Source organism: Brassica napus, chromosome C2 (genome assembly GCF_020379485.1).
Source record: "Brassica napus cultivar Da-Ae chromosome C2, Da-Ae, whole genome shotgun sequence".
NCBI classification, from domain to species: domain Eukaryota; kingdom Viridiplantae; phylum Streptophyta; class Magnoliopsida; order Brassicales; family Brassicaceae; genus Brassica; species Brassica napus.
Genome location: NC_063445.1, coordinates 9,273,041 through 9,393,279, shown reverse-complemented (window position 1 = coordinate 9,393,279; position 120,239 = coordinate 9,273,041). Strand labels below are relative to the sequence as shown.

The following is a 120,239-nucleotide window of genomic DNA, read 5'->3' as shown; positions in this document are numbered from 1 at the left end:
AATACCTCCACAACATCCTCAATCAGATCAGAGAAAATTGACATCATACACCTTTGAAAGGTGGCTGGAGCATTACATAGACCAAATGGCATCCTTCGATATGCAAAGGTACCATAGGGACATGTGAATGTCGTTTTCTCTTGATCATTGGGGTGTATGGGGATTTGGAAAAATCCTGAGTACCCATCAAGAAAGCAGTAGAATGGGTGATTTGCAAGTCTCTCAAGCATCTGATCAATAAATGGTAATGGGAAATGATCTTTTCTAGATGCGGAGTTTAGTTTTCGGTAATCAATGCACATTCTATGACCTGTGATGGTTCTTGTTGGTATCAATTCATCCTTGTCATTTTTAATCACAGTGATACCACCTTTCTTTGGTACAACATGCACAGGTGATACCCATTTAGAATCTGAGATAGGGTAAATAACACCAGCATCTAAGAGTTTAAGAATCTCTTTCTTTACAACATCCTTCAGGTTAGGGTTTAACCTTCTTTGATGCTCGATAGAAGTCATTGATTCATCCTCAAGATGTATCCTATGCATGCACAAAGAGGGTGATATTCCCTTGATGTCATCCAGTGAGTAACCTATTGCCTTTCTAAATCTTTTAAGCGTTTTCAAAAGTTCAGATAGCTCAGTTTCAGTAAGTTCACTACTCACAATGACAGGATAAGTTTCATTAGGACCAAGGAATGCATACCTTACACCATGGGGTAGAGGTTTAAGCTCCACTTTAGGTGCCTTAAGCTCACTCCAGTCATTCTGCTGGGTGTCATCTTGCTGAGTGGCTGAGACTTCTTGGTGAACCATCTGTGGAAACTCCTCGTACTGATCCTTACTGACAAACCCCTGGTGTGAATCCAGCATCATCCCGTAGGCAGTACTCTCCAGGTTCTCAATCACCACAGCCTCTCTCTCTACAGTCAAAGCATGCTGTAGAGGGTCCTCTAGTGACAACTCTTCAAGGAGTTCATCAGCAAGGGCGTCCATCTCTTCAATGTAGAACACTTGCCCTTGAACTGTTGGCCTCCTCATTACCTCTTTGATGTCAAAATGGAGAATGTGCCCTTTACCCAGATGGAGATCAATCTTGCCTTCTTTCACATTAACAATAGCTCCTGCTGTTGCTAAGAAAGGCCTTCCAAGGATTAAAGGGTCTTGAGCTTCTTCACCCATTTCAAGCACCACAAAGTCTGTAGGGATCTCATAATTTCCAACCATCACTGGGAGGTCCTCTAAGATACCCACAGGGTACTTCACTGAACGATCAGCCAATACCAGAGAAAGTCTACACTTCTTGTACTGAGTGAAGCCGAGCTTCTTAGCAACAGATAGAGGCATCAAGCTGACACTAGCTCCCAAATCGCAGAGACATCTATCAAATACCATAGGTCCAAGAGCACAAGGTAATGTGAAGCATCCTGGATCTTCTAGCTTCTTTGGAATGACAAGCCTCTGAATGATAGCACTGCACTCATGAGTGAGAATCACCATGCCCTCCATCTCTTTCTTCTTTGCAGCTACAGCATCTTTCAGGAACTTGCTGTATTGAGGAATCAGCATGAAAGCATCAATAATGGGCATTGTGATCTGGACTTCACTCATTTGCTTTTCAAATAGAGCTTGGTACTTCTCTAGCAGCTGCCTCTTGAATCGACCTGGGAATGGGAGCTTGGGCTCATAGGCAGGAGGAACAAAAGAACTTTCACTGGCAGGAGTGACAACTTCACCATCCTTAACTGTTTTCTTCTCTTCTCCAACCTTTCCTTTTCCTTTGGCTTCCACTATCTTCTCTAAGATCTCGTCATTGATCTTCTCATCAACAATCACCACTTCATCATCTATGTTGATGGCAACCCCCTCACTTTGTTTCTCAGCATCCTTGGTGAGAGTTCTCTGAGGTAACTCCTTACCACTCCTGAGAGTGATAGCTTTCATGGTTTCCTTTGGGTTTTGCTCAGATTTTCCAGGTAGAGAACCTTGTTGGCGATTTTGTTGAGTGTTCATGGCAGCAAACTGGTTCTCCAAAGCTCTGAACTTGTTGTTGAGCTCATTGTAGCTCCCATCAATCTTTGAGTGAAGGTTCTTCAACTCATAGCCAACATGCTTCTCACTTCTTGTTTGAGACTCCAGGATTTGTTTCAGTAGAGCTTCAGTGGTGTTGACCTGAGGAGTTGAGGTAGAGGGATTAGATTGCTGTTGGGAAGAATGGTTGCCCTTGTTGTTGAAACCAGGAGGAGGGTTTTGCTGAGGTTGATAGCTGCCTTGCTGATTATTCCGAGGCTGATAACCACTCTGTTGGTTGTTGGAATAGGATTTCTGTTGGTAGTTGTTGTACTGAAAGTTGGGCTCTTTCTTGTACCAGCTACCATTGTTGTTGATGAAACACAGCTCTTCCTGACCTTCCAAACCCTCAACTTCATGGACAACAACTGGTGTCTCTTGGCTTGGGTTGCCAACAAAGTGCAGCTGCTCTTGGGTAGCTTTGTCAGCAATGAGGATGTCTATCTTATCTTGTAGAGCCTTCAACTCCTTCCTCGTCTGCTTATCATCTGTTCTACTACCTCTGTCGTGGTCTCCACTGTAGACTGCATCACTTTTAACCATGTTGTCAACCAGCTCCTCTGCATCCTCCTCAGTTCTCCCCAAGAAGAACCCATTGCTAGCTGTATCCAGTCTGGCCCTGTACTTAGGAAGAGCACCACGGTAGAATGTGCTCAGCAAACTCTCCTTAGAGAAACCATGGTGTGGGCATTGAGCTTGGTAGCCCTTGAATCTCTCCCAGGCTTCACTGAATCCTTCCAAGCCCTTCTGTTGAAAGCTGGAAATCTCATTTCTCAGCTTAGCAGTTCTTGAAGTAGAGAAGAACTTCTCCAAGAATGCTCTCTTGCAATCATCCCAAGTGGTGATAGAGTCGCTGGGTAGAGACTTCTCCCACTGACGTGCCTTATCCCCCAAAGAGAAAGGGAATAGCTTGAGCTTTAAGGCATCTTCGGACACACCATTGGTTTTTGACAACCCACAGTAGCTGTCGAACCTGTCCAAGTGATCAAATGGATCCTCTAGAGCCAAGCCATGATACTTGTTGTTCTCGATCACGTTGAGGAGTCCTGATTTGATCTCAAAGTTGTTGGCTGCCACAGCGGGTGCTCGGATTCCCAATCTATGACCATGAATGTTGGGGCGATCGTAAGTGCCAATGGGTCGAGCTGCTCGCTGTTGGTTAGCTGGAGCATTGTTATTAGCGCCATTGACGCCTGCATCATGCTGATGAACGTCTCCCATATCAGTGTTCAGTCTTTGCAGTTGAGCCTGTTGCTCTTCTTCTCTTTTCTTTCTAGCACACTCTCTCTCTAAAGCTCTGATGTCTGCAGCTCGTGGAACTAGGTTTGATGGACCGTTGCTCCGCAAGTTCATACACCTGTAGAATAAGAGGAGGTGAAAAAGAGTCAGTAACAAAAGAAAATAAAAATGACTTAGTCTCAAGCAATTGACTAAATCTCAATGTTTAAATCTACTCAGAATTTGGCAACGGCGCCAATTTGATGTTAGGAGTTTTCAAGGCTCCTAAGACAAATGTTGTAGTATAAATGATTGTCGAACCAGTTCTGAGAGATGTGAAAGCACCGAGAATGCAAGTAATCACTTAATCTAAGTGCAACCAATGGTTTTTAAAGGGTTTTTAAACTATAACTAACTAAAAGGATAACTAAATGATACTCTCTTAACTATGGGAAAAGAGAACTCATGGATATAGGGATTAGACCTCGGGTGATCAAGTTTCGAACTAAGGATGGCAAACGATCAATCAAACTATCAACCTTAAGCTTAGACACAATCCTAAACAAACTCTATGTCTAGATGAATGTTCATTTACTAACACAATCCAAGCATCAAATGTCTTTGGTTGAATAATATGAAAGTAATCATAACTAGCAAGTCCAATGGCTATCTTAGCACCTCTAACAACAAATGTCTTTGGCAAAGTATGCTAAAAGCTAGGAAGAGTTGTCTCGGGCATTTCCTCGAACACCTTTCGGGTGAGAAATGCCTAAGAATCAACAACTGAGTGGCCAACTCAGAAGATGCATTAGGTTCACTCTGCTAGCAAGGAAATATGAATGATCTACACTAAAACATCCTAGCTCTAACCTAATCACCCTTAATCTCCCTAACCCATGAATTCAAAGGGGATTACTCACTAATCTCCATGATTCCTCTTAAACCCATGTTGGATTTCAGATTAATCATGTAGAGAAACACAAAGAAAATAAATATAAGAACACAGAATTTCAATAACAAAACTGATCAATTGATTCAAGAGATGACTTTCCAAGAGTTTTTGGTGGTTTTTCTTAAGAACAAAGATGATCTGCCTCCTGGTGGCTTACAGAGTATTAAAACATAGGTTTAGAAAATAAAAACGTGCATCATGAAATGACCAAAAGGCCCTTGAGAAATCATAAGTTCGAGCAGAAATAAGACGCGGAGCGACCTCCGCTCGTCGCTCCGAGTAGTCGCTCCATGCTTCGGGAGCGACCTCGCTGTGTCGCTGCGAGAGGTCGCTCCGGACTCGTTCTCGCGTTCCCGAGTGATGAAAACGCGAGCGACCTCCGCTCGTCGCTCCGAGTAGTCGCTCCATGCTTCGGGAGCGACCTCGCTGTGTCGCTGCGAGAGGTCGCTCCGGACATGAAAACGCGAGCGACCTCCGCTCGTCGCTCCGAGTAGTCGCTCCATGCTTCGGGAGCGACCTCGCTGTGTCGCTGCGAGAGGTCGCTCCGGACTCGTTCTCGCATCTCCGGGTGACCAAAACGCGAGCGACTCTTCCTTGTCGCTCTGGTAAGGTCGCTCTGATAGGGAGATCAGAGCGACTTGACGGTGTCGCTCCGGACTGGTCGCTCCGGTAAGGTGCTCGCCCAATGATCACTTTAAACACTTCTTTTGGACTCCAATTGCACCCAAATGTCTCCAAGAACTCCATGTGGTACTCCAATACCTGATAAGGACTCATGTATGCAAAATGCAACCTAAACATGGCTAAATCCTAATCTATATGATCAAAATGCACATGAGTGAATGGATAAAACATTAGAAATATGCAAGATATCATTACTTAGTCGCTATATGCAGGAGCCAAAAGAATCTCATGGTGATGCGCTTAAGCAAGTTCTCAGGTACTTGCGTGGTACTCTTGCATATGGTTTTGTGTTTAGACACACAAACAGAAGTGGTATTATAGGATATAGCGACGCCAGCCATAATGTTGATGAAGATGATGGAAAGAGCACAACTGGCCACGTTTTCTATTTTGATCATTGCCCCATTACATGGTGTTCGTGCAAGCAGGAGACAGTGGCCCTTTCGTCTTGTAAAGCTGAGTTCATGGCCGCCACAGAAGCAGTAAAGCAAGCAATATGGTTACAAGACATGTTTTCCGAGATAACCAATGAGAAGAGTAAGAGAGTCACTATTCGGATTGACAATAAATCTGCAATAGCTCTTACTAAGAACCCAGTGTTTCATGGACGAAGCAAGCATATACATAGAAGGTATCATTTTATTCGAGAGTGTATTGAAAACGAGCAAGTAGAAGTTGAGCATGTTCCAGGGAATGAACAGAAGGCGGATATCTTGACTAAATCACTTGGGCGACTTAAGTACAAAGGAATGAGGAGTTCGATTGGTGTTCATAACATAAGAGATCGGGAGTTCAAGTTTAAGGAGGAGAATGTTGGACTAAGTTTGAAATAACTTGAAGAGCAAATTACCTATTTCCTACCGAGTTATGGATTAGGAAAAAGAAATATAGAAATATGTTAATTTCATAGAGATTAGGAAATTATGAGTTATCCAAGTTCTATATAAGGAGATGCAAGGGTGTTGCGTAACTTACGAGTTTGAAGAAATTGTATTGTGTTCTTGAGTTTTGAGTTATTTTCTCAAGTTGATATAACTTATTACAATCCTTTACCTTTAGACTTTATGGACAAAATAAGTAATTAGATGGAAACACATTAATTTAGTTTGATTGTTAATTTCAGTTATTGAATTTAGTTCGAGAATTTGAAGTTGAAGAAGCGCATGAATGCGCGATACGTTACTGTCAGCGAAAACCGGAGATGAGCCAATTTCGTGGTTGAAGGCCATTTGAATAACTAATCAATGGTTGTGGATCAATATACATGCCACGTAGATGGTAGAGATCTTCTTTTGCATGATACGATAAATATGATATTAGGTTTTCAAATTGTTCTTTTACTTGTCCACAAGTGAACTTTCTAGAACTCATAGGGAGAAAAGTTTGAAGGTGAGAGCTCATAGCCAAAAGAAACACACAAAGCACTCAAATCAACATCTAAATTCAGCATTAGTACACCCTCTCTTATTATACTCTAGCTTCTCTAGGTCTATTCAACTCTTTTCATCCCTACACTCATCATCATGCATTCACACATGCAAATCAGTCAACTCTCAAGTTCATTAAGCATAGCATCAAGTGAATTCTTGCAAATGGTCAATTGGTCCAAATCATTTGGTTGAGTAAGGGAAAGGTTTTATTCAAGTGGGTCAAGAGGTTCAAAATCCATGATCTTTTAAAGTGGTTTACTCTCAAAACAAGTAGCCTTGACATTGCACATAATATATCTAAGAAAGGGATCAACTCATGCATACAATGCTCAATCTCCATTGTTCTTCCCTTTTCCCAATCATACAATTACACAATCTTTCCCAAATGTCAAACCCAACTCACATCTCTCACCAAAAGATCCTAAGAACTTTAACTCCTTCTCTTTGAAATCTACAAGGGGTTTTCCACAACCTCAAAACATTACTTAGCTCCTAACAACTTTGTTAGCCCCCTTTTTCTTTCTTTTTCTTTTCTTTTTATATTTTATTTCTCTTTGTTTTTTTTTTTTTTTTTTTAGATGGGGGCCAAGACTTTTCATAACTTGAGCTAGAGGTTTTTCTTCTTATCCCAATAAGACAATTCACTTAAACACAAAGAGTCATTTCTTTTCCTTTTTCATTGCTCCCAAATCATAATCACAACTCTCACCCCCCACCTATAGCTAGACAATAGAGTGTCCAATCTAGCAAGAGTGAAGATCAAGCATTGTCGTTCCCGATACTCTCAACATTATGCACATGTAAGACTTTCCGAAGAAGGCCTCACTCATCAAACAATGAAAGCTTAAAAGAAGGGAAATGTTTTGGGAGTGGTCTACCACTAGAGTTTGTCAAAATAAGATTGGCATAAAGGATGTGACAACTCAAGTGTGTATAGCCATGACTCAGTACACAAGGGACCATGAGCAAGAAACATTAAGTTCGTTCAGTTCAAATAAGGTTGTAGTTGGCTTCAAAGACTGAGTTTCAGCAATCAACAAGTTTCAGGAAGAGTCTTCAAGGCTCGAAGCATACAAGTGTTTTTGAGAGGTGCATAAGCTATTCAGGTGCAAAGTAATGTTCTTTACAAGGCATTTCAAATCATTGCTCCCAATGCAAGTAAATGCAACCTATATGCTCTAGACTCTCCTAGAAAGGCCAATGATGCAAACTAAATGATATTTTTTTTTATGCAAATATATATGTATAATGCAATGCATGAGACTCAAAATCATCAAAGCAAACGTGATCAAATACTTGGTACCTCCCCCAAACTTAAATGACACAGTCTCTGTGTTGTCAAGGAGAGAGGGATACCCAAAAAGAGAAAACTAATATGCAAAAATGAAATGGTATATACAAGGGAAAGTAGTGGGTTACCTTCTATGGAGAATGAGTAGAGGGAGATGCTCCCTCCTCATCGTCCTCAGGTGGTAACTCTTCAAGGTGCTCATCAGTAAGAGTGTCCATCTCTTCAATGTAGAAGGCTTGCCCGAACACAGTTGGTTTCTTCATTTTCTCCTTGATGTCAAAGTGGAGAACATGCCCTTTACCCAAATGGAGATCAATCGTGCCCTCTTTCACCTTAACAATTGCTCCTGCTGTAGCTAAGAATGGCCTTCCAAGAATCAATGGGTCCTGAGCCTCCTCACCCATCTCAAGCACCACAAAATCTGTAGGTATCTCTTACCTTCCAATCTTCACAGGTAGGTCCTCTAAGATGCCCACAGGGTACTTCACTGAACGATCAGCTAACACCAGAGAGAGTCTACACTTCTTGTACTGAGTGAATCCAAGCTTCTTTGCAACAGACAAAGGCATCACGCTGACACTAGCCCCCAAATCGCAGAGACATTTCTCAAATACCATAGGTCCAAGAGCACAAGGTAGTGTGAAGCATCCTGGATCCTCTAACTTCTGTGGAACATCAAGCCTCTGGATGATGGCACTGCACTCATGGGTAAGAATCATCATGCTTTCCATTTCCTTCTTCTTTGCAGCTACAACATCTTTCAGGAACTTGTTGTATTGAGGAATCAACATGAAAGCATCGATGATGGGAATTGCAACCTGAGCTTCACTCATTTGCTTCTCAAATAATGCTTTGTACTTCTCTAGCAGCTGCCTCTTGAATCTACCAGGGAATGGTAGTTTGGGTTCATAGGGAGGAAGAACAAGAGAATTCTCACTTGCTGGAGCAAGAACTTCACCATCTTTCACAGTTTTCTTCGCTTCCCCAACCTTTCCTTTACCCTTGGCTTCCACAATCTTCTCCAAGATTTCATCATTGATTTTCTCATCAACAATCACCACTTCATCATCTAAGTTGATGGCCACCTCTTCACCTAGTTTCTCAGCATCCCTAGTGAGGATTGTAGGAGGTAACTGCTTACCACTCCTAAGGGTGATAGCTTTGGCCTCCTTGGGGTTTTGGTCAGATTTTCCAGGTAGAGATCCTTGCTGGCGAGTCTGGTGAGTGTTCATGGAAGCAAACTGATTCTCTAAATTCTTGACTGTAGAAGCAAGATGTGAGAACTTGTTGTTGAGCTCATTGTAGCTCCCATCAATCTTGGAATGAAGGTTCTTCAACTCATAACCAACATGTTTCTCACTTCTAGTCTGAGACTCCAAGATTTGTTTCAGCAGGGTGTCAGTGCTGCTCTCTTGAGGAGCAGAGGAACCAGATGAGGGGTTTTGCTGAGGTTGATAGCTGCCTTGCTGGTTGTTTCGAGGCGGATAACCACTCTGTTGGTTGTTGGGATAGGATTTCTGTTGGTAGTTGTTGTACTGAAAGTTGGGCTCTTTTTTGTACCAGCTACCATTGTTGTTGATGAAACACAGCTTTTCCTGACCTTCCAAACCCTCAACCTCATGGACAACAGGGGGTGTCTCTTGGCTTGGGTTACCAACAAAGTGCAGCTGCTCTTGTGTGGCTTTATCAGCAAGGAGGATGTCTATCTTATCATGTAGAGCTTTCAACTCTTTCCTCGTCTGCTTATCATCTGTTCGACTGCCTCTGTCGTGGTGTCCACTGTAGACTGCATCACTCTTTACCATGTTGTCAACCAGCTCCTCTGCATCTGCCTCAGTTCTCCCCAAGAAGAACCCATTGTTAGCTGTATCCAGTCTGGCCCTATACTTAGGAAGAGCACCACGGTAGAATGTGCTCAGCAAGCTCTCCTTAGAAAAACCATGGTGTGGGCATTGAGCTTGGTAGCCCTTGAATCTCTTCCAGGCTTCACTGAAGCCTTCCAAGTTCTTCTGTTGAAAGCTGGAAATCTCATTTCTCAGCTTAGCAGTTCTTGAAGTAGAGAAGAACTTCTCCAAGAATGCTCTCTTGCAATCATTCCAAGTGGTGATAGAGTCGCTGGGTAGAGACTTCTCCCACTGACGTGCCTTATCCCCCAAAGAGAAAGGGAATAGCTTGAGCTTTAAGGCATCTTCGGACACACCATTGGTTTTTGACAACCAACAGTAGCTGTCGAACTTGTCCAAGTGATCAAATGGGTCCTCTAGAGCCAAGCCATGATACTTGTTGTTCTCGATCACGTTGAGGAGTCCTGACTTGACCTCAAAGTTGTTGGCTGCCACAGCCGGTGCTCGGATTCCTAGTCTATGACCATGAATGTTGGGCCGGTCATAAGTACCAATGGGTCGAGCTGCCCGCGGTTGGTGTTCTGCCCCTTGCGGTGGATCTGCCATATCAATATCCAATCTCTGCAAGTGGGCTTGTTGTTCTTCTTCTCTTCTAGCTCTAGTACACTCCCTCTCGAAAGCTCTGATGTCTGCTACTAATGGAACTAGGTTTGATGGACCTTTGCTCCTCAAGTTCATACACCTGAAAGTGAAAGGTAGGTGAAGAAGAAGAATCAGTAACAAAACAAAATTAAAATGACTTAGTCTCAAGCAAGTGACTAAATCTCAATGTTTAAATCTACTCAGAATTTGGCAACGGCGCCAATTTGATGTTAGGAGTTTTCAAGGCTCCTAAGACAAATGTTGTAGTATAGTGATTGTCGAACCAGTTCTGAGGGATATCAAAGCACCGAGAATGCAAGTACTCACTTAATCTAAGTGCAACCAATGATTTAGATGAGTTTTAAGCTATGACTAAAACTAAAAAGCAATAACAGAATGATACTTTCTTGACTAAGGGAAAAGAGAACTCATGGGCATAGGGATTAGACCTTGGGTGATCAAGTTTCGAACTAAGGATGACAAATGATCAATCAAACTATCTACCTTAAGCCTAGACACAATTCTAAGCAAGCTCTATGTCTAGATGAATTCTCATTTGCTAACATATCTCAAACATCAAATGTCTTTGGTTGAATAATATGAAAGCAATCATTACAAATAAGTCTATTAGCTATTTTAGCACCTTTAACAATAAATGTCTTTGGCAAAGTATACTAAAAGCCTAGGAGAATTGTCTCAGGCATTTCATCAAACACCTTTCGGGTGGGAAATGCCTATTGATCAACTTTTGAGTGGCCAACTCAGAAGATGCATTAGGAATACTCTACTAGCAAGGAACAAGAATGATATACACTAAAACATCCTAGAACTAACCTAATCACCCTTAATCTCCCTAACTCATGAATTCAAAAAGTGATTACTCACTAATCTCCATGATTCCTCTCAAACCCATATTGGATTTCAGATTAACCATGTAGAGAAATAGATAAGAAATCAACAAGAACACAAGAACATAACAATCAAAATCCAAGAGATAAACTTCTCAAGAGAGTTTTTTGTGTATTTCTCAATAGATCCCAAGATAATCTCCTGGTGGCTACCAAAGATGTTTAAAACATAGGTTTTTGAAAAGTAAAAACGTGCATAATGAAATGACCAAAAGGCCCTTAAGAAATCATGAATTCGCCAAACAAATAGACGCGGAGCAACCTCGGCACGTCGCTGCGAGAGGTCGCTCCCGGGTCGTTTCCTCGCGAGCGACCTGACTGTGTCGCTCCGAAGACGTCGCTCCCGGCTTGCTCAGAAACCATAGACGCGAGCGACCTTAGGGTGTCGCTCTAGGAGGTCGCTCCCGGCTTGTTCGTCGCTCTCAAATCGACACAACCCGAGCGACCTCTGGGTGTCGCTGCGGTGAGGTCGCTCTAGGAGCTGGAGCGACTTCTCCTTGTCGCTCTAGGAGGTCGCTCCGAAGCGTAGATGGCGAGCGAGTTCATGGCGTCGCTCCGGTAGGTCGCTCCCATGCATTGCTCGTCCAATGATCACTCTAATCACCTCCCTTGAGCTCCAAATGTACCCAAATGTCTCCAGGAACTCCATGTGGTACTCCAATACCTAATGGAGACATATATATGCAAAATGCAACCTAGACATGGCTAAATCCTAATCTATATGATGAAAATGCACATGGACGAATGGATAAGATAATGGAAATATGCAAGATATCAGAAGGCCATTTGAATAACTAATCAATGGTTGTGGATTAATATACATGCAACGTAGATGGTAGAGATCTTCTTTTGCATGATACGATAAATATGATATTAGGTTTTCAAATTGTTTTCTCCTACTAAGATCTGTAATTATTGTGTATTTTCTAACTGCCTAAGTTGTTGTTCATGTATTAATATGAAACTAGAGCTTGATGGGTTTGGTTTTTACTTTTTTATAAATTATTTAGTGATATTCTTAAAACATATAGGTTATTAGATATTTTAAGTTCCTACAAATTATTTAGTGATATTCTTAAAACATATAGATTATTTAGATATTTTTAGGTTCCTACAAACTTACCCGGATCCGGAAGAATCCAACTTGAATCTTGTTCGAAAATTTATAATACCCGAACATAGTTTAACTTCAAATCCAAAAACTCGATATATATCCATAAAAACTGATATGTATCTGAACGAATACATGTATGCCCATGTCTAAATGATTTAGTAAACAAATAAAAATAATTTTGTCAACCGGTTTGACTTCTTGTCACTAATGGAGTAATTTCATTTAGACACGTGGAATTATTATGGTTAATACGTAAAATAAATGACATCGAATTATAATGGTAAATAAAATTAATGAAGTAATTTGGAAAAGTAAAAAAAGAAGGTAAAAAATGTGATAAGATCTTGTGTTTGTTCCGCAAGTGTATGCGTAAATATTTATCTAAGATTTTATGTTTGTTCTTTTATTATAGGCGTAAATCAAAGATTTTGTGCTTGTTTTAATATTCTGGATTCTAAATTGATGTAGTTCCTTTATTATAGTCGTGGAAATCACATTTAGGAAAACAATGTAGTTCGTTTGAGTTATTAATAATTTGTTTCCTTCTTTGTAGTTCGTTTGAGTTATTTTAGGAAAACAATTAATATGTGGAAAAGACAATTATTTCTAATGTAAGACTAATTTAATTTTCAATGACATTTGGCTGTAAAATTGTGTAACTTTTAGGGTTAATAAAGTAGATGTCAATCTATAAGTGATTGATGATCATTGTCTCAACGCATGTGTTAAATTTTTGAATTGATTTGTTAGCTTTTTCTGTTAGAACTAAACCAAATCGGTTATCCTGAGTAGAGTTGTTAGATTCGGGTTTAATATGGACTTCCAACTTAAAATCAATTGGCAATTAGTGGATTGGCCCTAACTTTTTATATATTACTTAATGTCTCTTAGAATTCCCGATGTAGGATATATCTCCCTAATACCCCTCCTCGAGATGATGGCTCTTATCGGCCAGAAATCTCAGAACTTTAAGACATTTATACTCGGTCGAGCGAGTTTAATACAACATTTATACTCGGTCGGAATGGTTAATCACGACCTTTATACCCGGTCGGAAGGGTTAATATTAATTAGGAGTTTGGATATTTAGGAACCTGGACTCTGATACCATGTTAGATTCGGGTTTATGATACCATGTTAGATTCATGTTTATTATACGCTTCCAACTTAAAACCAATTGACAATTAGTGGATTGGCCCTAACACTTTATATATTATTTAATGTCTCTTAGAATTCTCGACCGTGGAATATACATCCCTAATAAAAGTTTAACGGCAAAGCTCAGAGAACATAAATTACTTTTATTCGAACTTACACTGCAAAAATTCTGAGATAATAACAGAAAAGAAGGTGGCTTTTGATATATCTAATATTTATCAAAACCTATGCATGCCCTAGAGGACAACAAAAGCACACGATACCACAATCATCAAAACATAAACCGTCACGGAAGAAGAAGAATAGTGATGAGCCACCGCTGCTCCGGTTCCACCACCTCCTCCTTGCCCGCCACCGCTTTCTCCTCCGCCGAGAGTACCGTAAGGATAAGGAGGAGTATAAAAGTAAGGATACGGAGGAGAATAATACGTAGAAGGTGGTGGTTGGTTGCAACAGCCTGTCGGAGGAACAGGAGGGCAGCGAGAACGTGGCGGTGAAGGCGGTGGAGGAGGATTACCGTATGGAGAGTAGCCTGTAGAGGGAGGTGGCGGAGGAGGATTACCATATGGAGAGTAGCCTGTAGAAGAAGGCGGCTGAGGCGGTTGGTTACATGGATAAGGAGTGCAGAGACCAGAGTTTGAATCCGAAGCTGAGTTTAGATTGACAAAGCTGAGAAGTGATAAATAAAAGGAAATAAGAGAGATACAGAGAGAAGCTTGAAGAGACAACATGGTTACTTTAGCTAGAGAAGATTGAGTTTGGTCTTTGGTTGCAAGATGAGAATAGATTGTTGAGACTTAATAGTAAAAAGAGATAAACAAATTTCATGTGTTTCGTAGTATCTGCCGCATGGCATAACACATGTCGTAAGTTTTGGAGAATTTTTGAATAAAAACGTTTTTTTTTTTAGTGAATGTAGACAAATGTTGTCGTGTAGTGACAAATTAAAGCGGATTTAGAGCCAGTTACAAAAAAAATCATGGGTTTCAAGATGAGTGTGAAAAGTTTGGATCTCTTGTTATGTGAAAGATTAACCATGGACTTCAAGTAGTCAGTAAAGAAGATCCCTAACTTGATTTTGAAGAAATTAAGCTCTTATCGTTTTTTTTGGTCGACAAGTTTGGGCTTAACCATGCCCCTTTTCAAAAAAAAAAAAATTGGGTTTAACCATCTATTATATAGGTTAAGGCTCCGATTGGTAAACATCGCTTAATCGCATAAAAATTAATTAAGCTGTGATTTTTTAAAAAATTTGCGGAGTGGCAGAGTATATGTTAGATTGATTAAAATATTTTATATGGTATTTAATTTATTCACTACAAGAAAAACTCAATATAGCTACAAAATTAATCGTGGCTATTACTTAAAATTCGTGGCTATTTAACAGATAACTACAAATAGCCGCAAAACATTTTTGTTGACTATGAGCTTTGTGGCTATTGTTTAATTGTGGCTATTTGTAGTCGCTTTTCTACGACATAACAACAATATTTTTTCGTAGCTAATTTCCACAAATAGCAAGAGATAGTATTTGTAGCTATGATAGCTACAATAAGCCACAGCATTATTTGTGGCCATACAATTTTTTAGAATACAATTTTAATAAATATCTGTATATTAATTTGATATAATACATTTGAAACTTTTTTTTTATAATACAAATTTGTAATATATTATATATATGTTCAGCAATATATATCTAGCCAAAACAAATTATTTTATTACCAATAGTATTTTCGGTTTACAATTTTAAATTGGTTTACAAATGATATCTGGTTTACAAACTGGTTTAAAAATAACCTAAACCACAGTCGACAAAAAAATAAAAATAATAACCTAAACCTATGTCTTGGATAGTCTCTTGCGCCGCCATGAGGAACCTAAACCTATGTCTTGGATAGTCTCTTGGAGCTGAAGGGCCGTCGTGTTGCTCCGTTTCCACCAAGCGCGGCGTCGCGCTCGTACACACTATTTCACGCCGTCTTTTCTTCTTCCTCCACCTTCTGCTTCTCGTTCTTCGATTCTTCAACCTGAGAAAAAGTAAACAAAGACAAAGACCTTAGATACATTGGCTTAGTGACAAAGACGGTTAAACAAGCCGTCTTTGACCTTAGAAAAGACAAAGGAAAAAAGTAAATAAAGACAAAGAAGGTTAAGCAAGCCGCTTGGTCTTACCTTCAGGCAACGGCGCCAACTCCATCAGATGACTCGCCTGGATCTCAATTCCTCCGCCGCATATGGCACCACTTCTCCGCCAGAATCCAGTTCTTGAGACATATGTTTGACTGGATTCTCCGATCAATCTGTACTCGTCCATTTGTGTTTGAGAAAGGAAGAGAAAGAAACAACTAAACGAGAGATGTCTTCTGTTTGCAGAAGAAATGAATGTGGAGAAAGAAGAAAGAAGAAAGAAGAAAGAAAATCTCGGAAGAAAGAGGAGACAAAACCAAATAATTTTTGACCCTTAGATTAAAATGAAGTTAGTGGCTGAGATGGCAGTCTTGGGATTCATGGATTAGCCAATAAGGAAAAAGGACGGAGATTTCAACCATTAAATTAATTTAATCAATGGTGGAGATTGCATTATCATACTACTTTAAAGAAAATGAATAGTTTTTGTGTTATGCTTTATGCACGTTTAATTATATATATATCATTAAAATACTTTAAATTTTATTATATTATACAATACTCTTTACTTTACTACTTAACACTATATTTTAGTTTTATGATTTATTATTTAATTTCAATAGTTAAAAGCTTAATGTTTGGATATATGGTATAGTAGGGTTTAGAGTTTAAGGAATATGATTAAAGGGTTAAGGTTTAAAGTTTCAAATTTTGGATTTGGAAGTTATAACATTTGTATGTTTTTATTTAAAGTAGTTTAAAGTTTAAGCCATAAACTTGTGTAATTTAGAGTTTGAGATTTACGAAAGAGTTGAAGTTAAGCTCAAAATTTAGAGTTATGATTTAATTTTTTTCTATAAACTTATAAACTTTTTAATGAGAGTTAAATCTTAGTTTTAGCTATATTATAAACAGTAATTTGTTATATAATATATAATCTAAGAAACATTGATCTATTTTGAACAAAATATATAATTTATCAATATATGTTTGATCTTTTTTGTTTAATTTTAAGATGGGATTTAAGATTTAAAGTTTATTATCAAAAATTCAAGGTTTAGGGTTTATAATATAGTTATTGTTTGAGATATGTTTGGGGTTTAAAGTGTGATATAGAAATTTATTTTATTGAAAATTTGTTATAACTTATAACTCATAAGTGTTGAATATTATTCAGATATATTATGTATAGTTTATTTTAAAAAGTTTGGGATTTAAGATTTAAATTTATAATTGAACATTTTTTTAAATTATTGTTTAGGGTATATTTAGGGATTACATTTTCTTCAAAGAGCCACAAAATATGTTGTGGCTATATATTTCCGCAACTATGTTGTAGCTAGTAGTGGATTTGGATTTCCACAATTTATTTTGTAGCTAATTGTAACTCATTTTCTTTGAATATCCACAAATGATATTTTGTAGCTAATTAGCTACAAAAATCCACTGATTAGCTACAAATTATAATTTTTCAAAAACTGTGGCTACTTTGTAGCAATTTGTGGTGAAAAAACAGCAACAAATTTTTTTGTGTGGCTAATTTGTAGCTAAATCCAGTTTTTCTAGTAGTGATTATAAGAAAAACAAATTTAAATAATAAACTAATTACTTCAAAATGTGAAAATAATTAAAATTTATTTAAAATACTTTACTTCTTATTATAAATATTTAGCTAATTTTAATACATTTTTAATAATTGATTGACATCTTATAATATTATAAAACAAATTCTAATATAATTTTATCATTAAAATATTTATTATTATTTATTTAAAATTTTGAAATAGTATTATCACATAATTTAATAATATGAAAGTGTTGCTTTTGTGAATAATCCACTTAAACTCACTTTTCCACTTGATGAAAATTTTATTTGTATTTTGTCAGGAAAAACGCAAGTTTGATTTTTTGCATTTTTTTTTCACTCCGCAACTTTTCTTGATTGGTAAAATACTTGCGTAATCGCGTTTAACTAAGTACCCAATTAATGATATGTTAACTAATTCTTTTAGCATATAAATAAATTTTATAAATTTTTACTTTGAGAAAATGAAAAAAAAATTATATTTTGGTTTGGATTATTTCTTATTTAGAATTTTATTATTAGTGTTATAGTTATTAAAAATATATTTTCAATATTTATAATTTAATATTTTGGAAAAGTGTTGAATTATATTTATGCCAAAAAAAATCAACTTTAAAAGCTATTTTAGGCATATTGTTACTCACGTATAACTGTTGACTCACGATATGACAAATGATATAGTTAACTAAAATGTATGATTAAAATAGTTTGTTAACAAAAGTTAAATATTTTTTTGGTTTACCAAAAAGTTTGTGATTAATTTCGACCAAATTTGAAAGTTGATGATTTAAATGACATTTTCCCAAAAAAAAAAAGATTGTTGAACTTTAGCTAGAGAAGATGAGTTTGGTCTTTGAGTTGCAAGATGAGAATAGACTGTTAAGACTTATACTCATTTCATTTTGCAAAAGAAGCATTTTAACATTTTTACACAAATTAAAAATTATGAGAAAACATGAAGAACAACTTTGATTTGGTTTGAAAGCACAACAAAACTATTTACCATCAATTCTGTTAAAACTAATTAGATTATCTACAATTCATTAATACTTTTATCTTCATAATAACATTTAGCATCAATTCTATTCTAATTTTTTTTGTTACTTCTTCCTTTAAAATAGATATTGATATTGCTCTTCTATATTTCAAAGAAAATAACCGTTGTGAACAGTCACAAATTAAGCAAGAAGACAATAGAGAACAAAACGCATTGAGGCAAATACCTGTTTAGGGTTTTTTATTATTGTGTGAATAATTAATCTTACAAACCCTTAGACCCATATTTATAGCAGCCTCAAAACCCGATTTCCTTTACCCTTTAGGAATACATACTTATCTAGAAAAAGTAAATTTCCTAAACCTACAAAAGGCATACCGTAACGCGGGGGTCTGCGGCCCCCGTACCCCCCAGATGTCAACCAACCTTGATAGCGAGTTTATCTTCCTTGCGTCCGATCCACGAGTGTTGGGTTTTTACTGGTGCACAGATATTTAAGACATACAGATGCAACAAAAATAATATCTATTTTTTTAATTATAAAATTATTATATGAAAATACATTGGAACAAGCTTTATCTCTATTGTACAAAATTAATGTTTTAGTGGTAAAATATATTATGCAAAAAAAAAGTGGTAAAATATATTCAAAATCATCTTATTATGAACTCATGACCAAACTGAAACAGAAAAGGCATTTTGATACTAGTATAATCGAAATACTATCTTCGGTATTATAACTTTTTCAAAAAAAAGAAAAACGACTTAAATGTGGTATTATTCAAACGACATGCAAGAAAGCCAAGAGGAATGAGAACAGAAAATCTTACCCACCTCGTCACACACCATCTTGGTCTGGTTCAGGAACAAGAAGCAATGCCTTAATACACATTTCTTTACCTCAGTTTCCAATAGCTTCTGAAAAAATGTGAGTTCACTTCTAGATGACCCAAGCTTTGTCTGAAACCCCAGCTAGAAACAAAGTCCATTCCCCTGAATCTTCATTCAAGAATTTTGAAATTTAAATCAAAATGTTTATTAATAGAATTATTTATTAAAATGTTTTCAATTAATGAGAATAAAAAAAAAGAATAAATCATTTTAGGCGTCGGAATTTAAATGAATCGCCGAAATCATATATATAATGAGGCTCTTTTCTCTCTTTTGAGAGTGTCCACGTAGACAGTTCATGGGTCCCACCAAAATCATCTTTATTCAAAACCGAAGCGGAGACTCCGATCGTCGTCCACCACGATCAAAGCTATTATGTCATTCAAAGAGATTTGGATTCTTCATCTCCCCCTTGACTCCACCTATATAAACTCTCCCGAATCCAAATCTTCTCTGAAAGCTTCCATGGATAAGAAACAGTCAGATTTCCAGATCCAACGCTTTGGATAAAGCTCCGGCAATATCGAGCAGCGCATCCATGGCTAAGAATCCAGCGAAATCACAACAAAATCTCCAACTGAATCGAGCACCGGTTCCATGGATAAGAAAAAGGGGGTTGCTTGGCTCTATCTACATCCCTGATGAGAAGGTATTGTTCCAACTAGCATCTTATATTTGATCTTAATTTTGTTTTTTAAATCTTCTAACCTTGATCGCAGAATTCGGTGATCATGGATTTATTCCTGCTGCTCGCGCTTCCATAAAGGTTGTTTGAATCTCACAATGATTTCTTTGTAGTTCTAGCAGAGAACCTTCTTGAACTAAGAATTGAAATAATGTACATAGTCTTTAAAAAAGAATCAATCCTTTCTTGGTGAAGGACTTATTATATATGTATCCTTGCAGAGTGTTTGAGAATCGTTGCAGTATGCGAAGCATTTAGCCGGTACAAGAATCCAGATGCTGTTCGACAAGTTCGAGAGTATCCTTTTTCTCATTTAGTTGTTTCATAGTGTTTAATCCATGGTAGCGTTTTGACATGTTTGCATCTTTATTAGTTTCAGGTAAATCGAGTGGAGATTTGATTTGTGTTTAGTTTGGTTTACTGCACTAGCTCCTGTTGTATTAAATCTGCCTTTAACTAACTTAAACATTTATAGACTGCCGAGTTCCTATGTAATGGGGATGTTGCCAGTATTGAAACAACAAATGGATGGTGCTATGGCTCATGCCCCAAGTTCTCATCATGCACGTGTGCCGGCCTGCCATGATGAAAATGCGGTTGGAGTTGCAAGGTAAGAGGAATTGCACTATTTTACATTATCCTTTTGCAAATTGTTCCCATACAACTCTCATTAGCTTCACAACTAACAAATAGTCTCTGATTTTCACTACTAGGTACCGGGTTGAGATGTTAGTTATTGATGTATCTGACACCGCCGTGTTCGTTACTTTTGATGGTGAGATGAACAAGTCGACCAGTGGTCCTGCTGTAGCAGCGTCCATGATAACGTCTGAAGAATATTCGTTTTTTTTTGCTAATTCGTTTTTAAGGTACTGTCATGTGATGTTGAACATGGTGTCACTTCTGCAGAAGATCGAAGGTTCCCTTTTTTGTTTCTTTTTTTTTGTTCTTGTCTTGTAGTAGAGGTTCTTTTTAATTTGATTCTTCAAACTGATTTGCTCTTTTTTCTTCTTCTTTTGGACAGAAGCCATGCTCAAATAACCTTAATCCTAGAAAGACCGGAACTGGAACATATGTTTGAATGATGGAAAAGAGTCCCTTCGATCAGAAAAAGTTTCCCTTCCTGAGTTCAACCTTCATGGTCAACATGACATCTTAATGGAAAAGAGTCTTATTTCTCCTCATGTAATTGATACAGATTGGTGTGCTATTTGAGGTTAAAGACTATTAGTACTTTTCAATTCCTTAGTTTTGTAAGAATATGCCATATAGTCTACCTTAAATTCCACAGAATACTGAATAGACATCAACTCATTGAGTTTGAGGTAAGATGTTAAATCTTTTCTATCATCAGCTAAGTCGTTTTTTGACACAAGACTTTTATACCATTGCATTGAACAGCTCTGTATTCTTGGAAATCTCTGTCCTGAAACTGCTGAAGAAGCAGTGGCAATGGTTCCTTTTCTCAAGGTACAATAAAGAAAATTCTAACCTTTTCTATTTTGTGGAATAGCTTTTTTGTAGACAAAAGGAAGAGCTTACAGTGAGTAAGCAATTGAGAAAATGCTCAATGATCTCTCCCTTGTCTAGAGATTCAAATAGTGCAAAAAATCTCGAGATCTAAGATTTTAAACATATGTCAGGGTGTAATATTCTCTTTTTAGCTGATGCTGTGTGTTTGTAATTAAATTATTAAGAAAGGCAGTGACAGATTAGGGATGTGAGCAATCCATATACTAAATAATCATGTACACTGTGTTATACCATATTGATCAAATATATGATTCAATTTGCAATATAAAATTGTTTTAAAAAAGATTTAACATGCGTTCAAAGAGAGATAACAAAGTACAATTTCTTACAACATGACTATTTAATATTTTTTATGGAGACATCTCGCGACATATATGATCAGGGGGATAAAAGTCTACAAACTTTAAGATTTTCTCTTACATCTAAAACGTTTTACAAACAAAATTATAAACAGTACATTTTTTAACCCCGTGCTTGCGTGGGGCTCCGCTACTAGTTTGACATTGAATAACGCAAAAACATCATTGTTTATTGTTTTTTTTTAAATAACATCATTGTTTCGTGGGGAAAACGCGGGATATTAAAACTGGACTGGTGGCATGGTGCGGTTTGTGATGATGGAAAATAAAACGAATTCCGCTCCGCAGAAGTATATATAGTCAGCATTCACATTCCAAGATTCCGCAGCTTAATCTCGAGTTCAGGGTTTCACATGGAGAATTTTTTCGCTCAGATGTTTGAGAGGAATAGGCGAATCAAGGAGCAGGTCAAGCAACAAGAAGATCTCTTAAACCAGAATTTAGCCTCCACGTGCCTACTCGCCGGAGTTTCTTCTCCGTCTTGGCTATTGTCTCCGTCTCTACCTTCCCAAACTTCAGGTAGTGTACCTCTCTGTTTCTTGTTAGTAAGGTCTAGCTATTACCTTGTCAAGTTACTGTGCTAGGAATGGATTATAGAGTCTTAGGGTTCATCAGCTTAATTTGATGTTGAATGTTCCTATTCACACAGCTAGGTTTTATGCAGAATTTCATCAGAAATTGAAATTGTTTTCTCATTATTTTTTACATGGGAATGAGTAATAGCCTAAGCTTATTTAAGCTAAGCTTTCCTTTAACGGTTTTATATATGTTTTTGTTACAGCTGAAGTTTAAGATTCTGTTTTCTATATATTCTCATTTTTGATATATGTTTTTGTTTGTAATATGTAATCAGAGTTGAGTAAGGAGGAGATTATCTTAGGACGCCTAAGCCGTCTCGTTCCATATCAACAGCCCGTCAGTCTTCTAGCTGAAAATGGAGTAAGACAAGACCTGACATCTGTGGTAAGTAATCCTTTAGAAGAGCGGTTGCCCGAAGAAGAGGAACAACACCAAGACCTGTCACAAAAATTAGTCACAACTGTTGGGAATCATTCTCACGAGCAGGATGCTAATATTGCATTCCCTAGGGATGTCCCTGAGGAGGAGAGACTGCCAGAAAGTCCCTCAGCCAGTTGCAGAGGAAATCGAAGTTGCTTGTCTCCCGAACACTCTCAGAGTCAGAGAGTTATAACTAGTCTTGATGCTACATCTCATGGACGTAGTAGCCAAGGGAAAATGGTTTCCAAAAACGTTCCAACTGCTGGCTGCGAGCGAAAACCATCATCATCTCCCGGATATTGTCAAGATGAACAGAACCAAACACTAGTGTGTTACCGCTTGATAAGATTCAGAGATCCAAGTCACGTCAAAACGCATTTGAGCGTCGTAGTAGTGCCAAAGCTTCGAAGAGCCGTTCAAACTGTAGAAATGAGCTCAAACCTTGTCCCGGTGGAAACACAAGCCTTGAGATTGCTTCTTTAAGGTCCGAAAGTGTTTTTAGTGAAATAAATGTATTTAAGCAAGATGAGAAGGAAGTAGAGAACAGCGACTCTCAAGGTAAAGGAGGGGATCAGTGTATTAAGTTAAGCTCAACTAAAGAGTCTTCTACCTCACTTCAGAAAATGGTTTCGGTGCAAAAAGCTTCCAGTGGGGATGCTTCTACTTCTATCGTACCAGAATCTCTATTAGCGTCTGGTCATGTGAATGTAATGAATGCATTTCAGACCATTGAGACAACTGATGAAGTGTCTGTCAAACTAGGTGAGCAAGTGGATGATCCCCAAAGCGGAAGTTGCAATGAATCAGCTTATCTAGATGGAGGAACGAGCATCTTTCAGTCTAGAGGATCGGCAGCACGGGTGTTGGATGCGTCGTCTCTCACTGATTCTGAAGTATATCTCTCCGCAAACAGTGAAATGAATGACATTGAGGATCATAACGTCTTAAAGAAAGACGCATGTCACAACCTCAGTCACTATGATGTCAATGGATCTGCATCTTCAGATCTCTATGAAGTTGAGTTACAAAAGATGATTGAATCTGCGTCCTCAGCTGATTTACGATTTGTAGAGGTATTCATTTCATGTTTAAAATTTTTCACATATTAATAAAATACATTAAATTTTTATTATAAATACATTATTTTTTGTGATTAACTATTTTCCACATCATTTAGCCATTATAAGTTTAATAAACACATTTAATCTTTTCAAAAATTATAATTTATAATTATTATTTAGGGAAAAATATCATGAAAATAATTTAAAAAATATATTTATTTTTGAAACATTATTTTGAGAAATTATTTTAAATACATAAGTTGGGTACTACCTTTCAAAAATTCACTCGATCAAAAATATCTTAGCAATTAGGTATAAAGTTTAGTGATTATTTTTTATGGTTTAATATTTAGAGGTATGGTTGATTATTTTTAAACATTTATAAATGATTTAAAATGGTTAGTTTAGTTTTTTTTCATTACAAATTTAGGTATTTGTGAAAATGATTATCTTTAAAGATAAATTTAAAAAGTGGTATCAAAGTTGTGGTAAACTTGAAATTTATCCATCTTAAACAAAAATCACTAAACTCTAAACTTAAGTTATAGTATTTGTTGCTAAAAGAAAGATGTTATAGTATTTTTGATTGAGTGTATTTTTGAAAAGTGGTGTCCAACTTAACGTATTTTAAACATTTTTTTTCTAAAATATAGATCATTTTGAAAAAGAACAAGTATTATTTTTCACTTGGAAAAGTATAGCCGCTCAATTCAGAAATATGTCTTCGTTCCTTGCTCTAGACCAGAGGGTAATAAACAAAATTTACTTCACATTAAGTACGGTAGTATCAAGCATCTCTCAAACTGCACATGTGTATTTTAATTGTCTATGCTTTTATGACTTTATTAATCGTCTGCGAAGAGATTAAACTACAGTACAGCTCAAGCTGTAGTTTGCATAATATTTTCTTGTGTTCTATATGATGTGTTATTAAATGAAAACGGACATTATACAGGCTTATCTATTCAAGGAAGCTGGATTTATGAGTCTTACCTCGCTTTCCTTCAGACCCGATAAGCAGCCTAGTAGCAGGTTCAGCAAGGCTAACTTGTCTTGTAATTCGAGTTTGATAACTGTAGGGCCGCGATTACCAGAAAATGAACCTAGGCACAACAAAACTGTTTCCAACAGCACTTCATTTGTTCGTCCAGTAGAAAGCATTTTGATATATTTGGAATGTTGGGAATGTCCTAAAATCATTTGTACTTAGTGTTGTTAAAGTCGTAACGTCGAGATTCGACAGTCGTATAATATTAGGTGGTTATAATGTTTTGCTAGAAATCACTTATAATCTATGAATTGAGAATTCATTGCTAATATTATATGATCCTACAGGGTCACACACCTAAGCAGACTGGATACGGTTTTATATTTATTGCTGCGTAATGTATATAATACAAATATATGATATTGGTATAATATATGTTTGCATGTCAAACACGTTAATGAACGTGTGTTAAGCCCACTCCTCCCTTTAGTAAGACTTTGGGTTAAGCCCATTATTAACCTAATTAAGTTTATAATGCGAGGTAGATAAGAGGACGTGGGGCTAATGTTTTTGCGTGGAACAAAAACGTGGCCGACCAATACGAAACCCTAAGCGATAAAAGAGTTTGTCAAATTCATTGAGATTTGATCCTGACGACATTAGCATCACGTATCGATCCAGTTTGTGTGCGTGTGGATACCGGTAGAGTCACGACGTTTGGAGTGCTTGAAATCTCGACTTGGTTTATTCATCTTTCCGCTGCGAGTAACCAGGTATATTCAAAACCGTAAGATCTAGATTTATTTCAGTATTTACATGAGATTCTAGGCAACTGAATTCATAACTTGATTTATAAATTGTTATAAACCGGTTCGAAATCCAACAGTAGTATCAGAGCCTACTTGTTTAATACTAAACTGAATCTTATTTTATTTATATATTGATATAGAGAAAAAAATTTGGTTGATCTTGTTAAATTGTTTATTGATCGTGTTTATATAAATCGTAGGATTATAATCTGATTGTAATCGCTCGTTTTGAAATTGTTTCGAATCCCCTATATATTAATTGAGGAACATTTGAAAAGATGTAACCTCAATTTTGTATTAATTAAAATAGGCCCCAATGCATATGTGGCACTCAATTAGGTAGTCAATTACATTCAATTGAAAAATAAGTAGGTCCACATTCGATTTTTATATGTTGTTAGATACATAAGTTGGTCAAACTATATGATATAATGATATGATATGTTATTTTCTTTCCTTAAATCAAACCTACGGAATTACCATAAATGACTAATATATATATGACAATTAATGATTTTAATAATAAAGATTTGATAACAATTTATATCTCCTCCATCATTTTTTGTTTAATTTTATATTATTAAAATAAATTAAACAATCAAATTAGCTATAAAAGTAAAATTTAGATTTTTTCGTATATGTTATATTTTGAATTTTTAAAAACGACAATAAATGACTAAAACTATTAAAATTATTATGTTAAAAATTAATGATCAATGGTTTAACATTTTTATTATAAGAAGATACACATGATTTTAAAACCATATGAGTAAAAAATATCATTTAATAATAAAATAAATATATATATATATATATATATAGATTAAACACTATATACCATAGGATTACATAAATATTTTAATATTAAAAGTTTCAATGAATTTTCAAGAACATTTATAAATTATAAACTTATTAAAGATTTCAGATTGAAAATTTTGTTATCGATGATTTAAATATTTTGTTATAAAATGATATGAATGATCATAGAACCGTATGATTATAAATTCTTATTTAATAAATAACTATATAAAATATACTATTCTTAGAAAAATAGGTTGGTCCATCTTAACTTATATTACACTTTTTATTAAACTAACTATCGAATTGATAAATAACGTACCAAAAAATGTTTTGCACTTTCCTTAAATAAAAGCTACGAAATTACCTAATATGATTAACATATATGTGAAAATTAATTATTATGAATAATAAATATTTGATAACAATTTTTGTATCTTAGTTCTTTTTAAAAAATTTTATATTATTAAAAGATATTAAAAATCACATTAAATATATAATAAAAAACATTTATATTTTTTTATATGTTATATTTTGAATTTTTCAAAACGTCTATAAATTATTAGAAATTTGAAGATCACCACTCTTAAAATTTTGTGATCAATAGATTATTTTTTTGTCATAATAAGTTACAAATGATCATAAAATTGTATTAATATGAACTTTTATTTAATATTATAAGAAAATACACATGATTTTAAAACCATATGAGTAAAAAATATCATTTAATAATAAAACATATATATATATAGATTAAACTATATACCATAAGATTACATAAATATTTTAATATTAAAACTTTCAATGAATTTTCAAAAACATTTATAAATTATAAACTTATTAAAGACTTCACATTGAAAATTTTGTTATCGATGATTTAAATATTCAGTTATAAAACGATATGAATGATCATAGAAGTGTATGATTATAAATTCTCATTTAATAAATGACTATATAAAATATACTATTTTTAAAAAAATAGGTTGGTCCATCTTAACTTACATTATATTTTTTATTAAACTAACTATCGAATATTCGAATTGATAAATAATCTACCAAATATTGTTTTTGCACTTTCCTTAATTAGAAGATACGAAATTACCTAATATGATTAACGTATATATGAAAATTAATTATTATGAATAATAAATAATTGATAACAATTTTGGTATCTTAGTTCTTTTTTTAATTTTATATTATTAAAAGATATTAAAAAAACACATTAAATATATAATAAAAACATTTATATTTTTTCTTATATGTTATATTTTGAATTTTTCAAAACTTCTATATATTATTAGAAATTTGAAGATTCTCACTCTGAAAATTTTGTGATCAATAGATTATTTTTTTTGTTATAATAAGTTACAAATGATCATAAAATATAACGCATATGAATTTTTATTTAATAAATATTCAAACTAAATAATATATATATATATATATATATATATATATATACTAATGATTTAAAACAACAAGATTGGCTGATCAATTTAGTTGTCCTTTTGAAATCTTTCAAAAGTATGTGAAAGACTAAAGTCAAAGTAAATATGGATTTAGAATAGTAGTTATATTTTACTAACCAAAATATCGAAAAAAACCGAACCGAATCGAAACCAACCCGATATCTGGATTGAACACCCCTAATCCAAATGAAGCCAAACTATTGTTTCATTCTCCAAAATATAATAAAAATAATAACTTAATTCCGCGCAAGGCGCGGATCTTATCCTAGTTAATTGTATTTGAATTGACATTCGTAGATATTTTCAATCTGTACATGTGAAATTAATGATTCATGCAAGAATATTAATTTAGTCACCCAGAAATGTTCGTGCGGTTGATTAGTGCTTTGAATAAAGTAATATGCACTAGCTAGATATCAATGAATTGCATATGTTGTTTGTCGCACGTGTACGTATCGTAATGTGCTCATGCATGTTTAATTGTTAAAGGTTAACAAGTATTATTGTAATACATACATGTATGTGATTTCCAAAGCATGTGATTTTCAACTGTTATAATTCGCATATGCAAATTTTGAAACCCGATTGATTCAGTATTGGTTCAACCGGTCAGTCCAATTAATTTGGTCATTTGACTAGATTTTAATTAGATTAAATTCTAAAATCAAATATATAAATAATTAATTTATTTTAATTAGATTAAAATTATTTTAATTATTTGTAATCCAATTAAAGTACATATAAGATATGTATTAGTTATATTTATATTTTATATTAGATATAAATTTTAAATATAAAAGTAAATTGGATTAAAATTTATTCCTCAATAAATTTCAAGTATTTTTGATGTCTACCCAATCTTATCAACCATCAAGGCTCGTTTCGTTGTAAGATGGGCTTGCCAAATCAAGGTGTCTGCAATTACATGAGTGAGGTGGATGGTAACGGTTACCATATGAATTAAGATTGGTTTACTTGACTACGCTATCAAAACGGTTTTGGGCTTAGAGACATAGGTTGGATAAGACATAAGATGTCATCTGACAACCAAGAATTATATTGGATATAATTAGTAAAGTGTTGCTTACCTAAATAGCTATACATTCGGGCGTGAACCAAAGCTCACTCGGATTTTAGTGAAATATGGATCTTGGATATTATATTCAGTTTGAGAAAAATGTTTTGAATATAATATGAGTTTTCTTAATTGTTAAGATTTCTCTAATTCCTGAACATCATATTAATATTCGTTATTCCTCTATTCTAGCAATGTTAACTCCTCACAACTCATTTTCATTCCAATATGCCCTTAAGAAGGACAAATTGAATGGATCAAATTTGCTCTAATGGTATCAAAACCCGAGAATTGTTCTCAAACAAGAGTTTAAACCCTACTTGGAAGATCTGAAAAGGAAAAAGACTTTTGAAACATCGTCTAAGGGTATTTACGTTATAGAAGTAAATGTTACTACTTCTGGTTCTACTTCTTGGGTATTGGATACCGGCTGTGGTGCTCATATTTGTACGAATATGAATGGCCTAAGCAACAGTAGAATTTTGGAGAAATGTCAAGTGGACCTACGGGTGGGAAATGGAGCAAGAGTTGCTGCATTAGCCGTGAGAACATTTCATTTGTCTTTACCTTCAGGCTTGGTTTTAGAACTTAACACTACAGGAAATGTGGGTATTAATAGCATTAGATCATAGCGTTTATGACATTTTTGCTATTATATAACAATACTTGCTTTTTTAATAGCGTTTTTCAATTTTAAACGCTATATTTGTTATCGCGGGAAAATAATTTTTTAGCCACCTTAGCGAAATTTGGCTTTGACAAAATATTTCGATATGATAAAAATTGCTTTTTTTTTCTTATGTCATTTTCTTGGTTCTGGTTATGAACGAGCCTCGAACGACGGCGTACAGACTGGTGATGATAACGACGCACGCCTCCATCCTCTTTCACTGAGTTTGCGACCATCAACTCAGATCTCGCCGGAGACGTCCCCGCCGCCGCTTCGTCTAGCAGTGGCACCACCATCAGCCGCTGCTCTCTCTACCACCGTCTGAACCTCCAGAGCCACCAATCCCTCCAGACCCACCAATGTAAAAGTTTCTTCAATCCCCTGTTGATTCAACCTTCGGGATATTGATATTTGGGTTTGGATTATCTTATTGTTGTTTGTGGGTTTGATGCAGCGGAACCATAAGAGATATTGAGGAAGTTCTCGGAGAAGAACACTCGGCGCTCAGGGACTTACTTATGTGTTGACAAAGGAGTTACTTATGTTGCCATTAAGGTTTGTAAAATAACCTTAAAAGTTTCCAACTTTCTGGTGAGTTTCTCTTGGATGCTTGATGGCTGATGATATGATTTGTGGGTGTTTTGTATGTTTGATTTAGAAATGGAAGTGGATGATATAACTATGCACACAGGCTACAAAGGTGGACTTGAGACAAGTAGGTTTCTGAGAAGCAGAGTTGAAAATGGTTGTGGACTGACAAGAAGAAAGAAGGATCCAGAATTCATCAAAAACATCTCTTGTTTGTCTTTAAGTTTCATATGACACAGAATTCTCCGAGAACAGCTTGCTAGTTGCTAAGTCTTCCGGCAATGATCATGGTTTGTTCTCTCATCTTCCATATCTCAGTTCAATAATTTAATCATTTTCGAAGTCTTACAAACACCAGAATCTCTATTCATGGCTAAAGTTTATCTTTTTGCCCGGTTCTTGGATAAAGTTTGGCTTTTTCCTTGTTTTTGTTTCACCTATATTCTCTATGTTACGATTTTAAGTCTTTGCTTGGCAACATTTTATGTATTTACTCTGTTTCTTGTCTGTTTTGGTCATGAAGAACACCTGGCCAAAGTTTTTTCTTTGATTTATTCTTGTCGTGTTCTGGCTTGTAGTGGCGGCTTCAACTACGGATAAAGCTGTAGCTAAACTGCCAAATGCACCAGTTTTCTCATGTTAAGTCCGGTTTAGATAAAAGTATGGTGCTTTGATTGTTACGGCAGCAGAGAGGGAGCTTGGAACCATGAGCTTGATTCATTGACACAGGTTGATCTCAACAACTGCGAAGTTTCTTTGCTTTCATTTTAGTGGTTTGCCTTTTCCTTATGTGAGAAAGTGGGGTTATGGTTATACTTAAGCAAATCCATATTTTAGAGCTTGATGCTTTTAATTCATGTTTACATGTTTAAATTTTTTATGGAAAACTATATGATTGTTCAATAAGTGGAATCAGGCTATATTTAAAAATTTGATTGTAAATAACATTCTTTTATGATTTTTCAATGAATTTGAAATTTCATAATAAAATAAAAATTATGTTTAGGAATTAAATTAGCATTTGTGGTTTGAGGTTTAGATTTAATATTTGAAACTAATTTTATAAAATATTAAATTTTGAATTTAAACTTAAGATTTGAGATTAAAATAATAAAATATCTAAGTTTTAAGAGTTGTGTTTAAAGTTTAGGGTTTCAACCCTAACCCCTAAACCTAATTTTAAAACTTCAATGTTTTCATGATATAGCTTTAATCTTTAATTTGAATTCAAAATTTAATCATTTTAAAAATACAATCTAAACTTTAAATTATAAACCTCAAACACTAAATCGTAAATTTACACCATAAACATTGCATACAAATTTTTAAAACTCAAATCTTTAATTATTTGACTTTAAATTTTTAAATTTAATCATAAAGTCCACTATTAAATCATAAAATCTAAAGATAACACAAAAGTAATATGATAAAAAGAAAAGAGAAAAAGACAAAAATAGCACTAAATCAAGTTTTTGTTTTCAAACTAGCACTCAAGGTCAAAAGTCACAAAAATAGCACTTAATGTTTTATCAAAAGTCACAAACTTAGGGTTTAGAGTTAAAGGGTGGGGTTTAGGATTTAGGGTTTAGGGTTTAGGGTTTAGAGTTTAGGGTTTAGGGTTTAGATTTTAGGATTTAGGGTTTAGGGTTTAGAGTTTAGGGTTTAGGGTTTAGGATTTAGAGTTTAGGGTTTAGGGTTTAGAGTTTAGGGTTTAGAGTTGAGAAATGAGGTTTTGGGGATAAGATTTCAAATTTTGAAAAATAAAAAAATTAAAATTTTCAAAGGATAAACTTAGAAAGGTGCTATTTTGGTCATTTTAGTTTTTGAGTGCTATTTTGTGATATAAACTTAGAAATGTGCTATTTTGGAGATTTGCCCAAAAGAAAATCCAACACTAATAATAAATTATAAAAATAAAATAAAAAACCTGTTTACCTTAAGTTCTAAACCCTAAACATGCCCTAAACCCTAACTACATATCTCAATACCCTATATCTTAAATTCCATTTTATACATAAATATTCAACTTTAAACATTTTAATTCAAACATTTGGATTATATATCATACAGAAATATTCAAGTTTAAAGATTATAATACAAACCCTACATATACATACCCCTAGCCTTACTTATAACTCCAAACCCTATATCATATTCCAAACTCTATACAAAAAGTATTAAATCATAACACTTTAAAATTATAACACTTATTTTATACTAAATTATGAAATTATACAAAGTATAAAATCTAAATATAAAATCAGTATATTCATAATATAACTTCAATCCCTAAACTTCAAACCACATACTTCATAAGAAGATAATTTGTACTGTTTTTTATGAGCCATTGATTGATTTTTAAATCAAAGTTCCAAAATCAATCTCCTATCTATCTTTCCCCCATGTTTTCTATTGGTTTGGCGCGGATCACCCTCTGCACCGTTAGATCATAACGAGCCAACGCTTGAGATTTTTTTTTTCAATTATTTTCTGAGAACAGATCGCGTTGGAGAGAGATAGAGAGAGAGGGGTCAGAAAAAAAGAGAGAAAGGCGACTGGGTACTGTGCTCGACGCCCTAGCAAACCTCGGCCTCCTTTTCTTCTTCTTCTTCCTCGTCGGCCTCCTTCTCTTCTTCTCTTATTCTTTCTCTAAACTCTCTGATTTTTTATTTATCTCTTCATATTCATGCTAAGAACTGATAGATCTGTGTTGTGGTTGTCGAAATCTGATAGATTAAGGTTCTCTGATTTTGTTTTTGTGTTTAATCTGTTCTCACAAGTCTGATCGAAACTTCTCTTCTTCTCGAAATTTCTCTTTGATTTATACTTGTCTTTGGTTGAATTCGAAATTGATCTGAGAAGGGTGGGTTTGATTTTCGTTTTGATCTGTTTCTGTTAAAGTGTAAGATTGAGCGCTTCTTTTCTATTGTTTATGTTTCTGATTATCAACTTGTTTCTGATTATCAATCTGATTTATTGAGATTTGAATTTCGTTTTGAATCTGTCTCTATTGGTGTTTTCTGTTTTGTCTGAGATTATGTAAGAATCAACGTCCATCTCTGTTTCTTTTGTTTTGTCTGAGATTATGTAAGAATTAACTTCTCTCGCACGATCTGTCTCTCTCTCTCTCTCTCTCTCTCTCTCTCTATCCTAGTGTTCTGATTCTGGTTTTGCGTTTGTGTTCTTAGTTAAATAAAGTGGAGGAGGCTGAAGAAGCTTGGTGGTGGTGGTCTCACCACCGACTCCATATCAGAAGAAGCATGGCTCGAGACGAGAAGACAAAGGGCTGGTGATTCAAGAACAGAACATAACTCGTGCTCTGTTTTTTCTGTGGTGATGCGACGACAGCACTCTGGAGGCTGAAGGCGGATGCTCTGGAGGCTAGAGGCTGGAGGCTGGAGGCTGGAGGCTGGAGGCTGGAGGCTGGAGGCTGGAGGCTGGAGGCTGGAGGCTAGAGGCGGAGGAATTAGGGTTGTAGGCAGAGGCTTAGATTTTTTTTTTTTTCGACAGGTAGAGATCGAAATCTGGTTATCATGAGTTGGAAACAGAAGAGGATTTAGGTGGTGCTCCTTTACCTGTCCAAGAAGTTGATGATATGGGTGATGATATGGATGATGATAGTGTATATGTTAGGGATGATTGTGAAGGTTTATTAGTGGTAGATTGATGATATGTTGTATGCTTGTGTGATGGTTTGTATGAATGTGATAATGTTGTGTTATGGGATTTGAATAATTATATTGATTTTTGGAATTTTAATAATTTATATTGTTTTTATTTCATATTTTCGAATTAATTATTTAAAAATCAATTCAATAATTATTATTAATTAATTTTGGGATAATTATAAAACTAATTAATAACACGAAACATTTGCTATCTTTGCTACTAGGAAAAATCAAATTATTTGGTTCTAATAACATTTATTAAACGTTATTATAAATACTAACAATTGCGAACACAAAAGCGCTATTGTTATACACTTAGTAATAGCACAGAGGAAAATCGCTATTAAAAGGGTTGGACTTTTTATAACGGGTGATGTCAGAGCGTCCAAGGAAACGCTATTAAACCAAAATAATAGCGTTTTTCGTCCGCTATTACTAACCACATTTCCTGTAGTGTAAGAATTGCTACTATGTACCTGCTATAAGTAGGAATATTATTTTCATTCCTTGTTTGGATTTGGAAGGATTTCAGTTTTCGATCAAAAACAAGTGTTGTTCCTTTGATCGTAATGATATCTTTTATGGTAGCGGTCCATTAGAGAATGGACTTTATATTATAGACCAAAGTGTGCATGTCTATAATATCAGTACCAAAAGATTCAAGTCTAACGACACGAATCAGACTTTTCTTTGGCATTGTCGTTTGGGCCACATAAATGAGAAACGCATTCAAAAGCTTCATAGTGATGGACTTTTGAGCTCATTTGATTATGAATCATATGAAAAATGTGAATCTTGTTTATTGGGTAAAATGGCTAAGGCTCCTTTTTCTGGACACGGTGAAAGAGCCAAAGACTTGTTGGAACTTATACATACTGATGTATGTAGACCAATGAGTATACATGCTAGAGGAAACTATCAGTACTTCATTACATTTACTGACGACTTCAGTAGATATGGTTATGTTTATCTAATGAAACATAAGTCTGAATCTTTTGAAAAATTCAAAGAATTTTAGAATGAAGTACAAAATCAGCTTGACAAGAAAATAAAAGCTCTTCGATTTGATCGAGGTGGAGAATATTTGAGTCAAGCGTTTAATGATCATCTGAGAGAATGTGGAATTGTTTCACAACTCACTCCTCCAGGAACACCACAATGAAATGGTGTGTCCGAAAGGAGAAATCGAACTTTATTAGATATGGTTCGATCTATGATGAGTCATGCAGATCTTCCACCATCCTTTTGGGGATACGCTCTAGAAACGTCTGCGTTTACGCTGAATAGATGTCCATCAAAATCAGTTGAAAAGACTCCATATGAGATGTGGACTGGAAAAGTTCCAAATTTGTCTTTTCTGAAAATTTGGGGTTCTGATGCTTATGTCAAACGTATGTTTACAGATAAGCTTGGACCAAAATCTGATAAATGCTTATTCGTTGGTTATCCCAAAGAAACCAAAGGTTATTACTTTTACAACTCTACTGAGAACAAAGTGTTTGTTGCTCGTAGTGGCGTTTTTCTTGAGAGAGAGTTTCTTTCTAAGAAGAACAGTGGGAGTAAAGTACAACTCGAAGAAGTTCGAGAAGCACAAGAAAATATTTCATCCTCTCATGAAGATGATCAATTAGATTTATGAAGAGTCGTAGAATCTACACTTGTGGAACCTGAGGTACGTAGGTCCGAAAGGACACGTCACGAACCTGTTAGATATGGGGTTTGGGTGACAGATCATCATGATCTATTGGTAATAGAGAGTGATGAACCTACGTCCTTTGAGGAAGCTATGATGGGCCCAGACTCCGATAAATGGCGAGAAGCCGCAGAATCTGAAATGGACTCCATATCAGTAAACAAAGTGTGGACTTTGGTTAATTTACATGATGGTGTTAAAACCATTGAGTGTAAATGGATTTTCAAGAAGAAAACTGACATGGATGGTAATATACGGATATACAAAGCTAGATTGGTGGCTAAAGGTTACAAAAAAATTCATGGTATTGACTATGATGAAACCTATTCACCAGTTACAATGCTTAAGTCCATTCAGATTCTCCTAGTAATTGCTGCTCATTATGACTATGAGATTTGGCAAATGGATGTGAAAACAGCTTTCCTTAATGGAAATCTCGAAGAGGATGTGTACATGACACAACCTGATGGTTTCACAGTCCCTGGAAGTGGGAAAGTATGCAAGCTTCAACGTTCCATTTATGGTTTGAAGCAAGCATCTCGGAGCTGGAATCTTCGTTTCAATGAGGTTATCAAAGAGTTTGATTTCATTAGAAATGAATAAGAACCTTGCGTTTACAAGAAGACTAGTGGGAGCGCAGTTGTTTTCTTAATGTTGTATGTAGATGACATACTTCTCATTGGAAATGACGTTTCTATGCTTAATTCTGTAAAGACTTGGCTTGGAGGTTGTTTCTCAATGAAAGACATGGGAGAAGCTGCATATATTCTTGGAATAAGAATCTATAGAGATAGATTAAATAAGACTATTGGATTATGTCAAGATACTTATATCGATAAGGTTTTGCATAGATTCAAGATGCATGATTACAAGAAAGGCTTCTTGCCGATGTCCCATGGCATAACTCTCAGCAAGACTCAGTGTCCGTCAACACATGATGAGCGAGAGCGCATGAGTAGAATCCCATATGCTTCTGCTCTAGGATCTATCATGTATGCCATGCTCTGTACTCGTCCAGATGTCGCACGTGATTTGAGCATGACGAGTCGATACCATTCTGATCCAGGTGAAAGTCACTGGACAGCAGTCAAGACTATCCTCAAGTATTTGAGAAATACTAAGGATAAGTTCTTGGTCTATGGAGGAAGTGATGAACTTGTTGTGAGTGGTTACACTGATGCCAGCTTTCAGACGGACAAAGATGATTTCCGATCACAATCTGGTTTCATCTTTTGTCTTAATGGAAGGGCAGTGAGTTGGAAGAGTTCCAAGCAAAGCACCGTAGCAGACTCAACAACTGAAGCTGAATACATCGCTGCTTCTGAAGCAGCAAAGGAAGCTGTTTGGATTCCGAAGTTCATTGCTGAACTAGGTGTGGTTCCGAGTATTTCTAACCCAGTGGATCTTTATTGTGACAACAATGGAGCCATCGCACAGGCGAAGGAACCTAGATCCCACCAAAAATCCAAACACATTCAAAGGAGATATCATCTCATTCGTGATATCGTCGATAGAGGAGATGTGAAGATTAGCAGAGTCTCAACGGATGCAAATGTTGCTGATCCATTGACTAAACCTCTTCCACGACCTAAGCATGAGAGTCATACTACTGCTATAGGCATAAAGTTTCTTAAGATGTGATCTTGATTCAGGTTTACATACATTTGGTTATGTTTTAAAATTAATGAAATTGTTTCAGATTTATTTTATTATTGGATAATTAAATAAAAGTTCCAAAATAATTTATATCATTCTTATAGGTCATCAAGTACGTGACTTGATCATGAAACCCTATAGGTGAGAGATGTTATAAATTATTGAGGTCCCTAGTCAAGGTTGTTAACTTGGGACATTAATAACTGAGAATGACTAGTATGTGAGGTGATTGATGACTAAGTTTCATGGAGTCATTCAATATGTGGTATTGAAGTCAATCACATGGATATGTGTTAGAGAACACATGATCGGAATGACCGGCTATGAGAACTCTACAAGATTGTTATATGAGTGTCATAAGAGTTTCTCATTATGACTATAGAGTATAGTCCTTAGACCTGAGTTCGTCATGATTCTTTACTTGTGGATTAGTTCACTTTGACCTTGTCAAACGTCAGCCGTAACTGGTGATTATAAAGGCATTGATTAGGTGTTCTATGAAGTTTGTAAGGAACAGGGATGGAACAAGATGGGAACAAGATGGGATTTGTCCCTCCCATATAACGGGAGATAAATATCTCTGGGCCTATCGAAGATTTGATACTGAGAAATGCATGGCCATGCTCAAACGAGGTGAATGTCAGTCGTTTGTTTTATCAGTATAAATCAGAGTTCGATAAACATGATCTAGCTTAATAAGGATGACACTAGTTCTTGCCTTATGCTGAGATCGAGATATAGAGACAAAAGGATTATGAGAATAGATGATTCTAGTACAAGTGGGAGATTGTTGGGAATGTCCTAAAATCATTTGTACTTACTCTTGTTAAAGTCGTAACGTCAAGATTCGACAGTCGTATAATATTAGGTGGTTATAATGTTAGAGTTCGATAAACATGATCTAGCTTAATAAGGATGACACTAGTTCTTGCCTTATGCTGAGATCGAGATATAGAGACAAAAGGATTATGAGAATAGATGATTCTAGTACAAGTGGGAGATTGTTGGGAATGTCCTAAAATCATTTGTACTTACTCTTGTTAAAGTCGTAACGTCAAGATTCGACAGTCGTATAATATTAGGTGGTTATAATGTTTTGCTAGAAACCACTTATAATATATGAATTGAGAATTCATTGCTAATATTATATGATCCTACAGGGTCACACACCTAAGCAGACTGGATATGGTTTTATATTTATTGCTGCGTAATGTATATAATACAAATATATGATATTAGTATAATATATGTTTGCATGTCAAACATGTTAATGAAGGTGTGTTAAGCCTACTCCTCCCTTTAAGACTTTGGGTTAAGCCCATTATTAACCTAATTAGGTTTATAATGTGAGGTAGATAAGAGGACGTGGGGCTAATGTTTTTGCGTGGAACAAAAACGTGGCCGATCAATACGAAACCCTAAGCGATAAAAGAGTTTGTCAAATTCTTTGAGATTTGATCTCGACGACATTAGCATCCCGTATCGATCCAGTTTGTGTGCGTGTGGATACCGGTAGAGGCACGGCGTTTGGAGTGCTTGAAATCTCGACTTGGTTTATTCATCTTTCCGCTGCGAGTAACCAGGTATATTCAAAACCGTAAGATCTAGATTTATTTCAGTATTTACATGAGATTCTAGGCAACTGAATTCATAGCTTGATTTATAAATTGTTATAAACCGGTTCGAATTCCAACATGGAACTAATTGGAGGTACCATTTTTCCATCTAGAGTTACTTATTTGTCTGAATGAACTGTATCTACGCTTTCCTTAGGCAAGAGGGATGTCAAAGTAAAGGCCCTAGAGGCTTCAAAACGGATTGCTGAGCAGAAAGAAAATGACCGTAAGATGAAGAAAGAAGCTATGAAGCTTGAGCGGGCAAGGCTGAAACTCGAAAACCTGAGAAAACATGAGATGGAGAAGAAAAAGAAAGATGATGAGCGAAAGAAAAAAGAAGCGGAAATTGCTTTGAAGCAAGAGATGGAGAAGAAAAAGAAAGAAGAAGAACGGAAGAGAAAAAAAATTGAAATGGCGGATAGGAAGAGGCAGCGGGAAGAAAATAAAAAGTTGAAGAAAGCTAAAAGACAGCAAGTTGCAAAAGTGGAGAGACAAAAAAAACAGCCTAATGAGAAACTACAAGCTGAAAAAGAACTGAAAAGACAAGCTATGGTAAAGACCCCTCGTCTTGTTCTGTTCTTAGAAACTTTTGAGCAAATAAAAATTTGAAATGACTGGATGCAATGATAAAAGCACAGAAGGAACTTAAAGAAGAACATAGTAATGCCGAGAAAATTCGAGAAGAGGCAAATACTAGGATCCCTGACGACGACACCTATGCATCAAGAGATGATGATATCAAGGTACAAGTTTCTCATCTCTTAGAGATTTGGAGTTCTTAAGAGATGAGAGACCAATCTCAGTACATAACAAAACTGGTGCTTATAGGTAATAAGCAATCAAGTGAAAATGTCTGAAGAGTCTTACAACATGTCTTCATACAAATGCTCAGAGGACGAAAGTAAAGAGGAAGACAACATGAAGAACCATAAATTTGTTCCTACTTGGGCCAGGTAAATTTCTTCCTTCTCTCAATTCTTTGAGTCATTACCATTTGTTCACTAAAACTTCTTGTTTACATAGCAAGAACAATATTCTTCTTGCCGTCCATTCCCAACAAACACGTGACCTGAATATTACTTTCCCTGCGAAAAGCTCCCGCAATATAACCCCAAGGTAAAATTTCTCGGTTACATTTGAACATATATATAAAAATGTTTCCAAGTTTTCTCAATAATATTATTTGCAGTTCTTTTGCCGCGTAAATCCGGTCGCAATAACATTTAACTACGAGGAGGCAAACCTTAAGTAGCTTCAGCTTTAGTTTGCAGGAAATGAGGAACTAAAATCTAAAGTAGCTTCAGCTTTAGTTTGTGTATACACTCTCTTTGTATTTAACCTTCTATTATCAAAGTCGAGTGTCTCAAAAAAAAATTGGTTTCCAAGAATTTTGTAGTCATTATTTGAGAAGTGATTTTATGAGATATTTTAGTGAAAATTATGACATGTCTTACTCAAAATAATGACATGTCTTAATTCACAAGTCAAATTACATTTCTGCTAATTATTTGAGAAGTGATTTTATGAATTTTGCTTATTTCTCATTATCACGTTCATTTTCATTAGAAAAAGATCGCATCCCTTATATATTAATTGAGGAGCATTACAACTTTTGAGTGTAGGCACGTGTCATCACCACGATGAATTTCAAAATCTTTAAAAAAATAGGTTGGTTCATCTATATATATATTATAGTTTTTATTAAAATAACTATCAAACTGATTAGTAATACATATAAAAATATTCCCTATATTTTTCTTTAAAAAAGATACGAAATTTTCTAATATGATTAACATATATATAAAAATTAATGATTTTGAATAATAAATATTTGATAATAATTTTTGTGTCTTCCATCCTTTTTGTTTAATTTATATTATTAAAAAATTCAAACAATCACATTAACCATAAAATAAAAAATATATATTTTCCTATATGTTATATTTTGTATTTTTTAAAACGATCATAAATTATTAAAACTGTTAAAAGTCTTACAAAAAAAATTTGTGAACAATTGTTTTACTTTTTTTTATAAAAGATACAAATGATCATAAACTCATATGAATATGAAGCATCATTTAATAGATATTCAGATTAAATATTATATATATATGTGTCAATATCATTAAAATTTAATTATATACTATATAAAATAAATAAAATGATTTCTTTGATTTATTTACTTTGATATATGTGTTTACTCCAGTTTGATTATATACATAATACGTAAATGAATACAAAATAAATAAAATACGTAAAAATAATTTGTATACATAATGTTCATCCCGCGCAATGTGCGGATCTTAACCTTGTGTCTTTGTATGATGAAATGTTTTAATTTTTGTTATGATATGTTAAATTTCATTTATGAAGTCTTACCTTTTTTTAAGGTACTTTAAATATAACAATAACTTATATATATCACTATGAATGAAATTTTTAAACTAATAATATAATTATAAATATATAATTTTTCTTCATTAACTTAGAATTGAAAAATAAAAATATGTAAATATCTCAAACTAATTGTGAATATATTTGTTAATTAAGTGTTCTAATTATGCTTTAACTCATTAATTCATATGAAAAAAATTAATCAAATTACTAAATTAGTAAACTTATTCATATATGATCACCATAAAATGTGTTTGTTGAACGACTATTACTCGACTTATTGAGTTAATTAAATTAACAAAAATGTAAACATTTAAATATATATATACATAAACGTAGTCATAAATATAATAAAAATAAACAAAAAAATTTTATTTATATAGTTTAACTAAATCTAAAAATAAAATAAAAATTGATAAGCAAAAGAAATGTATTTATGAAAAATTGTTTACATTTATACTGAAAAAGCTAAAATGTTTTTTTTTTAATATTAAAATTAAATTTTTACTTTGAAAAATATATTTTAGAAAATTTAAACCTCCTAATTAGTGAATGGGTGTTATGTTAATTAGTTAATGAGTCAATCCCATTGGGGTTCACATTAATTCAAAACGGATAGTTGTATTTTTATACATATGTATTCTTATGTTTGTGGATTCTCTCCTTAGTTGGAAAAAGAGGCAGGTGCTGAAAGAAACAGGTCTTCTTCTGCTTAGCTCTCTTGGTGTTTTTGAATACTTAACTTTGAAGAAATGGAGAGGCGTGAAAGCATAGAAAGAGCATCAGACGGAGCTCACCAGAGGTCTAAGACAGTTTAGCTACAGAGCTTTACGCAGCTACAAAAGGGGTTTCACTCGAGTAGAGTCACTGGACGAGGAGCGTTTGCGCATGTGTATCAAGAATTAGAAAAAGGAACTGTCTCTTTACTGGTCACATAGGCTGAACATATCAATTAGTTTGGCTTCAACTTTATCTTATCTTCATCATAAATGTGAGCAGCAAGTAGAGCCGTGCACGGTGCACAATGAGTATTTTAAAATGCATTTGCCTCAGGCCTCTAGATTTTTTGTACAATTTAAGAGCCCCATAACTAGTAAAATGAACTATGTCATATTGGCTTCCATGTGTTTTCTATATGTTAACATGAGTTAGCTTCTCACTTCTCAGTTTTGATGTGCTTTCTTTATTACTTCTTTTCCTCAAATAAAAGCTTACAAGTTTATATATACTAGGCTATATTGATTATATATTCTAACTTACATATAGAGGCCTCCAATTTTTAAACTGCTTTATGTCTTTATGAACCTTTACACGGCACTGGCAGCAAGTGGTTCACAGGGACATAAAGACAAGCAACATAATGCTTGACGTAAACCTCAACGCTAGGCTCTGCGATTTTGGTCTTGCTAGGCTCACTGAGCACGATAAAAGCCCCATCTCGACCTTGACTGCTGTCACGATGGGGTATCTCCAATACGGCTCTGCGACGACTGAGAAAACAGATGCGTTTAGCTACGGACTGCTGATTCCAGAGGTCACTTGTGGAAAGAGGGCAATAGACAAAGAATCGGAGGGCCAGAAGACTGTGAATCTAGTGGACTGGGTTTGGAGATTACACAGTGAAGTAAGAGTTGTCGTCAAAGCTGTTGATGAGAGATTGAAAGGCCAGTTTGATGAGGAATTCTGAAGAAGCTGTTGCTCGTTGGGCTAATGTGTGCTCTTCTAGATAATAATGTGAGATCATCTATGAGACGGCGTTCTTTAGATACTAAACAACGAGGAGGTTGAGCCTACTCCGGTTCCGATGATGAAACAAAGATATTAAGACGGCGTTCTTCAGATACTAGACAGTATTGGTATCTTAATTTATCTTTGTGATTTGTATAACAATCAGGGTCGGCTTAGGTGGTAGGGTAAAGACTAAAGAGTCAATGCCCCAGAGCCCACAAATAAAAGGGGCCCTTAAATATATTTTTACTCAGGTAATTCTTTTTTAAACAGTTTATATCTTAATATTTTTGAATAAAATTGATTTAAGAACTAAAACACTTAGATGTATATCTTTAACCAAGTTTTATTTTACGTATTTTCAAAAAAAATTACATAATTCTCATACAAAATAGTTTCAAAATTTGTTTGTTGAAATTTTATTTAGGACAAAAAAAATTTCTGAAGTGTCATTTAAAAAAAGAAAAATCCCCGGGGCCTTGAAAAAATCTTAGCCGGCGCTGATTAACAATATGTGTGGTCGACTTTGGTTCAATGAGTTTATATTGAACTATTACGTTTTTCAATTCATTCTCTGAGTCCACAGACCAAAAGCTCATCTAGTTTTACATAGCAAACCAGTTTCAAGATCAGTAAAAAATGATTATCAGGTTTATCATTTCATAATCCATCTTAGAATCCATGCAAGTTCAAAAAGGAAAGTTTCAGATCTATTTTTGGAATGGTGATACTACAGAGCAATCAAAAGAAACCCTAGTTCAAAGTTGATGAAGAATAGGAAGTATATATATAGTCATATAGACATATATTGAAGGTCTTGATGTTCATCATGTATGTGGCCCGGAAGATAAAACTAAACCGGTAGGGTTTACATATCCGTGATGAAAATATAAACTGTGAATGAAGAAATCAAGAAGTTGCTTACCTTCTTTGACACTGAAGCAACCTTGCTGAAACATCCGTAGTTTCTAAAGTGTGTATATAACACTAACTTACGCTCACACGCGATGATGGTGGCAGAAGTAAAGAGAGCACACTCCCGACAAGGGCAAAACTCTCTTTTTGCTAATCCCGGCTTGTGCTCTCTTTCTTCTGTCAACATTTTCTCATCTTCTTCTCCTAGACGAAGAAGAAGAAGTGTGACGTGCGGTCTAAGTAAGCAGTGAGGATGTGTATGTGACTCAGATTTATAATGGAGGAGAGTGATGTACTGGTTACAAACGGTGACAGAAAATGGAAACTGGGTATAGTGGGTAAAAGAGAAAGCTGAAAATGGTCCTAAAATTACTTACAGCCATGAAGCTGGAAGTTTCTACACATTTAGAGATTCTCTCCATTTAACTCTTCTCCTACCTTTTCGCTTTCACATTTATGTACTTCTAATTTTCTTTTCTGATAATTTTCGTCTTACAGTTTCGTTTCAAAGTTTTTATACGATAATATTAATAAGGTAACATGTTTCTTCAGTTTTCCATTTCTAATAATAAAAGTATAAAAATTTACTGTTTTGAATTTTTTTTGTAAACAATTTTCCATTTCTAATAATGTAAGAATATGTTTTGAATTTTTTTGTCGACAATTTTCCAGTTCTGATTATAGAAGTTTATAAACTATAAATTTATTGCTCTGAAGTTTTACATGACATAATATGCAATTTTGTTGCTATTTCCGAGCCAAAATTTATCCTACTATATATTAATTGAGAAGTTAATTTATTGATTTTTGCTTACGTGTCGATCATAGGTGAACTCTTACAAAATTGTTATAATTTGATTGGTCGATGATTTTTAATTTTTACTTATTTTAATTAGATGTAAAAAGAAAAAGTAAGTTTGTAACCAATTAATACTACTTGCCAAATAATCTACATAATATTATTTATGGTAACTAATTGTTAAAATTATAGAAAGAGTAATAATGGTGATCAATTTTTTATATTTATAAAATACATAAAATAATAAACAGCAAACAGTTTATATAAATCAATATAATGATTTTATATTCTTATTTAAAGCATTATATCTATATATATATATATATATATATATATATATATATATATATATATATATGTTTGCTTCACTCCTGGGGTATCCACGTAGAACGCCACGTCATTAAGTCGGCTCCTGACAGCGCAACACGTGTCTCCTTCACCAAAACTCTGTGTTTCATTTATTTACGGTTTAAATTTGTTTGGGCTTTTAATTCAACACGGTTTCTGTGTTAAGCTCATCATGAGAAAGAGTAAGTCAACGGGTCGTTTTAAGTGGGCTAATTTTCTTAATAGATTTCGTCTTCGTCTTCTAGAATCGATATCTAGGGTACATGAGTTCTTCAACTTCTGATTTCTTACACCGGCCATGAAGTTCGGAGAGAGTTATGGGAGATGAATATTCACATCCAATCTCTGGTGCGAGCTGTCGTTCGCCTCGATTCATCTGGCTTTCTTCTCGCCGGCGAAAGGAAATCGGAACCGTTACAAGCTGCATTCCAATCGCGGCGGCCGCCTTGATGTTGGTAGTATTCCTCTGTGGTGGGGCGGCGGAAGAGCCACCACCACCACCGGTAGAAGATTCACTGCAACAAATCCAAATCTGAAACCAGAGCACCTCAAGAGAAGGGAGTTTCAAGAGAGCAGCGCTTGCTGTCCAAAGATCAGAGACAACAGTGTCGCACATCGAAAGACAAGTCAAGTTCGGCATGCAAGAAAAACAACTTTCACCAAAACCAGTCACACGGTTGGAATCGAGTATAAGGGTGTGCAGCTGTGCGAACTCTCCAACGATGTTAAGCTTACGGAAATGCAAAGACCTCACATTCAAAACTTCGCAGCTCAAGCCTTGAGAGAAGACATCCCTGAAAAAAAAACAATCAAAACTTAAGAAATAATGCAAAAATAAAAGGAGAAGACAAAAGTCTATTGCTTACCGCCATAAGGTTTTCCCAAAACAATCGTGTACATCAATAAGATGAAGTTTTTGAATGACAGAACGTATCAAGGACAATACGTACTGATCTTCCAGAGAACAAGAGGATCTCACAGAGAGAGATCCTTCTACCTCAGATGCGTTGATCTCATTGCATAACTCAAGCAGCGGGTGAAAGTCATCGTACATCACTCTGTCAACTAAAAGGTTCATGGTGCATCTTTGATTCCTTGACTTTTTATCCTCCGCCTGAAAAGTTCATTTGATTGGATTCAATTGTAAGGTTAACACAGAGTAACAGTGAAACAGAAGCAATACATATATCATATGTAAAAGGATAAGGTAAGCAAACCTCAGAGAAGGCAGATAAAATGGAAGTGTTGGGTATGGTTTCATGCTTCTTACACAATTCGATATACCTAAAACCAAAGATAAACACATTGTAGCTTATTAAGAATCCTACTTAACTTCAATCAAGAGATCTATGATCCAAGACTAAACCAAATTACCAGAATTCAAAAAATTAATCTGATCCAGAAAGCACCCTGAAACAGATATGTTCACCCCCAAGTAAAAGAAGAAGACTTAAAAAAAACGTTCTTTTTTTAGTTCCTTAAAGCAAAAAAATATATAACAGAATCAAAACAGATCCTTAATCAGCGAACAAGGCAGATATTCAGACAAAGAACACCAAATTAAAACACTGAATCAAAGCGCAGTCTAAATTCATTGCAAAAAGAGTATATAATTTCGTTCATCCAAATCAAAATCAGAGAAAAAAGAAGAGCTCATCGACTTCCATGTCAGGTTTCAGACAATATCACATCTCAACTTTTTTCTGTCTTAATTCAAAAGATTAGACACAAGCAAAAAAAGGTGAGAAACAAAAAAAAAAAAAATCAAAACATACTTCTCCTCAAGGGTGGCGATTTCAGTGACCATAGCCATTCAATCAAATCTTACGCTTGAACTCCGAAAACCTTTTTTTCTTAGATGTTATATATCACAAACACTTTTCTACACGGAACCAAGTACACCAACTGATTGAGATGCACGAGCGAAGAGAAAATAGAGACGGTGATTAGAGAGAGGGGGACCCAAGGGTGATGCTTCTGTTCTTCTCTTCTGTTCCCTTCTTCCCTAAAAAAAAATTCAATAGTGCTATTGAAACGTTGCGTTTAGGTTTCTGTAGCGAGCGGTGAAAAACACCCGACTTGAATCATCCGGGTCGAGCCAATCCGACTTAAATGGGCGGGGAGGCTGACATATTAAAAGACGCATGAAGTAGATAGAAGGAAATTTTATTTTTCATTAGCCTTACCCTTCAAAAAAGAAATCATTCTCGCTCTCTTTCAGCATCAAAACATGTTAACAAGCGAAGAATTTCAAGTAAATTTTTAACTAATGCATATATTATATTATGTTTTTTCTGTCCCATAATAAATTTATCGTAAATTTAAAATTAAAATAATACTCGGTATAGCAAATGAAAACAATATAAGAGGTAATAGAATAAGTAAAACAACCACTAATTATACACTGAAACTGAATGATAAAATTTTATTAAATATACAAGTACATTCAATATATACAAAATGTAAAATAATCGATGTCTTGAGTACTAAACCCAACCACAACAATAAAAACTCGAATATACTTACTCTATATAAAAATTTTGAGCAAACATTTAACAAATGTATACCATTTCAAACATGAAAATCATATCATTTATACAACCTTATAACCTCTAACAATAATAATAAATAATAAATAATTTTAGTTAGACATATGCAAAGATGATATAAAATGTGTTCTCATTATAAAACATAACAAAAAATAAAATAAAATAATAACTATTTCCTGCTTGCGCCACGTAGGACAGAAATAATTTTAGTATATCATTTCAATCATGAAAATGATATCATATTAATACAACCTTATAATCTCTAATAATAATAATAAAAAAAAAAAAATTAGGTAGACATATGCAAAGATGATATAAAATGTGTTCTCATTATAAAACATAACAAAACAAAATATAACTAAAAATAATATAATGTCAAAAAACATATTTGACAACAAATAGTAAAAAAAAACAAAAACAAGTGACAAAAATAAGCAAACATCAAACGTTAAGTAAATGGATATAATATCCTTCATCACTTAAAATTTTCTACTAGACAATAAATACTATTATACACATTTCTTGCAAATGTAAACCTAAAACACAACCCACCAAATCATACAAAAAAATAAAATTCGAGTTTACAAGTAAAGTAAATTCCGCCCGTAGGGCGGGCCGGTCCTAGTTTTATATAAACTATTATAATAACTATTAATGTCTTATAAAGTTGACATAATATGTTTTATAAAATTACAAAAATATTTATAAAAATATTTATCTTGGCTTATTATATATTTAAATTATTATAAAAATTTGTAAGTCATCTATAAAAGCTTATAAGTTAATTTATACAATCTATTTAAAAAAATTACCCTACTATGCTACTATATATTAATTGAGAAGTTACTTAAGAGATTTTTTCTTATGTGTCGATCATTGATGAAATCTTTAAAAATGTTATAAATTGAATGGTCGATAATTTTTAATTTTTATTTATTTTAATTAGATTTAAAAAAAAATAAGTCTATAAACAGTCAATATCACTTACCAAATAATCTACATAATATTACAAATAATTATTTATGGTAACTAATTGTTAACACTATAGAAAAAGTAATGATGTTTGATCGATTTTTATATTTATAAACTACATAATATAATAAAAAAATTATTAAAATCGATAGAATAATTTTATATTCTTATATAAAGCCTTATATTTGTATTTATAAACTATATAAAATATTTCAAAAATAATTTATGGAATTGATATAGTAGTTTTATTTGCCTATGTAATTGGATATGAATATGTAGAGAATCTGTAACAACTATATTGTTTTAACTTCTTAAGCTTATTAAAGACATAAAACTTTAGCTACAAATTATTTAAAATAAAAAATTTCAACATTATACACCTTCAAAACTTAAGTAGTTTTATTAAAACTGAATCTTGAATATTGTATATAACTAATTTTAGTAAAATTATCAAAACAAAACATTAAAAAATATTTAAAATAGTCATATTATCTTTTTCAAAAAAAAATTATTCTTAGAAAAATATTTAACAAAAAAACACATAATTGATAAAAACATATTTTAATTTGAAAGTTACAATAAATATATTGTTATAAAACATTTAACCCACGAAATCGCGGGCATCCACCTAGTAATAAGTAAATGAGTAAACAAATTGATAAAATAGAAAAAAATATTAAGCTGAAAAAGGGAGCCACGCTTGAGATTCGGAAGTTACTATCACCTAATTGAGCAAGGCAAAACTTTAAGTAGTCATCGACATTTCACCTACTCTACTCTCCTGCCGTTTAATCTCAGCCTGTCGTTACACACGGATCCTTCTAGTTCTGGGACCCCTTCAAATTACCCACATGTTGATATTACACGTTTCAGTATAGGCGTATTACCAGCAACTTTATATAAACTCATTGCTCAACTTGTGTATGTTACTTTCAACACTTCCTTTGATGGACCGACCGGTTCAATATTTTTACGGAACCTAGGGCAAAAAGATTTTTGGACCATCAAAAATTATATTTTGTTAAACAATTTTACAATTTATAATTTTTATAAGACTTTACAATTGAAAATTCATGTAAAACTGAGCCCTTGTAGTTTATTTATCTAATAAAATATTTATGTTTATATAAAATACGTATATACAATATATATAAATCTGACAGGATACGGGATTGGACCGGGTGGTCGCAGAGCCGGCAAAGGATGGACACATTAGTGAGGAAAACTTTAAAGAGGCTTTGAAGATGTTTTATATGATGGAAGCACACCGCCTTATTCTTGGTAAAGTTAGCTATGTGAATACGTTTAGATGGCTTGTGTAATCATGCAGAGTTTGATCTAGCGAGAAGCTCTTACATGAGAATGAAGATAAATGGGATCGCTGTTGGGCAAATAACATACACTGAAATGATTGATAGCTTATGCAAAAATGGCTAATTGAATTTTGCCCCAAAAAAAGGCTAATTGAAATAAGCGGTTGAGATGCTTAATAAAATGACCAAAGATGGTAGTGATCCTCATATTGTCACATATTCCGCATTATAAAATGGATTTTGCATGGTGGGTAGGTTTTAAAACTGCTGAGGAGACAGTGTGTAGAATTTACTGAGCTGCTCTTAGCCCAAATGGCATTGTAGAGTCAACGCTGATATACAATTATTGAAGGATGTGATGCTTAAAAGAAGCTTTAAGAATTTATGAAGCTATGGTCCTTGAGGGCCATACTCCAGAGAATTTCACGTTCAATGTACTTGTCCTCGCTATGTAAAGTGTGTGAGGCGGAAGAATTTATGCGTTGCATGATAATTGATAAATGATGGTTATCTTAAGAGATAACCTCATAAAAGCTTTTGAAACAAACCATATGGTCCCTCTTTCCCTAAGCAAATGAGCGTTATAAGCGCATATCTCAAATGCCTTTCTTTTCTGTTACACGGTTCATTCAAAATCCTTATGTTTGTTACTCTTTCGTTGCTTATTTATGGTTGTCATGTATTGTGTTATATGCTTTCCAGGTGAAGTTGCAGCTTATCACCGTGAAGAGCTGGATGTGCAAAATCAACGATCTGTAGAGGAACCAGCTAAAAAGTTCCTAGAGCTTTGTCTGATTCACAGTATGCATCTTATGTAATTTTTCGCCTCTCTGATTAGCAATTAAGTATGCAATCATAGTTATACTTTTGTTTTTTCTTGTTTCATTGAGAGTCTTGATGTGAGTGCCAACCAGTTCCAGAAGCTAGAGCTCTTGAACTTGTGCTGTTATGCAGAACATGACAAGCCAGACAGTGAAGCGTCTCTTTCACTGGCTGTTTTCGCTGACAGATACAATTCAAAAACCATACCAAAAAAAGGTCAAAACTCTTAACTGAGTTTTTATAACCTCTAGATGTGTTTATAACAGCTGTCTTTACTCCACTTGTGTTAAAGATCTTTAATTATTTGTTCTTTCTTACACTTTTTTTCTTTTTACAGAGACAGGAAGAGGAGCAAACTCTGAATAATAGCTGGGGCTGTGTTGGCAATTCACATGCTAACTTCACTTGTAAATGAGCCTGAACTCTTTGATATAATGAAATGCAGAGCAATGGAAGACGCAAAGGTGGTTCTTCTATGTGTGTGTTTGAGGAATCTTTTGATGTAAGTATTGTCGGAATGGAGACAGAGAGAAACTTGTTTTTGTTGTGTTGGGATGGTGTCTGATGGATCTTGAAGCAGACAGAATCTATCACTTCGTCAGATTGCATCACTGGGGTTTGTTCCATTTTGCAGTACCACTCGTGAGCCTGTAACACAAAATATTATTATTATATGCCTTCTCAATGTGTAAGATTGTCTGTTAGTCTTCTAACAATTGCTATTACATTTATGCTAATTTGCGTTTATGTCAAATATTGTACAAATACATGTATATTAGTGTCGCAACTACTACCCAACAAATAATTATAAATATCAAACCTGTATAGTTTATTGTAATGGTCTATGTAACTACAGATGTACAAGAAAACTAAATCAGCTAGTGGGTTAAGGAGTTTCATAAAACTGGCAGATAATGATAGCTGATGACATTTTAGATTATACTTTTGTCAATAACAATATTGTTTACTCATGTCCACTAAACATAATCATAATTCATTAAACAAATAAACAACTTGAGAATTTTTTATTACAATGAACAACTAGTGTCATTATTTTTAACAAAATCATTTCAGATATCTTTCAAAAACCATGATGTTATAACAAGTAATAAAAAAAACTAGCCAATTAGTTTTGTTCATGCATATGATTATAATCCATCCATATTATTCTGAAAAGTATATAATAATAATGAATTATTATAAAAATGAATGCTAAAAGACAAAAACAGTGCCAGCAAGTCACTTGCGATGCATCGGTCGGAACCAACATATAGGCGCTCAATTAACAGCCGTCAGCCAGCTCAACTTTCCGTTTTAAAACCTAAAGAGGTCACTAACTCCGTTTATATAAACCGTTACAGACACCGCTCTATGAAGAATTTAAAAAGAAAAAGCAAATAAAAAGAAAGAGAAAGAGAGAAAAAAAGAAAAAAAGAAAAGAAAAGTCTCTCTCTCTCTCTCTCTCTCTCTCTTTCTTTCTTTCTCTCCCAGATTCTCTCTCCTCCTGCGGATCATATTTTTATTTCTTTCACTTTCCTTTGGTTTTCTCGGCGGCTTCATTCGAATCGTTTTTTCCTTTTTTTTTTCTGGGGGATAAAGCTTCCTCCTTTCCGTTAACGCCATGTCGGTACGTCCAAAAAATCTCATCTTTTTTTAAGAATTTTGCATCAGTTTCGTGATATATTCTTGAGAATATACTTTCGATTTGATGAGTTTGGAGGATTTAGTTTCATTTGGTAAGCTATATGTGTTGAAATCTTCGATGTTCAATAGATAATAGATTTGATGTTGTGATTCTGAATAACCCTTTTCATGGATCTCTCTGTTTTCAACTTTTAAAGTTTTGATCTTTAGCTTTTATTTTTCAATTCTGAATTTGATTATTAAGCTTAGATTTGTTATAACAAACAACTTGGAAGAGTTCTTTTGATGAGGATTGATTTGTCTTTTAGCTTAGATATTTTGATCAAAGCTTAGCTTAGAGAAGTTGTCTCGTGGTATCATTTTCCCCAGATTGTTCTTCATTTATATGAGAGTGAAGAGACATATGAATATTGTGTTGCCTGTGTTTAGGGACAGGCAAAAGGTAACTTCATGCCCTTGTGAATTTGCTTGCTAATTAATTTAGAGACAAAAAATTTGATTTCACTAGTTTGAAACTTCGTTTTCTTGTGTCACGGTGTCACCTAATAAAGTGGAAAGGAACTTCTCTTACGGTTAGTTTTTGGTAATCTTTTTTGACTTATTGTGTGTATAATGTTTGCTGAGAAATGGAAAGATGGTTAGTTTTAGCTATTGTACAAACCTTTTTGTCCCTATGGTTGATGGTATTTAAACTCACTTTGGAAAGGTCACATGCCCCTTAACAACGTGTGAACACACAATATGTTTCTCTCATGTATTGGCACAAAAGGGTTTAAGCATTGAGTTTTGAGAATTTAACTTTGTTTCTCTGGTTTCAACAATTATGACAGGACAAAGGCCGCCCCTTGCCCAAGTTTGGAGAATGGGATGTGAATGATCCAGCATCAGCAGAAGGTTTCACAGTCATATTCAACAAAGCTAGGGATGAGAAGAAGACCGGTGGCAAGCCAGGATCGCCTGGTAAATCCACTGATGGTCATGCTAAGTCCGGAGGAGGAGGAGATCCTAGTAAAACCCAGCCTGTAAGTTAATCTTCTTCTTCATTTCCTCTTATCTTGTCTCTTTTGATCTATTGTCACAGAACAGGGTCTCTTTTGGTTGCAGAAAAAGTGGCTCTGCTGCATGCAATCTCCAGCAGTGGACTCTTGACGGACACAAAAATTGGATTTTACTTGCTGCCAAGTAAAAAAAAAAAGAAGAAGGTTACATTGCTTAGACATGTAAAGCAATGTTCTTTTCTTTTTATGTTTTATTGTCTTTCTTGAAAGTATCCAACACCACAACAACAAAAAAAGTTCTTAAGATGATTTGGAGGCCCCCTTTAGTATTCACGATAATGATTTTCCTTCTTCTTCTTTGAAGTTGTTTGTTATTCTAATCGTGTTGCAACTTTTATTGGAAAAAAAAAAGAAAAAAAAAACATAGTTATTGTGTGTGTATATGTAATGATTCTCATGGGTATTTTGGTGTTAATGTGTTATATGTAAAGGATACTCTGATCCTTTTTGTTTTGCCTTTAACATCAAACAAGTTGCTGTATTATTGCTCTCAGTAGCTTTAACAAAATAGCATATAGAACCCACACAAATAACAACACACGGAAGTTGGGTCTAATGATTGTATTACCGAACCCACACTGGATTCTAACCAAGCCATACTGTCGATACTCTGAACAAGATATTTTCTTCTCTTTTTCGTATTAAATGTGAGATATACACGGAACCATTCGAAGAACAAATCATTGTAAATAATATGATCATCCTTGGAGGCCTTGGTTTGACAGTCCATGTATGTAATTAGATATCTAATTAAATAATATGATCATCCTTGGAGGCCTTAGATGTCTAGTCTAGTTCAAATAAAAGAGTCGAGGAAATGAGAAGAATTGTGATAGGGTCGAGTACCTATTTCCCTACGAGAACTATCGTATAGTGTTATATGTCTCCGAAACTATTGGTTCTATCTATATTTATTTCTTCGAGAATAAAGTTTCATTCCTATTTAGATTGAAACCTATTTTCCCTCAACCATCAAATTAGACGGTTGAATATCGGTATACTGTTTTAAGTTGAACCGTAGACCACTTAAAGTGGGTTAACGAAGGAAGAGGAAACCGTGCATCTCACGCTTGAAGACACAGAGCTAAGTTTGAATGTCGCTCTAGATGAAGTCGGAGAAGCAAAAGCTACCGAGACAAAAGGCGCTTGAACAGAGGAAGTCATTTTCTGAACAAACCAACGCTGCACGAAATCCGGCATCACACAGTGGTCAGGAGGAGGCAGTGAGAGCTAGCGGAAAAGAGACACTGAAGAAGTTAGAGACGACACAAGAAGAGAATGATAAGCTAAAGACTGCTACACAAGAGGCACAGAAGAAAGCAGCTGTGTCTGATGCTGCTAAGAAAGTTGACACACTTGTTGGAGATGTCATCATCTATGGATTAAACATCAACCAGATAGTCACAGGACACTGGTAAGTAAAACAATCCCATATTTACATCATGAAAACCAAAGTAACTTGTGGTTTCTAATAACATTCAACTTAACAAGACTCTCAGATTGTTGAAGAATGATACAAATCTCATATAACTTGTTTAACACGTGAAAAAAAAACACTAAACATATTCTTCTGCAGAGTTTGCAAAAGAAACAGTAAGAGAATCATCAAATCGGTGAACCTTCAGAAGAAATCAAACTCAAGATAATTGCTCTGGTCAGATCTCACACTTGTAGAAGCAGCAGCAGCAGCAGCAGGAGGAGCATAATTAACCGGTTCAATCTCAACCGGTTTAGGAATCTCAGGCGGACTAGCACACCGAACCAAAGCCCAATTCACTCCTTCAAAGAAAGCATGCTGCTTAATCTCCGTCGCTCCACGCTTATAAGCTAACCTATGCTGCGGCTCCTTCACAAGCAAACTCCTTATCAAATCCCTAGCTGCAAAGCTAACAACCGGAGACTCAGGGAACCTCAAAGGCTGACCAACCACGTTGAATAGCGTCGCTCTATTCCCGGACCCTTTAAACGGTGTTTTACCAAACAACAACTCGTAAAGAAAGATCCCAAAGGTCCACCAATCAACCGCACTTCCGTGTCCTTCCCCTTTGATGATCTCCGGAGCTAAGTACTCGTGCGTCCCCACAAACGACATGGAACGTGCGCTTGTCGGCTCTGCGACGAGCTCCGGTAAGGGAGTCACTTGGTGGTTCCCGTTGTTATCTGTTTTCGGTTTCTTGTCTTTCTTGGACTTAGATGAGAAGAACCGAGGACCGAAGCAAGATGTCGGAGCCATTGAGATGCAAGACGGCTGCTGGATGCAAGCGGGTTGTTGCGAGCAGGAAACTGAGTTCTTTGACAAGCCTTCGGATCCGAGATTGGTTGATCTGACTATGGAGAGGCTAACGGTGCATCTCAGGGAGAGATCAAAGTCTGAAAGCATAACGTGTCCATCGTCTCTTACAAGAACGTTCTCTGGTTTAAGATCACGGTAAACGATCCCCAGCATGTGTAGATACTCCATTGCAAGAAGTACCTCTGCTACATAAAACCTGACAACAGTAAACAAAAGTCAATACACATACACAAAGAGCTGTTTCTTACATAGGCTTGGGCGTTTTTACCTCAAACCAAAGTCCCTGCCTAAACCCAAACCGAAAAAAAAAAACCAAAATCCGATCCATACCGTTATACAAAAATATAAATAAATTTATGAGTTTGGTACTTTGGACCGAAATCCCAATTTGGATCCGAAAATATCCAAAATTAGTTAAATATGTTAACATAACATAATTTAGATGTTTATAGTATTCTTAAGATTTTTATAGTTTGTTTTAGTTGTTATTTTGAATACTTTTAGTTAGTTTAGATCATTTAACTATTTTCAATTAAATTTATGAATAATTTATATACTTTGTTTTTTGTCAATTTTTTAGGTTAAAAATATATATTTTTAGTTACAATCTGACCGAACCGCTAATTAATAAAACCAAATAAGACTTATGAGCATAATACCGAACACCCATGCCTATTCTTAGATGTAAAGAAAGCTTGAAACTTTGTTCTTACTTTGCTGCTTGCTCGGTGAAGCGTTTCCCTGGTTGCCTCTGTCTCAGCGTATGCAAATCACCACCAGGACAAAACTCCATAACCAAACAAGAGAACTTCTCTGTCTCGAAATGACTATACAACGTCGGAAGAAACGGGTGATCAAGACACTGAAGTATCTCTCTCTCGGTCTGAGCTCTAAGAAGCTTTTTCCTGCTAGCCAAAGCTGTCTTGTCCATAACCTTCATCGCAAAATAACACCTCGTCCCGTTCAGCTCAGCGAGATGTACAGTTCCTATGTCCCCACATCCTAACCTCTTCAAGAGCCTAAAATGGTTCAAACCCAAACCACCGTGTTTGGTTCTAACGGCTTGGATCGCTTCCCATCTGACATCGTTGGCCTTGTGTGGTTTGTTGATGCTGCTGCTAAAGCTGCTGCAAGTGCTCTCGTCGCTTATGTCACTGCTTGTGCTCGGTCTACACGTGCTACTCTTCCCGCTCTCACTCTTGTTGTTATTATTGGTTTTGCTGTCGTTACTTGGATCAGCGAATGATAGACTTGAAGATACTTGATCTGCTAAAGTGTTGACTGACATACTTTGACTGGAGTTGGTAAGTGATCCTTCAGAAGTTTTGGAGGCCATAGAGCAATTGATTCTTGATTATTAGATTGCCATAGATTCCATGAAAGAGTGTGAGCTGATTTAATCATCAAACAAAAACAATAGCATCAGTTCCAAAGCGTGTTAGAAAAAATCATGAGGAGATTGAAAAAGTCAAGAGATCAATCACTAATTTACGGATCTTACTAACAAAAAAAATTTAGCATAAAAAACTATTTCAAGCTCTCTTGGTTCTAACAAAAAAATTAAAACTTTTTTCAATGCAAAGTGGGAGTTTTTATCTCTCAAAGTTTACACAGATCTTATTAAAGTAAGAAGAGCCAAAGTAAAGGCCTTTTGGATCTAGCATGAAACAGAGAATAACACCTGGAAAAGCAAAAGTACGAAAAAAAAAACAGAGCTTAAGAGAGAGAGAGAGAGAAACTCATTAAGCTGTTACCTGAAAGTTTAGATTTTTTTGAGCGGTAAAGATCACGAGATAGCCTTCCTCAGAAAAATTAAGCAAAGGGGAGAAAGAAAACAGAAAGGAGAGAAGCAGTCACTGTTCATGTAACGCTGTAGAGAGAGGCGGAAATAAATGAACACATCTCCTTGCTTCCATGGAGATGGGGATAGATAGAAGAGAGAGAGTACCATGAAAAGAGGGAGGAGAGAGAGTCGGGTCAAAGAAAAAGTTAATTAATACTACTTTTTTTCATTTCTTGAGGTTTCAATAATTTTTTCCATGTATTTTTTTTTGTTTTCTCCAAAATGGAAGACAAAAGGTTTACATCAGGGATGCTCTCGTGTACTGTAATCGTTGGAGATTTCTAGAGACGAAATTAAAAATTACAAGTAATCTTTCCTTAAATATGATTCTGTATAATCTTAACTTTGGGAACATTTGCTAGACTTTCCATTCATTTCTATATCTTGTAAATTTATAGTTTCCAAAAAATAATTATACATTTGTAAACATTCAATGGCTATAGAATCGTATTCCTAAGCTCAATACATCATTCACGTGGTAGAATTAAAATTTAGACCCAAAATCTAATCTTGATCCTTTTTTATAGTGAAACACTCTCCCTCGAGAAGATGAACCACCTAGCTCTAGAAACCTTTATGGCCAATCTTAACTAGAAAGAAGAGGGAAACTTCTCTTGACAGAAGAAGACACATGCGTCTTACATGAGGCAAAGGAGCTGTTTTCTTTTTACCAGCTGCTCATTTTAAACTAGATCGAATGGTGGTCAAAAAAAGTTGATTCTCTCCGAAGAGTACATTCGTCTGTTTGGGTCTGATCTATATGAAAGAAAATATAGCATTTGATTTTTGCTTTTGTCGCTAGCGAGTCCGTCGACCATTCGTACTCCGAAGAATATAAATTAAACTCATATCCTCGAAGTCTTCAGGTAGTCTCTAAAGCATCTTGATCTCCGTCGCGAATGTTAGCCAATCCATCTGATTTATAGTCATGTCCACTAACTCCGAACAGTCCATCTCGAAACAGATCAAAGTTATCTTCATGTCTCTCATACACAAAATAAGCATTCTAGACAAAAAAAAACCAGATATGAAGAACTGAACTGAACCCAATCCGAAAAAGTACTACCGAATCCGAACCAAAATTAATTAAATATCCGAACATGTTCAAAATTTTGGTATCTGAAGTACCGAAACCGAATCCGACTTGAACCGAAGTATTTCGGGTACCCGACTGTAACCGAAACAGATTTATATACCTAACTATATTACTTATTTTTAGATTTAATATATGTTAAGAACATCCAAAATATATAAGATACTTTTAAATTGTCTAAAATACTTGAAAATATACATAAACTAGGTGATTTTTCCGTGCTCATGCACGGGTATAAATATTTCTAAAGTAAATATATTATATAATTGATTGCTACTTACTTTTAATTTTAAATCAATTTATAAATTATATGCATCATTTATATTAATTATATTATATTACTTTAACTATACATATAATTTTATATATGTTATATCTAATCGGTTTTGTTATTTTTCAGTCGATTTAGTTAATTTTTTTCTTTTATCATGTCGCTTTAGTTATCTTATCATTTGGGTAAATTAGATTGCATATATGAATTCAACTGTAATATTTTTATTCTATATATTAAAATTTTGATTAATTTTTTATTTGCATTTAGGTGGTTGTTGTCTCATATATGTAAATATATTTTATGAAAATTATGTATAACTTAAGATATATTGTGCTTAGAATGAAATAAATAAAATAAACTAACGTGTCTGATTCCAAATTACATATATTTAATATAACGAAACGATAATATTCTGAAGTCTCATGCATATATATAAATTTTACAAAAGAACTAAATTATAACAGCTGGTTAATATTTTTATTTTCGTTTTTAATATGTTTTGAGTTGTCCTATAATTTATATTTATAAAATAAATTACTATTCTTATAGAATTATATATTCTTATCGTATTTAAATCTATGATTTTAGATATAAGTTGGAGGGGTTTTTGCCAAAACTAACCCACAACTTGATTTTAACCCCAAACCTATATCCAAACTTGAATCAAATGCAAAACTAACCTAAAAGTCTAGTGAAATTATAGCTCAGCCCCTTGTGACCAAACAAAAAAACAGAAGCCATTTTTACGAATATAGCCCTAGTAAATCATCTAAGTCGTCTGAGATATTGGAAGTCGTCTGGACGACTGAAGTGTAAGTCGTCTGGTACCGGTTTATTTTAAAAATAATTTATAAATCTTGTAAAAAAATATTTTGATGCGTGAAAAATAAAAATCAAATAATTATAAACAGTTTTAAGTGATATAAATTAAGATATGATAAAATTGATTTGTTTTGAAGATAGATGAGTGGAAGTAGTGAATCATGAAATACTTTGGTTTAGGAGTTTGGCAAACATATGTGGTAGTATTGTATGTATTGTTAGGGTTAGATTTTGGAAAACTAAAATGTTTTTTTCAAAAATTAGTTTTCACCTATATGTGTTTATTTATGTGTATAGTAAACACTTTTCAAGTTTGATTTGATTTTATGAAGTCTTTAATTAGATAATTAAGTTTAGGGGTTATGTTTAGAGTGTGGACGACTTATATTTCAGTCGTCTGTTGAATAATTTACTTGGACGACGTATATTTCAGTCGTCCACATCGTACCGAACCTTTAATTTTACCAATGTACATTTTAACCTAACCGGATCATTTTACTCGGACGACTTACATTTCAGTCATCTGGTGAAGAAATTAAAACAGACGACTTACATGTAAGTCGTCCAAATATTCCCACCTAAAATTTTTTTAAAAAATTATTTTCCCGCTTAAATAATTTAAACCAGACGACTTACTTGTAAGTCGTCTGGAAAGTCTTCTATTTTAGTTTCCCGCTAAAAATATTTAATTTACCGCTAAAAATATTAAACTCTTCTGGACGACTTACATGTAAGTCGTCTGTTTTAATTTCTTCACCAGACGACTGAAATGTAAGTCGTCCAGGAAGTCGTCTGAGTCAAAAATATTTAACCTAATTGGATTTTTTTGTCTCCCTATATAAAGAAAAATTTACACATTCTCTCTCCTCCTCTCAAATGGCTGCAACAAAAATGTAATGTTCATCATTCTAAAACTCTTCAACCTCTCTCTAATCTCTTTGACTTGAAAACACCAAACTTTATATGAATTTTTCAGTTTTATCTCATGTATTTCTTACTAATCTATCTCTTTTGCAGGTTTTTAATCAAATGGTACTCATCTTCCACTAATTTAAAGGTAAATCTATTAATTTTAGATATGTGTTTTTGTGTGTTCTATAAATATAGATTTATCTAATCTTCCACTCATTTTCTCTATTTTTAAGTCATTTGAACGTTTTTGGATATGCAGGTTTTTCAGATCTGGATTTGATATGCAGGTTTTTCAGATCTGGAAGACTTCTTGGACGACTTACCTGTTAGTCGTCTGGAAGTCGTTTGGAAGTCGTCTGGACTTCCAGGAAGTCGTCTGGACTTCCAGGAAGTCGTCTGGACTTCCAGGAAGTCTTCTGACGAAGTCTCCCTTTCATAATAGATCTGAGCGTTTTGGTAAGTTCTTATGTCTGATTTTTCTTCATTTGGTAACTTCTTGTTGTATAAAGTTCTTACTTTTTTCCCAAACTAAAACTCTCCAAACTCACTCTAATCTCTTTGACTTGAAAACACCAAACTTTATATGAATTTTCCAGTTTTGTCTCATGTCTTTCTTAGTAATCTATCTTTTTTGCAGGTTTTTAATTAGATGGTACTCATATTTCACTAATTTAAAGGTAGATCTATTATTTTTAGATATGTATTTTTGTGTGTTCTGTAAAGGTAGATTTATCTAATCTTTCACTCATTTTTTTTTGTTTTTAAGCCATTTGAACGTTTTTGGATATGCAGGTTTTTCAGATCTGGATTTAATATGCAGGTTTTTCAGATCTGGAAGACTTCTGGGACGACTTACCTGTTAGTCGTCTGGAAGTCGTCCGGAAGTCGTCTGGAAGTCGTCTGGAAGTCGTCTGGACTTCTTGGAAGTCTTCAGACAAAGTCGTTTGGACTTCCTGTAAAGTCATCTGGACTTCCTGTAAAGTCGTCTGGAAGTCGTCTGAACTTCCTAAAAGTCTTCTGAACTTCCTGGAAGTCGTCTGGACTTCTTAGAAGTCGTCTGGACTTCTTAAAAGTCGTGTGGTCTTGTCTACTCAAGTGGAATCCAAGTTTGTCTTTGTAGAGGAATGATCTATAATAGTTTTGTTTGTGGTCTGTTTTGTGAATTGCATGTCTACTCTTTTAGTTGTGAATTTTTTGTAAAATCAGTAATAATGTTTTCTAAGATGTATTAAATGTGCTAACAATGTGTTTACACATTTACAAATCAATGAAATAATAGACTTCAGTAGCCTTTTTCTTATCTTTGGATCTCTCATATGCAATAATAAACTCCAATGGCCTTTTTCTCATCTTAATAATCAAGAATGTTGGTAGCTTTATATTGATACAACATTTTAAGAAGCATTTTAACCCTTCTTCCAACTCATAACAATAGTCATCATTATTGTCTATGACAATAATACTTAAGAGATGGAAACAAACAATAGTAACTAGTCAAAGCATATCATATTTTATTATAAGTTTGCGTTGAAAAACTTAGTCAAATTTAGTAAAAGGGAGAGAACATATTTTGTAAATATGAGTTTTACATATCTTGAAGTTACTTATCACTCTTAAAAATACAAGTTATTCAAAAACTAACGTAGAAGACTTAAAAACTAGCGGAGAAGACGCGGACGACTTCAATCTAAGTTGTCCAGACGACTAAACTATACGTCATCTGGTCAACGCAGAGGTTATTTTTGCAATTGACTTTGAAATCTGTTATTTCGGACGACTGAAAAATAAGTCGTCTACTATTGTTTGGCTAAAAAAAACTCCAAAAAAGCTAACGACTTACATTTCAGTCGTCATAGGTTAGTTTTGCATTTGACTGGATTATTTCAGAAGTTTGACTTTTCTGGACGACTTACATTTCAGTCGTCTAGTGAAAATTAAAATAATAATATTTTTTAAAAAGTAGACGACTTACAGTTAAGTCGTCATAGGTTAGTTTTGCAATTGAAAAAAAAACTTCAAGATTTAATTATATACAGACGACTTATAATTCAGTCGTCCACGAGACGACTGAAATGTAAGTCGTCCAGGATTTACGAGGTTTGACCAGAATCTCGAAAAAATATCCTGGACGACTTACAAGTAAGTCGTCTCGTGGACGACTGAATTATAAGTCGTCTGTGTATAATTAAATTTTGAAGTTTTTTTTTCAATTGCAAAACTAACCTGTGACGACTTAACTGTAAGTCGTCTACTTTTTAAAAAAATATTATTATTTTAATTTTCGCCAGACGACTGAAATGTAAGTCGTCTGGGGAAGTCAAACTTCTGAAATTATTCAGCCAAATGCAAAACTAACCTATGACGACTGAAATGTAAGTCGTCTAGGTTCTTTGGAAATTTTTTTGAAACCAAACAAAAACAGACGACTTAACTTTCAGTCGTCTCAGGTTACATATTTCAAAGTCAATTGCAAAAATAACCTCTGCGTTGACCAGACGGCTTCCAGGTAAGTTGTCTACAGCCAGACGACTTCCCAAGTAAGTCGTCTGACGAACAGATCTGGAAAAAAACTCGATGTCATACCTTAAATTGGTGAGATAAGTTCCTTAGCATACATAAGGCTTCTCCAAGCACACAGAATCACAAACGAAAGTAACCCACCCAGAATCGTTAGCTTCTATGACTCTATGAACCATAAAAAATTTAGAATCAAAATCTTGGGTTTTTTTAGCTCATTGTGGAGAGAAAGTGAGAGATATGTTGTGTTTAGTTCACAAGAATGGAAAAAGAAGAAGGGTAAATCGATTTTGGGAGCATTAAGAGCTTCAAATTGGTTGTTCATGGTGGTTGTGGTATTGATGACAATGGCAATCTTGTAATTACTTGAAGATGATGAGGGTGAGAGAGTAAAAATGTCGTTTTCGAAAAAAAAAAAAAAATTGATGGCATTTTCGTAAATTATATGAACTTGTGGGGTGAATAGGGCAAAACCAATTTTCAAAAAAAAAAGGGGTTAGTTTTGTGTTTGACTTTAAGTTATAGGTCAATTCTGCAAAAAGCCCTAAGTTGGATTAGTCGAATTATTCATGTTGTGAGTATATTGAGTTATATATTCTTTCAAATTCAAAATGAAATATAATTATGTTTTATTATAATTAAGTCAAATGTGCACCTATTTTTATAATATTTATCAAATTATAGGTTGATGTTTTCTAAAAAAAGTATTTGAAAATAAAGCGGTGATCAATAGGATGTTGCATGCGTAAGTAGCTGATACATTTTTAAAAGCCCATGAACACATATCAATATTTACAATAATTAAAATATTTTAAAAATTCTAAATAACATAAAAACATATATTTATGGTTCTATTAAGTTCCACAAACATAAAAACATAAAATTTAAAAGGGAAATTACCACAAATATCACATTCATAGTACCACTTTTCATGTTTACACTAACCATTTTTACCCTTACTTTTAATGAAAGGTAAAATACAATTATACCCTTAGGGTTAACTAATCTAGACTTAGGGTTTAGAGTTGACGGGTGGGGTATGGTTTTTGGAATGTGAAATTTATGATTCTAATAAATATATAAATAAATACTTAAAAATATATAATTTTTTTTTAAAAAAAATAGTTTCCAACATAATTTTCGTTTTTCAAAAATAAATTTGAAAAAAAAAGTTTGAATTTGAAAAAGTATAATTCGAAAACATAAAAAAACAATTTTTTTTATTTTTTTATTATTATTATTTATTTATTTTATTATTTTATTATTTTTTTTTCTTTATTTTTTTTCTTTTTTCTTTTTATTTTTATTTTTTTATTTAAATAATGATTTATTATATATATATAAATAACAAGGGCATAAGAGTCTTTTGCCACTTAATGAATAAGATATTTTTGAAAATGTCTCATTTGTAGTGGTAAAAATGAAAAGTGTTACCATAAAAGTGGCAAACATGTAATTTCCCTTTTATAAAATATTTTTAGACAACTAAACATATATGAGTTTATGTTACTTAATTATTTTATGTAATCATCTAAGAAAATATATAGATATATAAAAATATTTTTTATTACTTTGAAGTTTTTTGTATTGTTTAAATTATGTTTAAAAAGAAATAATGTTTTTGTTTCTAATATCAAGATTATATGTGTAAATTGTTTTTAATGAAATCATATTATATAGAAATTTATAATTTTCATTTAAAAAAAATAGATTTAAAGAAAGTAATTTATTACTTCAAAATTATATTTTGTGTTATTTAAAAATATTATTTAAATGTAATATTACTTTTTGTGAACTTTCACTTTTTTATGAAATCATATTATATATACATATATTTTCGTTTTTTCAATTCCGTTTTTTTAACTCTATAAAAAATTTCCTTTTTTATTATATGTGTATATATTTTGGAATTTTTTAAAAGGAAAATAAATAAAATGATAAATAATTGTATTTTAAATGTAAATTAATTCATTAGGGGTATCAGTATAATCAACCATCGTAAAAGTTAACGTGAGAGCGACACATAGGTAACTGACATCTCTAATAATATTATAGAGATAGTCAAAAGAAAATGTCTAGAATAGCTAAAATATATTCAAAATATCAAAATACTTGAAATATCTATGGATTTTCTATCCAAACATTCAAATCAAATCAATTTATATGCTAATTTTAGGTATTTTGGCATATATTATACAAATTTATATGTAATATAATTTTTTGACTTTATAGATTTTGAAAAATTTTAAGCATATAATGAATACTAAATTTTAAAAATAATTTAAATGGGTTATCCAAACCCGAACCAAATCCGTACCGAAATTTAAAAATATCCGAATAGAGTTGAAATCTTTAAACCCGAAAACGTAAAACCCGAATAGATCTAAACTGGACCTGAACGTCCATCCCTAACTTTTAAGTATGCAAAGCTGAGAGATACCGTGATAACTATTTATAAACCAAAAATATGTAACACCTAGTTTACAAAATAATGCACATTAATTTTTGTATTTGGGAAATACAGTTTTGGGTTAGTATTACAAAAATAGAAAAATAACAAAAAAGAAACAAGTAAAAAGAAATAGTAAATTGTTAAGCCAAAAAAAATCACGTTAACCAAAAGAAAAATTACACAGAAATGTTAATTTTAGTATATTTGTTTTCAAATATGATGATGTGTGTGGATCCGAATGTTTAACATTTAGAGAGAGAGAGAAGGATCCAGAAACTGGAAATAAGAGAAGGATCGAGAGTTGTTAAAAAAAAAAAAAAAAAGAAGAGAAGGATCGAGAAACACACTCTTATTCTTACGAGTATATATACATAAGTTGCTCTTCTTCATTACTTAGCAAAGCAAAGCAAAACAAAACAATGGCAGACGCAGAGACATTCGCATTCCAGGCGGAGATCAACCAATTGCTCTCGCTCATCATCAACACGTTTTACAGCAACAAGGAGATCTTCCTCCGTGAACTCATCAGCAACTCCTCCGATGTACGTCTATCTCTAGATTAGTAACGCGTTACTCTTCTTTCTTTATCGATTAATGGATTAGTTCAATTGCTTGTATACGTGTCAATTGTTGATTGTGTTGATGAACAGGCGTTGGACAAGATTAGGTTCGAGTCGTTGACGGACAAGAGCAAGCTCGATGGTCAGCCTGAGCTCTTCATCCACATCATCCCCGACAAGACCAACAACACCTTGACCATCGTCGACAGTGGAATCGGTATGACCAAGGCTGATCTGGTCAACAACCTCGGGACCATTGCTAGGTCCGGCACCAAGGAGTTCATGGAGGCCTTGGCTGCTGGTGCTGACGTCAGCATGATTGGTCAGTTTGGTGTTGGTTTCTACTCTGCTTACTTGGTTGCCGACAAGGTTGTTGTCACCACCAAGCACAACGATGATGAGCAGTACGTGTGGGAGTCCCAGGCTGGTGGTTCTTTCACTGTCACCAGAGATACCTCCGGGGAGAGTCTTGGCAGGGGTACGAAGATGACGCTTCATCTCAAGGAGGATCAGTTGGAGTATCTCGAGGAGCGGAGGCTTAAGGATTTGGTCAAGAAGCACTCTGAGTTTATCAGCTACCCTATCTCCTTGTGGGTTGAGAAGACTGTTGAGAAGGAGATTTCTGATGATGAGGATGAGGATGAGAAGAAGGATGAGGAAGGCAATGTGGAGGAAGTAGATGAGGAGAAAGAGAAGAAGAAGAAGAAGAAGATTAAAGAGGTTTCTCACGAGTGGGAGTTGGTGAACAAGCAGAAGCCTATTTGGATGAGGAAGCCTGAGGAGATCACCAAGGAGGAGTACGCTGCTTTCTACAAGAGTCTCAGCAACGACTGGGAAGAGCATTTGGCTGTCAAGCACTTCTCTGTCGAAGGACAGCTCGAGTTCAAAGCTCTTCTCTTTGTTCCGAAGAGGGCTCCTTTTGATCTCTTTGACACTAAGAAGAAGCCTAACAACATCAAGCTCTACGTCCGTCGTGTCTTCATCATGGACAACTGTGAGGACATCATTCCCGAGTGGCTAGGCTTTGTTAAAGGTATTGTTGATTCCGAGGATCTTCCTCTCAACATCTCGAGAGAGACATTGCAGCAGAACAAGATCCTCAAGGTCATCCGCAAGAACCTCGTGAAGAAGTGCCTTGAGCTCTTCTTTGAGATTGCTGAGAACAACGAGGACTACAACAAGTTCTACGAAGCTTTCTCCAAGAATCTGAAGCTCGGTATCCATGAGGACTCTCAGAACAGGACCAAGATTGCTGAGTTGCTCCGTTACCACTCCACCAAGAGCGGCGATGAGCTGACGAGTCTCAAGGACTACGTGACTAGGATGAAGGAGGGTCAGAACGATATCTTCTACATCACAGGTGAGAGCAAGAAGGCTGTTGAGAACTCTCCATTCCTTGAGAAGCTCAAGAAGAAGGGGTATGAAGTTCTGTACATGGTTGACGCGATCGACGAGTATGCTATTGGACAGCTCAAGGAGTTTGAAGGGAAGAAACTTGTATCTGCAACCAAGGAAGGTTTGAAACTTGACGAGTCTGAGGACGAGAAGAAGAAAAAGGAAGAGCTAAAGGAGAAGTTTGAAGGACTGTGCAAAGTGATCAAGGACATTTTGGGAGACAAAGTGGAGAAGGTTATCGTCTCCGACCGTGTTGTTGACTCACCCTGCTGTCTTGTGACTGGCGAATACGGCTGGACAGCAAACATGGAGAGGATCATGAAAGCGCAGGCTTTGAGAGATAGCAGCATGGCGGGCTACATGTCGAGCAAGAAGACGATGGAGATTAATCCAGAGAATGCGATCATGGAGGAGCTGAGGAAGAGAGCCGAAGCTGATAAGAACGACAAGTCTGTCAAGGATCTCGTTCTGCTCCTCTTTGAAACTGCCCTTCTCACCTCTGGTTTCAGCTTGGACGAGCCCAACACTTTCGGGAACAGGATCCACAGGATGTTGAAGCTTGGACTGAGCATTGATGAAGATGATGCTGTTGAAGGTGATGCAGAGATGCCTCCGCTTGAAGATGACGCTGATGCCGAAGGTAGCAAGATGGAAGAAGTTGATTAAAAAGTTGAATAAGGGTTTGTGGTTAACAATGGTTTTTTCTTGAGTTTTCTGTTTGTTTTTATCGTTTGGAACTAGTAAGTGGTGTTATGTTATGCTGTTTTGCTTCAAGTTGAATAACGGTTGCAGACTTGCAGTTAATAAAGGGTTTTTTCTTGACTTTTCTGTTTGTTTTTATCGTTTGGAACTATTATATTAGCGGTTTCTAAGAACCAAGTGGTGTTATGTTATGCTGTTTTGCTTCAAGTAAGAAACTTTACTTCTGCCAACTCGACTGGTTATTGCAGGGGCCTACTAGTATCCTGATTTTGATTATGCTTTTGCTGGTTTGAAGTGATGATAGGTGCTAGTACGAACCGTTCTTATTAATTTAGCAGTTCCGGAGTGTTTGAACTGTTGTTACACTCCACTTTGCTTAGACAAGTAGCAGTCGTTTGATTCAGAACGAGAAAGTTGTATACCTTAATGTTTGGGTCAATGAAGAGTTATTTTTGATTGTTCAAACTTTCTTTCTATTATGTTCTTGGTACTTGGGATTGATTGTGTTCCATGTTGTTTCTGAAACCATTGTCAACAGAAATAAATCGAAATAAAGAAGCGATTTATGCAGAGGCGTTATTGGATGATTGTTTCGCGCTATGTAACTTTATTTTTGATGGTGGTTGGTTCTGTTTTGATTCTGTTTTAGTGTCAGTGTTTATCTCTATTGAGCTTAAACTCCAGGTCTCTAATTTCTCTGTTAATCCATGATCTTTTGAATCTGTTATTAATGTCTTGAGGTATGGTGTCATGTGGTCAAGTATTAGTTGTCAACTTGTCATCCTCTCCTCATCTTCCTTTCCGCAAACTACAGATCGAATATTACTACAGAAGGTTGGAGGATGTCAACATCACTTCTGAAAAGTCTCTATCATCGTTTCTAAGCAAACCCCTTAACCTGGTAGGGGGTCAATAAACTTGAAAACTCGACATATCATATATCAAGATGCACAAGTTGTATCAACAGCTATAAATTTGCTCTACAACCGTTTTAGCCAATCCTACATTGGCCCTCCTCACGAAACCGTTTAACGCTAGGCTTGGTTTTTATTTCCGGTTAATTAATAGTCAAGCTGAATGTCTCCACTAGCGATTTGGCTCAACTCAACTTCACTCTAAAAGACATTTTTGAAACAAAACTTTTGGGCAGATAAGACTGTCACTCTTTGGTTTTCATAATTTAATGTTACACAAAATAGTTCGTGAATGAATAAAAAAGAAACCAAGCATCGGCACCTCCTTTGACCTCCCCATGAGCATAGATGATAGTGTTTGATGCATTACTGCTGAATCATTGCTTCCCCTTCGAGTTCTCCCTCATGGCTCTTCGTTTCTCTTCCCTGCAAATGCGGTTTATTCAAAAAATGTCAAGCAAGAAATGGAAGACTGCCAAAAAGCGTTTTATTCTTTCAGTAGATGTATTTTCATAAGAGGTGAGAAATCCTTTTTTTACCTAGCTTGAGCAATTTCCTTCTTCCAATCAGATCTCTTCTTCTTTGGCTTCCTCTCAACATTTTTAGATTTTGACTTTCCATCTTTTTTGCCTTTCTTCTTTTCCTTTGATTTTGCAAGTCTCTCCTTGTTTTCCTTGGGTTGCTTACTGGGAACAGAAAGCTTCTCCATCTCTTCCATCGCCTCAGCTTCTTCATCATCATCACTAGACACATCAGCTTGTTCTACAGTTTCTACCGCCTCATCATCATCCTCTGACGATTGTTTCATGTTGCTCATTTTCTTCAGCTATATAAAAAAAAAAAAGACAAGCGCATAACATCAATATATGTTGGTTATCTATCTCTTTATATCAACTATTAGGGTAATGAAAAGGCTGAGATCATTTACAGAGTTAAAAGTGAGAGTACCTTTGCCACAAAGAATCCGTCCATGTTGTGTACATGAGGATAAAAACGTTTAGTCTGCTTTAAAGATGGATGAAACCGGTGCTCTCTAAATCTTCTATATCTGAATAAGACAAAAAGACAAATATTCCGAGACGTTAGACGTCGAATACTTATCTGTGCATTACATATCTCTACAGATAGAATCTGTGCATTACCCGTCTTGGCCAAAGTCGAGTCCAGTTTTAACAAGTTGAACATTCCTCTTTTTCAGGGCATAGTCAATTACGGCTTCGTTCTGCGCAATTATTTTTCATACAAAAGAAAGAAATAAAAAGATTAGGATACAACCAAAACAGATGAGGGAGGCGAAAAGTGTGAATTAACCAACCTCAGCAACCATAAGTGAACATGTTGAGTAAACAATATATCCACCAGTTTTGGATGTGGCATCCACCAAATCAATAGCAGCTAGTAAAAGTTGCTGCATGATTTAAAAAAGGGGGTTAAACTGGCATTTATCTGAGGATATAAAGTTCGCTTGTTCAGACAAATTTGACATTTTCTAAGAAGGTACGACCATACCTTTTGCAAGTGAGCAAATCTCTTTATATCCTCTAGAGATTTCGAAGTTTTAACTGATTCATCTTTCGAAATGACCTGTAGTGGTAGCAGAGAACATTTAGTTATAAAGATCTAAAGCTTAAATATGGATTAAGATGGTAGTTTCTTACCCCAGTCCCACTGCAAGGTGCATCCAACAATACTCTGTCAACCGATCTCTCACCTAACACCTTGGGTAGCTGAAACCAAAGTGAATAAACAAGTCTTATAATTCCAGACATGCCAGTAAATAGATGTTATGGATTTTGTGAAGAGGTATCACAAATTAAACAATCTCGACTTTCTATGAAGTTAAAGAAATAATGGAATGCTCAAGAAGCTAACCTCTCTTCCATCATAGTTACAAACTATGGTATTTGTGACCCCCATGCGATGCAGATTGGCAGTTAGCGACTTGAGCCTAGGTACTTTCATCTCGTTCGCAAATATCAAACCTGATTATAGCATCATAACAAACTTAATTAAACCAAAATAATCATTATAAACATTAAGACAATCAACTTGAATATGGGGATAAGAAGCACAATAACTCAATGAAGGCATACCAGTATTTTTCATTAGAGCAGCAACGTAAGTTGTTTTACCACCAGGAGCAGCACTGCATCGGGTAAAAATCTTGTTATAAAGTAATGCATAACGAACAGTCAGACACTCAATTTGATAGTTTATTTCAAAGCAACCAGCTGAAAGTTACATCATAAAGTATGACACGTTCACACAACACAGGCGAGAATAAAGCATAGCTGCGTCTACAATTTAACAGATGATGCCATGATGGTAACTTACGCTACGTCCACAATCCGCTCGTTCTCTTTAGGGGCAAGGGCCATCACTGGCAAAAACGAACTAGCACCTTGAAGCTGCAGATTTACCACATACAAGACTTAAGCAAACAAATTGCATCAACCATTAATGGTGAACAGACGGGTCAGAATATCACTAACCATGTAGTAACCAGCCAAATATTCAGGAGTGGCACCGATAGGCACTTGTGAATCATAAACAACAAGTCCCACCTACAATACTTATGACATGTTAACTACAGGAATATTATGACTAACAATATAAGAAAACAAAATACTTACTTTTGACCACTTGCTTAATGGGTCTAGATTGACTCCTCTGTTCAGAAGCACATCAGCAAGATCCCGTCTTCGAGTCTAAAACAAAAACAAACATCACGATTAAGTTGCAGAACTCAAAAGACACATGCTATAACCCAGAAAAAAAAACACAACAAAGTTCACCTTAAGTGTGTTTGTCCGGATAGATGTAGGCCTTTGCTTTTCAAAGGCTTGAATGATTTCCATAAGTTCAACAGGAGGAAACAGCTGCAAGAGAAATCCATAAGAAAAGAGCATTGGCAACTTCAAAATCAAACTTCAACTATTAGAAAAGAGAGTAAACCTCAAACAAAGCGCCAATAAGGAAACTGTTATAGCCATAATAAGAAGCAAGATCAGATTTGAGCTGTTCAACGCATTCTTTCCTGCTGGCTCCATTTGGCCTCAAGACGTTAAAATTCGACAGAGCTCTAACAACTGAAACATTACGAAATGAATATTATACAGACATTCAACAGTAATAAAGAATCAAACTTTGAGAACGTTACTGACTCTCTTTGATTCTACTCTGCAGCAGAGGAAGATCTGGTGGTCCACGAGCTTCTTCTTCAAGCTCCTGGAGAATAACAAACACATCAGTTAAGTCTTGCATCATAAAGCCAATAGGAACCAAGAATCAATCGTACCTCTTGAGTTGGTAGGCGAAATGTCTCATGTTCCTCAGGTCCATCTTCCTTGTTGAAATCGAGAAGCTCAGCATCAGCATCTTCCTCCTCCTTCGCTTTCGCTCTGTCAATAGCTTCAGATTCCTTCTGAATATCGTCTTCATCCGAGTCGGAATCAGAGCTCAAAGCCTCATCAGAATCCGAACGTTCCTCCTCTTCGTCGTCGTCGCTACCGTCGAGGAAGTTATCATTTAAGAGCTCTTCACCGTCGTCGTCAGAGAAAAAGCCGTTAGAGCCTTTCTCTCCATCATCGGATTCATCTATCTCTTCTGATTCTACATCGGAAACCTCTTCGTCGTCATCTTCCTCCTCCACAACAATAACATCCTTCTTCTGCTTCTTCAATGGAGGTTTCTTCTGAGACTTGGCTCCCTTCTTCGATGTCAGAGTCTGTGGTTTCTCCGCCTTCGATAGCGGAGGCGTCTGAGCTTTCGAGAGGTTCTTCACCGGCGGGGTTTGAGGTTTCGGCGCCTTCTTGCTGCTGCGAGTGAGAACCATTGCAACGGTTTGAATTAGGGTTTTTCTCGCGGCTACTACCCAAGGTTTAACACACTACTAGTAGAAAGGCATCTGCTTAGTGTTTGTGGAGTGTAGTGTATTATATTAATGGGCTTTGATCCATATATTATTAGGCCCATTTTAATAGACTTTTCTCTCTATGCAAATCAGACACAAACCACTTGACTACCATGCATGATAACGTCTATGTGATGTCATCACCCATTCATTAGCTTATCCACCACAATTTCTCAAGTGAAATTAAGTTTTTTTTTCGTTGAACCTAATTATAATCACTTGTGTTGTGACGTACTTGGGAAAGAACAGATGCAGAAACAAAGATGAATAAAAGCAATGTAACTACGACATAGATATTTAACGTGGTTCACCCCTAGGATTACGTCCACGGGCAGAAAGATCTTATTATTAGAGGCGATATTGAGCTTACAAAGTGCGAGTTTAAGATTACTTCGAATACAAAATATATATAGTAGCATCTCACATCTAAAACTCTAGACTATATGGATTCATGGCCTAAGCCCACGATCAGATGTAACATCCATAATAACTTGATGCAACGCTTTGCTGCAACCGAGTCGGTACGATGCACGTAATGTAACATCCATCGCCTAGACGTAACATCCAGATTTTTATCTTGCGATTGTTTAATTAATTAACTAAGTTCGTAAATTATATGACTGGTTCTTCACATTTTCATCCCTATAAAAAAAATTCAAACTAGTGTTGATATATCAAATACATTCATAAAATCCTCTTATATACAACAACAAATTCAGATAATGTTTAAAATAAACATAGAGAGTCAGAGAAAACAGAATCCTCTAAAATTTGTTGTATGTCTTTGATTGCGATGGCTCAGTGGAAAAGTGAGAAAAAAAACAAAAGAAGCATTAGATCAACTAGAACCACGAATTTAAAGTGAGTCGTTTGTATCTTGTTGGTACATGCGAGCTTTTGGACTTGCAAAACCAAAAACAAAACAAACAACAAAATATGTTTTATACCAAAAGGTTTGGTGATACCAAAAAAAAATTAGAAAAAAAGTTAAAGCTGCATCCTTACAAAATTTTGCAAAATAAGCATGGTTTTCTAATCAGTTTTCTCTTTTGCATGTCCCTTATAGATTCATTCATCTTTCTCATTGTGAGAAGACAACTCAGAATATGTAGTTCCAAGATAATGTGACATCAAAGAAGTTGAAATTCACTCATAGTGTTTTTTCATTAAGAAAGTTCATCGATTGGCTTAGCAATTGGATTTTCATGGCATGGACCAATACTCCAATTATTAAACTTGTTCATCGTCTTCTTCTGACAAGTTGCAATGTCTTTTGTTATTTTGTGAGTGAGAAAAGGAATACTATTCAGACTTGCCAATAATCTGTTATTTGATTTGTGATTTGTCAACTAAGCGCTCCCTCCCTCAGTCAATGCCGGTCATGAATGTGTGTACACATGAAATATTAGAGTGGGGCTTATAGGGCCCATAATTCTGAAGAACATATAAATATTTATAATTTGTATATTTTTACATAGTTAATTAAGAATAAAACATATCAAACTAAGAAAAGTTATACAATAAACTAATGTCAATGTAGATATTCAAACAAAAAAAAATATATGTGAATCAGTTATTTATTTTCAACTTAGAAATATAACTGTTATAGCAAAAAATTGCATAACTATATTTCTAATATTAAAATATATATTTTGAATTTTTAATTCTGGGGTATGCAAAATTTAGGTCGCCTCTGTCCTCAATTCAACGGAAGTTGTAAGCAAATTGTCGTGATCTCCAAAATACGAAAGCTCCCGTATATCTTCTAGCATTTAGGCAAATGGGAGAAAACATATTTTCATTAATGCGTACGCGCTTAATTAGTTGATATCGATGTCGACACGACGCAATCATACTAGTTATGATTCAGTATTTAGCAGAAACACCTCATGAATTCTTCTTGAGGCTTTATTCTAAAAGAAACAATTCATAGTTTATTACTACTTCAAAAAATAGATAAAGACCATAGCATTCTGTTTTGGTTTCTGATTTTTTTATTTTACACTGTAGAAAGTACATTTACTCTGTCTAGTCCACCATTTTTATAAGATCGGCGTGCAGTAAAATAAACTATCTACAAGACGTAGAATATTTGAATGATGACCGAAAAATCTCCATTACCCACTATTTTGACTTAATCCATGTAATACTAATACTAAACCAGTCTCTGCATTACTAAAATTTATAATACCTATGTGATAATTTTAAAGGACAAACGGTGTTGCTAATCTATACTGATGTTTTATCTAACTTTTTTTTTTTGAAAAAATGTTTTATCTAACTTTTCCATATATACTAACCTAACAAGATGTAGTGTTTTATCTATATATCGAGATTAGTGCTCATTCTAATTTTATAATCATCAGTACTATAGACGTACATGTATATCAGTAACATGTTTTAGTTTGCTGAGATTTGCTTGTCATGGGGAAGCCATGACATAAGATCGTAAATTTATAACTAATATATCTCATAAAACTAAACTTATCCATGATGGTCTATGAATTGAAAAAAAATGTCACAAAATTATATTCTTATCGCAATTTCAAAAAAACAACTATTTTGTTTTTTTCAAAAAAAAAAGGGAAATTTCGTGTTTACCGGTACCATTTTTCATCTTTACCACTACTAAAGGGACATTTTCAAAAATACCTTCTTCACTAAGTGGCAAAAGACTCTTATACCATTGTTCTGTATATATATAATAAATCATTATTTAAATAAATAAATAAATAATAATAAAAAAAGATAAAAAAAATTATGTTTTCGAATTATACTTTTTCAAATTCGAACTTTTTTATAATTTTTTTTTTGAATTTTTTTTTCAAATTTTCTTTTTGAAAATTGAAAATTATGTTTGAAACTTTTTTTAAAAAAATTATATTTTTAAGTATTTATTTATATATTTATTAGAATTCTAAATTTTATATTTCAAAAACCCTATTCCACCCCTCAGCTCTAAACCCTAAATCCAAATTAGTTCATCCTATGGGTATAAGTGTCATTTACCCTTCATTTAAAATGAGGGTAAAAGTGATTAGTGTAGACATGAAAAATGGTACTATGAATGTGGTATTTGTGGCAATTTTTTTTTAAAAAAGTACATGTGGCATCTTCGTCAACAAAATTAGCTGACGTAACATCCATATCAGCAAAATTAGATTACGTGGCAGCTGATGTGACGATTGAGATATGGGTTGGCTAAACAAATAAACATTGGATATGTTATTTAAATTTTTTGAAAGTTCAGGTACGTTTTAACCATATAAATCGGATATGAATCGAATATATCACCATATATGTTTGGGTACGAAATGACAGTTTTCCAGTTTTTCCCATTTTCCACGCACTCCCGGTGATTTTAGTCAACACTTTAATTTAGTGTTCTCCCGTTGTAGAGTCTTATAATCATAATAAAACATATGTCGACTAACTCGATAAGATATGTCCAAGTCCACGATAAGCTGACAGCTCCATATAGTGTATATATATACATACCGTATGTATGTAACATACGTAGGATTTTTTTTTTTTTGAACTTAAAAAGGGTTAAACCCGAATCTATTAAAGACACAGACATAATCTCCGGATGGGAGGTGCAACCCACGGATGAATCATCTCTCGGGTATTCAAATGGGCCGTAAGCATGGACCCATATCTGCGTGGCCACATATGGAGCTAATAATTTCGCACTAAAAGGAAGTCGATCTCTGGTCTCGACCAACAGAGCAACTCCTCTTATAGTGGAAACCACTAAATACGTAGGATCTTCTATAGTTAATTTTTGTAATTCACTATTCCTTAACTATGTGGCGTCCACTTTTGTTTAGCAATATATTTGATTTTTAAAAAATAATGATTAGAGAGTTCTAAAAGTCCGTACATTTTAAGACAGTTTAAACTCTATATTTTTTTATAAAGAATATTTTTCTATAATATAATTTAACTTATAACATCTAAAATTTCTATTAGATCTAAAAGTTTTAGTTGATAAACAAGCTACTGTATTTTTTTTTTTTGGCATCAAACAAATTTCATTCATAAAACTTATTCCAATCCGTTTAGACCAGCTGCTAAGACCAGTCTAGAGTGAACCAGAACGTCTACAACGGTAAAGCAGTGACCTCGTGATCGTCCTCCCTTAGCCAGGGAGTCCGCACAGATATTGTTGTCACGGAGTACATAAGAAAAATCAACATCATAGAAACAAGTTGATAAAAATTTAATATCATCTAAGTCCGGTGCTAAGACTGGCCATTCGTCCTCCCTTTGGATGAGGTTTATCAACTGGTCGCAATCAGAGCCAAAGTTAACCCCATCAAAATCTCTGTCGCGGATTTCTTGCATCGCCCAAATAAGGCCACTAGCTCCGGCGTTTATCGGTAACAAGCTACTGTATTTGAATTTCAAACTCCTAACATTAAGGAGTGACATATATTATGTTGACTAGTTTGATTTTATCAAAAGAGTAGTATTTGGTTAGGGAATTAAATCTGCCAGGTCGATCCAAACTTTCTTACCAAAGGTGAATTTTAGTCAAATTCAATAGATCTGGCAACAGCAACTTAACAATGAATCTAGACAATGCGCTATAACTAACCATGCATACAATTGTACAAAAATAGAATATCAAATCAAAACGTAACGAAATTGAAATCTATTTATAGAAATAAAGAGAATCTGCAATGACTGCGAAATATACCCTGTAAGATAAGATTTTCATCTCGTCCTATATAAATATGCATCGTCTCAGAGGACTCTATTCACAAATTTCTGTAAGAGCTTGTCTAGTAATCGCGGTTTAGGGCTTGTCCAATACCTTGACACGAGTAGAGTTGACCCAAGTAAGTTTCCCAAAGGTGTTGTCTATCTGCACCTGCTTTCTCACTAGATGTATACTTTGATTTAGATTCTAGTCTACATAGGATTAGAATCTACAGTTGACTGTACGCTGAAGATTCCAAGTTTCTGAATTAGATAACCTTTATTGCGTCAAGAATATTAATAACCGTTTCAAAATAAATTCAAAGGTAGAGAAAACCGATCCTTTATGTACGGTATCCTCAACTTTAATTATAGTAAAACGGTAAAAAGAGATCGTGTGGTGTTAAGTTGTCTTTAAGTTTAAATATGAAGGGAACAATGATACACAGATGCATTTGGACAGGACTAAGAAAACGTTATCGTGTTCTTTAATTTTCAGGCTTCTTTTTTAAAAATTCCGGTCGGTTATCGAGGACTAAAGTTCCGGTCACCGTCGCCGGAGACACCTCGGTTTCAACAAAAGAAAAAACCATCGTGAAGGACGGGAAAAAGAAGCTTGAAGATAAAACAATGACGAGCGTTTTCGACGAACCCAAACCCTCCGAGGACAACCCTCACGAGTCCAAAGTCGTTATACACGGTAATATATTTCGGTCTATTCTGGTTTCTTCCGGTTTATTCCGGTTTAGTTTCGATTCTTGTTCTTATCACCGTGGTTGAACCGGTTATGAGATTGGGATTGGATTTGACGTGCAGGAGAAGAAGAGGAGGAGAATGATAGTCCCATTGAAGAAGTCCGGTTAACCGTCCCGATAACCGACGATCCAACACTACCGGTTCTAACGTTCAGAACATGGTTTCTCGGTCTTCTATCTTGCATTTTACTTGCGTTCGTGAACCAGTTCTTTAGTTTCCGGTCGAACCAGCTTTGGGTGTCTTCGGTTGCGGCTCAGATCGTGACTCTTCCCCTAGGGAAACTCATGGCTGCGACGCTTCCGACAAAGAAATTTGGGTTTCCTGGGACGAACTGGTCGTGGTCGTTTAACCCTGGTCCGTTTAATGTGAAGGAGCATGTTCTTATCTCGATATTTGCTAATACGGGCGCTGGAGGAGCTTATGCAACCGGTATTATAACCATTGTTAAAGCATTTTACCACCGTCAACTCAGTGTCGCCGCCGCTATGTTGCTGACGCAAACCACTCAGGTATTAAATGACCATATCTGTTTTTCTTTTTCTGGTTGAATAAAACAATGAAAAGAAGAAAAAAACACAAATATTTTATGATTTTATTATTTTTCTTTTAATAATCATATTCTTTAAGGTTTTAATGGATGAAAAAACAATCTTTATGATTCTTGATTATTTAAAACTTCTCCTTATGGGTGACCAAAGAAAATTGTTTTTAAGAGAAATACCATACTATTGCACACTTGTTTTACCATTTTTTAAAAATAAAATTATTTTAACCTTTTTTAGAGAAATACCAGGACCCTTTGTTTTTATTTATTGATATTATATTTTCGCATGTTCTAATAATGAAATTACTTTCGTGGGTGAAAAAACAATCTTTATGCTTCTTGATTACTTTTCTCGCACGTATACATTTTTTAAAATAAAATATTTAGGGTAAATATTTTTTCACGGTTCTTGATCTTTGACAATCATTTTCATGCAGTTGTTGGGATATGGATGGGCTGGAATATTCAGGAAGTTCCTCGTTGAATCTCCTTACATGTGGTGGCCGTCGAACCTGGTTCAAGTCTCACTCTTTAGGTTTGTTTCAATCCCACCCATCCACTGGTATGACTGTTCTGTCTCGTAAGTCTCTCAACTCGAATTTACATTTTGACTTGTGTAACAGAGCTTTACATGAGAAAGAGGAATTACAAAAAGGACAACAAACGAGACTAAAGTTCTTCCTGGTTGTCTTCGGCATCAGCTTTGCATACTACATCATCCCTGGTTACCTCTTCCCTTCCATCTCCGCAATCTCATTCGTTTGCTGGATCTGGAAAAGCTCCGTGACCGCTCAGATACTCGGTTCAGGGCTCAAAGGTCTAGGCATTGGTTCCTTTGGTCTTGACTGGTCAACTGTTGCTGGTTTCCTAGGCAGTCCATTGGCTGTTCCGTTTTTCGCCATAGCCAACTTCTTTGCCGGATTCTTCATCTTCTTGTACATTGTTCTGCCTATCTTTTACTGGTCTAATGCTTACGATGCGCAGAAGTTTCCCTTCTATACCTCCAAGACCTTTGATCAGACTGGACACTCCTATAACATTACCCGTATCCTCAACGAGAAGGACTTTGATATCAATCTTGATGCTTACAATGACTACAGCAAGCTTTACTTGAGTGTGATGTTTGCTTTGCTCTATGGACTCAGCTTTGGTTCTCTTTTCGCCACCATCTCTCATGTCGCCCTCTATGACGGAAAGTAAGTGATCTTGATACATCTTTTGAATACCTGATATGATGATAACTCTCTCTCTAAGCTTCTTTTGTGTTTGTTTGTATTCTCAAGGTTTATATGGGGGATGTGGAAGAAGGCAACGACAGCAACAAAGGACAAGTTCGGAGATGTGCATTCAAGACTGATGAAGAAGAACTATCAAGCAGTACCTCAATGGTGGTTCATCGCAGTTCTCATTATCTCCTTTGCTTTGGCACTCTACGCTTGTGAGGGCTTTGACAAGCAGCTTCAGCTTCCATGGTGGGGACTTGTACTCGCATGTGCCATCGCCATGTTCTTCACATTGCCTATTGGAGTTATCCAAGCGACTACCAACCAGCAGATGGGTCTTAACGTCATAACCGAACTGATCATCGGTTACTTATACCCCGGAAGGCCACTAGCCAATGTGTCTTTCAAGACCTACGGATACATCAGTATGTCTCAAGCCTTGTACTTCGTTGGAGACTTCAAGCTTGGTCACTACATGAAGATTCCTCCAAGGTCTATGTTCATCGTCCAGCTTGTTGCAACCGTGGTTTCATCATCCGTCTGCTTCGGAACAACCTGGTGGCTCATTTCCTCCGTGGAGAACATATGTAACACTGATTTGCTCCCAGTGGGTAGTCCATGGACTTGTCCTGGAGATGAAGTGTTCTACAATGCATCCATCATATGGGGAGTGATCGGTCCAAGGAGAATGTTTACCAAAGAAGGTATCTACCCCGGGATGAACTGGTTCTTCCTCATCGGTATCTTGGCACCAGTTCCTTTCTGGTACCTATCCAAGAAGTTCCCAGAGAAGAAATGGCTCAAACTTATCCACATCCCCTTGATCTTCTCAGCGGTAAGCCCAATGCCACAAGCTAAGGCCGTGCATTACTGGTCATGGACCATCGTTGGGGTTGTGTTCAACTACTACATCTTCAGGAGGTTTAAGAGTTGGTGGGCGAGGCACAACTACATCCTCTCTGCAGCGCTTGATGCAGGTACTGCCATTATGGGAGTGTTGATATTCTTTGCGTTCCAGAATAATGATATAAGCATACCTGATTGGTGGGGGCTTGAGAACTCAGACCATTGCCCTCTAGCGCATTGTCCGACAGCTAAAGGTGTTGTTATTGAAGGCTGTCCTGTGTTTTAAGGTTGATGCAGATGGGTTAATGTTAATATTTTTTTAAAATGTTTTGCTGATCGCTATATGTTTAAGAACCTGTCCCAAAGAAGTTAAGCGATTCAGGCAATGTAAAGCATTATATTTGGTTTCATGTTCTTCAGGCTTTAACCATGTACTTTGCAAGTTTAAGAACAAATCAAGCATAGCTTTTCATTACAACTAAATGATCAAAGAGACAAAAGAAAAATCGATCACGAGAACAAGCCCCAAAATATATCATTAAAATGATAAAATTTTGGTTCAAGATGTGACCAATTAAAAGTAAACTGACCTCTGTTCTGTACGCTCTGGATAATACTTGAACAAGATTTAAAGGAAATTGTAGTCTGAGAATATTTTGTTTTTCGACTGAAGATGAAGAAAGCAAAACTCTAATTAACTATATCGCAAGCCCGTCTTCAGTTGAAAAGTCCAGGGTTTAGCCAGTCCCTGCAATTACAGTGAATAATATAACAAGTGAGATATTACCATCTTGCGCATAAAGGTTGTAGCTTTTATTTATATGGCTAGTGTAGTATGTAACTTACTTGGTGACATCATCAAGATGATCATCAAAATCTATGACGTCTTTCCATTTCTCAGACGAAATGTAATCTGACAAAACCACATTGGCGGATGGCTCTTTTAAGAGTAACTTGCTTCCTCCATCAGCTCCAACCACTCTCCAGTTCTTGGAAGCATCCCTCACACAAAGCTAGAATATAGACACACAACATAAAGAATTACTAAACGAATAAATTGAAAAATTGACTAACATCTAAATCTAAATCCCGTATCTAAGTTTTTTTTAATATACGTTCCTTACTTAATTGACTAACAGCTAAAGATCATATCTAAGGTATCCTCGTGAGTTAGAAATACAAACCTGCATCACAGGGCTTCGATCTTTACCCTTTGATAAGGCTTCAAGCTTCTTGTTATTCAACTACAAAACAGCAAACAATAAGAAACCTAGTGCTGTGATTGAAAAAGTAAAGGAATAAGAGATTCACACCAAGAGAATCGGTGCTTGAGGGAAATAGAGAGAGATGTGATCACCAATGTTCTTAGCCACACCACAGACCTCCACGTCATCGAACCTCTCGTTGGCATGAAAGTAGCCAACAACACTCAAACCTTGAGCCACGTAATGCTCCTCTATCATGATGAGGGAGATTTCGAGAGGAGGAAGGAGGGGGAGGTTGGAGTGAAAGAGAGGCACGGAATCGGAGATCTCCACGACTCCTTCGTCCTTAGGGCTGATTCGACCGACAAGGACTCCGTTGACCGCCGCCGTCTTGTGGCGAAGGGAGTGGAGGACGAGTTTGATGTAGGCGTTCTGTGAGATCTCGTACTTCAACTCGCCGTTAGTTCCCGTCCCCATCTGACTCGATCGGAGACTCGCTGAGTTAGTCCTCGCCGGAGTAAGGTGGGATTTGAACAGAGTAGATTGTTTGTTAACGACAGTGGATCTTGATTCACTGAACCGGGTTCGGGTCGACCACATCCGCATTCATCCGATCTGTTTTGTCTGATTAATCAATTATCTTATCCGATCTGTAGTTATCTAAATAATTATATATTTTTGACTGAATATCTGATTCGGTCCATATAAATAAAATTTAATAATAAAAAAATATTATTTTATTATAAAATTTTTTTTTTTTTTAGAACTCTAATAATTAAATTAGTTAATTTAATAAATAAAATTATTGTAAATCTCACATAAAATATAATAATGATATAATTCATATATATAATTTTAAATATATACATATAACAAATCATATTATATATCCATTTTTAGTTTTATGATTTGATTTGTTTTCTATGGATACTGCATATTATAATTTTTGCTTTGTAAAGTTACGAATATCTGAATTTTTGTGTTGGAATCAAAATGAAAAAAACAAACAAAATTTATAGATATTTTGCTAAAAGAACAAAAAGAAAAGATATTTTGCTCACTTGTTTGAAAGAAAATATTGTTCGATTCAGTCTCTGGTGGTTCCATTCAGCTCGACTATTACTTAAACCGGAATTAAAAACCAAACCAGACCAAAAGTTAAACGGTTCCACAATGAGTGCAAATTTAGCCTCGACTGAGAAGGAAGTCGTCTAAAGAATACAGCTCAGCATTGACACAACAGGATGCGCTCCACAAATGCGACGTGTGACATGTTGTTTATGGCTTCTTCTTCTTAAATTAAATTTATAAACAACTGTATCAACAGCATAATTAACTTCTTAAAACAAAGTTAATTAATGCTAAAAAAAGATTTGTCAGGTTTTTATTTGTTCTTTTTAACTTTCTCTTGCTTACAGAATCGTCTCCCTCCACCTCTACCAATCTCCACCTTCCAGTCGCCTTGAGATTGGGAATCGATCGAAGCATCTGAATCAGTAAATTTTCATCTCTTAATCTTTTCAAAATTTTCATTTCGTCTACTGTTATTAAGTTACATAACGTGATTCTATCTCTGAATCAGTTTTGGGATGTAAATGCTAATCAGAATAATTCTGGGATATAGATCGTTTTTTTTTTCTGGGATCGATATAGCTTTTAAGTTACGACATGATTCGATTTAATCCGCATGAATTGTATAATTCGATTTCTTTTATGAATCTCTTAATCCAAATGGTTTTGCTTAAGTGGGGGAGGGGATTAAACTTTTAAGAGTTGGCAGTATTATTTTCTTTATCGTTCTAAACGATTGCTTTTGTTTCTGTTTATGTGGACATAAAGTAATTATGACAAAGTGACTCGAGTTTCTAGTGTGCAAGCAATGTCTTGTTCCTTTCTTATTGGGCTCTGGGAATTATACAACATTCTTTGTCTCATCCACCTGTCTTAACTACATAAGTACATCTTATGCCAAAAGATTAGACTGATTTCTTCTCATTTGCTTTTTTTTTTAAAATATTCCAGATAATCTCAGACATATTAGAAAATGGTGTACAGGTGTTATTCTTTTATAACTCTTCATATGTTTATGCCTTTCACTTGGCAAAACTTTTTATTTTATTTTTATTTATTTTGCAGGCATGAAGAGTTTTGATTTGCATTAAATCATGGCGCAGTGCATAGACGGTTTCAAGCATTTATGCACCTCTGTTTTAGGGTGTTTTGATCTTGATTTGTATAAACAACCTGGTGGCCTTGGTGACCCTGAATTGCTTGCCAGAGACACTGTTTGTATGCCACATCATCTTCTCTATTCTTTTTTTTTTTTTCTTTTTTTAAATACGATTCTATGGAAATATCATTAGAGGAATGATAATAATCATTCTTGAATTTGTTTCTGGTGCAGTTAGTGTGAGTGAAATAGAAGCTCTTTATGAGCTGTTTAAGAAAATCAGCAGTGCTGTGATTGACGATGGACTAATCAACAAGGTATAGCTTACTTGTGTTGACCCTTTTCATCATTCTTTAGTTACTTGTAGCTTACTCATCTCTTGTTTGTTTCAGGAAGAGTTTCAGTTGGCTCTGTTTAAGACCAATAAAAAAGAGAGCTTGTTTGCAGATCGGGTAATGCTTCTTTCTTCGTCATCATGAAGTGTTTCATAAACCCATTTTTGGTTGAAAAGTAGTGCTATGTGATTTGGTTTTTGTAGGTTTTTGATTTGTTTGATACAAAGCACAATGGAATACTAGGGTTTGAGGAGTTTGCTCGTGCTCTCTCTGTCTTTCACCCTAATGCGCCTATAGATGACAAAATCCACTGTACATCCCTAATAGCTTCTTGAAAAAAACATATCCCCATCAATTTTTGATTTCAGATTCATGGTACTTACTTATACATTGTTTTTTGCAGTTTCATTTCAGCTATATGATCTTAAACAACAAGGGTTCATCGAACGGCAAGAGGTAAAGCTTGTAAGGGTGTTCATTTTAAACCCTCTAGACCGCAATTTATCGTCCTCACCAATGTTGTGTCACAGCTGAAACAAATGGTTGTGGCTACGCTTGCTGAATCTGGAATGAACTTGAAGGATACTGTCATTGAGGATATAATCGACAAGGTTATTTTGTTACATCTTTTTCCTCTTTGACCAATGTCATTTTCGCTGAAAATTAATTCTCCTGAATTTTTGATTGTGCAGACGTTTGAAGAAGCAGACACAAAACACGATGGGAAGATTGATAAAGAAGAGTGGAGAAGCCTCGTTCTTAGACATCCCAGCCTGCTCAAGAACATGACTCTTCAGTATCTCAAGTGAGTTTCTACTTTCTATCTATTTATGTAAACCAGGATTGGATCTATACATAACACAAGTGTCAAGTGCTTCTCCGGTTTCTTTTTCTTTCTGGATGATATATTGTAGTGAACAAAGGTGGTGATCTTGTTGTGTCTTTGCTTGCAGGGATATCACGACTACGTTTCCAAGCTTTGTGTTCCACTCTCAGGTTGAAGATACCTGATGATGAGGAACAAAAACAGCAAGCATTATATGTTTTTTTCTTGTTCATTTGTTTCATTGAGTTATCTGATGTGAAGCAAAATACAAATGAAATTTCTATGATTTTTGTTTGTGTGAATCCTATCTCTCTTTTCGATTCTGCCTCTTTGATCAGACCTGTTTGTAGGTACAACGTATGCATCTTGGTATATGATCTGTAAAGTTTTCAACTTCATTGATCCAAACAAGTATAGGGGTTTGCTTGTCTTTTGTTATATTTGATGAATTGGGATATGATCATATGAATAAAGCCAAGAAGCAACGATGGTTAAGATCTTTTAGAAATGTTCCTGACCTCTTACACTATTCACTCCAAATGAAGTATGGAAAGCAGAGCTTTAAGGGAAGGAGACGTGACTGTACTTAGAGAAAGGGAAAGATGACCACATGACACCAAACCTCTATACAATAATAACAGATTCAAACCATCAGAGAGACATGGAGATTGAGATCAATAAAGAGAATCATTAACGCTAACCCGTCATCAAAACATACACATCATAAAGCGAGAATCCTCCAATATCGTTTCAGTATAAACTGCTTCTCTATCTCTTTTTTTTCATTCTGTTAACTTGAAGAGACGCAACACAATGAACCACAAGTATCAAGAGCATTATCTAACTCATGAATGCCTTCTACTGGCCACTGTCATAACTTCTAACCAGCAAAACATAATAACCAGTCTAGAATTGCTAGAACAAAGTTTCCTCCTTGAAGCAAAACACATCAAAACATAACACCACTTACTTCCGAGAAACCATTAATAATACTCTCTAGAAGAAGAGAGAAAACTCTGAGATAATAGTTCCAAACGATAAAAAACAAACAGAAAAGTCAAGAAAAAACCATTATTAACTGCAACCCTTATTCAACTTTTTAATCAACTTCTTCCATCTTGCTGCCTTCGGCATCAGCGTCATCTTCGAGAGGAGGCATCTCTGCATCACCTTCAACAGCATCATCTTCATCGATGCTCAGTCCAAGCTTCAACATCCTGTGGATCCTGCTCCCGAAAGTGTTGGGCTCGTCCAAGCTGAAACCAGAGGTGAGAAGAGCAGTTTCGAACAGGAGAAGAACAAGATCCTTGACAGACTTGTCATTCTTATCAGCTTCTGCTCTCTTCCTCAACTCCTCCATGATTGCATTCTCGGGATTGATCTCCATCGTCTTCTTGCTCGACATGTAACCCGCCATGCTGCTATCTCTCAAAGCTTGTGCTTTCATGATCCTCTCCATGTTTGCTGTCCAGCCGTATTCGCCAGTCACAAGACAGCACGGCGAATCAACAACACGGTCAGAGACGATAACCTTCTCCACTTTGTCTCCCAACACGTCCTTGATCACTTTGCAAAGCCCTTCAAACTTCTCCTTTAGCTCTTTTTTTTTCTTCTTCTCGTCCTCTGACTCGTCGAGTTTCAATCCTTCCTTGGTTGCAGACACAAGCTTCTTCCCTTCAAACTCCTTGAGCTGGCCAATAGCATATTCGTCGATTGCATCAACCATGTAAAGAACTTCATACCCTTTCTTCTTGAGATTCTCCAGGAATGGAGAGTTCTCCACAGCCTTCTTGCTCTCACCGGTGATGTAGAAGATATCGTTCTGTTCTGAGAGTGGAGTGGTAACGGAGTAGCTCAGCAATCTTGGTCCTGTTCTGAGAGTCCTCATGGATACCGATTCCACTGTCGACGATGGTCAAGGTGTTGTTGGCCTTGTCGGGGATGATGTGGATGAAGAGCTCAGGCTGACCATCGAGCTTGTTCTTGTCCGTCAACGACTCGAACCTAATCTTGTCCAACGCCTGTACATCAACACAGTGACATCCAATCAACAATTGACACGTATACAAGCAATTGAACTAATCAATTAATCGATAAAGAAAGAAGAGTAACGCGTTACTAATCTAGAGAAAGTCGTACATCGGAGGAGTTGCTGATGAGTTCACGGAGTAAGATCTCCTTGTTGCTGTAAAACGTGTTGATGATGAGCGAGAGCAATTGGTTGATCTCCGCCTGGAATGCGAATGTCTCTGCGTCTGCCATTGTTTTGCTGCTGTGATTATCGTCCGAAGATATCTAGGGTTTTATCAACGAGGGAGAGAGCAGAGAAAGTGTTCGATGCGAAATAGCGAAGGAGACAAAGTTATATATAGTTCACATAATATACTTCGAGTTTCTAGATCCTTCGTTAATTTCGAGTTTCTAGATCCTTCTCTCTGTGAGATCTATTATTGCTAATGTTAATCCACGTCATCATATTTTAATACAAATTTAACATTTAGATGTATTTTGTTCTATTATTTGGGTCAACGTGGATTTTTTCCGGTTTATCAATTTACTATTTCTTTATATTAATTTTAGATATTTTCTATTTTTTAGTTTTTTTGTCAACATTTGTTTTTAGTTAAACTAACAGAAAAGCAACACAGTGTACAAAATTAAATGTGTATAGCTTTGAAAACTAAAATATTACATATATTTTGCAAAAAAAAAAGTATTACATATTTCCGTTTTATAAAATTATCAGAAATAGAAAGAGGAACAGAGAAAAAAAGAGCACACTTATTATTTAAAAAGATAAAGTTATTTGTATCTTGATCTTGTATAATTCAAAACTATGTAACAGAACTGAACAAAATCAGATAACTAAATTTAAGCCCACAAAACTGTTAACATTTTAGCAACAAGCTCTTTTTTCCTCGATTAAACATGTACCGATTTTTGAAGCTCCGATGTAAAATCACCGAGCTGGCACAATACTAGTGTTCGATTGTTTGAAATACCCTCCAAGTTTTGGAATTATAAGTTTTGGCACAAGGTTGGTTTTTGTCTTTTATGTTGAATGAATTTGCTTGTTGCAGACCTGTATGTCTGTTATGGAGTATGATCATAAAACTGTATAAGAATGTTATATGTTAATGTGCTATAATAAATTCATATGCGAAATGATGTTGCTATATTGATACTAACATTTGAATGAGAAGAAGTTTCTTTGTTTTGGAAGAGTCTTAAGCATCCCGTGTCTTTGTTTAGAATAAATATAATTTTTTTTGTTTTGGAAGAGTCCAGTGGCGGATCCAAAATCATCTTTAAGGGGGTTTAGAGAATGTAGGCCAAAGTCTAATATAACAATAATTTAGAAAAACAAAGAAAAAGTGTATTTTATGACTGTCGAATTTGAGCTATGGGGGGTCAATAGATGGGGTAAGTAACCAAATGTTTTACAGAATATTCAGTATTACATGGTAAAAACTCTTTATATAATTTTAACCTGTGTCATCTGAGACCCCATTTGTCCACATAGGTCCGCCTCTGGAAGAGTCTCAAGTTTCTTTTTTGTGTTAACCAGTAGTGGTAGTCCAGTGACGCTTGAGAGAATATACCCAATACGGCGAACTCTGGTTCGAAAAGAAAAAAACAAGATTGACACACACAAATTATAGAGTTTCACGTAAACCATGGGTGCTTCTCTCTTCGGGATTCGCTTCCTGGAATTCACTATGATGGATCGTATTTTGCTTTACATTCAGTTCAATCTACTCTAAACAACCGAGATATATTATCCTTAGAAGATTATAACAGAAAGAAGAAGGATCTTTTAAACCGTGTCCCCTTCATCCGGGATAATACAGTAGAACCTCTATAAATTAATAATGTTGAACTTTGAAATTTTATTAATTTATAAAGATATTAATTTACAAAAAAATTCTTATTTAGTTTTCTTATTTTAAGATATATTTATTCTAAGATAAGAAAAATATTTGATTTTAGTGTATAGACATTAATTGTTATTTTTTTGAAATTTGACATTTATATTAATTTTATTATTATATTATTTGGTGTATATAATATATATTACATAAAATTTAAATGTGGTTTTAGATATAATATTACTAAATCCCATCAGAAATATATGAAGTGTTGAAAAAATATAAAGATAATTTCATTGTAAATATAAAAGAAATAATATAATAATAGGTTCTTACTTATATAAAATATGTATACATAAATTATTAATTTATAATTTTAACGGGACTATATATTTACATAGATTTTTTTTAAAAAATATTATCTTATTATTTTATCGATTTGTGTCAAATTTTAAATCGGTCCAAGTTTGAATCGGCGAAATTTATTAATTTATAGAAATTATTAATTTATCGAGTATTAATAATTTATAGAGGTTCTATACTTCTTCAGTGGGCTATTGGGCCTTTCTGCAATTAACACAGCCCAACAGCAATCGATCATTTAATAACAGCCCAGTCAACTCCTTTGAAACCTGAAGCACGGAGCCATGATCTTCACACCTCGCGTAAGTATAATCTTTTCTAAAACAGATTACTAATCCTTATTGTTGTTCGTATCTTAACCATTAACGCTGTATCGAAAGGGAATCGATGATATTCAGGGAGCTTGCAGTCTGCAACAAGCAGTATGCCTTCAGGAAAAGCCTTGATGTATTTTGTTTTTTTTTTTTTTTTTTTTTAACTGAACTTCAACTTTTCATTAACCAACCAAAGGGAATACACGATCTTCACCACTCTCGTGATTCAACCACACTTACAACTGAGTAATCTAGTATCACCTAGAATCACTTCATTGGATCCTATGCTATCCGATATAAATCTCAGTTGTATTTTCACCCCAGTGAGAACATACTTCCCTTACGACTCAAGGAAAGCAGTCTCTTAAACCCCTACATTAGACCAGATGAGACGACAACACTGAGAGCACGAAGATGACGGGACTGTACGACCAGTTCCTTGAACAGCCCGTTGCATTAAGCTCCGAATGATTGGAGTGACAAACGCGGCCCAATGCCTCTTCGCCTTGTGACGCTACACTGATGCACAGCCAACGCCTCCGAAGTCAAGTGTCCGCTCCTTAGCCAAAAGACGGGATAGACCCGTACTGAAAACTCGGACCTTGACGACCGCAACGCAACCGAAACAGCAACCACAGTTTCCAATGGTGTGAAACTCCACCGTCGACACTGACACTTACACTGTCGCCGACGCTGGGATATGGAGAGCCACCGCGTACCTGCTGTAGGTTTCACCCCTCCGGTAGACTCCTCCGATGAGGCTAAACCAACGACGCGCCGTCCACGAGAACCGAGGACCAGACCATTTTCCACCGACCGACACACCACTCCTCCGTTTGTCACACCGCCGCTCCAGACTATATATCCAAGGTGGAGGAGGTCTCCTACTGAGCCACGCGCCGCCGCCGTGAGGAGAGCACCGGAGATCTAAAAAGGGAAAATTGATCCGGTGACTCACCTCAGCCCTAAAAGCCGACATCCTTCGCTTCAGCCTCTCTAAGACTTACACCGCTTCTCCAAGATCGCCGCAAGATGACCCCTTTTGACCGTCAAAGTCTCCGGAATATCCCCGACGAACCAAAGCAGCAAGTATTTCGCCTTATGGTAAAGACTAAAGGAAGAAGGCAAAGAAAAAAAAAAGAGAAAAAGGGAAGTCCTCCGGTACCGGAAAGGAGCCGGACCGGAGACGGGAGTTCTGAAGCTTTGGCCTTTTATAGAGATGGAAGAGAGCAAAAGGAGAGAGAAAACCACTTGAATTACTATCGATGTATTTTGGTTTAATCCTACCAATTGGTGTATTCTTCGTCTTTATTGCCTTCACCATGTTTCTTCCCGTCACGGTGCTCATGCCTCAGAAACTAGCAATTTGTTTTACACTTAAATGTGGATTTATTGTTGAATCATTCTTGTCTCTCTCTCTCGTTAGTTCATCTCTAATGGTGCTTCATTTTTCACGTTATCCTTCTACTTCATTTTGAAATAAATTTTGCTCCAATAGTATTTCATTTATTTCTTCAAAACGAAGCAATGAACAGTATGACTTCAAATTTGAAGTAATATTGTTCATTGCTTCATTTTTAAGCTGAACTTTCTAAATTATAAATTAGTCCTTAACTTTTGTTTGTTTTTATCTTTTACCGAAATAAATTATATATGTCAATATTATCCAATTAATTTCAAAATTTCGATAATTCTATTCATCTAATTAGATATTTATATTTAAAAACATGAGAATATTCATTTTAAAAACTTAATTCGTTTAAAAATAATGGAAGATAAATAAACTCACATTTTACTTCTAAAACATTTATTAATCATTTAAAGAAAAAATATATATATATAAGATGTCTTTTTTACAAAATATGGGGTTCTGTGTTTGTTTATTTATGTTATGTAATAATATTTTAATATGATATTGTTTGATTTATATTAAATAATAATTATGTTAGATTATTGTTAAAACAAACTACTTGGGTAAAATTACTAAAGATGAAAAAGTATAAGATGTTATTAATAATTAATGATGAAGTGGATATGGAATATACTTGGAATATTTTTTTTTACAAAAAAGAAATGAAACAAACCATTGGAAGAAATGTGCTTTATTTTAAATAAAGTGCATTTTTTTTCGTTATGCTAACAAATATTTTATAGGAAAAACATACACGGTGCATGAGACTTTGAAATCCATTTTTCACGTTGAAAAAATGAATTTTGTGCTTCTCATTTTTTCGAATTTGTCAATTATTCTAGGAATTTTAAGTTAAACAAATTATAGAATTTATCCTACATTTTGACCAAGAGAATAAAGAAATAATTTCTTATTGTTTCACAAATTAACTAAATAATAAAATTTGAAATGAAATTATTTTTTATATTTTATCATATATAAATGATCAACATATATTAGGTTTATAAGAATTAAGTTAATGGACATGAAGTCCAACTAACAATTCCAAACTCAAATCTAAGTTCAAATATGCCTTTGCTTACATTAAATATGCAAATATGCAATGTGTGTATTTCCTATCCTGTACACAGCCAAATTTTGAAAATATACAAGTTTCTCAAATTGTCCACATTGAACCTTCATTTCTCATTCAAATAAATTCTATATTAGACATATGAATACACTATTTGATAACATTCAAAACATAGTCCAACAACTTGCAATAGATACTACTACGATTTGTTACTCTGTTGTTGTCACCTGTTATGGATTGGACTGTCACAAAATGTTACGTTTATAATTCAGCAAAATGTTTACATTCTGTGAGTTAAGAATCTCATCAGAACTCGGTGCACAGAAAAAAAAAGAATCTCATCAGAACTCTTGTATATTGCGCTGGTTTACTATTATTGTATATATCCTACTTCCCTGATAGATCATCGGGAATGAAGTTCCTCAGTTTTGCTCTTACCTTCTCCGTGTTCAGAATGTTTGGGTAATGATCTTTGGCATCGATCTATTAGAATGATTCTCTGAATATATAGAAAGATCTCAGTCTCTTTTTCATATTTGTCTTTAACAATGATTTAATGATAAAACTGGGGAACTTTTGGAGTGAAAAGGGCTCAACGTTTTGTTATAACTTCTCTTCTGAATTTGCTTACATTAAACATGTATATCCCGTAATGCAAAATGCCTTTGACAAAATAAAAGTAATGCAAAATGCAAATAAAAGATAGCTAAATCATACTCTCTTTGTTTCCGAAAGTAAGATTTTCTAGAGTATGCATGCTTATTAAGATAATAAATGTTTATAATTTAATTTATTTTTTACTTTATTATACACTTTCCAATAACTTTACACCAATGAAATTTATTCAATTCAAATATTTTCAATTAATGTTCTTCAAAAGTATAAAAAAGTACCTTAACAATATAGAAAATCTATCTTTGTGGAACAAGAAAAAATCTAAAAAATCTTACTTTCGGGAACGGAGGGAGTATCTACCTAGCGGGGGTCTGCTATATAACGACTTGGGCTTTTGAAAGGACCCCGTTAGAGCACCAGAATTAATGAACCCCCGGTTGGGGTTCATAATTTGAATTTTTTATTATTTTTTTTTGATTTTTTTTTAAAAAATAAAAAATTAAAAAATAAATTGATCAACAGCGGGCCGCCACGTGGCGTGGGGCCCGCTGAACAGTGACGACTCGGGTTCATACGGAAGGAGCGTGACGAGACAGAATCATTACTGTAGTATATTATAATATATTTTTTTATGGGGAACCGTGTGAACTCCACCCACGAACTTCCAATGCTGGTGCTCTTAGTCAAAAACACTCGTTAATATTAGAGTTGTTCAAAAAGATCACCAATAATGCAAGATTAGATCTTTAATTTATGATGATTGCAAGTTAGTTAAAGAAAATTCCACTGAGAAGCCTTCAGATTTGACCGCTAGTGGACAAATATAATACCACTGACTTGGCATTAGTGCAACTGAGACTCAGTCTTGAGTCTTTTTAGTAAACAAAGCAAGTGGCTACTTATTACTAGGTTCAAGACAAAGGAGATTGAATATCTTATCTGCTGGTGACAACATACCATTTCTTTCCATTGTCGTATCTGCTAACAAAATATTATTATTCGCTTTTGTGGTTATAAAAGTACTTACCGTGGTTAAACTAAGGGTATCTCAAATAGTCATTTTTAAGTTTTTGTCATAAAAATAACTTAAAAAAAAAAATCAAATTTTTTTTTTTTAATTTTTTTTTTAATATTTTTTTTTAATTTTTTTTAATTTGAAACCATATCCCCAAAACCACACCCCTTAACTTTAAACCCTAAATGTAGATTAGTTAACCCTAGGATAAAAATATATTGAAGTCTGGATTAGTTTACCCTTTAATAAAACTTATTTTGTTCATTTTCTTTATTAAATAATATTTTGTGACAAAAACTTAAAATGAAGTATCCTAGAAAATTTCTCTTAAATTTAATTGATAATTTTATGATTGTGCGTATATATCGAGTAGGGTGACAAAAGAAATTTAGGAATAGACCAAAACATCATATATTCCGATGCATGTTTTCATCTTCTGAACATTTTTGTACTGTCAATATTAGTATCATTTCATAATTAAATATATTTTTGGCAAATGATATAAAGAATTGCACTTAGTAATGCAGTGAATTAAACTACTATATACTATATTTTATTTTCTGGATGGGGCATGTTTAGAGGTTAATCAATGTGAGCAACAAACCCTTTTGAAACACCGTTTTTTTTTTGAAACACGAGCGACAAACCCTTTTTTTTTTTTTGAACACCAAAACTTAATATTAAACTCCCAAGCAAACTAGTTGGGGAAGGATGAGTGCATTACAGACTTAGCTAGTGAATCAGCAAAAGAGTTCAGAGATCTCAAAATGAAACAAAATGAAATGCGAGTGAAACGTAGGGATAGTGTCTCGATGTCCCGAGTGATTCCGTAGAGATCCGCCGATGACGCTTCGAGGATAGGGCAACAATGAGTGCCTGACAATCTGACTTGATGCAGATTTCTAAAATTCCAGCTTCTAGAGCATGGAGGAGAGCCGACCGGATGGCGATTGCTTCGGCCATAAGTGGCGATGAGATGAACTGGAACGCTCTGGCGTCCTGCAGGAAAACAACATTCTCATGATTCATAAAGCACCAACCACAACCTGCTCTGTTCGTGGCTTGGCTCCAAGCCGCATCGGTGTAGCAGGTAGTCTCTGTGGTTGCTTGAGGAGGCCGGAGTGCAGATGCCGTTTGTGCCGAGTGTGATGGTTGGGCTCTAGGTTGAGCGACAATCCATTCTCTAGCACAGAAGATGGCTTTGGAGAGTATCTCAGCCGGACTGAAAATCCTGTTCTCGAATATACAATAGTTCCGAGCTGTCCATATCCCCCAGCACACCCATTGGAACAAGGTTTCGGTTACACCTAGGGGCGATAGGGTGGTGAGTCTTGAGGATGCCAGGAGTGCTGTCGTGAAAGATGAGCAATCTGAAGGATTAAAGTCTTGTTTCCACATGTTCGCTGCCCAAACTTGGCGTGTGAAGTTGCAATGGAGAAAAAGATGGTCGGCAGTTTCAAGTTCATCACAATGTCGGCAAGAAATATTGTTGAGCATTCCTCTTTTAGCTAGATTCTCGCCTAGGGGAGTAACACCATGGATTATTTTCCAGATGAAGAGTTGCATCTTAGGCGAGACTTTGCTGGCCCATATCTCTTTGTTAACCGTTTGCTCAATTATTCTCTGTACTTCTGTAAGATTTCTACCATCAACCTGGTTCATGGCTGCAGCCACAAAGTAGCCTGATTTTGCTGAATATTGTCAGGCACGGATTGTGTAGTATAGTATGAGCCATTTAACACCACACTAGAGCCTGCTGTGCGTGTGTTTGTTTTTACTTTTTATAAATAAATATTTCTTTGTATAAGTAATAATATATATTTTAAAATTTATCCATTTAAATAATTTTTGATATAACATTTTTAAACATAATAATTTTATAGTTTATATTGAATAATTTTATTTTATCTTATAAACCATCAATTATATCATCGATATTTTTAAATATGACCAGTATATCCGCACAAATATTTTTTTTTTTTATGGAAATGTATAATAAAATTGTTGTATATATTATTTAAAATATATGGTGCTATATATTTTTTGCTTTTCAATATTTATTATACTGAATTTACATCGGACTATTATTTATATGAAAATATAGGTAGCATAATATATTTAGATATTAATCTATATATTATATAAATGATTATTTTTATGTGAATTTTATTTTAGTTATGACTTGCAAATAATAAAAATACAATTATATAGATTTTAAAACTATATTGTTCATTAACTATTTAAAGCTAGGAAAGAATTAATAAGAAAAAAATCTTAAAAGCTATGTTAATTAATATGGAATTAATTATTATGTATATATGAAATTAGTATAATGTATGTATTTAATTAAGAAATATATATATGAAATTAATTATTTCCAAACACACATATATATAATAAAATAGGAAAATACAAAGAATACTAAAAGCTATGTTTATTAATTATTGTTGCCATGATTTTTTAGTTAGAATTTGATTTTAGAAATGCATTAATTAAAGAGAGAAGAAAAAAAAAATCCTAAAAGGTAGATTAATTAATAAGTTCAAGGGCAAGTCATTATAAATAAGTTTAGAAACTAAATGGTATTTTATTTTTGTACTTCTGTTTTAATAATATATATGAAATTAGTATAATGTATGTATTTAATTAAGAAATATATATATGAAATTAATTATTTCCAAACACACATATATATAATAAAATAGGAAAAGACAAAGAATACTAAAAGCTATGTTTATTAATTATTGTTGCCATGATTTTTTAGTTAGAATTTGATTTTGGAAATGCATTAATTAAAAAAAGAAGAAAACAAATAATCCTAAAAGGTAGCTTAATTAATAAGTTCAAGGGCATGTCATTGTAAATAAGTTTAGAAACTAAAGGGTATTTTATTTTTGTACTTCTGTTTTAATAATATATAGATACCCATTACTCACTAAGCATTAGACTACTAAAATTAATTATTGACATTGACAGTTACATTTAATATTGATATATATTTTTGGTAAACTTTTTAGAATATAACAATAACTCATACATTACATTATTTTGGTAAACTTTTTAAAATATAGTAATAACTCATACATCATCATTAAAATAAATATATTTAAATATAATATTAAAAATTTTGAGACATTATTTAATTATATTTTTATAGTCATACAATTTTTATTACAAAAATTTTCTACATTTTTTTAAAAAATTATAAATTTTTAATCGTAAAATCATTATTTTCTTTTATATATCTATAAATTTTATAAATACTGTTTAGTTTAATTTCTTATTAATTTTATACAAATTTTATACATATATTATTAAATTTAATTTTAAATAACCAATATATTTTTTTATAAGCAAAATTATTTTTTATCTTAATATTATGTTGACTAAATAAAATTTATATTAAAATATTGTTAAAAAAATAATAAAATCTATAATATTAATAAAATTTTGTAATTAAATATAATTGATTGCAAAAGCTCAACTTCTCCACTAAGCAATGTAACTTTTAAAGACACATCAAGTTAGTGCGTCGTGTTGTTTATAGTCTTTCTAAAAAAACTTTAATTTATTTTGTCTTGTTTTTGTCATTAATTTATTTTGTCTATTAGTCTGATAAAGGCCATATAAAAAAAAGATTGACCAAAAGGCAGTTTGTAAAGCCTGAGTTATCATTTAGCATTGTAAGATTTTTCGTGGTTACACTGAAAGTAGTAAAAAATACTAAAATAACCATGAAATAAAATATAGCAGGATCAGTCTTAGCTTTCGCGCAAACTACATTACAAATCCTTTGCAATCAAATTTTCATTGTGATTTAATGATATTTAACATTCTGAGCCAATTTTTTTTTTTTAATAATTAACAAGTTTGCGAAAATAATAAAAAGACGAAAAAGAAGAGTGAAAGGTGAATACCATACATGCTTATAGTATGCATTCCAAAACATATAACTAATTGATCAAGAAAGTAAAATAAAAATGTAATTAATAAAAATGTTCTGGTTAGTATATATAGCTATAATTGGAAGAGTGTTTTATGAAATTTGAGTTTGATCATATTTTTCTAAATAACATGAGCCAAAAATTCAGAATTCAGCAAGTGTTATGTAAAAATATATTGCCCACACCACATCATATATAGTCTTATTACTAAAAGAAAAGTCTATGTAAATTAAATTAATTGATTTTGTCCTCAATATATTTTTTTATTGATTGCTTTTATAGACTACTTGAACGAGAGTAATAATATAAATAACAAAAACTAAGACATCATCATCATTATTATTATTATTATTATTATTATTATTATTATTATTATTATTATTATTATTATTATTATTATTTTTTATTACTATTACTATTATTATTACTATTACTATTACTATTACTATTACTATTACTATTATTATTATTATTACTACTACTACTATTACTATTATAATTATAATTATTATCATTATCATTATTTTTATTTTTATTATTATTATTATTAACTAAGTTGTGTTGTCTTCTGGTTAATGCAAATTCCATTTCAAAGGATTGGTATTGTTATTCATAAAAAGAAAGGCATATCTTTCAAAATAGAGAATACTTAAAATGTGTTTACATCTAAATAGCTTAAGAATCTAACATTAATTGCATTTTAATGTTAATTGTTAACATACAAATAATATATACATATATATATATATATATATATATGGTGTGAATTAACAGATTTATCATTCATCCTTGTTTTTGTTAAATTTGTGTTCCTACAACTGATTGTCCGAGACTATGTTTTTGAGAATTGCTAGGATTTTTTGTCCACGTTTGATTTTCCCATCACAATACAATGCACATATAGTAAACTGACGTGAAAGCATGCATGATTAGTTGGAGTTTCGATCTATCAAATCAGTTCGGATTATAAAGCCTTTTTACGAAAAAAAAGAATCAGATCGGATTATAAAGCCTTTTTTTTTCAAAAAAAAAAAATGGCTCAGAAATAAATGAAGCTAAAAGGTGCAACAAAGTGAGTGCAATCCTTTGGTTGAAGGAATGAGCACGTGTGGTTGCTATCATCACAAAAAGGTCACTGCTATATATGATTCCCCTCTTAAAGCCACCTCTCACTCTCATCGGGCCCGTTTCATTTCACATCATACATACCTACAAACATAATGTGTCCACCCATTCATGTATGTAACAGCTTTTATATTTACAAACGTCTTCATGTATACTTTCCCATAAATCTGTTATACAACACTATACAATAGGTTTCACACTTGATACGAAGATGTCTCAAATTAGTAATCAATTCCTTTATCTGTTAATGTAACTATACATATGTTTATACCATTCCATATATTATTAATATTTCATTGAAACATTCCTTTGTTTTTTATTTTAATAATCCAGAGATATCCGGCAGATCCAGACCCAACTGACTAGTTTTATAAAGGTATGTTTACCGGCGTTCGGCGGATCCGATTGCACAGAATAAATTAAAATTAGATATTTACCGCCTGACCACACAAAGTATATCTGAATATGCTAAGTTTAAAATTAGGATACTTAGCAGATTTCCAATTTGGCTGTATCACTCTACGTTTGTGTGGTTTCTTATATTTTGGAGGTTTTTATAAACATGTTAAGATAAATATATATCACCATTTTATCTTTGAGTAGAGGATATATCATATATATTGGATTTTGATTTTGGTTTGAGTCGATATATATATTTCTACGAGCTTTTATTTATGTATGAGAATTTGACATGGATGTTTATATCAAATATATATAATATAGGTCATGATAACAAGATTTTTCTACTAATACAAGAGTGAAATTTTCTTGTATAAGTTTCTTTTTAAAACAGAGATCGAAAGCGTGAACGTCACGCGCCCCCAAATTACTCTCTCGAAACCTAGTTTTCTTTAACCTCAAGCTTCGTCTCCGTCACGCCTCTCCGGCGCCGTTCGGCGTTGTGAGAGGGCCCACGACCGATACTCCCGCTAAGTCCATCTTCTTCTCCGTTTGTGGTTCCATTGGTGAAGGGCCTCTGCTCTTCGGTGGTGTGCGAACCTGTAGCTCCGGCTACAGTTCAACTCGAGATGGCGTCGTTTAGTGTCCTGGTTTCTCTAGCGACTATGCCGGCACTCTGATGCTTCTCTCCACCTGTGAAAGTGACTCCTCTCCCAACATCTAGGTTACCTCTACAAAGTGGTACCAAAATGTCGCTTCTTGCCATCTCGATCCAAAGTAATATGGGTAAGCTTCGCTTGTGTTAGAGGTCTCGGGACTTCAGACTTCACTGTGGAGATGTCTCTACATAGGGTCAAGCTAAGCGGTCTGCTATTGAGTGATGCTTTAATTAGCTCCTCGTCCCCTTCTTTGGTATTGATTGGCGTTGCTTGTGAGTCTGGATCTGATTGTAGGTTTAATCGAATAAGGCTATGGAGATTTTGTGATTTCTTGGAGTTCGTGGTAACACTTTGCGGCTGGAGGAAGGAGTAAGACCCGGGAGGTGGTGATGCTGCACCCTTACCCTTAACCACCTTAGAGGACGAGTGCGGTTAGGTGAGTTGAGCGCTATTAAGCACCCGTGGTTACTGTTGTCCTGTCTTTGCCGGAATTAGGTTCAGATCTTGCCCAGCCCGGATTCTGAGGGTGGTCCTTGAGCGGGCCTGTCTCTGCTTCTCTGAGGAAGGTAATTGTGCATGCAATAGGATGAAACAACTTCTCGCTAGCGTCGTGTCCACCGATCTTTGGTCTTCCGGTCTCTCCATTCTTGCCCACCTCGTTTCGACCTTTCATCCGACTTTTCAAGTTTGTATCGATCACTGTTATTCTGTTCGGTTCCAAGCATAACGGTTTCAGTGGCGATTGTCATTTGATTACATGTTTTTAAAACTTTTTTGCCGTGTAATCAAGCATAGAAGTCGAATAACAATTTGTAACCTCAAACGTTCATTTCATAATGATATTTACAATTTAGCAAAAAAAAGTTTCTTTTTAAAGAAGCTAGAAGCATCTTTTTGTGTAAAAATATGCCAAAGTTTTTTAGAATATCTAAAATATTATAAGAAAATTTACTATTGGCTCAGGAAACTGGTCCTAACCATGTAGTAATAAGATACATTCTTCAAATTTATAAGTTTTATACTAGTATTTTAGTATCTAGAAGCAGTACTGAATATTTTGAACATTAATTTCTACATGAGGTAGTATAATAATAAAGGAGATTTAGAAGAAAAAGTTTAACTAAACCAATAAACTTTAATTATTTTTTTCATTCATTATTCATTCCCTTACCAATTTTTTTACTATTAGTTTAATATATTTTTTGACTTCTATTAGTTTAATATTTGATCGGCATGTAGGGTAATATGGTTTTCTCACTACAGTGGCTTCACGTTCATATGTATAGTTACAATCAATGAGGTTTTATAAACATGACCACTCATCCTTAGATATATACATATATTGTCATTATCAGCCATAATATATGTTATATTCATTGGATCGACCAATTAACAAATAAATAATCGTAATCGATGCCCACTTCTTTTCACATTTCTGTACTTCTGCCACTACATTTTTGGACTGCTTATGCTACTAAATACCCCACAATGGACATTTTCGCTATTATTAAATACATAGAACTGCTACAGACAAATGCTTGTACTTATTTTTTTTTAATAATGCTTGTACTTATTTGTTTTTAAATAACTTTAAGTAGAAAATTGCACATCATATAGTCGTAGATTAGATATCCCACCTTTACTAGTTTCTAACACTCACTTAGTGCTGATTTATCCACCAAACCAAACTTAACTCAATCCAAGATTCCACATGCAGATACACACATATATACAATCAAGATAACCGTCGGTTTTTGAGGCACTAGACGAGTTAAAACAAACGAATATATATTTTCAAAACGTTTGCGAAACTGTAATACCGAATGCTATTAATTTTATTAAAGTTGTAACTAGAATGTTATTTTTATGAATATAAATAATCTGAAATTAATAATTTATGAGAATTTCATTAAACTTTTAGTAGTTAAATTAGAAAAGGATTTTTTTTGCTTATACACATTCACTACAAGAAAACATATTTTTTACGAGGGCGGTATTCGTTGTAAATTCGTCGTAATAGGGGCTTTACGACGAATTAACATCGATACGCGTTTCGTTGTTAAACGCTCGTCGTAACGGAGGTTTCGTCGTAAAGTCCTAGTTACGTTTACGAGGAAGTCAATTCCTCGTAAAGCGGAAGGAAACTATTCGTCGTAATGCCCTCGTAAATGACGATGTAAATACCTCGTAATAGTTCGTTGTAAAAGCCACGTAAGGCTTCCACGTAAAGTCGATGTAAATTTTACGAGGACTTTACAACAACTTCATGTAAATTCTTCGTAAACGTTACGAGGACTTAACGTGGAATTTTACAACGAATTTACATCTCCATATTTAAAATATTAATTAATTATAATAATTATATAAATTTTATAAAACAATAATTTTAAAATTTAAAATATTTGAAATAAAATTAAATATGAAACCAAAATTTTTTTTAAAAAAAACTATAAATTCATTAATTAAATAGAATTTAAATTTTTTATACAAAACAAAAGAAATTAAAAAAGGAAACTAAAGGCCAACATCATGGTCATCGAAGTAGTTGGCTGAGGGGTTCGGGTCTGTAGACGTTCCTGCTTCGGGATCCGGCTGGCTCATCCCGAGAGCTGCTCGTCTCTCCGCCAAAGCTCTCTGCAAAGTTGGATTTCCCACCGCCATCACATCCAGCAAACCCTCGAGAGAGTCCAAACGCTGCTGCTGGGTATCCATGCGAGCCTGCATCCGGTCGTTGTCCTGGTCCCGTCTCGAATAGTATGACGAAGTCGCCCTTGCAACTTCGTTAACGGAACCTATTCCAACCGTCCTTCCCTTCTTTCTAGGAGCCACCTATATGTATATATATAAAACCGTATTTAGAGTTAATAATAAAATAAAGAAAAAAAATTAAAATTATTAAATTTTACCTCCTCGAAGATCCGGTCGACCTCTACGGTTGACAACTTGACGGGTAATCCATCTGCAGACTGTTGGGTAAGTTGCGTCTCTTGCTCTTCAACCAGAGACGCCACAGCGTTGAAGAGTTTCTCGGATGCAGGATCCACAAAAACCCCATCTGGTGAGGCGTGAGCCATCTTGAATAAGTCCGAGAGAGATGGCAAAACTCCCGTCTTCTCCAACTAATAAACAACAATAATAAATAAATTAAATATAATTAATAAATACAAGTTTAAAATAATGAAAATTATAAATTTAAATAAAACTTACAGCTTCGAGACGAATTCCGGCATGGGGTTTTTGGCCGGATCTATGAACCATGGGCAAATGGCCATCTTTATCCCTCGTTCTTCGGGAAGCGGAGCAGGAGTTGGCTTTGCGGATGGAGCTGGGTTCGTTCCAATAGGTGATGAGGCCATCCCATGCTTCCTTTGTGACCCCGCTCGGCTTCCCCTCATAGCCGTAAATCTCCCACTTGTCCTTCCAATCGGAGACGGTGTTGCAAAGACGAGTTTTCGCCTTTGCAATAAATCCGCTCTTCACCCTCTCGGTGATTCCTACGGACCAGTTCCACCTTTGCTGAAAAAACAAACATTTTAAAAGATTAGAAAAAAAATAATAATTATTTAATTAACAATATAAATATTAATAAAATGTAAATATAATTACCGCAAAACATTTAAACCACGTCGTCTTGACGTGATCGGGAGTCATGGTCCAGTTGGGATAAGGGCCGTCATAATATCCCTTCATCGTCTCTGAAACGCTCCGGCTAACACGGTTGTTAGCCCCAAACCTGCAAATATAACAAATTTGTTAAAAAAATTGATCAAAGATTTTAAATTTAAAATTAATAATTTTATGTACTTACCAATAAGTACCCGGGGGTCTATCGGGGTCCAGAACGTGTAAACCCTCTCGTCCGGGCTGGGCAAGCAAATCCTCGACGGTGTATCTTGCGAATGGTGCATGAGCTGGCACCCGCAAATTGGGATGAACTGCAGCCGGTGGGGCAGGCTGATCCGGGGCGACAGGTGGAGCTCGTGGGGGAGGCATCTGAGATGGAAGAGGAGGAGGGGTCGAAGGAACTCTCCGAGATGTGTGAGAGTCTGGAACTGTCCCGGAAGAAGACGATGGACCGCTAGAGGAAGATCCATCGCCAAACAAATCCGCATACGTAGGTGCAGGAGCTGCTGGTCTCGGTCTAGGAGCCATCTAGAAAATTTAAAAAAATTAAATTAATATATATCCTAAACGAATTGTTTAAAATAATTTTCTAAACTAATCATCTAAACTAATTCCGTTAACTAATCACCTAAACTAATTCCCTAAACTAATCACCTAAACTAACAACCTAAACTATAAAAAAAAAAAAAAAGATAGAGAGAGAAAGTTACCTTAGAGGGGGAGAGGAGTTAGGGAGGAAGATACGAGCAGTGCTCGTCTGAAAGACTTCTCCCATATATATAAAAACGGTTTCCTCGTAACTTCCTCGTAACATTATGACGAAGTTACCAGGCCCGTGTTTTTTAATTTACGACGAAGTTACCAGGCCCGTGTTTTTCGATTTACGACGAAATTACGTCGAAACATTGGTTTACGACGAATTTACAAGGCCCACGTTTACGACGAAGTTACCAGGCCCGCGTTTTTCCATTTACGACGAAATTACGTCAAAAAATCGGTTTACGACGATTTTACAACGCTTAACCCTAAACACCGAGAATGAAATCCCTAAACCCCAAAGTCACATATCATCTAACATCATATCTCTTCTTCTCTACTACTTTGTGCTCTTTCTCCAACTTAAACTCTAAAACCCTAAAACTCCAAATAATTTTTTTAAAATTAACACAAATACATATTATATAAAACAACATTTGTTACACATACATTAGGATGGTAAAAAAACAATATTTCTTTAAACATACGTTACAATAGAGAAATACAACATCAGAGACATATATTACATCACTTTCAAGTATAAACCAACTGCACTTCCGTCCACTTCTCCTTGTCGCTCCACTGAATTGGCAGACAGACGAATGACTCATGTTCCTTATCGTCATCTTCGAAATAGTAATTGGTGGCTGAATGAGGAACAGAGTCTAAACGCCATCAGGTTCGAGAGGAAGAGAGTTGTGTGTTGTGAAGAAGAGAGTTGTGGGAAATGACATATATATATAGAGAAATATAACAATGATTTTACAAGAAAAGTTTTACATGGATTTTACATGGAACATTTACAACGACTTTACAACGAATTTAGGTAAGTTAAAGCACATTGAATACACGTTTTCACCTTTATATAACGGTAACATGATTCGTTGTAATGTCGATGTAACGTTTACAACTATTTCGCATTCCACGTACTTTCGTCGTAAACTTACATTGACTTTACGACGAAATCCTTTCGTCGTAAATTACCATGGAGTTTACGACGAAATAATGTCTCGTCGTAATTGCGTTGTAAAGCCCATGTAAAGTTACGAGGAAATAATTTCGTCGTAAACCGCCGTTGTTACTGCTACGTTTTCTTGTAGTGATTCTGATAAGTGAAACTTTATGAAATACGTTAAAAACCATTTATGATGAATAATGAGAAGAAAATTTATGAAATACGTTAAAAATCATTTATGATGAATAATGAGAAGAATGAAAGAAATGAGAGAATTCAAATATATTTTAAAAACAAATATTCATCTCATTCTTTTTATCCCTCAAATTACCACTATTCTATTCCATTTTATCTCATTTATTCCAATTCATTTTATTCCATATATTCAAAAAGGAATTACCATTTACCGTCTTTGGTCACAATATTGAATGAACTTACTTATTATATATATGGCCTACTTTTGTTCTGCTTTGGAAGACTCAGAAATATTAACTAGCAGTATAAGATAAAGAATTATGTAATTTGTCTTCAACATTTTTGCAATTCGTAGACGGATCGTTTTAACGTATATTAATTTACATAGATGTATCTTGTATTGGTCTATCATCATGTGGTGAGATCTCTGACCTGATCGAAACGTGGTATAGATCCAGATCTGGTTCCACTGTCGTAATTAATTAACTCAACATCTTTTAGTTTATCTTAATTGTTATCAACTTATCATCACTATTAACTTTGTTGAAAGTAATACAAACCATCACCTCCTCATTATAATAAAAACCATTGCTCTTCATCTTACACTTGAAGTAATTTGTCTCGATTCAGAAAACCTAATTACTAAGATTGTAAAAGATGTGATTCTTTTCACTCAAGTGACAATATATATTTGCAAGCTGCTTAGTTATAACATTCATTAATTGTCTAGGGTGTTTTGAAGAATGATAACTACGATGAAAAAAAAAAAAATATGGACCATTTAGTGATAGCAATAAGACTAAGACTTAAGAAAAGTATAAATGTTCACAAGATTGGAAAATACAGTTGGGTGCTTGTCTTATCTCTTGAATTTTTTGCTGTCTCTTTACTTCCTTCTTGTTTATAGTTTTTGTTTTTATCAGTTTTTCCTTTTATTTTCCGCCTTGTGGATCATATTCGTTTTTATTTGGGAGTGTGTGTGTCAAGGACCATGTTATGTTCCTTTAACTCTTCCCACGCATGTTCTCCTCTTATTTCTTTATTTATTTAAATATCCCCTATATATTAAAAGAGAAACATTACAACATTTGAGGTAACCATGTGTCATCACCACAATAATTCTTAAAATTTCTAGAGAAATATGTTGGTCCATCTAAATATATAATAAGTTTTTTATTAAACTAACCATAAATTAATTATTAATGTTCTTCATTCTTTCTATAAATAAAAATTATGGAATTGCCTAATATGGCTAAAGTATATATGACAATTAATGATTTTGAATAATAAATATTTGATAAAAATAGTGTATTCTCTATCATTTATTCAATTTTAACTTATTAAAATAAATTAAACAACTACATTAACTACATAATAAAATTTAGATTTTTCCGTATATGTGATATTTTGAATTTTTAAAAATGACTATAAATTACTAAAACTGTTAAAAGTCTCACATTAAAAAATTTGTGAACCATGGTTTAATTTTTTTTATGACAAGATACAAATGATTACAAAATCATATAAGTATAAAAAATCATTTAATAAATATTAAGAATATATATATATATATATATTAATATATATATATATATATATATATATATATATCGTTTAAATTAACTATATACCATATAAAATATATAAATATTTATATTTTGAAGTTTTATTTGAACAATTTTTTTGATAAAAACTTTGGACAAATATCGACGGCTTAATAGTTAAATTTTAAATTTTGCATTGATTTTTTTTAAAAAAATTATAAATTGCAAAAACTATTAAACATCACACAATGAAAAAAAATTGTTATCAGTAATTCAAAGTTTTTGTTATAAGAATGTACTAATGATAAAAAAATATGAGTGGAAAAAATGATTTAATAAATATCAATATTAAAAATATATTATATATCTATGCAAATATCATTTAAATTTAAATATAGACCACATAAAATAAAAAATGTGTTTGGATTAATAAAATTTATTTATGTGTTTGCATCAATTTGATAATATACGAAATAGTCACTGATTTTTAAATATTTAATATATATTTATTATTTCATAACGTGTAAAAAAATATAATACGTAAAAATAACTTATATATAATGTTTATCCCGCGCAAGACGCAGATCTTAATCTAGTATATGATAAATAAAAGGTTTATAAATGAAGGTTGACGAAACAGAAAGTTATAATCATATAATCAAACAGATATTCTATCAATTTAGGGGGTTAATATATATTTTGATAATGCTGCAAAAAAATGAACATAGTAATTACAATTTTACTAAAACTCATTTGCACATAGTAATTTAGAGACGTTAACATTTCTCGTTTCAATATTTGACACGTTATATTAATATATAGATACATATAAAATTAAATCACTCAGATATGTTGGATTATTTGTATATATATACACATTCATTAACAAGGATATTAATTAATCATAATCATATACAAATGCAAACACAACTATATGACCATAACGATTTTGATGTAAATATACAATCACCTTATACAACACCGGATTTAGGAGTTTCACCAAGTCCCGTCATTGTACCACATGCGCCAGAGAGCACCTTACTATTAAGTTATTAATTAACTACTTAGTAGTCAAGTTTGATCTCAATATATCTACGCACTTTCTTACAATCTACGAGACTACGACTTAATTAGTAGACATTTATATAAATATATATATGTGGTTAATCCCTAGACAAATGCGTATTTGTATGAGAAAGACATTTGTTACTTGTTACCATTGATGTAACTATTTTCATAAGAAAGAATATATGTTGTCAATAACGTACAGGAAAATTTACACATTACGAGATACCTATATCGTTATCAGTTACATGATTGTTATTACTAAAATTTAAGTGAATTTTACGGTGATTAGAGTACACACTATGCCATAAATAATTACCTACAGAATAAACTAAGTTGTCCAAATGCTTTGTCTCACTTTATTATATGTAATGTAAATATTGTATAGATAGATGCACATGACCATCTCTCTATACACTATTGATACATAATTAAATATTTTAATGCTACAAATGGCATGTGATCTCAAGTGTGGTGTTATATATTGACCCCATGCGTCGCATGAAATTATTTTTTCTTACAGATATTTTGAAAAATGTTAAGTTGGATATAATATAAATGGGTAACTATAGTTAGTTATAAATGGATAGTTTCACATTATTTTGCAGAACACACGAAAAGATAAACATAACCATTATATAAAATTATATATATATCTAGAAAGACTTCAAAAATTTATCTTAGACAATATATAATCTAGAAAGACTTCATAAAATCTAGAAAGACTTCATAAAGTTATCTTAGATAACTATAACATCACCTGACAAATTTCATTGTCTCACTGAACATTATTTATGGCAGTCAAGAGGATGTAGTAGATTGAAAAATAACTTTCTTATTGTTGTTTATTGAAATATCAAATATTTGAAAGAATATTGTGTATTGAAAAAACTGCAGTAGTTGAGAAAAAAAAACTGCAGTAATATAAATATGTAGCTGCTAATATATACCTCTGGTAATTTTGTCTCCCATCATCCCATGGCAGCATTGATTATGCCATCTTCGATGCTTCATGCTGATCTTGCTCCTACAAATGTGAAACGTACATAAACCAATTGTATTTTTGAATATTTTAAAGACTAAAACTATAGAAAAAGTACCAAATTGCTCACTATTGAATGTTGAGGATGTTTTCAATCTACCTATTGGTGTATAACCTATTGCACAGTAAGAAAACAGTTTAACAATATGATCCTTTCCTACTGAAATAATAGAAACTCGTTTACCTTTTATCAAAATATATTCTTCTTCATTTGTTTCTTTTTTTCCTCTATAGATTGATATTGTGCTTTAGGAGATTTCTAGTTGTGGTGACATAAAAAGAAGAAGGAGATTTCTAGTTGCAGGAAAACATGGAACGGAATTCTCATAATTTGCCATCATTATAATAATAATGAATCACTTACTTCTTCCTTTTAAAATGTGATGCTCCTGGTTTTGATAATTCAATCACAAATTAAAAACTTTTTGGTAATAAATAAAACGTAGAGAAAAAAGCCAGTACACTTACAGATTATATAGGAGACATGAAGAAAACAGTTTGATAAAAAAAGTAATTAACGTGGTATTAAAATTCAGAGAAAAATAAGGAATTTTTAGGTAGTTGATGATTGCATAAAAATAGGAGATGTTTAAAATTTTTTTTTTGTAAAAATTTGTCAAATGTCAAAACTTCATTCTTCAGGTGATTTGCGCTTTAGTATAATAGGGATATGTGAACGTGTTGACAAAAAAAAAAAAAAAGGATATGTGAACGTCTTTCCCAGTTTCTTTTTGTTTCGTCCAATTCCCCTTTCTTAAATATGTTATCAAACTTTCAATCCAACAAGTTGGTCCAAACAGCGTCGTCTTAATTTAATTCTTGATGAACTGTTAAAAGTGCAATTTAGTAAATCTCAATCAAATATAATATATATGTTTACAACTTAATCTTATTGTTAGTTGGTGTATCATTTTTAAAAACAATTATAGTGAAAACATCGACAATCTTTACATCTACAACTTCAAATAATCAATTGGATGCATCAATTGGATGCTTGATCTTAATTTTTTAAGATATAAGTACAGTGTATGCAGTATGTATACATCTTAGTTTTTAAGCATGCATATGATGATGTGCATATGTTAATCCATATAATTACACCCAAAAAAATATGTTAATCCATATAATTACAGCGAACTAAGTTGACCGACAAGAAGATCAGATATGAGCAATAGTTAGCAGTTTATTAATCTTTCACATAAGTTCCTAGCTTGCATGTGCATTTCACTCTCTTCAAGATTCCATGTTTCAACTTGCTATTTAATAGTGTTACATATCACAAAACCATATGTTCATCTTTCTTTATGTAACTAAGGGACCGTACGTATTACTATATACACGAGTATATATACCAATTAATAGTTCCGACTCTCGCCCAAGTAAACAAATAATAGCAAAAGTGAGAGAGAAGAGACCACACTTGTCGTAAGTTTTCTATGTTAGGATACTGATCGGTAACCATCGAAGAACATTAAAAATGAATAGGAATAAAATTCTGGGAATGATGAGAAACGAATATTCTTTATCAAAATTAACAAAGAACAAATTTGCATTATAATTCTCTAAAAAAAAAAGAATGAAAAGGTGATGCATCACCACTCATCTGTGACGTTCACGCCACTACACCGCCTTAGGCGTATTTCCTTATTTTCTTATGTCGGCTTTGTTTCTTTTTTACGAATAAGTATGTTTTCTTATTAGTTAAGGGAATTACAAATCCCTTAGGGTTTTGGCTTTTATAGTTCTTATATATATAGATACTAAGGAGGGATGTAAAACCCACACTTTGATTATTGAATGACAAATTTAGAGTTTTGTTTTAAAGAGCTTTCACAAGCACTGCGAAGAGTATTCGCGCCTATCGTTCTCGTTTTCGATTTACGTCGGAAACGTGTTACCTAACCCAAGATCAAACCCTTGATCTTTGATTCCTTAACCCAAGATCTCCTCCCTGTGCAGTACAAGCACTTCTCATCCCGAAGAAAGATGGATCATGGCGCATGTGCGTTGACAGCAAAGCCATCAATAAGATCACCGTTCGTTATCGTTTCCCGATTCTTCGACTCGATGACTTATTAGATCAAATTGGTTCCGCTTCACTTTTTTCGAAAATTGATCTCAAAAGTGGTTACCACCAAATACGTATCAGACCGGGCGATGAATGGAAGACAGCGTTTAAGACGCGTGAAGGATTATTTGAGTGGCTTGTAATGCCTTTCGGCCTCTCCAATGCACCAAGCACCTTTATGCGGATCATGAACCAAGCTCTACGCCCTTTCATTGGAAAATTTGTGGTCGTCTATTTTGACGACATACTAATTTTTAGCTCCTCTTTAACCGAGCATGTGATCCATATATGAGAGGTTTTGACGGTTCTCCGCACCGAGAAGCTGTTTGGCACCCAGCAGAAGTGTGAATTCGGGGTTCCAGAGGTTCTTTTTTTAGGCTACGTTGTCTCCTCTGCCGGCTTATCAATGGATCAAACCAAAGTAGAGGCTGTTCGATCATCGCCCATTCCCAAAACAGTCTCCGAAGTGCGTAGTTTTCATGGGCTCGCATCCTTCTATCGACGGTTTGTTAATCATTTTAGTTCCATTATGGCACCTATCACTAGCTGCATGAAGGACGGCAAGTTTTACTGGACTCCGGAGGCAACGGCAGCGTTCGAATTAATCAAGATCAAACTCACGACAACACCTATTGTCGTGTTACCGGACTTCTCGACTACCTTTGAGCTCCATAGTGATGCATCCAAGCTAGGAATTGGGGCGGTATTGAGTCAACAAGGCCGGCCTATTGCTTATTATAGTGAGAAACTCGCTGGTGCTCGTTCACGTTATAGTACCTACGATGTTGAATTCTATGCAATCGTTCAAGCAATCAAACATTGGCGCCATTACCTTGTTCACCGCGAATTTATTTTATTCACGGATCACAATGCCTTGCGGCATCTGGATAGCCAAGCAAAGGTTTCTTCGAGACATGCGTCATGGATTGCATATTTGCAGCAGTTCACTTTCTACATTCGGCATCAATCAGGTAAGACTAACCAGGTCGCGGATACCCTAAGTCGTCGGCATACCTAGCTCACCGAGGTCCACGCTACAGTTATCGGCTTTGCCTCTTTGGCTGATTTATATACGCAAGATATTTTCTTTCGCCGTTTGTTCGAAGACGCATCTTCTGGTATCTCCGCCGAATACACGTTGGATGATGGGTTCCTCTTCAAGGGTCTTCGTCTTTGCATTCCAGAAAGCAGTTTGAGGTTGAAAATCATATAGGAACTCCATAATGAAGGGAATATTGGTCGGGACGGAACGCTACAGTTGGCCTCTACGTCTTATTTTTGGCCGTCTCTGCGACGAGATGTTGAGAGATTTGCGGAGTGGTGCAAGACCTGTCAACTCGCTAAAGGGAAGGTTTCCAATGTTGGTCTCTATCTTCCTTTACCAATCCTGACACAGCCGTGGACGGACATCAGCATGGATTTTGTTCTCGGTTTGCCTCGCACTCAAAAAGGCAATGATTCAATCTTTGTAGTCGTCGATCGATTCTCCAAGATGGCTCATTTTATTCCTTGTAAAAAGACGACAGATGCAGTCATTGTCGCTGTGCTTTTTTTTAGAGAAATCTATCGCTTACATGGGCTACCGACTTCCATCATATTAGATAGGGATACGAGGTTTCTAAGTCACTTTTGGAGGTCGTTATGGAAGCTTTTGGGAACAAGCTTGGATATGAGTACTTCATATCATCCCCAGACGGATGGGAAAACTGAAGTTACTAATAGATCTCTCGGAAATTTGCTTCGTTGTTTGGTCGGCGACAATCTCAAGTCATGGGATGCCAAGCTTGGACAAGCCGAATTTGCACACAATCGTGCTTTAAATAGGAGTTTGGGTTATTGCCCTTTTCAGGTTGTTTACGGAGTTCTTCCGCGTGGCCCGCTCGATCTCACGCCCCTGCCTGATCAAACGCGAGTTCACGGGGAAGCTGTGGATTTCGTTTCTAAGATACATGAGGTTCACCAATTGGCTTCTTCACATTTAACTGCGTCTGCGTCCAAGTACAAGGCAGCGGCTGATAAGAAACGGCGCGAGTTTTTATTTGAGCTGGGAGATTTGGTGTGGGTCGTTGTCACTAAGGATCGCATACCGGCGGGGGAGTACAACAAACTCAACAACCACAAGATCGGACCAGTTGAAGTACTTGCAAGAATCAACCCCAATGCTTATCGAGTTCGCCTCCCTCCTCACCTTCATATGTCTGACGTGTTCAATGTTAAGCATCTCTATCCGTACCATGGTGACAATGATGATCTGGATTCGTGGTCGAATCCTTCGCACCCGGGGGTACCTGATGCAGCACCACTCATCTGTGACGTTCACGCCACTACGCCGCTTTAGGCATATTTACTTATTTTCTTATGTCGGCTTTGTTTCCTTTTTACGAATAAGTATGTTTTCCTATTAGTTAAGGGAATTACAAATGCCTTAGGATTTTGGCTTTTATAGTTCTTATATATATATATATATATATATATATATATATATATATATATATATATATACTAGGGAGGGATGTAAAACCCACGCTTTGATTATTGAATAACAGATTTAGAGTTTTGTTTTAAAGAGCTTTCACAAGCACTGCGAAGAGTATTCGCGCCTATCGTTCTCGTTTTTGATTTACGTCGGAAATGCGTTACCTAACCCAAGATCAAACCCTTGATCTTTGATTCCTTAGTTTCCGCCCTCTATCAGAAAGAATGACGAGGACAAAATATTCCTCATGAATTGTAATCTTTTTAAGGAACGCTAAGGAATGTAGTGTTCCTCTTCGTTCCCTTGGTTACCATTCAAACTTTTAATATGTACTAGGTTTGATTACTAGTTTTCTGTTATAAATCATATTGTGGATGTCCATAACCGGTCCGGTTCATAACCGGTCCGGTTCATAACCGGTCCGGTTCATAACCGGTCCGGTTCATAACCGGCCCAATGCTAGAGAGAGAAAGTCGACCGTGAGGAGAGAGAAAGAGAGAGAGAGAGAGAGAGAGAGAGAGAGAGAGAGAGAGAGAGAGAGAGAGAGAGAAAGAGAGAATCGGCATCTTGCCTTTTCCTTATTAGATTATGATTTGTACTCTTTCCATATATGTATTTCCTTTCTTTAGTCTTTCTATTATTCTATGACGGTGTAATTTCCTATATATAAAGGGCTCCTTATGTTTATGAATAATACATAAACATAGATTTTATTCTCTAGTTTCAAAACACGTTATCAGCACGATAAAATCTAAATCCCTAAGCTAAAACAAACCGCCTAAAACCCTAACCTTAATCGACGAACATCCTTACCGGCGAACCATCCTAATCCCGATCGTGAAACCTTACATCCTGATCCTTGTTTGCAATCTGTTCCCGATCAGCTTCAGCTCAAGGCGTTCCTGATCCTAGCTCAGACGATCTCGGCTTGTTCAACCTCAGCTCGCAAACAATACGATCTCAGACAGCTCGCGGACATATCGCGACCCGATCAGCACGTTGGACAGCTCGCGTTCCTGATCTCAGCAATCAGACAGCTCGCGACAACATCAGCTCGCGTTCCGATCAGTTCCAGCTCGCGGTTCATCTCTTTGGTGGTCCATTCAACCCTACTTGAGGTTAAGGTAATTCAAAACCTTAAAGAGAACCCATAATCGAATTTGATTGTTTGATAAGAATCGAAACCATATAAACTACAAACCCTAATAGTATGATCTAATGTTGAAATCAAAACCATAGGGTAATAGATCAAAACTCCAATGACTAAATCTAAGCTCATAATCATAAGTTCGATACCCCAAACCCTAATCGAAATTGATTGTTTGATCAATTAAAATCAAAACCTTAATGGTTTTGAATCTCAAAACCCCAATGATCTAAGATCAAAATCGAAACCCTAATATCCATGATCCTAGCCGCATACATGCTTATTGCATGAATGCATGAAATCAATTTTATTTAAAACCCTAATACTAAAACACATTCGATTTTATAAACCCTAATTCGAAATCAAATTGATTAATTGAATGAATTAAAATCGAAACCCTAACCTAATGCTTTGAATCGAAATTGATTGTTTGAATTATTGTATGTTTGGATATAGTATGCTAGCTAGGCCTGGGCATTTAGGGTATCGGTTCAGTTCGGTTCAGGTATTTTGGGTTTTGGGTAGTTCGGATAGGGGCTAGAGGATCCATTTAGTACTTGACCTATTTTCGGATTGGTTCGGTTCAGATTGTTTCGGGTTCGGTTCGGTTCGGATAGTAAATGTAGGAACCGGAAAATATCCGGAAAAAGTTTGGTTCTCATTTGGATCCGGCTCGGGTTCGGATAGTTCGGGTAGTTCGGATAATTTGGATAAAATATCGGTTATTTAAGGTAAAATATCAAATAATTGGGATGATTTAGATAAAATTTTTGGATATTTCGGATTACTTAGGATATTTCGGATAAAACTATCTGGATAGTTTCGAATACTTTCGGTAGTTTGGATACTTTATAATAATTTAGTTATCCTCAACTATTTTCAGATACTTTTAATAGAATTTTAAATTAAAAATATATATTTAGTGATGTTATATGTATATATAATTAATATTTTTATATATTCGGGTACCCGTTCGGTTCTCGGTTCGGTTCCGGTTCGGTTTGGTTATTTCGGATATAAAAATACAGGAACCGTTCGGGTATTTGAGGGTATTAGTCCGGTTCCGGTTTCGGGTATTTCGGTTCGGTTCCGGTTCGGTTCTTTGGTTCCGGTTATTTTGCCCAGGCCTAATGCTAGCCTTGATTAATTAAAACCGTATTTAATTTGATCACATAGAAATCGATTGCTAGGATTGATAATCTCATTCTTGAATTTGGTTGTTTGAATTGATAACCGATTAAATGATTTTCAAATTGAAGTCGTATTGATTATTTGATCGAAACCCTAATGTCTTGAAATTAAAATCGAGTACTATCTTGTTTGATTGATTAAAACCGAATGCTTGAATTGAAATAGAAATCGCTTGCTAGGTTAAATGATTTATGCATTCTCGTATTGATAATGATCCGGCTAGTATTGATAGTTTTCATACATTCTCGAATGAACTCTATTTGTTGCATTGCTCGACTGTTTGATTGCAATTACACATTGAACTCTTAGAAAACCGTTTGCTAAGATTGAAAACGAATAACCATTGTATTGATTGCATTGAAACTGTTTGCTAAGATTGTAGCCGTGCGGCTTGTTTGCATCATGCATGCATAATAATACGAACTGATTGCATATAGAATCTGAATGCTAAGATTAAACATGTATGCATCATATACGAATGACTTATTTGCATCATACCTAGAATCCGGATTGCTTGAGCATATTGATTGCATTCGCTTGAACACTTTTAAATCTAAATTATGAAACATATGATTTCAGATGTCGAAAATCAACAACTTGGATTTTGCTGCCCTAAGTCTCTCTGGAGATAATTACTTGCAATGGGCACTTGATGCTAAGATCATCTTAAAGTCCAAGGGACTCGGTGAATGTATCACCGAGGGCAATAATGCAAGTGAGAAAGATAGATACAGTGCGGTATTAATTATATGCCATCATCTTATTTAGAGTCTCAAAGATCAGTATTTGACTATTGAGAATCCTCTAGACCTTTGGACAGAGTTGAAAACGAGATATGATCACCAGAGAACGATGTTATTACTAAAGGCTATGTATGATTGGAGGAATCTCAGAATCCAGGACTTCAAGTCCGTGGACGAGTATAACTCGGCCCTGTTTAAAATAGTTTCAAAATTGAAACTGTGTGGTGAGGATATAACGGATAAGGATATGCTTGAGAAAACCTTTTCCACTTTCCACACAAGCAATGTGTTGTTACAACAACAGTACCGTGAGAAGGGCTTCACAACTTATGCTAATCTGATTTCTTGTCTCTTGCTCTCTGAGCAGAACAATGAACTGTTGATGAGAAACAGTGAATTGAGACCTCCTGGAACAAACCCATTACCTGAGGCACATGCGACCGTAGAGGCTAAGAAAAAGTCAAACCATGTCCAGAGTGATAGCCAACACAACCGTGGTCGTGGAAAATGGCATGGTCGTGGTGGTCGAGACCGAAACTCGTTTGGTCAAGGCCAAGGTAACTCATATGGCCGTGGCTCCTATGGAGGCCATGGACATGGCCGAGGCCGTGGTACATCTCGTTGACCTCTACCAAGAGAGTTTGAAAAGGAAAAATCCTGAAGCTCATATGACTTATCAAGATGGTGAAGATGATTTCAATCATGAACGAGACGATCTTATGGATTATGAAACTTCAGATTGTTTAAAAGAATGAAGTTGAAATCGACATCTATGTTTTCGTGTTCTTTACTTCATGTTTTCTATGTTTTGATTGCTTTGAACTTATTTTATTAATGAATGAAAGTTTTTATATGAAGTCTCTAAAGTATCATTCCGGGTATAGCCAGTCTCATAGAGGGCTACGGCAAGGCTAACATCATGTTACCTAAGGGTACGCATCTAGAGATATCTGATGAATTGTATTCACCCAGCTCTAAGAGAAGCCTATTGAGCTTTAAAGACATTCGAATGAATGACTTTCATATTGAGACTAAGGGCGAAGGAAATAAAGAGTTCCTTGAGATCATAGAGATCGGCCAAGGCTATATGAAAGTCCTAGAGTCTATACATGCGCTCTCTACTAGCCTTTTACTATGCTAAGGTCGGAATGATAGAGACCAATGCTGGTGAGTTTACGTCCCATGCGTTTAATGATTACTTTATGTCCATGGGGGTAAGTGTGTAACACTCCGTAGCACATGTACATACACAGAACGGCTTGGCCGAATCATCCATAAAACGAATTCAGCTAATAGCTAGACCATTGCTTATGAGGTCTAAGCTTCTGGCCACAGCTTGGGGACACGCGGTCTTGCACGCGGCCGAACTGATTCGTATCAGACCGTCTAGTGAACATAAATATTCCCCATCACAATTGCTTACGGATCAAGAGCCAGACATATCCCATCTTTAGACATTTGGCTGTGCCGTCTATGTACCAATTGCTCCACCACAGAGAACAAAGATGGGACCTCAAAGGAGGATGGGGGTATATGTTGGATATGATTCCCCCACGATTATAAAATACCTTGAGCCAACTACGGGTGATTTATTTAAGGCCAGGTATGCGGATTGTCACTTTGATGAATCCGAACATCCAACATTAGGGGGATATAGCAATAAGCTGGTAAAAAACGATTACATGGAATCAAACATCCTTATCTTGGTAAGATCCCCGGACTCAGGAATGTGATTTAGAAGTCCAAAAGATTATACATTTACAAAAGCTAGCTAATCAATTGCCAGATTCCTTTGCTGACCCGAAAAGGGTGACTAAGTTATATATACCAGCTGCTAATGCACCAATCAGAATTGATGTTCAAGAGGGACACAATCAAGTTGCTACATAGTTTAGACAACGTTTGAAACGTGGTAGACCAATAGGTTCCAAAGATAAGAACCCTCAGAAAACTAAGAAAGGTGCAGAGAATGAAACCGAGGTTGTTGAAACCCTAGACACGACCGCAGCCATTCCTAAATCCCGGGACTTAACCGCGGCCGATCCCAAAACCCTAATAGCGATCGCGGCCGATCATGAATGCTTAGATGCGGCCGGCCCTGATATATCTAAAATTGATTCTTTGGACGCCAAGATTCAAGGTACTGAAGGTCCTGATAATAATGAGATCTCAATAAACTATGTCTTGTCTGGGATACAATGGAACAGAAAGAATGTCGACATTGATGACATATTTGCATACAAGGTAGCACTTGAACTTATGGATTTGAATGAGGATCATAAACCCACGTCTATTTATAAGTGCACTCAACGATCAGATTGGATCAAATGTAAAGAAGCTATAAACGTGGAGTTAAACTCTTTGAAGAAGAGAGGTGTCTTTGGAACAATAGTCCGGACACCATATGATGTTAAACCAATCGGCAATAAGTGGGTCTTTGTGAGAAAAAGAAATGAACACGTCAAGGTAGTGAGATATAAAGCACGACTTGTTGCACAAGGATTCTCACAGAGACCAGGAATCGATTATGAGGAGACATACTCCCCTGTGGTGGATGCTACTACTTTTAGATTCCTGATAAGTCTGGCTATAAGAGAGAAATTAGACTTGCGGTTAATGGATGTTGTAACTGCATACTTATATGGGCCACTGGATAATGAGATTTATATGAAAGTACGAGAGGGTATATAGTTGAAAAACAAATCGAGTACTCGAAAAGAACACTGTATAAAGTTGAATAAGTCACTTTATGGATTGAAACAACCAGGCCGAATGTGGTACAATAGGTTAAGTGAGTACCTAGAGAGAGAAGGATACAAGAATGATCCGATCAGCCTTTGTTTCTATATAAAGAAATTCGGCCAGGGCTTTGTGATTATAGCAGTGTATGTTGATGATTTAAATATCCTAGGAACCTCTGGAGAGATTTCCTAAACAGTTGAATATCTTAAGAAAGAATTCGAGATGAAAGATCTTGAAAAAAACAAAAGTTTTGTTTGCGATTACAGCTCGAGTACATAAGAGATGGAATCCTTGTGCATCAAATGTCAAATACAGAAAAGTACTCGAGAAATTCAACATGGTCGAGTCTCACCCATTATCTAGCCCCATGGTCGTGAGGTCCCTCGGCCTGGACACTGATCCGTTCCGTCCTAAGATGGACGATAAAGATGTCCTTGGTCCCAAAGTGCCATATCTCAGTGCCATAGGAGCTTTGATGTATCTG

General features: G+C 34.8%; 9 protein-coding genes, 4 long non-coding RNA genes, 2 other non-coding genes and 1 pseudogene across 19 annotated transcripts; 8 read left to right on the top strand and 8 right to left on the bottom strand.

Moving 5' to 3' along the window:
* Nucleotides 1-2,742: 2,742 nt before the first annotated feature.
* On the top strand, nt 2,743-2,849 carry LOC125582647. Its single transcript, XR_007320104.1, has one exon. It is a non-coding gene; the product is annotated as a small nucleolar RNA R71 (small nucleolar RNA).
* Nucleotides 2,850-9,579: 6,730 nt separating this feature from the next.
* Nucleotides 9,580-9,686, top strand: LOC125582611. Its single transcript, XR_007320068.1, has one exon. It is a non-coding gene; the product is annotated as a small nucleolar RNA R71 (small nucleolar RNA).
* Nucleotides 9,687-13,438: 3,752 nt separating this feature from the next.
* LOC106379263 (polyadenylation factor subunit 2) lies at nt 13,439-14,124 on the bottom strand. Its single transcript, XM_013819268.3, has one exon. It carries the CDS (start codon nt 14,039-14,041, stop codon nt 13,547-13,549), a length of 495 nt encoding a protein of 164 aa, XP_013674722.1. The 5' UTR covers nt 14,042-14,124; the 3' UTR covers nt 13,439-13,546.
* Nucleotides 14,125-15,010: 886 nt separating this feature from the next.
* LOC125581525 lies at nt 15,011-15,804 on the bottom strand. The gene is made up of 2 exons (XR_007319145.1): nt 15,486-15,804; nt 15,011-15,340 (listed from the first exon to the last, which is right to left on the bottom strand). It is a non-coding gene; the product is annotated as an uncharacterized LOC125581525 (long non-coding RNA).
* A 2,980-nt stretch (nt 15,805-18,784) lies between these two features.
* LOC106380880 lies at nt 18,785-21,396 on the top strand. 3 transcript variants are annotated; one of them, XR_007319146.1, is made up of 6 exons: nt 18,895-19,562; nt 19,633-19,679; nt 19,820-19,895; nt 20,074-20,208; nt 20,312-20,517; nt 20,623-21,345. It is a non-coding gene; the product is annotated as an uncharacterized LOC106380880 (long non-coding RNA). The 3 variants fall into 3 exon arrangements; XR_007319148.1 differs by having other exon boundaries at nt 18,896-19,562; nt 19,820-20,208; nt 20,623-20,923; nt 21,000-21,396; XR_007319147.1 differs by having other exon boundaries at nt 18,785-19,562; nt 19,820-20,208.
* A 10,392-nt stretch (nt 21,397-31,788) lies between these two features.
* LOC106380878 lies at nt 31,789-33,724 on the top strand. Its single transcript, XR_002655761.2, has 2 exons — nt 31,789-32,562; nt 33,136-33,724. It is a non-coding gene; the product is annotated as an uncharacterized LOC106380878 (long non-coding RNA).
* An 8,279-nt stretch (nt 33,725-42,003) lies between these two features.
* Nucleotides 42,004-46,804, bottom strand: LOC125581526. The gene is made up of 2 exons (XR_007319149.1): nt 43,628-46,804; nt 42,004-42,764 (listed from the first exon to the last, which is right to left on the bottom strand). It is a non-coding gene; the product is annotated as an uncharacterized LOC125581526 (long non-coding RNA).
* Nucleotides 46,805-51,798: 4,994 nt separating this feature from the next.
* Nucleotides 51,799-53,603, top strand: LOC106380876 (protein NOI4-like). Its single transcript, XM_013820719.3, has 3 exons — nt 51,799-52,047; nt 52,895-53,086; nt 53,169-53,603. Exons 1-3 carry the CDS (start codon nt 52,042-52,044, stop codon nt 53,211-53,213), a joined length of 243 nt encoding a protein of 80 aa, XP_013676173.1. The 5' UTR covers nt 51,799-52,041; the 3' UTR covers nt 53,214-53,603.
* Nucleotides 53,604-54,537: 934 nt separating this feature from the next.
* Nucleotides 54,538-57,526, bottom strand: LOC106380875 (serine/threonine-protein kinase D6PK-like). The gene is made up of 3 exons (XM_013820717.3): nt 57,170-57,526; nt 56,129-56,806; nt 54,538-55,611 (listed from the first exon to the last, which is right to left on the bottom strand). The coding sequence occupies exons 2-3, from the start codon at nt 56,749-56,751 to the stop codon at nt 54,744-54,746; spliced, it is 1,491 nt and encodes a 496-aa protein (XP_013676171.2). The 5' UTR covers nt 56,752-56,806; nt 57,170-57,526; the 3' UTR covers nt 54,538-54,743.
* An 8,037-nt stretch (nt 57,527-65,563) lies between these two features.
* LOC106380873 (heat shock protein 90-2-like) lies at nt 65,564-68,107 on the top strand. The gene is made up of 2 exons (XM_013820716.3): nt 65,564-65,870; nt 65,979-68,107. The coding sequence occupies exons 1-2, from the start codon at nt 65,748-65,750 to the stop codon at nt 67,947-67,949; spliced, it is 2,094 nt and encodes a 697-aa protein (XP_013676170.2). The 5' UTR covers nt 65,564-65,747; the 3' UTR covers nt 67,950-68,107.
* Nucleotides 68,108-69,110: 1,003 nt separating this feature from the next.
* On the bottom strand, nt 69,111-72,806 carry LOC106380872 (25S rRNA (cytosine-C(5))-methyltransferase NOP2A). Its single transcript, XM_013820715.3, has 16 exons — nt 72,198-72,806; nt 72,064-72,127; nt 71,855-71,988; nt 71,695-71,778; nt 71,533-71,607; nt 71,392-71,463; nt 71,234-71,307; nt 70,993-71,045; nt 70,772-70,881; nt 70,558-70,626; nt 70,409-70,483; nt 70,215-70,307; nt 70,042-70,121; nt 69,848-69,947; nt 69,439-69,725; nt 69,111-69,325 (listed from the first exon to the last, which is right to left on the bottom strand). The coding sequence occupies exons 1-16, from the start codon at nt 72,732-72,734 to the stop codon at nt 69,277-69,279; spliced, it is 1,956 nt and encodes a 651-aa protein (XP_013676169.1). The 5' UTR covers nt 72,735-72,806; the 3' UTR covers nt 69,111-69,276.
* A 4,637-nt stretch (nt 72,807-77,443) lies between these two features.
* Nucleotides 77,444-81,295, top strand: LOC106380870 (oligopeptide transporter 1). 2 transcript variants are annotated; one of them, XM_013820713.3, is made up of 6 exons: nt 77,444-77,656; nt 78,016-78,216; nt 78,333-78,781; nt 79,254-79,351; nt 79,440-80,012; nt 80,100-81,295. In XM_013820713.3, exons 2-6 carry the CDS (start codon nt 78,147-78,149, stop codon nt 81,169-81,171), a joined length of 2,262 nt encoding a protein of 753 aa, XP_013676167.1. In that variant the 5' UTR covers nt 77,444-77,656; nt 78,016-78,146; the 3' UTR covers nt 81,172-81,295. The 2 variants fall into 2 exon arrangements, with proteins under 2 accessions (XP_013676167.1, XP_048603096.1); XM_048747139.1 differs by lacking the exon at nt 77,444-77,656 and having other exon boundaries at nt 77,952-78,216.
* Nucleotides 81,296-81,496: 201 nt separating this feature from the next.
* Nucleotides 81,497-82,761, bottom strand: LOC106380871 (ER membrane protein complex subunit 8/9 homolog). The gene is made up of 4 exons (XM_013820714.3): nt 82,199-82,761; nt 82,070-82,129; nt 81,732-81,898; nt 81,497-81,633 (listed from the first exon to the last, which is right to left on the bottom strand). Exons 1-4 carry the CDS (start codon nt 82,694-82,696, stop codon nt 81,603-81,605), a joined length of 756 nt encoding a protein of 251 aa, XP_013676168.1. The 5' UTR covers nt 82,697-82,761; the 3' UTR covers nt 81,497-81,602.
* A 653-nt stretch (nt 82,762-83,414) lies between these two features.
* Nucleotides 83,415-85,819, top strand: LOC125574764 (calcineurin B-like protein 2). Of its 2 annotated transcripts, XM_013820710.3 has the most exons (10): nt 83,416-83,586; nt 84,113-84,145; nt 84,227-84,379; nt 84,495-84,577; nt 84,653-84,712; nt 84,799-84,907; nt 84,999-85,051; nt 85,126-85,206; nt 85,288-85,400; nt 85,549-85,819. In XM_013820710.3, exons 3-10 carry the CDS (start codon nt 84,256-84,258, stop codon nt 85,604-85,606), a joined length of 681 nt encoding a protein of 226 aa, XP_013676164.1. In that variant the 5' UTR covers nt 83,416-83,586; nt 84,113-84,145; nt 84,227-84,255; the 3' UTR covers nt 85,607-85,819. The 2 variants fall into 2 exon arrangements, with proteins under 2 accessions (XP_013676165.1, XP_013676164.1); XM_013820711.3 differs by lacking the exon at nt 84,113-84,145 and having other exon boundaries at nt 83,415-83,586.
* A 514-nt stretch (nt 85,820-86,333) lies between these two features.
* On the bottom strand, nt 86,334-87,767 carry LOC106380869 (annotated as a pseudogene).
* Nucleotides 87,768-94,777: 7,010 nt separating this feature from the next.
* Nucleotides 94,778-95,742, bottom strand: LOC106377849. The gene is made up of 2 exons (XM_013818081.1): nt 95,127-95,742; nt 94,778-95,079 (listed from the first exon to the last, which is right to left on the bottom strand). The coding sequence occupies exons 1-2, from the start codon at nt 95,740-95,742 to the stop codon at nt 94,778-94,780; spliced, it is 918 nt and encodes a 305-aa protein (XP_013673535.1).
* Nucleotides 95,743-120,239: the final 24,497 nt, after the last annotated feature.

Coding starts and splice junctions, on each gene's coding strand:
- LOC106379263 (XM_013819268.3), bottom strand. CDS start 14,041: ATGTTGTCTCTTCAAGCTTCTCTCTGTATCTCTCTTATTTCCTTTTAT.
- LOC106380876 (XM_013820719.3), top strand. Junction 53,087..53,168: donor ATCCTAGTAAAACCCAGCCT/GTAAGTTAATCT, acceptor TTTTGGTTGCAG/AAAAAGTGGCTCTGCTGCAT.
- LOC106380875 (XM_013820717.3), bottom strand. CDS start 56,751: ATGGCCTCCAAAACTTCTGAAGGATCACTTACCAACTCCAGTCAAAGT. Junction 55,612..56,128: donor TTCACCGAGCAAGCAGCAAA/GTAAGAACAAAG, acceptor TACTGTTGTCAG/GTTTTATGTAGCAGAGGTAC.
- LOC106380873 (XM_013820716.3), top strand. CDS start 65,748: ATGGCAGACGCAGAGACATTCGCATTCCAGGCGGAGATCAACCAATTG. Junction 65,871..65,978: donor TCATCAGCAACTCCTCCGAT/GTACGTCTATCT, acceptor GTTGATGAACAG/GCGTTGGACAAGATTAGGTT.
- LOC106380872 (XM_013820715.3), bottom strand. CDS start 72,734: ATGGTTCTCACTCGCAGCAGCAAGAAGGCGCCGAAACCTCAAACCCCG. Junction 71,046..71,233: donor GAGCGGATTGTGGACGTAGC/GTAAGTTACCAT, acceptor TACCCGATGCAG/TGCTGCTCCTGGTGGTAAAA. Junction 70,627..70,771: donor GTAACTATGATGGAAGAGAG/GTTAGCTTCTTG, acceptor CTTTGGTTTCAG/CTACCCAAGGTGTTAGGTGA.
- LOC106380870 (XM_013820713.3), top strand. CDS start 78,147: ATGACGAGCGTTTTCGACGAACCCAAACCCTCCGAGGACAACCCTCAC. Junction 79,352..79,439: donor GTTCAAGTCTCACTCTTTAG/GTTTGTTTCAAT, acceptor CTTGTGTAACAG/AGCTTTACATGAGAAAGAGG. Junction 80,013..80,099: donor GTCGCCCTCTATGACGGAAA/GTAAGTGATCTT, acceptor TGTATTCTCAAG/GTTTATATGGGGGATGTGGA.
- LOC106380871 (XM_013820714.3), bottom strand. CDS start 82,696: ATGCGGATGTGGTCGACCCGAACCCGGTTCAGTGAATCAAGATCCACT. Junction 81,899..82,069: donor ATCGAAGCCCTGTGATGCAG/GTTTGTATTTCT, acceptor TCTATATTCTAG/CTTTGTGTGAGGGATGCTTC. Junction 81,634..81,731: donor CATCTTGATGATGTCACCAA/GTAAGTTACATA, acceptor CTGTAATTGCAG/GGACTGGCTAAACCCTGGAC.
- LOC125574764 (XM_013820711.3), top strand. CDS start 84,256: ATGGCGCAGTGCATAGACGGTTTCAAGCATTTATGCACCTCTGTTTTA. Junction 84,908..84,998: donor TATAGATGACAAAATCCACT/GTACATCCCTAA, acceptor TGTTTTTTGCAG/TTTCATTTCAGCTATATGAT. Junction 85,207..85,287: donor TTGAGGATATAATCGACAAG/GTTATTTTGTTA, acceptor TTGATTGTGCAG/ACGTTTGAAGAAGCAGACAC.
- LOC106377849 (XM_013818081.1), bottom strand. CDS start 95,742: ATGAACCAGGTTGATGGTAGAAATCTTACAGAAGTACAGAGAATAATT. Junction 95,080..95,126: donor CCAAGCCACGAACAGAGCAG/GTTGTGGTTGGT, acceptor GTTTTCCTGCAG/GACGCCAGAGCGTTCCAGTT.